At 39.7% G+C, this 140,799-nt stretch overlaps 12 protein-coding genes across 16 annotated transcripts in view; 5 read left to right on the forward strand and 7 right to left on the reverse strand.

Moving 5' to 3' along the window:
* Positions 1-6,092: 6,092 nt before the first annotated feature.
* csrnp2 (cysteine-serine-rich nuclear protein 2) lies at positions 6,093-14,461 on the reverse strand. Its single transcript, XM_030732748.1, has 5 exons — positions 13,772-14,461; positions 12,131-12,304; positions 11,757-12,019; positions 10,564-10,860; positions 6,093-9,205 (listed from the first exon to the last, which is right to left on the reverse strand). Exons 2-5 carry the CDS (start codon positions 12,288-12,290, stop codon positions 8,273-8,275), a joined length of 1,653 nt encoding a protein of 550 aa, XP_030588608.1. The 5' UTR covers positions 12,291-12,304; positions 13,772-14,461; the 3' UTR covers positions 6,093-8,272.
* A 388-nt stretch (positions 14,462-14,849) lies between these two features.
* Positions 14,850-26,711, reverse strand: tfcp2 (transcription factor CP2). Of its 3 annotated transcripts, none has more exons than XM_030734009.1 (16): positions 26,387-26,711; positions 25,873-26,065; positions 24,644-24,795; positions 24,236-24,312; positions 23,398-23,503; positions 23,088-23,194; positions 22,672-22,824; positions 22,424-22,534; positions 21,888-21,976; positions 21,695-21,743; positions 20,715-20,808; positions 20,110-20,200; positions 19,897-20,003; positions 18,645-18,787; positions 16,176-16,227; positions 14,850-16,022 (listed from the first exon to the last, which is right to left on the reverse strand). In XM_030734009.1, exons 2-16 carry the CDS (start codon positions 25,992-25,994, stop codon positions 15,985-15,987), a joined length of 1,491 nt encoding a protein of 496 aa, XP_030589869.1. In that variant the 5' UTR covers positions 25,995-26,065; positions 26,387-26,711; the 3' UTR covers positions 14,850-15,984. The 3 variants fall into 3 exon arrangements, with proteins under 3 accessions (XP_030589869.1, XP_030589870.1, XP_030589871.1); XM_030734010.1 differs by having other exon boundaries at positions 25,873-26,069; XM_030734011.1 differs by lacking the exon at positions 26,387-26,711 and having other exon boundaries at positions 24,715-24,795; positions 25,873-26,011.
* A 3,197-nt stretch (positions 26,712-29,908) lies between these two features.
* pou6f1 (POU class 6 homeobox 1) lies at positions 29,909-40,784 on the reverse strand. Its single transcript, XM_030732730.1, has 11 exons — positions 40,422-40,784; positions 39,687-39,779; positions 38,550-38,742; positions 38,268-38,404; positions 37,470-37,695; positions 36,197-36,456; positions 35,989-36,117; positions 34,982-35,287; positions 34,725-34,860; positions 34,473-34,641; positions 29,909-32,399 (listed from the first exon to the last, which is right to left on the reverse strand). Exons 2-11 carry the CDS (start codon positions 39,738-39,740, stop codon positions 32,054-32,056), a joined length of 1,956 nt encoding a protein of 651 aa, XP_030588590.1. The 5' UTR covers positions 39,741-39,779; positions 40,422-40,784; the 3' UTR covers positions 29,909-32,053.
* A 2,139-nt stretch (positions 40,785-42,923) lies between these two features.
* dazap2 (DAZ associated protein 2) lies at positions 42,924-45,510 on the forward strand. The gene is made up of 4 exons (XM_030734036.1): positions 42,924-43,057; positions 44,587-44,705; positions 44,831-45,079; positions 45,182-45,510. The coding sequence occupies exons 1-4, from the start codon at positions 43,045-43,047 to the stop codon at positions 45,308-45,310; spliced, it is 510 nt and encodes a 169-aa protein (XP_030589896.1). The 5' UTR covers positions 42,924-43,044; the 3' UTR covers positions 45,311-45,510.
* Positions 45,511-51,023: 5,513 nt separating this feature from the next.
* On the reverse strand, positions 51,024-55,702 carry LOC115783145 (glycophorin-C-like). Of its 2 annotated transcripts, none has more exons than XM_030733822.1 (6): positions 55,481-55,702; positions 55,080-55,123; positions 54,092-54,157; positions 53,864-53,923; positions 51,486-51,533; positions 51,024-51,389 (listed from the first exon to the last, which is right to left on the reverse strand). In XM_030733822.1, exons 2-6 carry the CDS (start codon positions 55,084-55,086, stop codon positions 51,220-51,222), a joined length of 351 nt encoding a protein of 116 aa, XP_030589682.1. In that variant the 5' UTR covers positions 55,087-55,123; positions 55,481-55,702; the 3' UTR covers positions 51,024-51,219. The 2 variants fall into 2 exon arrangements, with proteins under 2 accessions (XP_030589682.1, XP_030589681.1); XM_030733821.1 differs by having other exon boundaries at positions 51,024-51,392.
* Positions 55,703-56,486: 784 nt separating this feature from the next.
* bin2a (bridging integrator 2a) lies at positions 56,487-65,607 on the reverse strand. Of its 2 annotated transcripts, none has more exons than XM_030733812.1 (13): positions 65,418-65,607; positions 60,894-61,001; positions 60,706-60,786; positions 60,432-60,486; positions 60,251-60,345; positions 59,964-60,059; positions 59,691-59,798; positions 59,536-59,621; positions 59,368-59,443; positions 59,206-59,288; positions 58,270-58,858; positions 58,094-58,169; positions 56,487-57,991 (listed from the first exon to the last, which is right to left on the reverse strand). In XM_030733812.1, the coding sequence occupies exons 2-12, from the start codon at positions 60,975-60,977 to the stop codon at positions 58,116-58,118; spliced, it is 1,407 nt and encodes a 468-aa protein (XP_030589672.1). In that variant the 5' UTR covers positions 60,978-61,001; positions 65,418-65,607; the 3' UTR covers positions 56,487-57,991; positions 58,094-58,115. The 2 variants fall into 2 exon arrangements, with proteins under 2 accessions (XP_030589672.1, XP_030589673.1); XM_030733813.1 differs by lacking the exon at positions 65,418-65,607 and adding an exon at positions 65,370-65,415.
* Positions 63,962-67,364, forward strand: LOC115783141 (uncharacterized). Its single transcript, XM_030733814.1, has 5 exons — positions 63,962-64,147; positions 65,631-65,736; positions 65,982-66,088; positions 66,313-66,485; positions 66,572-67,364. The coding sequence occupies exons 1-5, from the start codon at positions 63,991-63,993 to the stop codon at positions 66,848-66,850; spliced, it is 822 nt and encodes a 273-aa protein (XP_030589674.1). The 5' UTR covers positions 63,962-63,990; the 3' UTR covers positions 66,851-67,364.
* A 611-nt stretch (positions 67,365-67,975) lies between these two features.
* racgap1 (Rac GTPase activating protein 1) lies at positions 67,976-79,114 on the reverse strand. Its single transcript, XM_030733789.1, has 17 exons — positions 78,916-79,114; positions 78,436-78,541; positions 78,141-78,343; positions 77,897-78,039; positions 77,543-77,612; positions 76,537-76,590; positions 76,354-76,431; positions 76,046-76,163; positions 74,960-75,102; positions 74,255-74,419; positions 74,054-74,149; positions 73,063-73,261; positions 72,623-72,728; positions 70,678-70,810; positions 69,465-69,597; positions 69,250-69,349; positions 67,976-69,003 (listed from the first exon to the last, which is right to left on the reverse strand). The coding sequence occupies exons 2-17, from the start codon at positions 78,518-78,520 to the stop codon at positions 68,928-68,930; spliced, it is 1,902 nt and encodes a 633-aa protein (XP_030589649.1). The 5' UTR covers positions 78,521-78,541; positions 78,916-79,114; the 3' UTR covers positions 67,976-68,927.
* Positions 79,115-80,415: 1,301 nt separating this feature from the next.
* Positions 80,416-105,028, forward strand: LOC115782932 (inactive dipeptidyl peptidase 10). The gene is given in 26 exon segments (XM_075074385.1): positions 80,416-80,492; positions 80,494-80,578; positions 85,827-85,941; positions 87,123-87,218; positions 87,380-87,474; positions 88,807-88,878; positions 92,802-92,854; positions 93,465-93,546; positions 94,017-94,137; positions 94,223-94,377; positions 94,655-94,752; positions 94,929-95,052; positions 96,482-96,523; positions 96,619-96,723; positions 97,390-97,481; positions 98,350-98,397; positions 100,714-100,832; positions 100,925-100,972; positions 101,293-101,391; positions 101,662-101,728; positions 102,562-102,756; positions 102,858-102,912; positions 103,011-103,110; positions 103,220-103,278; positions 103,635-103,707; positions 103,808-105,028. Coding segments are annotated over 26 exon segments (2,457 nt in total). The 5' UTR covers positions 80,416-80,451; the 3' UTR covers positions 104,026-105,028.
* Positions 105,029-106,553: 1,525 nt separating this feature from the next.
* On the forward strand, positions 106,554-123,372 carry cs (citrate synthase). Its single transcript, XM_030733318.1, has 11 exons — positions 106,554-106,721; positions 110,584-110,634; positions 110,912-111,019; positions 111,793-111,858; positions 113,070-113,201; positions 114,550-114,738; positions 114,913-115,112; positions 119,032-119,161; positions 120,059-120,160; positions 121,307-121,516; positions 121,672-123,372. The coding sequence occupies exons 1-11, from the start codon at positions 106,671-106,673 to the stop codon at positions 121,840-121,842; spliced, it is 1,410 nt and encodes a 469-aa protein (XP_030589178.1). The 5' UTR covers positions 106,554-106,670; the 3' UTR covers positions 121,843-123,372.
* A 5,034-nt stretch (positions 123,373-128,406) lies between these two features.
* Positions 128,407-135,543, reverse strand: coq10a (coenzyme Q10A). The gene is made up of 5 exons (XM_030734718.1): positions 135,407-135,543; positions 132,843-132,992; positions 132,568-132,760; positions 132,215-132,316; positions 128,407-131,285 (listed from the first exon to the last, which is right to left on the reverse strand). Exons 1-5 carry the CDS (start codon positions 135,541-135,543, stop codon positions 131,118-131,120), a joined length of 750 nt encoding a protein of 249 aa, XP_030590578.1. The 3' UTR covers positions 128,407-131,117.
* A 3,144-nt stretch (positions 135,544-138,687) lies between these two features.
* Positions 138,688-140,799, forward strand: part of ankrd52a (ankyrin repeat domain 52a) — a 12,146-nt gene continuing 10,034 nt past the window's right edge. The window contains exons 1-7 of the mRNA XM_030733485.1: positions 138,688-138,834; positions 139,435-139,518; positions 139,618-139,696; positions 139,903-139,973; positions 140,181-140,381; positions 140,467-140,554; positions 140,700-140,799. The exon at positions 140,700-140,799 is cut by the window's right edge and continues 43 nt beyond it. Of these exons, the coding sequence (XP_030589345.1) occupies positions 138,808-138,834; positions 139,435-139,518; positions 139,618-139,696; positions 139,903-139,973; positions 140,181-140,381; positions 140,467-140,554; positions 140,700-140,799 (650 nt within the window). The 5' untranslated portion in view covers positions 138,688-138,807. The remainder of the gene's footprint in view (positions 138,835-139,434; positions 139,519-139,617; positions 139,697-139,902; positions 139,974-140,180; positions 140,382-140,466; positions 140,555-140,699) is intronic.

The following is a 140,799-nucleotide window of genomic DNA, read 5'->3' on the forward strand; positions in this document are numbered from 1 at the left end:
GTCTTGTGAATCACAGTGTAGCTCTTCACCTAGAACCAATTTGCCTTGGGAGACTGTACCAGGGGCAAATTACACCTAACAACATAGCTCCTAGAACAGGGGTGGGCAACTCCAGGCCTTGAGGGCCAGTGTCCTGCATGTTTTAGATGTGTTCCTGAGCCAACACACCTGAATCACATATAGAAGTCATTAGCAGGACTCTGGAGAACTTGACTGCATACTGAGGAGGTAATTCAGCTATTTGATTCAGGTGTGTTGGATCAGGGACACATCGAAAACCTGCAGGACACTGGCCCTCGAGGCCTGGGATTGCCCACCCCTGTCCTAGAATCACGAGGGCACATAAATGCCTCCACTGTGATAAGGTAGCGATTCATGGATGGGACTCTGTGTGTGGAGGGCCATAAATGTACACACAGGCTTGCCTGTCTTAATGATGACATTCTTCATGATATTACTACATGCCTCACAAGCCTCTTACAGTTAAGTTTAACCAATAGAACTAAAGACCAAATCATCAATACATGAACTTAGTGGTTGCCTCTAGTGATGCATTTAGGGGACACTTGAAAATTTTAACTAAAAAAACATGTTACACTCTCCTCAAAAAGGCACTGCAGTAGTTTAATACAGTTGACTTGAATCCCTCCAATTACTGCTTTCACATAAAAAAAAACACAGTGAAAAACAGTAAATATAATATTTCTTATCAGTTTCAAATGAAACTGCACCTGCAACCCTTTAATACAACATGTTTCCTGCAGCCCTGCAGATTATTCCACAATGGAAATCTCCCTCAATCCTCCAACATCACTGCCCTAAACACATACATACTGCACACTGTATAGCTCAGCACACACAGTATGGAAAGTCTAGCCCACAGAGAAAACAGGGCAGAGCATTGTTTTTACAGGTACGTAGGCCAATGGACCCTTTTACAGGAAATGAGGTCATTTGATTAAACCATCAGCGTACAAGACCACTACTGAAAACTGAGCTACTATAAAAGTCAGCATAGCCTGGCGCCTGCTGAGGATGACTATCACTGCTAGGTTTTTATGAGAATGGGAGAAACACAAAAAATATGAAGTTAGGATATGGTTTTAATTACGTTAAGTGACTTGGCTGACATAATGGGGGTTAGACGTTTACCACAAGTGGAGGGTTTTACATGATTCACTTAATTGTCCATTAGGGAATAGGGCACATGGACAGGAAGTGACTCTGCATCCTTTCCCAGATTTTTGCAAGCACAGTTATCTCCTGTTCCCACCACCTCTGTGAAACAAGGACCACCACGACAGATTGTGCTAAATGTTTACTAAATGTAGCTAAACCTACCAGTTAGTATGGCTGTTCAGTGGAACTATCATGCTACTGCTTGCTTGAATTATATTAAATAAAATCAGTACTTAAAGATTAAAGAAGGGTCCCTTAAAGAGTTTCTTGAGTTTGCTCCCCTAATCATTTTAAATAGGCTTTTTCAAAGTCTGGGGGCATATCTGCAGCAATCTACAGCAGAACAGAGCCGCAACAGTATTGAAAATTAAAAAATGTACATTTACAAAATGATGTTTCATGCAAGCCATCAAAGTTAGTGATGATATATTTCAGTGTGGAAGAAGGTTATGGGCCAAGGTTATGTGGCTAAAATGTGGTTTGATGGGTCAGAACCTTATTTTAATGACATATTATCACACACAAAGAGAATGTCATCATTCACCAGACATTTCCTGAAACTTGCTGTATTTCTCTCATTAACATCAACAATTGTGACCATTCATTCGCCTCTTGAAATTTGAAGTAAACTTGAAGAGAGCAAAGACACTTACCACCAAAATTGAGCACCACTTTTGACCAATTAACAGCAGGCAATTTAAAGACCGCCTTTCTGTTTACACAAATTGAAAGCATCCTGACAGCTGCAAAGATCAGGCCAAGAGATTCTTCTTTCTCCAGATGCCTCTGATATGAAGTCACCTCTAATTTCTCCTTGGGTAAAATAGAAAACATTCAAATGAGGTTACCCATACTGGCTTTTGTTAAGAGACTTTGTAAGCTTATAGATATTTATTCCACCTCGAGGGGAAGCTGGGCACACAGCCAGTTGCTTAGCTAATGGGATGGTTTTTATTACAGGACTGAAAGGAAGGAAGAACATGGAACATTTAAGAAAAAACAAAAGGAAACAAAGGGAAACATGCGAAAGACTGAAACTACATTTTTTAAGTTACTTCCACTATGTGTGGTGTTTTAAAGCTGTTGTTAGGGAAGTTAGATAACTATGACGAACATGTCCTTGGGGACCAGCAGGCAGTGCAAGGTACACCATATTTCACACAGCTGTGTGTCCACAGCTGTTTTTCTGGTTCTGTTGGGAGCCATTTGGCTTTGGTTGTTTTGTGTTGGTTCACTTTTTTTGTTTGTTTTTGGCTTGTTCTGCCAGTGCCATCTCATACCAGGAGTTAGATGACATAATAGAAATCATCTGCTTTTGGCTTCTGTGTGTTCTTGCACATATTCAGTGCTACAGGCTTGGTTACCAGCAATGACTAAAACACAATTCTTTTGTTCTGTTATAAAAACAGAAGAACTGTGTGATGACATGTATAAATTTGGATTTGACTATTATTTCTAAATGTGTGTCAAGTGCTTTGCAGAATCCAGAGGTTACAATGAGCTCTGTGAATGCAGATAAATGCAGATATCTATTGTTGTGTCTGTATTATATCAGAAACACAGGATTGCACTCGGGCTCCTGTTATGGTAACATACAAACTATCAGTACCTTTACATTTAAAAAATGAAGCATGTTAAAAATTAAAGTGGTTGCAGTATGTCCTAATAATTATATGATATCAATAATAGAGTGGCCCTTATTAAGGCATTTGGGGTATTTTGTTTCCTTTAGGCACAACCAGGCTAGTTTCCCTTTGTTCCATTTTCAATATTCAGCTACAGTACAAGTCCATTCATATGAATGGGTAAGTGTGTCCAAGTTAAATAAGAGCTATAGACAAAAAATAAAATAAAATATATATATTTAATAGTGAGTATGGGGAGTAGAGTTTCTAACAGAAAATTAAAGTTTAACACATGGGCACAAAATGTGTGGACAAGTTCAGAAAGTTATATTGTAGTTTCACCAGTGGGCAAAAAGAGAAAGTTTGAGCTGCCATGGCATTGTTTTTACCTTCACTGCCCCCATTGTTTCCTTCTTCCTGCTTTCAGAAGGTTATTGCTGTCTTCTCTCCTGAGCACACAGAATTAACTGGGTCTGGATTTCCTTCTTCAGTTCAGCCAGCATGTGACGAGCAGGGCAGACTAGTGAAAAAAAAACATGAGCCAGTTTTATGAATAGTTCCTTTTTAAAGGGACTGGTTTCGGTGAAGGACTAATGATGCCATAGCGCTGGCGTCACAGACAGAGGGGGGACAGAAAGCATTCTTTCCAGGCGCTGGAGCAGCACTTTCAGACTGGGAGACTTGAGTGAGGTGGTGTGGCAATGTTCCATGTCACATACGTCACTCATAACACCCAGCTGCTCTTCATGGCTCTGTCCAGTCACAACACTAAAATTAAAGCCCAGATAAAGCTGGCGATTTTGCACATCTGTCACCACCCTCTGAGATGACTGTGGGAGTGATTCTCTCTGATTACAATGTTTTTTTTAATGTTTTCTCGAAATCTTTCCACAGGCTCATGATGGACTCCATCACCATTGCTGAAGCTATCAGTGTAAGCTGACTTCTTCCGGCTGCTGGAAGAGTTCAACAATGCAAAGCCAGAGACCGGAAAGGCTAAACAGATGATGTATAGTTCTCAGATCCATGGACCACTGCCACAATTGTTCCCAACGTAATATGCTTGTTTTTTTAGTCCTGTATTGTACACATATACACACAAACACACAGTAACTGGCAACAAAAAGAGGGGAATTTTCTTCAGACAAATTGAGCATAGGATTGGCTCTGGCAGACATCACACGCATCAGCAGATCAGCTAATCTCAGTTCCAGTCCACATTAGCTGATGGCTCAGCTGATACTCTTCTATGCATCCAGCTGACGAATTAGTTAATCTACTTTAGCCTGCTCACAGTTGTGGCATCTGCAAGCTACTGTGCAACCCACCACCACCCCAGCTTCTCCTTTTCATGTTGTTTCTGCCTTAATATATATCATATCATATATTTCTCATTCATGACTATTCTGTTCTGTGCTGGGGTATTGCAGCTGTTCTCCCCACTTGCAGTTTTGCATGTATGCACATGAAAGTGGAGGACATCCCATAACAGACCTGTGCCACCAAATATAATTGACCACTGATGGAAATAACTACCTTATTTTGGCTATAGTGGGTTTGAATTACATTCAATAGCATAGTCCATATTTCACAGTTTAACTTCACTGCATGAATCAGGCTTCAGTTTACCCACTTAATTATGTGCAGTGAAAGAGACACTGTGAAGAAAGTTATGACTGCATGTTGTAGAATAAAAGTAATTTTGTCAGTCTGTCAGTTTTCTGATTATCCATTTGAGTGTCGTGGTGGCAGCTGGCATAAGGCAAACGGTGGGGTTAACCCTGGAAAGGTTGCCAGTCTATCTCAGGGCCAACACACAGAGACAGACAAGCATTCACGCTCAGATTGACACCAGTGGCCAATTTTTACTGTTTAATAATGAGACAACTCATACTTACTTATAAAGTAATTATAAGCAATATTTTGCTGTAGAAGTACACATTTAATTGCAGGCTACATTTTTCAAGTTTTATCACTATGGTCATATAATGTTAGTCTTGGTAGTTAGGGTTATTTTTATAGACCGGACACACCTCTTGCAGACCCGCTGTTTTCACAAGCTGAGAAGTAAACTCAGCTTCATGGCTAAAAATGGTGCTGTTTAATGTATAATTACATAACAGCAAACTTTGAGAGACTCACACAGTCGCTATGTGATTTCTGTCTGTACCAGAGTTACCAGTGACTGGCTTGCAGAGCTGTTTGCCAGAAAGTAAATGTCAGCGCAGTGGCATCCTGCATCCCAGACCAAAGACCTCAGAGCTGTACACTTAACACTTGTGTCCCATAAGAAAACTTATTGTATTAACAGCCAGTGGAAAACTGAGGAGATAGCAAATCTAGCTCACAGCTTCCTGCAATTGAAGACAAGAAAGGGCAAATATTTTTGTTCCACAACTGGGTGATACACCCACTGAAGTGTAAATGTAAGAAAGCATTAGTACAATACTGAAATGACAAGTTTGAAGACTTGAAGCCCCATCAGTGCCTTTTTTTTTTTTTTTAAGATCAAATAACGATTATAAAGGAGGAAACCTGTGAACCTCTCGGATGACTCAGCATATTTATTCTGCCTATTTATATGCAGCCATCTGTTAATATCTGTTAATATGTCGTTTAGTACTATAATTCAGTGCCATGGTTAACATGTAGCATCTTAGATTTCTTAATAGTAACTGGAGAGAATGAACGTCATGTGTCACAGATACTGTACTGAGTTCGTGCTGCCATCTAGTGGTCACAGGTCGCGCTGCACCGTGGAGAGCCATGACACATCTAAAGAACAAAGCCTGTGACGACCCATCACACGCAGTTTACTTGTGTTCTTCGGTGGGGTTTTTTTTAAGATAATAACAGTAAACAAAAAAAAAAGACAAAACATGTTGATAATCTTACAAAAATAATTATTACATTTTGTATTAGAAAACAGTATCCGTTTGATCGCACTGCAGATCATTTCTGTTCAAAATGTGTTACACTCGGTTATGTGTTAATCTTTTTACAGTCGTGTCTGTGTTGCAAATGTATGCAAGACAAATTTCGACTTGCAGACATTAAAAAGAATTAAAAATGCTTTTAAGAACTTAATTGATACACAAATATCTGCTGATTATATCTAACCCTTCACACTGTAACATGTGTACTAATCTATCCTATCTAATCTGTCTAGATTCCTGTGATTATAAACACTCAATAATGGCAGATTTATTTGTGATTTTTAAATGAAGGCTTATTATTAGAAAAAGAAACAGCACACAGAAGCATTTATCCTTTTTGTAATGAGTAATTTATTGTTTTTATTTTTGTATAAAATTCTTTGTGTCCACTTTAGGCAACAGTTAGCATGAGAGTAGTTCTCACAGCTTTTAGATGAAGTCTAAACTTATCAGTCTTCTCAACAATCGCACACCCCTTTCACACAGACGAACACACAATCACATAGTGTACTGGAGTTAATTTGGTGCAGTGGTCCCAAACCTAAGTCTATTAGTAGAAAGCCGAGGACAAAAGCTCAACAATAGGCAGCTTGTAATCATCATCACTTCAAAGATGGTACTATATCAAGGCAAGTCACGCAAACACAAAGAGCCACAATAAATCTGCAGCTTCACAATAACTAGAGGAGACCGCTTTGTTAAAATCTGATGGATGAAAGCATCATTTAATTAGGTTTGAAACCACTGCTTTGGTGCAACTTGTAAGCAGATTTAGATTAAGACAATAAAAAAAAAGGCAAAGAAACATCAGACATCTCATACACAGCAGCACATCCTGTGTTAGGCAAACTGTTACACAGAGCAACAGCTATAATTACAGGCAACAAAACAAAGGACTGATTTTGTGTAAGAAGAGTCGGCACGCTTACGCAGATCAGTATTAATCAGACAGAGATTAAAAGAAAAAAAAAAAAAAAAGACACTGAAAGACCAGAAATGTGATATGATTGCATTTACATAATCATGAGACACCTCATTCCATAATCACCACATTAATGATTTTGCAGTGCAGTAGCTATTGCGTTCCTACAAGAGGCTCTCTGGTACTTCTTCCATCTGTCAAGTTGAGAAACATCTCAGTGAAATCGTTTCTCATAGTGATCGGGAGAGATCCTGTAAACTGTAAATCTGTAACATCAGCACCTTTTAGGACTAAAACACGTGCCCTCGCCAACAGTACATACCCTTCTCCCTCACTTGGACATATAAATGTAAAGTAGGGGTACACACACTCGCACACATACAGACGGAACATAAAACACACAACTTCAGGTTGATGTTAATCTGATCCATAAATTACTAGCATCACATTGTTTCATATAACTACTTTCAACAGCACAGGCCTCAGTTTGACTTTGACTTATAATGCTATTTTCTTCTTGTGAAATTTGACTTGATTCAAAAATCACCCCTTTCTTATAGAACATCACAATTAAAAAAGACTAGAAAGAGCTATTCTGGCAACTCATCATAACATGACGACTGACTACATGGCATTATAATGTAGCCGTATGGAAAAAAAAAATTATATTTCCTTTCATTCCCAAAGAAAATGGACTGCAACGACTTCAAAACCAATAGTATAGTATCCACAAATGACACATTACTCAGAGAAATAATGTCATAGGCATTGCAACTACAAGTAAACTTTTTTTTTTTGACAAACTGACTGCATTCATACGAGCAGTCCAAAGTGAGCAACAACTACAGCCAGTGCTAAATTTCTGCTCTTTTTTTTTTATTATTATTATTTTACCTCCATCTCTCAATGCGACAGAGCCACGACATTTGCTGCCCTCATTTCACAATGTGCGTACAGATCAAAAAAAAAAAAAAAATCAGCAACTTCATCTCTGTCTTGCACATTGCAAATGCATATACAGTACACAAAAACAAGTATTTCCAGGATTATTAGGTCTATTTCCAGGGGAGGGTAGGAACAGAGGCCTTCATTTGGCTTGACTACAGCATGGGCTTGCTGTAATGGAAAGTGAGCCAGTAAGTATCGAAATACACCAGCTTCTCGCCCACTGCAAAACAATTTGTGTTTAGCGTTGACACCTTTATACATCACCAAACGAAAGGCTTGTGTCAGCATTCACACACTGTATTTTCTGTTTGCTGCACTGGAAATTAACAAAACACTACTCGCTGTACTCCTAATCAACTCCTACGCACAAGTGTTTTCAATGTTTTTCCATTAAGGCCGCATTCATCACCCCCAACAGAATTACTTACAATGTTGTCTTTTAACTGCATCCATATTACTTCTGGGGAGTGATCTGCATGTGCTTTCAGCATCTCTCCTCATCCGTGTATTGTAACACTCAAGCTCATTCTCCACATAGTTTACTGACAGTCACTATAAGAGTCCTGTAGTTATTTATGATAATAGCAGTAATACATGTAAAATGTGTAATTTACTCATCTTAGATGAAGCTATTGTGCAAATTATCTGCAGAGAAGCTAGTACTAAACTTCAGGAGGCAGTGGATCTACTTCTTTCTTCATGCAGGACTCCTCTTGACACTGTTCTTCCGGGATCTTCTGGTGAGGCCTCTCTTTCACTGCTGCCACACATTCCTCTGAGCACGGAATAACATCTGTCAAAGGCTTGTCTTCATGCTTATCTTCCTTCAGCTCCTCTCCTCCTTCTTGTTTCCTTTCCACAAACTCATCTTCTCCTGCATCTTGCTCTCTCACCAAAGGCTCCTCCTGTTCAGCTTCCTCTGTTCTGGGCAGCGTCTCAAAGGCTCCAGGCTCTATGGAACTGAGCTGATAGTAGAGCAGAGAAGAGGAGTCTTTGAGGAGGTCAGAGGGGCTCTCCTCCTGGTTGTCAGTGATGCACAACACTGTAGCCCCTGTAGGGAAAGGCCCCTGTAGGAGGACCTGCTCAACACCTGGAACCTCTGCCTGCTCAGGCAGCTCCCCTCCCAAGGCACTGGGTAGGAGGCAGAGAGGCTGCTCTGTGAGCCCGTCAGCACCCAGCTCTGGTTGCACTGCTTCCCCTTCGGCCTCCTCCCTCTCCCTCCTCTCCTGCTCCTCTGCGCTCTGCAGGTGCAACACAGCTGTCTCGTTCTCTCGCTCCAGTATATCCTGCTCTGCCAGAAGATCCTGAACCTCTACAACCGACTGCACCTCGCTCTCCTCCAGCTCCGAGTCCAGGGCAGTGACTGAAGATAGGTCCGGTGAAGTGGGGCACGTGGAGGAGGGGGAAGACAGTGGGTCAGATTCAGCATACTGGTCTCCAGTTCCTTGTATGAGCATCCTCCTCTTCTCCACGTCCAGCTTCATGATGGTGTGCAGGTAGTGAGTTCTGACACGTAGAGGGTTGAATTCGATACGGCCTGCTACATTGCCGCACCCATCCCTAGAGCAGCCACATGGGAAAGACATTCGATCCACCTGGAGAATAAAGCAGAAATAATTTACTCCTATTTTATTTCTAAAGTAAATCATTTAATTACTGATTAATTTACTTAAGTTATTAAAGTGTTTACGGTTGTTCAGGAGCTCTAGGAAAATCTAGGAAATCATGGCAATCAATAGAAAATCTGGTTACACTGCAACAAGTCAGGTTGAGACAGAGATGTACTTCCTCCTAACAGGTAAAAATATAAGCAAATGAGACAAAATATTCAGGTTATTATTTATACACCAGGTGTATAAATAAATAATAATACAATAACTGTTTCCTGCTTGATTCCACTGTTTTACGAATTCAGATTTTGCTGCATTGATCAATAAAAGACAGAGCTGGAGCATGCAGCCAGTTCTGGATTAGATAACAGCATTGTAATGGTGAGAAAAGAGATAACAGAGGTATTTCCAAGTGGCAGCAAGGCAGAATAAAGTATCTGCCCCTGTAAAACATGTGAAGTGAGTAAATTCTCAAAACTTTATTAAGTATTACAGCAACACAGTTTATCTATGCACTCATACTTTTAAGGTGACATATATATATATATATATATATATATATATATATATATATATATATATATATATATTCCATCTTCCCACCAGATTTCATGAAAACTGCTAAAAGTTGGCTTTGTAGCTTTTGTAATTTTTTTCATAATGCTGGCAAAAAGACAAAACAAAAAGCAGCTGTGATCACACATCTCCGCCTCAGCACTCGCCTTAGCAGAGAAAACCAAAAAAAAAGAAGCCCCATAAAGTCAGATGAATAGGCTTTTTTCATAGCAGGCATTTTAAGCTATCGTAGGAAGAGCACCAGTGTTATTAATAATATTAACAATGGCTCTGTTATATTCGAGAGCCCCAGAAAGCCATGACAGTGTGACAGTGTGACAGTGAGCCAGCATGTAGCCTTGCACAATACCAGCACACTTAAACAGAAGCAACAAAACAGGAGTCAGTCATCCTTTGTTTCTATAATTTATTTACCAATGTGCGTTTCCCCCTGTGAAATGTCAAAACACCTACAAATAGTTAAAAAGGGAAAGGAAAGGAAAGGAAGTTGAATGCTTCTGACACCCTGTCTTTGGCTTTTTGGGGGAAGTTTGTGCTGCAGGCTAACAAGTTGTCATCATCTTGGGTAATGCCATCTTCTCTTCTACTACTGCACTACATGTTCTACTCTGACAGGCATAGACTGAAGTCAGAGCACATAACACTTCAAATAAAACACGATTCAAGCATTGTAAACATGTTTTTGAAGTTGTGGGAGTCTCAGCAAACCGCAAAAAAAGCGCTCCTCTTTCAGGAAGTGCACCCAGCTCGCTCCCAACAGCTCTTACCTGGCATTTAATACCAGCCTGGCTGCAGCCACAATGGCGAGGGTCACAGTACAAACGGCAATCGCAGCCGCATTCCTCCCGAGAGAGGCGGATAGCTCGGAGCTCTGCTTTCTCCCGCGCGTCAATGCGGGTGATGCCGGAGGCTCGCAGGAGCGCTCGACGCCGTTTCGTAGGCAGGGGCTGGAGGAAGAAGCAGTCGTCCACCTCCACGCCGTCCACATCGAGATCCTCATCTGATACGTCGTCCAGAGTCAGTAGCTCTGCCTGAGCACACTCCACTGTGCCATTCCTTGTCAGCTGTGGACGACAGTTTGTGTGGAACTGTGAGCTGAGGCGAAAAAAGAGCTGATTGCCTATTTTAAGCTTAAGCGGTTGATAAGTATCCTGAAGAGTGATACTTCAAAAACAGCTATATTTGCATTTTTGAACAAGTGTTTTCTAATGGAGAACAGTGAAGGAAGTACTCAGATCTTTACTTAAGAAAAATCCTAATAAAAGTCAAACTAAAACTAAAGCTAAGCAGAAAATGAGTACCTTTTGCTGTATTAGTTTAATCATGTTGCATACATATTAGCTTGTATGTAAGAGTCATTTTACAGTTGATACTGTTCCAAACTGAAGTACTTCTAAATACTTTCTATTTTGGTAGTTTGATTCAGTGGTTCCCAGCCTGGAGGCCGGAGCCCCGCGATGGGTCACAAGATAAATCTGAGGGGCTGTGAGTTAATTTATGGGGGAGGAAAGAAGAAAAAACTAAGTTACACCAAACAAACACATATGCATCTTTTGGACCTCTCTTTAATCTGTGTGAAGTTGTGTGAAATATTGAAGAGTTTTACTTCTCTGGCCTCAGACAGATATTTAAATAAAACTGTTTGAGAAGTTTAATGGGAGTAATCACTCTTCAGTGGGACACTTAACAACTAACAGGCATGGGAACTGTGGAGAGGGGCCCCAACTAGACTGTTACAGTGCTCAAGTAAATGTACTGAGTCACTACAGCGCATGGAGAATATCGCTGCATTCTATACTGCATACATGCATCTGCTCTTATATAAAGTGCATAATGGTGTATGCACTGCGCAAACAGTTGGAGGATGCTACATCATCATCATAGCATTGCACCTAAAATTTTGACCCTTGTGTGTCACCATGGAAGATTGACAAATTCAACCATCCTCTCAAATATCTACCTTCATCTTGCGGGCATTAAGCTTCTCCTGGCGTAGGTGCTGGCGCAAAGTGTGCCGGTGACTAGTTTCCTGTTCACGGGCAAACTCCCCCAGTGTGTAGTGTCTGATGGAGGAGTGGTGACGGGCCATGCCCAGGGAGCTGCCCCCCTGGCTGGGCACGCTGGTGAAGCCCTGCCGCCGGGGGAAGTAATACACCGTCACCAGATCGAAACGTACCCGTTTCCCCCCTGGTGACGGCTTGTGCTGCCTGAGGATAGAGGTGGCTAATGCAGGGGAAAAGGGAGAAAGATTTTCCGTACAATGTTACACACCAAAAACTAAATACTTGTGTAAAGTGTTTAGTTTCTTTTTATTGCCTGTAATGAGTTCCTTACGGGTAAATGCAGTGCTGGAAGGAGGGTTGAGGCTGTCACAGCTGTCAGCACTGTCACTGCTGGAAATGTCATCGTCAGAGTCCTTAGGTGTAGAGAATGGAGAGCTGTTGTCCACCTCTTCATATCTTCGTTTGAGGCTGAGGGATGAGCCTGCCTCCATGGAAACTTAAGTGTCTGGGGGGCACAGAGCACAAAAAAAATATAACCCGCACCCCTAAATGTGTTTTAAAAGATATGAAGAAAAAAACATGCTGCGTTTTACTACTTTAGAGACAAAGATTTATTTATTTTTTTTAATCAAACTGTTCCTGTGTGAGGTCAGCCCTCGACAAGAAAAACAGAACAAAAAGGTGACATCTGTTCACTCCTGCCTCCTTTCATCTGTATTCCAGAGCCATCATTTCGTCTCTGTGGCTCCCATCTCACACGAAATCCGACTTTGAAATTATCAAGTCTCGAAATGTAACCATGGCAACTAGGCAAGCACAGTTTATGCAAGCAGCCTTGAAGCAAATAATGTCTGTGGCTTCACAATCTGCCCCCCCACCCCCACCCCCCCAAAAAAATTGTGCTACATACGGGGGTGTCAATAAGAGGAAGCTGATCACTCACATCTGTAGTATAGGTCAAACAAGGTCAATGAAAGCAGCTAAGTCTTATGTTACACTTCCCTATGTGTTACACAAACATTTGCATTTTCAAGACACATTCCAAATTAATACTCGTGATTATATTCAATAAAGACACTATGCCCATCTAGCTTAAGCCCAGCATTATTATTACTTCCTATGGTGTGAACCAGCTACTTCTAGAGGTAATTCATAGTTTACTATGCAGCATGCTACTGCCTGCAACATATTGTACTGTCGTTCCTACGTGGAGCAACTCCCATTGTGCAGTTTTTCATTTGGTTTTTAAGTTCTTGAAGGAAAATGTTCACACGAAAAAGGACTGACGTGTTACATTTATATCATAATTTATAATAAGTGTACAATTAAGTTTGTCCTTCAGCTAAATAGAATAATGGTGATGTGCTGATGTCATACCGAGAAGCTGCTCAGTGAACGATGAAACAAATGCAGTCACTGTGATGTTTGCTGGAACTTTTTCTTAAAGGAAAGTCCTAAATTATCTCATCTAAGTCCTAATAATAATTATGAGCACTAAAGACTAATATCTTGACCTAATTTCAACAAAATTGACCCACCTTGAGAGGCTGTAAGGGACAGGGCCCAACCTAAAGCTCCTGTAAAGATGCAGCTTTGGTTATAACACCAAATGTGAGGCATTGTTTTAAACCAGGGCTTCACTAGAGCAGCACTTCCGATATTAAATGCGTATTTCAGGTTTAAAATGTAAGGCTTTTCCTTCCAGGACTTAGTTTGCCTGTGACAGGTTACAGTATGTTTACAGACAGGTGTGACTTCACGGTATAATAATCGTCAGGGACACGCAGTTTGGATGATATATTTGTTTAAATGTGTACATACCGACTAACTGTGCTGGGGGAGGTTGGATATTACCAGTCTGACAAGGCAAGGCTCTCTCTCTCTCTCTCTCTTTCCATTTTCACACACATACACAGACACACACAGACACAATGGCAAACCGCCCGGTTAATGAAACAGTAAACCCACTTACCTGGGGCAGAAGCAGGTACCCTTATTCCAACCAACTCGTAGGTCGTTTTTGTTTCCAATAGGAGCTGCACATCAATCTTTCAACGCCCTATGAGACTTTTTTGTTTTTTTTAAATGCCAGAACCGATATCCCTGAACCGAGTATCCAGACTGCAACCGTGGAGCAATGGTGACCCGAAGTATTCTGGATGAAAGCTTGCGTGATTGTCAATTTGCAGCACTTATATTTGGCTATATCAGGCTACTTAGGCTTCATGCTCATTGTTCTGCACACTGAAAGATGACGAAGAAAACGGGAGCTGTGCTAGACCGGCGGGTTTTATTTAAATGATGCATTCCTATCTATTTAAAGGACAGACGAACAGAAGAAGGGGCGTCATAGGGTTAGCTGCGCTTTACTCTCCAACATTTTTCGGTGCGGTATGAATAATGTAAAGCGCTCAATGTCTTGTCTTCCTGATGTAAGCCTTTAAATGGCTGGAATGGAGAAATCCGCTGACATCTGTGTTCGTTTATCCTTTTCTTCTCGCCGGGGCGGGTACGGTCGTCTGGGCTTACTTCGCCGTCTTCTCGCCTTAAAAGTGCGCACTGCTTTTTCGTTTGGTGTCAAAATGTTGCAGATTTTCTAGCGAGAAGACGCCTTTCTCCCCGTTTCGCCCCGGCCCCGTTTGTTACAATGTAACAATGGAGGTAGAAATTCTTCCCTGTAGCAGTATATATACTTATTGTGACATCACATGCATGTCCTGCACCGGGGCATGCTGGGAAATGACGTTTTCATTCTTTTTTTGTTTCTTTGTTCATGTTGTGCAGAAACGGATATGCAAAATACGACACAGTAGTGCGCCAAATTAACCTGTATCTAAGCTTAATTCGTTTTAGAGTGTAACATGATGACTTCATGTCAAATGCCAGTGATTAGGTATCCACATCTGCACACCAAAGAGACAGATGTGAAGGCTATGCTAGATAATGCCAATAAAATGTGTCTCCATTTTTTTGGGAAGAGCTTCAGAACATTTAGAACATGTTGAATAATTTTATTTCTTTAAAGGACACAGACAACAAAGGACAGCCAGTACAAGGTTAAGTATTTTAATAATGCCAATGAGGGGCAAATATGGATATTAAGCGATCAATTCCATGTACAGCATACTGAACATAAACTAACCATATTTTTCACATGCAGCTCTGCCCTGCCCAACGATTTATTATTTATTAGCATTTGCAACATCCAAATAGGAAGAGAAGGAGATGGAAGTATGTGAAAAAGGTTATTTAAAAAAAAAAAAAAGCCAAAATAATGCATGATTCATCATTTAAAATCATTTTAAAACAATGATCTATTTCAAAATTATGGTGGAAAACGACCAACAACATAAAATGCTGGTGTGCTAAATAAGCTCATAGATACAGGAAGCAGATGGAGACAATTTGCTGGTGTTACCACTGCGATCACTAACACAGACAGTGATTATCATCTTGTAAGACGATTAGGTAACAATCACGCGTGTCAGTAAGCATTCTACACAAACTAGGAGAATCTAACAGTGTTTAGGAGCCTTTTTCCACAGAAGTAAACAGGCAGACATTATTAGCTTTCAAAGGAACCTCGGATGCGTGGAAGGACAGCTCAATACTAACAGTTTCCCTTAATGTCCAGTTGTTGATTTTAATACCTGCTGCGGTACTCTCTGATTTGACTGTGTGGTTGTGTTTCTTGTAGATTGGCTTGGATTCGGTAAGGCAACCTAGCATGAAGAAGAGGAATCATGCTGAATTGCAGACTGAAAGTCAAGTACAGTCAGCTTAACTGTCGTCATTTGTTTTTGTAAAGCGGCAACAAACAGCTGAATTCGAAGCGCAAAGAGCTTTGGCACACCAGATGGTCAGGTAACAAACGACAGCAGCTGTAGTGCCATTAACCTCCTCCTTGAGACGTAATGGACAGAGGGAAATGCAACCATTTAAGGAACAAAATGGCAGGGTGAGACTTCACTGTGGAACCAGAGTCACTCCCTCAAATGTCAGACAGTAAGGTGAAGTTAAAAGAGGGGCAAGTGCTTCAGTCCCATCTTCCTCCTAGCTGCTTCATAAGGTTCCTTTTTGGGCGCAGCTCCATAAAGGAACAGCAAGGAGTATGATGCTCTAGAGGGGAGGACTGGATCGGTACAAAAGAAGAGAGCAGGACTCAACAATTCTCCGGGCTAGGATTCACTTTAAGATGATGTGGTAGCCGTCATTCGTGTCATCTGAAAAAAAGAGGAATAAAAATATCAGGGAAAGACACTAAAATAAACTTGCAATGATAAAGTTCAACAAGAATATAAATGTAGATAGAAAAATATATAGAAATATAGAATATATAGAAACGGATAAATCATTTGCTACTGTCACACTCATACCTTTCATTGTGTCCAAAACAAAACACACTTCATCTTGGAAATTCTGAATCATCTGTTAAGAGCAGAGGAAATGCTGATGAAGGTGGGAAAAAGACAAAGTGGTTTCAAGTTTCTGCTTGTGAACCCTTCAGACCTTAAGTTGAACCCCGTCTTTAATTTTTATTTATTTTTCAGACAAAAGCTTAACATATAATAGCCTACTGTTCCAATTATTGTTTGTTTTTGGGGTTTTTTACATATACAGTGCCCAGCTTAAAAAATAGTCACACAGTCTAATAATTCATTGGACCATCTTTAGCTTTGATGACAGCATGCAATCGCTGTGGCATGACAGCCGGGATAAGACTCCAGATCCCCAACCCACCCTGTGACCCGGAATTGGATAAGCAGAAGAAAATGAATGGATAGTTCTTGTATTGATGATGGAAGAGTCAGAGCACTGCGTAAAGTCTTCGCTAGCATATCCCACATAAAGTTATTATAGTTTTGTATTTTCTAATTCGTTTTTTTTTTTCATTTTGCGTTTTTGTTTTTAATTCAGTTCAGTTTCTGTTAGTTCCTACAGTGGATTTTCATGTTTCAGTTCAGTTTTTATTGCTTGAAAAGGTTTTGTTTGTTTCAGTGATAAGTTTTAGTCTTTTTAATTATTACTGTATGGAGTGCATATGTCAGGGGCAAGATTTAGAAAAATCAGTACAGGTATTACAATAAAAACAGAACTTTTTGGAAGCAGTTTTGTGGACGTCCAGAGTCTCAATAAACATGACCATCAATGCCTCATCAGGCAAGTTGTAATAAAATTTTCACCAAATTAACAGATATTAAAACTAAGGATATTTCTTCTATATTTCTATTTTATTTTAGTTTGTTTTCCCAAGTTCACAAATCACTTCAGATAGTTTTTTTCAAAACCCTAGTTTTTATTTTTATTTTTTTAGTTAACAAAAAAAATTTTTACATCTAGTTTAAGTTTTTAGTTTAGTTTCAGTTAAATAACCTTGATCCCAAAGATTTTCACTGGGGTTAAGTTCTGGACAACATGTATGAAAATGATGTCTCACGCTCCCTGAACCACTCTTTCACAATTTGAGCCTGATGAATACTGAGACTGTCATCTCAGAACATGCCCGTGCCATCAGAAAAGGAAAAAAAATCCATAGATGGAAAAATCTGGTCTTTTGGTATGTTCAGGTAGTCACCTGACCTCATGTTTTGAGCACATAGCATTGCTGAATCTAGACCTGAATCCTGAATCCACAGGTTTGTTTGTTAGGCACGAAACATGATAGGTGCATCACTTCATCCACATTTCTTCCTACTCTAAGCCACCCTCTGGAACAGGGTGAATCTGTACTCATCACACCACATGATCATCTTTCATTGCCCCACAGTCCAATCTTTATGTTCCCTAGTAAACTGAGGCCTTTTCTTCCAACTAGCATTGCTGATGAGTGGTTTTCTCAAAGCTACACAGCTGTTTAGTTCTAATCTTTTGAGTTCTCTTTGCACTGTGTGAGAAACTTTAGAAGTTCCAATAATTTCCTTAGTTGTTTACTTTTTGCTGCCTCATTTTTGTGAATTTGACCCTTCTGAAATAGAGTAACATCTTTTCCATGACCACGGGGTATGTCTTCTTTTTTTTTTTTTTTGCACTTTTGGCCACATCAGCTTTTATGAGCAGTGGAGGGAGACAGGAAATGGGGGAAAGATACAGGGGAAGACACGCGGGAAAATTGGCGACAGGCCGGGACTCAAACCCGCGCCGCCCGCACCGCAACGCGGCATATGTATGCGGTCGCCGGCTTCACCACTAAGCCACCCGGGCGCCCCACAGGGTATGTCTTCTGATATGATTGTTTCAGAAATAAGAAGCAACTCACTTCATCAGCTAGGAATAAAAACCCATTGCCAGTCGAAACTTATAAATCCATTAATCATCCAATGAAAGGCTTATACTGATTTGTTTAGTTAAATACAGGTGGTGACATGTTGGGCCAGGTAGTGTATAAAAACAGTTTAAAAACCTTAAAGGAGTTTTTTTTTTTTTTTTTAAAAACACACACAGGGAGTAAAGAACCAGGCAGACATAATACCACTACTTATTAACCTTTACCTGTCCTGCTGATATCCATCCACTAATTAAGGTAGACTAAATGTGATTTGATACTCTCCTACTTGTTACTTTCTTGTCATGCAAGGAAACGCCCTCCCTGCAAATACACAGCTCCGCTATTCTGGCTGTGCTGCTGCACTGTTAAAAATTTGCATTAGAGTGAGCTACATGAATCAAGTGCAACATTTAATTGTATCAAATCAAGCCACCCACTCCACCCCCAGTATAAGGCACCAGGTCTAACAGGGGGGGGAACCCTGTGTTTGAATGCATATGTAATGACAAAAAGTCTCTATTGATGTGAAAAGTGCAAATCTTCCACTCACAGTGAGATCATAATGGGAGGATTGCCTTACCTCATCACTAACCAGTACATGGATGCCGGTAGGACCCTGTTTAAAGATCTGATTTATCTGTCTGGGTGAGATGTTGAAGAGATGAGCGATTTTCTCTGTCAGTTCTGCAACTGTGAGTTCCTCCAGGTAAATAGCATGATATACTGCTGACAAAAAAAAAAAAGTTTAACACAAGCTGCAGAACAACAACACTCACTAGATATTAGGCCTGTTCAATTTTAAAAAAAATATGAATCACAATTACTTCTCAGACTTTAGAAAAAAAAACAGATTCATTAAACAAAAAAAAAGAAACTTGTCTTTTTATTTAAGATGTTTAGCTCAATCATCTTCTTTTAGTAGCTGTTGGAAATCAAAATTAAAATTCAATTAAATGCACTGTCCTACTAGCTATGTGGGGCTATTTCCTGTCTGTACACATGGAAATGTTTTAGATCCTTAGGCTACAGTCACACTAGGTAAAACAGTGGTTGGAGACCGTTGTGTGGCCAAAATTATTGTGACTATGCGCAATCAACTTGCGATAACCCTGCCTTTGAAATTGTCATTTTGAAGATGGGGACCAGTACTGACACCACTCCCAGTCACCTCCCATCTTCAAACCGACTTTTGTGCATCATAAAACGGCACTAAAACAAAGTAATTCACTTTTCCATTGAACAGGTTCAAGCTGGCAATGAGATGCAGTCTGTTTGCAATAACACGGCAATTATCTGTGATAAACTGCAAATCTGTTGCCATCTGCATCGTACATGTGGTGCTCTACTGGAGCCAGGTACAGACTCGCCATTGGCGGACCGCACAGAATCCACACATCAGGCACGACTATCCAAGCCGCAGATTGGACCATATCTAAATTTACAATTGATCCATTTATAAACCAACAAAGATGCAGCTAGTTAAGTTCATTGATGACCAGCATTCTACTAAGACCAATGCAAATCTGCAGCTCAAAAATGAGTGCAGGTTTTTCCACGTTTTTCTCACTGACAACAGCATGGCAGTTCAGATAAATGAGGCTGAATAAGAATGAATGACATAAGGTTTAACTCTTCTATAAGAAATTTCTGGGGAACGATTGTTTGGAAGTGAGGACTCAAACTCAGTTCATCAACATGTTAGCAATCTATGTGCATTAATAAATTAGACCGCAATTATCCGGGCCATTTAATTCCCAATGACAGGATACCAACAGGAAAGTCTGCACGTCAACAAAGATGATAATAAAAATGAACCCTGAACATCTACTGACCAAAGAAAGTGCTGGCAGCAGCATCTCCATTTTCATGTTTCGGATGCTGTTCCCGTGCCTGCTGAGATTCCTGGCAAACATAGATGGTGAGCCTTGGACGCACCACCCTTCATTCAAAGAGATAGATGACAAAATAAAAGGGGGGGGGGGGTGTTAATATCAGGTACATTATATATCCTAAGATGGTAAAAAAAAAAACTGGACATAACCCACCGTCCTTTAAGTGCATTGAAGAGTCTTATACCGTCAGCTGGCCCACAGATCTGAATAACATCCTCCCTGGTCAGCTTCAACAGGTCTCCCCCTGGTACACCAAACAAGATCCTATTCACACTCTCTACAAACACATTGTTGCTTTTACATAATTAGTTTTTATGTTATGTCTATGAATTATGATTTAAACCTGTCATATTTTACCTGATTTTAATTTTATTTCTTTAATTTGCTCTATGTAAAGCACTCTGAATAACTTCTGGATATAAGAAGGTCCTATTTAAACTCATTTTCACTTGCAGTCAAGCAAAAAAGAATGTGTTCATTTTCAGCAAATAACGTTATAGTTTCGCATTAAAATGCAGCCTTTTCACTATATCACCAAAGAGGTAACTATATAAGGTTAACTACAGACCACAGTTCAGGGTCTTGCAGGGAGCTAAAGGACACTTTTGTGCAGGAGTATCAATCTGCATCATCAACTATTTGATCTCTCCTCCACCTGTGCTCATTGTCTTTCCTTCTGTTGCCTTAAACCAGACATAGGATCACCATAGGCTTCAATCAAGCTGCTCTGTGCCAGACACCCAATAAAAACATTTTACCTGAGAAGTTGGTGAAGAGACGACAGAAGGGTGAGAAGCGGTTTCTATGAAGCCACTGTTGTGCATCCTGTGGTGTTGCTGTTGGTAACAAATTCTAAAAAAGAAAACTGAATGAGTCAAAACACTCTGACATATGCAGCCATGACAGAGACCATCAGAGGCATCTCTATGGTTACACCATCATGCACTAAGTTTGTAAAAGAATTAGAGGTAAAAAGGAACAACTGAAAACACATGAATATAAATCACTGAAGATTATTAAGGGGCTGCTTTATTTTACTTCAAAATGGGCACACTTTGGGACCCTTAGTACCAACTGAGCATTGTTTAAATGCCACAGCCTACACGAGTATTGCTGCTGACAACAGTATACCCATCTTCTGATGGCTTCTTCCAGCAGGATGAACTCAAATTATCTCATTTTCATGAGGATGATAATGAGTTTACTGTAATCTACACAGTCACCAGATCTCAATCCAATAGAGCACCTTTGGGATGTGGTGGAGCAGGAGATTCACATCATGGATGTGAAGCTGACAAATACGCTGTGAGGCTATCATATCAATATGGACTAAAACCTCTGATTTTGTTTCAACCACTTCTTTAAACATTTATAATGTGGCAAAAATAATACAATTCCATTCATACATTTTTTTTTTAATGGGGGGGTCACACTGGACTAAAGGATAGCATTTCTGGTAGACAGCTGCCCAAATGACAGAGAGAGAGAAAGAGACTGAATTCTAGTCACATAGGTTGGGATTTAATCTTGTATTTTTGCATTATCTTTGTCAAATGCTTTTTAGTTACACGTTGAGTCAGATTTTATATTTTTAAAATTGGTAATGAATCTACTGCTCGGCTGAGGTTTAACACCCAGATGCCCGCTTTGCATTTGTGCTTATTAAAATGCGGTTGCTTGGTGAGGCAGGAGGTACGCAGGCAGTAAAAATAAATCCACAAACTGAAAATGAACTTACATCTGCCACCTGAACAACAGGCTCAGGCTGGTGGTTTGGTGATCCGTTTCTGCAAAGGATGGAAAATTTAGCAGTTAGAACGCAGGAATAACAACGAACTCAACAGTAAGAGAAACATTTGTTGTCCTTACTAATCAAATACGACCACTACATGGATTTTATAGTGAATATTATCATAATCCAGGAAGCATACCCTTCAGCAACTGGAAAGCTGTTGTGGGTGCTATTGAAGCCAGGAGATGGGGAGTTGTTGACATATGTGACCTCAGGCCAGGGAGAGCACTGTAAAAAACCCAACATTTTGTCTTATTGTGGCATCTAAATACATCAAAAGTAATTTTTTTTTGCTGCGACTACTTTTAATCTTCAGGTTTCACTTAAATTGAATCTGAACTGAATCGGTTAAGTGCTTAAGAAAACTGATTTAATGGATGGATGAATCCACAGCATTTGGGTTTCTGTTCTACAAGTGTCAAATCACCTTAGTATTTCCTAGTAAATACTTAAATAATGGATTAATCAAGAAAATCTTCTTTGGCTGTGCTTACAGAAAGTGAATATTTGTTGCTTTTCTGTTTAATTAAAAATAATTCAAATTAATACATGACACAGTCCAATAACAGACCAACTCCAGTGGTCTGTTTAATTAGAACAAGCTAAATTTCCTTTTGATCACTCTTACCTTTATCCAAGCAGTGATTACTGCTCTTAGCGCTCTTATAAGCTTACCTCTGTCAGGATTGTGGTTTCATAGGAGGGCTGGTATTTTTCCTTTTCCTGTGGAGTCCTCTTTTCCATCTTCTCCCTGTCTGTCTTCTGCTTTCTGTCTGCACCTTTAGGCTAAAACATGACAAGTGGAAGAAATAAAGATGGTGATCATGGACAGCACTACCGCAGGGACCAAATACAGCGTTTGTACAGTGGTGCATTCAAGATTTTATTTCAGATTCTCTATTTTTCCAAGTCATTCCTCTCACCTTGAAGACTTTGACCTGGCAGGAGGCAGAGTGAAGGTGTTCTGTGTATTCTCCATTCTCATTCTCTTTAAACGTGTCAATCTGGATGCGGAAAGGCACGCCCTTTTCTCCGCCGTGCTTGCGCATGGTGAATTCTGTGCTAATGCAGTGAACCTAAAAAGGAAAGGAAAATGAAACCGGAATCTAACTTAGGTCTGTGATATCGATATAACAACAAATCTTGGCAAAAGTGTTACATTAGTAAGTGCAGACTCACATTCAGATTAGTTGTTATAGAATAGATGAGTAAACCAAATGGTAACAGCTCATCGCTGTATGCCAAGGTTCTCTACACTGCCTCATATCACTGCAATTCCTTTAAAGTATAGAGAATAAGAAGTAATAACACAATAATAGCATGTTGCCCATCGAGTTACCTGGATAAAAACTGAGGTTCTTTTTGATGGGTCCCAAAGGAATTCCACCGTGTTAAGCTGAGTGGGGTTAGCCCTGGGGTCAATTATTCCCACTGACATCGGGATATCTGCAATGGATCAAAGCAAAACAAGCAAAACAAAGACCCTTTTAATGTACATCATCTTCTCCCTGCCACCATTAGCATGAATTGGCAATTTATTTTCTGCAAAGCTATTTCATTGTTAATATTCGCATAAGGCCACACACCAACCACCTTTAAAGCACAAATTCAGCATAATAAAAAAAATGCCCATCTTTCTGGAAGCTCACCCAGGTCGAGAATACGATCTCCGGGCCTGTTCCAGCGCCAGCCTTCCAGCTGCTGGTGCTCTGTGTACTGAAGTCGTCGGTCATGAAACACCACACGAATTATGCTCTGAAATTCAGAGAAAGCAATTTTTTGTTACTCTGGTACCCCAGTAAAGGGGCCCGACTCAGCCTTCACAATAAATGTGGTGTGATTAGCTTCCCTGAATGCTCAACAATGTAAGATTCTAATCAATTTACAAAAGGCTGAAGGGAAGGAGCCATCTTCATCCCAAAGCCTTCCCTACTGCATAAGCACCCCCACTGACCAGCACCAAGAATACCTATGAGAACACTTACCATCAGCTTGATTCTGTATAACAGCTCTTAGTTGCTGAATAGATTTTAATCTCTACATATACTTTTAATGCTAAGGAAAGGTTCATTTCTGGTCAGAACCTCTGAGCCACACAATCTGTATTTTACATCACTGGGGAGAGGCTACTGAAACTGTAAAGAAACCTTTGAGTGAAACACAACAAATACAAGAGAGATTTACTTTAACTACAGGTTATATCCTTTATTTAAGGCTTGAAGAAACTACCTGCAAGAGCCAATTAAATTTAATATTATATTTAATGTAATAAATGCCATCACACAAAAATGACTCATCCACTAATTTCATCTAACTCTTATCTAACTTATTCTGTTCTAGTCACAGCCCCCTGGGATTCTGTGCACCCTGACTAGACGCAAGATGAGCTCAAAAGCAGCTGGCCTGAGTTTGTGCAGCAATATTTATACAGATTTACCCTAGTAGTTACTGGATTATGCAAATATATGTTAAAACATATTACCTTACCTTCACCATTTTGCCAGTGATTTCTGGAAGTTCCCCAATTTTCCGATTATCAAGCATTCTAATTTCATAGGATTGCCCTGCAATGACAAATCCACATAATAAATAAATGTGTTCACTGTTATTTGTTATTTCCATCCTTTGAGTCACACTATATGTTAATGCTATAATAATATCACACTAGTCAAATCTGCAATACCACCGTCACTGCTAACTAATCACGATACAGCACAACAGTTGTGTTATAGAATGGAATAATACGTAACTAGAGTTAGGATTAGGGTCCGACTGTTAGCCCTCCCACCTACTAGGCAGCTGAATTTTAACTCAGCACCTTTTGAATTTGAACTCTTAGATATCATATTTGCACAAAGCTGAGAAGTACACGGTGGCTGGGATCCTGATGCTGACCTTGGTTGAGGTAGGTGAGTGTTTCATCATGCAGTTTAACGGCTGGCGAGGTAGGTGCACACAGAACATACTGAAAGGGTAGGATCTTGTTGTCACCGTCTGCTGGGAGGTTGGACTCCTCCTGTTTGAAGATGGGGAGGGCAAGTACATCGCTGCAGAGACAAAAGAAAAACAAACTTGCATCACTTCATTGTCCAATACAGAACATCTTTTAATAAAACAAGCTTCTTTCACAGAATTTACAGAAAACCAGCCTAAATACTTACTGAACTGATACGACCTTCAGCCTCATGATAAAAAGGTCTCCCTGTCATCACTAGACAACACTTAAAGCTGGCTGGTGAATTATGGTGTCCTCTAGCTTCACAGTTCAGTAAGTATAATGGCGGCAATGCTACCAAATACCAAGGTATCCAAGTCTGCATGTCGCTGTTCCTGCCCACACAAGAATTTCTACAGCAAGCCGACACTTTTCAGAGTTTTTAACAAGCCAGAAATGAACACAAAAAGAGAGGGATCTTTTTCAGGGAAAGCAAAGTATGTCAGTCAGCAAAAAAAAAATTTTTTTTAACTTTTAGATAAGCTACAGTAAATGAAAAAGCACAGAACTGTCTACAGATAATTACCCTAATGAATTCAGGATATGCTGTAGAGTGATAAGATAGATTTAATGCTCCAGGGGACTATTTTCTTCAAAGACTATTCTCCAGCTAATTGTCACCAAGTAGTGTTATGGATCCTTATCTGCATATGGCAATTAATTTGGACTTCTGCCAGTGTGAAGAGATTTCGCAGCTCAAAATGCCCACGTAGCAGTCAGAAAATGTTAAACAGTAAATGTGCACATAAGAGACGCACCTGATCACTAATCTTTAAATAACACAAAGTAAACTTGTTTAAAACGTTCAAATGAGTTTGAAAAGAAAAGCTGTTTGAAAATAATGACCATGAGAAACAAACTACAAGATCAACGCTCATAAAAATCAGTTTTAGAACTCTGAGTCAAGTAAAAAAAAACTAAAAAAAAAACACACATTTCTGACATTAGCTTTAAAAACAAAATAACACCTGAAGAAGTTATCCTTGAGATGTCACCAATGTTATAGCTTACATCTTTCTCCATATATTAAAAAAAAAACACAATCTAATCAACAAACAGATGAGGTATTTTGGTCAGTGTAACAGCATTCAGTCCAGAAGGCCTCACCCGTCCAATAGTTATACTGTACCTCATACTGTACGCTCCCGCGCCAAGCTCCTGGCCAATGCCGGAGAGACTAGCATCAAAGTCCTGGACCAGTCCGGACTCAATCACTTCATCCGTGAGAGGCAGTTTGAGAGCCCACGCCATGGTGACGGTGTGGAGATTATAACGGAGTGCAGTTCCGGCTGAAACTCGAGGCAAGCGTTACCCGTTTCTCACTACCTTTCAAAATTTGAAGGAGAAAGTAAAATACGAGTGAGTGTAGCTCCGATGTTTACGTTTTAAAAATCAGGTGAGATTTAGGTGTTCACTAGTTGAATAGTCCCACAAAAAAGTTTTTAAAATGTTAAAATGATCACACATTGAGTTGTCAGGAAATCCGAGAAATGCAGCGCTCCAGTGGTTAACGATAACGGCAAGTAGTTTTATCCAAGCGTGAACACATCAGACTCACTTGACTTGGGTCACGCTACAGTGCACTTTATGTCTTTACTGTTTTTAAATTAGCAACGTAAGTCATTATGAGTTAGGAAGCTTACCTTTAGGTGGAATGTGTGGCTATTTGCTAACCCTGCAACAGTTTATGCCATCATGTCGCGCTCCTTCGCCCAAGCGCTAAAATAAACATGTCGAGCTAACACCTCAGCTGCGCAGCCTGCCACTTCCCTCAGCATGCTAGCCCTTCTCTAGCTTATTCTGTGGATCGGTTTATTCGTGGTCTGCATATCTATACGTAAAACGTGGTCAAAATCACCTGAGATGCTTAAATATATGTATTATAGTGTCGTGCTTTTTGTTTGTTTATCTAGCTTCTTCTGGAAATGAACCTCCCGTAGTTTCCGTCCCGTCTTCTTCTTTCCATGATCTCTGAGTGCTAGCAAAGAACGCGGAGACTCGTTACCGCCACCCTCCGCTGAGTTTATAGCAGTTTTAACTTGTCAGTGACGTTAAATAAAGTTATTTTTCTTCTTTTGGCTGCCCCATTTAGAGGGTTGCTTTTTTTTTTTTTTTAAATAATCTTTATTAAGAAAAAAAATCATATATAAAAACAGAATAAAATAAAATAAAATCTCGTAACTCAGGTTACGAGATTTCCAAATGTCCATCGACAGAGTCCACAGGACATTTTGTCCATATTTATGATCCCAAGATCTTCTAAGGTCACCAAGAATCTGTTTAATGACCATATCACTATCTGTAACTGCCTGATTCAATATCAGTTTTCTGTCATTTAAAACATACAACACAAGTTATCAGTTGAAAAAGATATTTTTGATTTGCTTGCAGATTTTCATTCAACAGACCATACAATACAGATTTATAATTTAAGTGGAATCTTACACCCAAGTCTCATTCTTTAGTGTAACATTACAACTCCAAGACATGTCATCTCTCACAGGAAGCCTGCCTAAAGAGATCAACTTCCAACCATCTCTCATCTCATTGAAAATCCTTTTGTTTTGAATTGTTTTGACCACTGCACTACACTCACTACAAGATATATTTTTTTTATAATTAAACATCTATCTGCATTTAAAATAATTTATCAAATTAAAAAACATTTTATACCAATCAATTTAGAAACATTGCAATTCTGTCACAAAGTCCACAAGGATCATTTTATAATATGCTCCTATGCCTTGCTCTGTCTTATTTCTTTTTCCATAAGGAAAAGTCTCCTACTCAACAGGTTTTCCCTACAATATTTAAAGAGGTATTCCTAGCAAATGCTAGAACTACCTAGGAATACCTAGGGGTTGCCACAGCAGATCATCTGCCTCCACATCACCCTGTCCCTTGCATTCTCCTCTGACACACCAACCCTCTGCATGTCCTCCCTCACTACATCCATGAATCTTCTCTGTAGTCTTCCTCTTTTTTGCCTGCCTGGCAGCTTAATGTTCAACATCCTTTATCCAGTATATCCACTAGCCCTCCTCTGCACGTGTCCAATCCATCTCAGGCTTGGACACTTTGTCTTCGTTCCTCTGATGAACTCATGTCTAATCCTGCCCATCCTGGTCACTCCCAGTGAAAATCGGAGCATCTGCAGCTCTGCCGCCTCCAGCTTAGCCTCCTGTCTTTTTGTCAGTGGCACCATCTCCAAACCAAACATCACAACAGGTTTCACTACCAACTTGTAAACCTTCCCTTTCACCTTTGCTGCTATCCTTCTGTCACAAGTCACCCTGTCTGCCCTCTCTTCTTCACCTCTCTTGTGCACTGTCTCTTGGATGGTTGACCCCAGGTATTTAAACTCAACTAGCTTCATTACCTGTACTCCTTGCATGTTCACTTCCAACTGTCTCCCTCATCAGCTAGTTAACTAAAACTAAACCAAATAGTTAAACTTGGTGTGAAACAATAAACAAACTTAATTAATTAAACTAATCAATAAAATTAACTTTAAAAATTTAATTTACATAAAGTACATAAAGGTGGTCACATTCAGTTTATCAACTTAGCCAGCACAGCAAGCATATGTTTATTGAGGCAGTGATGAAAGTAAGCCTTCACAGAATATTGTGTTTTTATTGTAATATATATTCTCAATTTCTTAAATCTTGCTCATATTATAGCACCTATATAATATTGAAACATGAAAATGGATATAGAAACAGGGGGCACCCGGGTGGCTTAGTGGTGAAGCCGGCGACCACATATATATGCCACGTTGCGGGCAGCGTGGGTTCGAGTCCCGGCCTGTCGCCAATTTGCCTGTGTCTTCCCCCATTTCCTGTCTCTCTCTCACTGCCCACAAAAGCCACTGTGGCCAAAAATGCAAAAAAAAAAACAATCTGACATGCAGAGAAACCAGAGAAGAAAAATAATGCACTGATAAAACAATCCATTCATCTCCATCTCCTATTGTTTGTCCGTGTCATGTGGATCTAACGAAAAACTGGAAAATGCGTACATCTGTTTTCTTTATAAATGTGCTTTACTGGTCACTTTCAACTACAGTCAATACCCAGATTGAAAATGCACTGCTCAAAAAAATGAAGGGAACACTTTCTCTGTATTATTGCAAGGTCTTTACCTTTTAATACAGAGCACCTTGAGGTGACTGTTGTTGTGATTTGGCACTACATAAATAAAATTTAATTAAATTGACCGTCACAGTGTAACAAAAGTCAGTTAAATTTCAGGCATCTCTATCTGTCCAGCTAGGAAATATAAACCATTATTAATCTATTTCACCTGCTTTGTTCCAAATGAAAGTGACAACATGTGCACTGGAGAGGCAACAATAAGACAACTCCCAAAAAGGGAATGGTTTAGCAGGTGGTAGCCACAGACCATTGCTCTCTCCTTATCCCTTCTCACTAATTTTTTGTCTAGTCTTGCTTTTTTGCCAGTGTTCTTGGAGTGCTAGAGTACCATCTTGTTCCTATAGACAATTCAGGTTGCACAGGTAGTCCAGTTTCTCTATGATGACACGTCCATCCATCCCTTCACAAAAAAAGTTTGCTGTCTCCCATCACAGTCTCAAGAATGTGGAGAAAATACCTGGAAATAAGTCATTACATGAGGAGAGCTCCAGACTGTAGAAGGACATCAACCCAACAGTACGATCGGTCTCTGCTCCTTTGTGTGATGAAGAACAAGAGGAGCACTGACAGAGGATTGCAAAGTGACCACCGGCCGGCTACTATTGTGAATGTTTTTGACAGTTTGGTCAGAAACAGACTCCATGAGTCTGGCATGAGGGCCCAGCATCCTTCAGTGGGACCTGTTCTCACAGACCAGCACCACGCAGCTTGATTGGCTTTTGCTCAAGAACACCAGAACTGGCAGATCCACCAGTGGTGCCCTGTTGTCTTTATGGATGAGCCCTGAATGCCGTTAGGTGCCAGGATGAAATCCCTGGACCCAATGTTAGATGGGTCAAACCCACTGCCAGACATTTTGCTGGTACAGCGGGCTCTGGGTACCTCCTGGTGTAGGACAATGCCTGGCCTCATATGGTCAGATTGTGTAGGCATTCAATGGTTTCCTTAATTTCTGGAGCAGTGTAAATCAAGAGAGAACAGTCAGTGAGTAATAAAGATGGGTTTATTTAATTTGACAGAAAATGACAAAAAAAAAAAAACAGCATTCAATTTTGCTTCCCTTTAACATGAAGTTTCATGTGCTTTGCTGGGTCAAATGAATATACCTTACATCTTATTAATCTAATTTATATCTTCTTTTTTTTCTATTGGATAACTTATTATATTAAACAATATATTCCCTTCCCTTTTTGAACATGAAGGTAAACACAAGTAAAAATATTATTTTATGGTTAGGTACACGTCCACTGCAATATAGGCCTTTGTACTATCATTCAAAGGCAAATATTAGTTGGAACATAAACTGTATCATTCATTTCACAAACTCATAATAGCTTTTATACTTTGCAGTATTTGACATTTCATCTGCATAAGAAGGAAGTGAATCTTAATAATAGATGTTCCTTGTCGCTGTTGCCAGTACTGCTACATTTTTGCAAAGCTTCCTACAGTTCAAGAACATTAAAAAGCAAAGATGTAATTCTTTCAAAATCACAACTGACACCTTGACTGTAAATTAACCATTCGTAACCCTTTCAGTGTCACTAAAGTGCCAAGAATCCTTGAAACGACGAGGAAAACTGTCAGCCCCCCAGAAAGTAGCTTTATACTGCATGTGCAAAGTGTCCTCTAAGCATTCAGGCTGAAAATCATAACACACCAAACCGCAAACCGGCTTTCCTTCATTGAGCAGTTAATTACACTCTTTTTTTTTTTTAATTTAGTTAATCAATTTGATTGATATTAGGTTTATTAGGAGTGTCTAAAAATGGTGCTAATGTTTCAAGCGGCATGACACCAATTTAAATTGACTTCATAATAGACCAATTAAGTTCCCATTTTACAAACATACTTAAACTTGAGATGAAAAATGCAGCTGAAGCATTGCCAGGCTATTAAGGTAACAATCAAAGCAATGAGTAAAGAGACAGCAAAACAGAGTATTATGAGCACCTAAAAGCAAATGAAAAAAAAAGTTAAAAAAAAAGTGTAAAAACAATACAGACGATGGTGAATTCACATACAGAAATTATGAGCATTTGCACAGTCAGTCAGTCACAAACAAACCAAGCATCATGAAAAAAATAAGTTTACACTTGTGGCACCACAGATGGCAGGCCAAACAACAATGTTAGTCTGAAAACTTGATACCCATTAAAGTGATTCCATGGGCAACCAGCAGTGTGACACATTTCACACAGCTGCTAAAAAAGGTATCAAAGCCAATGAAGAGGAAATGAGCACAGATTTTCAGTTCCCCTTTTAACTAAACATATCAACGCGATGATTGTCCCAAAACACGATCAGGAGTCAGTGATTTTTAGGGCTTTTTAAACTTAATAATCCTGATGAAATTAAGGTTATTACGGTCTACAGAGTCCTGTAGAAGAAGAAGAAGAAGCAGCTACTTTCAGCTGCTCCTTTATTCACAAGGGGTCACCACAGCAGGCAGCTCCACATGTTTGATTTGGCAGTTTTTGTCAGATTCCCTTCCAGATGCAACTCCAAGGGAATATGTGTGTTCTTCTGGGATTAGACTGAGGAGCTTTCTCTTGTTAGGCAAATGTGTAAACCACTAAACTGCAGAGCTACAATCTGCAAAGTCCTGTGTCAGTCAGTCAAAAATGATATTAAGATTTGCAGAGCTGCCCTTGCAGGACAAATAGTTTCTGAATATAAGTGAAATGAGCAGCTGGAAATTTCACATTATCCATTCTGGTCAAAGCATATTCGTATTCAAATATCAAGCCAATGTCACAGAGTGACATACATGTAACTAAACTCAATGTGACTTAATGCATAACCACTTAACGTAAGTCAGAGGGATAGCCTATAAAACCACGTATAAAAGTTCACGAACCGTTTTAAATATATCATGTTAATATCACTGTATATGGTAAGAGGACCATGCAGTTTCACTTAGTATGCACCACACAAAAGTAGTGTAAACAAGTAGAACACAATTATATTACAATTTTAGCACTCTTTCATAAGATCTGCGTGATTTCCTTCATTTTCTCAAAAAAGTTCAAATTCTTTCAACCTTCATGAAGTCGTATTTATGACACAATCCACTTCTGTGCTGCTGAATTACATGTTCAAATTCCCAAAAGGATGAAAGATCAGTGAGAAAAATCTCCCATAATGAAATCACTACTGAACCTGGAAGACGTTGATCTTGCTTGTGTTTTTCAATGTCTGTCGCCGGTTGCAGAACCATACTCGCACAACCTCTCGGTCATAGTTTAGCTCTCTTGCAATCTCTGTAATCTCCTGGCCTGTTGGCAGAGCATTCTTCTCAAAGTAGGAGTTGAGGACTTCTATTGCCTGTGGTGTGAAACTCGTACGCCTCTTTCGTTTTTTGGAAGGTTCACCACCAACGAACTCCATCAGATTCTGCTGGCCTTTCTGGTTCCAGTGCTCGGCTTCGGCCAGCCATTTTTCCAACACCGGTTTCAACTTCTGAGCACTCTTAGGGGTGATGTCCAGCTTTTCAAACCTGCAACAGCAAAGAAAGTTTTCCCTCTGAACTTTTTCATAGGGAATAGCAATGCAAGGATTGACTTTGACATCATCTGAATTCGCGTGCACACATACACCACCAAATTGCACACACCCAAACTAATTACCGTGTCCAATTTAGAGACCTGAACACGCATTGCCATTATTTCTCAGTGGGATATATATATGTAAGCCTGATGATGTGATACAGTAACATTTCAAAGAAGCTGGCTGGTTTCAAATGAAAATAAATGGAGCCATCATCATTAATGATGTATTATATCAACCCCCTGCAACCCATCTGCTATTATTGAGAATGTTAATTTTTATCTAATCCACAAATTAACTGCGATCAGTGCATCATTAATGGGGACACATGGCACGTAACGCAGCTTCAGAGTAAATCCGGCTGCATGCTCAATGAACTGTGCATAAGTTCAATTTATGCACAAACAGACCCGTGTCAAAGCAGAAAATGGCAGAGACATCATTCAGTTACCAGTAATGATGGCTCTATTTTGTTTAGGGCTCATAAGGTGAGTCCAGGGTTTGTCATTAGGAGGGGTTTCCTTTCCTACTTATTGGAATGATCCCTGTCATTGATTCAACAGTGCCATTTAATAAATGAAACAAATTAGTATTTTTACAGTACTTTACTGTTTAAAAAAAGTAAATAATGCATAATTTACTGTGCAAACATACATGGGAATACAGTATATAAAGGCAAAAACAGAGTTTCTACAATTCTAATGAGCTTAAAAGTCAGTACAGTATGAACACCTTCATTCTTCTGCACAGTCTGAGCTTTCTTAGGCAAACTTGATTTCTTTAAGTAATCTTCACCTTCACTTCCACTCACTGTTGTACCTCTCTCCTGACCTCTTCTGACACACTGACAACGACTTGCACCAAAAATTGCATAATATTTATATGATGGAAAGGCTGACTTTTTACATTAGATTAGAATATGGCAAATTTAGGAATTATTGGAAAAATTGGCTGGATTTTATATCACCAGTGAGATCCGGTTTTGTTGAATAATAGTTTGGGTTTGGGGAAACCCTTATAGTGCTACAGAATGTAAATAGCTCAGTTGCAAGTAATATTCAGTGAGAAGATCTGGAGGAGAGAATGGACAAGAAAACCTATTTTTGTTTTGGAAGTGTTTGGATAGGACGTGTAATATAGAGGATAGCAGTAGTTTTGTACAAGACATGTACGAATTGTGTGCACAACTCTTCATGGTTGGTGCTGAAAAAAAGTTGAGAAAAAAAAAATGTAAATGTTTTGGATGCACACTTGTTTGGAAAATAATTTAAATAAAAATTGAAGAAAAAAAAAAAAAAAAAAAAAAAAGAATGGCTTCCTGGCAGCCGACCTTCCACTGAGACCATTTCTGATGAGGCTTCAGTGAACAGTAGATGGATCACCTGAAGGACCAGATGCATCTCTCAGGTCCTGCGTCAGGTCTTTGCTGGATTTTCTCATATTTCTTAAGGACGTGACTTTCAGATACTGTTCATCTGCTGTGGATATTTTTTTAGGTCTGGCACTTTTGTTCTCCATTTGTTCAGTTTCGTCAGTTTTTTTTAAGGACACGCTCCACACTATACTGAGATATGCCAAGTGTTTGGCTAATAGCGCTTTGTTGGTGCAAAAATACTATTTTATGACTGTCAAACTGTGTTATCTTGAGCATTTTTGATAGATGAAACTAAAGAAATGGGAACAAATTGTGTGTTTTTGCAACATGCTGCCAGTAACAAAGAAGCTAACAATACAATTTAAAATTGGTTCTTTGCTAAGTTGTTTGTTGTGTACACAACACTGGTTCATCCCTTGAGTTAGGTGGCTTTTTATGCTTGAATGATTCATAAGTCAGCATTAAGTGGCTTAACAAACAAAACCAAAAAGCAAAACATTTCTCGGACAATGGTCAAGAACTGAGAAATGTATAAAGTGTTGGCTGGAGGTGAATTACAGTTCATAAAACAATTACAAAAAAAAAAGTAGAAGGAGGGAAAAAAAAGGTGTCCACATGAAAAACAACAATAACAGGAGGGTAACATACCTGCAAATGGCAGACTGGCTGTAGGCTGGACCCTCAGTTGCAGTGAGAGCCTGCCCTACTTGCGTCTGAGTAAGCCCCAAGGACAGCCGACGGATCTTGAAATTCTTGGCAAACTCTCGAATTTCCTCCAGATTAATGCCCTCCTCTGTGCTGACTGCCTGCTGAGGTTCTACAATCCAGAAGAATCTGGTTAAAAATATCTACCTACTTAAAACAGATCTGTGGCTGGCAAGGAGAAGCAGGTGTACATACTGCTGACAAGCTGGCCCACTTTTGCTGTGTCTCCACAGGTGATGGGAACTGCGGAGGAGAGCGTGGTGGCAGTCTTCAGTACAGCTGGCTGTGGGGCAATGACAACTGGTGACTGAGTGACAGTTGTTGCTGAAGTCTGGGAGGGTTAAAAAATAGATTCAACCTGTTATGGTCCCATTTTACAAAGAAAAATCAAATGAAAGAATCATTTAATTCTTTTTGACCTCCAAAGATCAGACTGATTTTAATTTGCCTACCTGTGTGCTAGGTTTGGTAAGTGTTGGAGGAGCAGCAGCTTTAGGCAGAACGGCTGCAGAAGTTGCAACTGCAGCAGGGCCATTCCCTACAGTGGCAATGATTTGTCCCTGTGTGTTAAGAAGCAGCTGTGGTGCCACAGTCTGGACCTGGAGCCCCTGCAGCCCCTGGAGCCCCTGGAGCCCCTGGAGCCCCTGCAGCCCCTGGAGCCCCTGGAGCCCCTGCAGCCCCTGCAGCGGGAGCGTGGGAGTTGCAGCACCTCCAGCCAGAGAGGCTGGGTTCACCAACAATGGGAGGGTCCCTATGACCTGAAAATATTGTCAAAAAGGGGAAAATTAATCCACACAAATAATTAAATATACACTTCTGTGTGGATTTTCACTTAAATCCACTTTCACAACATTCACCATCCTGACAGGGTGGTGTTATGTCAGAGTAAACTTGTATCTTTCTATATTAAACACTACGCAAGTCCAGTAAGCTGCAATAATGGTAGGAGTGAGTAATGAAATTATCTGGAGGACAATCAGTTTTAACTGAAATTGTCGTATGCTCTACTGCATTGAAATAGTATCGCAAACTAATATAAACTAGAAGCTGGAGACTGTTTTCCACAACAGAAATTCATGAAAACAATAATAAAAGACACAATTATCTTTGGAGTGATTATAAATCACTAGACATCATTATAATAAAAGTTTCACAAAACTGTGAACCACATTAAGTACGTGAATCACACTGTCTGCCAACCTCTTATTTAAATCATTTCTCTTTTTTAATGATGTCTGATATGTGCTCCAGTCTCTTTTTTGTCTAGCTCCTACTGCAAGGGCATTGGGGCTGTTGCCAGGACATTCCTTCATTATATTAAAGGCATTTTCCAGTTAGCTGAAACAATCATGTTAAGAGAAGAGAGACAGAGAAGAGGATGAGAACAAGACAGGTCATAACTCAAATCTAAACTCAGTGGCATTATACTATTACAGCAGCAGTCTTTTACGGCACCCACCTGTCCCTGGGCATTTGTGATGATCTGACTGGTGATTCCAGCCATGCTGGACATGGCACTGTTGATGATGGGAGTGGACGTAAGGGAACTGAGGAACTGCGGCTGCGCTCCCAAGGAAGCGGCATTGATCTGAGCAAGAAAATCATAATGTGGTCCTAGAGCATATGAAAAATGAACAGTAGCACAAACAGAGGAGGAGATTTCTTACAATAGCGGGGTTGATGGAGAGTCCTGCAGTCTGAAGTGCTGCCACAGATATGTTGGACGGAGAAACGGTGGTAGTGGCGGGGGTCGCCTGGGCTGTTGCCACCTGAGCAACAGTAATCTGTGCATTGGCTACCTGCGATGCCTGAGGTGTCACCTGCTGCATGGCCGCTTGCACTTGCTGAATGGGAGCTGACTGAGACTGGAACACTGCCTGTGCATTGGCTTGCAGCTGAGGCTGGACCGAGTTGAGGACTGTTGCAGCTGGGGAAGATAGAATGCAACATGTTACTGTTCTGGAATTAGGTTATACTTCATATTTCCTTACCTGTGGAAGGAAATATGGACAAAAGTACTGGGCTGCACCTCTTAATCTTTGAATTCAGGTGTGTTCAGGACAGTTGCCACAGGCATATTTAAAAAAAAAAAAAAAAAAAAAATCAAGCACTTAACCATACACTTGTGAAAGAATGAGTCATTTTAAAGAGCTCACTGAATCCAAGCATTGCATGGTACTGTAACAGGATAACACCATTACAACAAGCCAGTTTCTGAAATTTCTGCCCTCCTAGATATTCCATATTCATCTGTAAGGGGCATTATTGCAAAGTGGAAGTGATTAGGAGCCACAGAAACTCATCTACAAAGCTGCAGACCAGGTCAAGTGATAGAGTGAAGTCGCTGAGTGCTGAGGTGCATAGTGATTTATTAACTGCAGAGCTCCAAACTTCCTCTGGCATTAACATCAGCACAAAAACTTCACGCTTGGAGCTTCATCCTCCTGTAAGAGTAATGTGTAGGTGGCCCAGTACTTTTTGTCTTTATAGTGTTGGTACGTTTACAGCTACGCAAGCAGCTCATACTTGAAAAGTGAAGCCAACGTTGAAGTGCCATTAAATCTGCAATCTTTCTAATGGGCACGAGGTTGTGCTTGCAAATAGACATCTGGCTGTATAGGAGTCTCAGTAAACACTTTACTGATAGATTTATGGTCTCGATCACCAGTTTCAAGTCTTACCAGACATGACATGTTTATCAGTTTATAAATACCATTCCCAATTAGAGTCAAAAAGGAGGATAAAGCGGAGTGTGTTTTAGTCTATCACTGAAAGGAATTAACCAATGAGCATGCAGTTTCCAGCAGTCTCGCGATCAGATCTGCACTTTTGATATCTGGTTTTAAAAAAAAGCTATGCTTTAACTGTAATCTTGTCAACATAAATGTATACATTTTGAAGATATGGGATGATACCAGACATTCACACATTCTGTTTTACCTTGAAAGCCGGCAAAGGGCAGTTTGAGGAGATTTCCAGCTGGGTTAGCCGCTGCGAGACCAGGGAGAGTCGTTACATTGGTGGTAGGAAGGGTGAGAACAGCCAAACCTCCCTGGCCACCGATGGAGCCCGGCATACTGAGAGGGATGAGTAGCGGTTGACCCAGTGACCCGGTCTGGGCCATCATACCCGTCATTAGAGTCGCCAGACCTTCCTGGGTCAGCACCTAGTGAAAAAAAATTAATTCCATTAACAATTGTGCCTGCAAGGTATATTGTGCTTTCAAGGGGGTATTTTGTCTCCTTAATATTTTTACAGTTGTATTTTTACACAGTGAAACTAAATAGTAATACATTTGTTACTGTGGGTGAACTCAAAAAGTCCAATATTAAGCTTTTTTTTTTTTTAAACCATGTTAGGGGTTTTACTTTTTACTGCTGAAATTGCTGAAAATGTTGTGCTAACAGCCTCGGGATATGTATTCAGCTGTTTGGAATAAACTTTGCTCATTTTTTTTTTTACATTTTCAGTGCACAATTGCATCAGTTTATATTTCAGTAAATCACCTACAATGTTTTTATGTGATAATAGTGACATGTCTTTCTGATACGCGAGTTTCGTACAAGAAATCATATGTAAAAAGAGAAAAATGCAAATAATTTTGCCACCCACTCTAAGCTCTTTCTACCTACCTGTATAATCAGACAGCAAAATTATTTTGTTTCTCTGATGATTAAATATGAATATGAAAAGGGTAGTGAGTGTGCGTCTCAAAGAAAAAAAAAAAAAAAATCATACCTGTGGACAGCCTTGCACAGTGATGGGCATGGCGGCCTGGTGCTGGGGCAGAGACACACTGATGGGGACAGCAGGGGTCAGCGTTTGGATAGCAGGAGCTGGAGGCTCCACAGACACCACCTGCTGCTCACCCAGCACTGCAGGAGCACAGCCAGGGTTGGATCTTACTGACAGTTTAAGATTTTTAATCACACAGATGTTATAAACAATTCACTCCAACTCTGTATGTATGAGAAATGAGGTCTGTGCTATTCAGTATTATCTAGGATGATAATGATTTACCTACACCACCCCCTGTGCTCTGGGGCACTGTGGGACTGTCCTGGCTGCTGCTGGCATCAGGTTGCTCATTAGCTTCAGCCACTCCCTCATCAGCTTTGCATTCACTCTTCCCATCAGCTGCTGATGATGGCAAAGATGCATCGACTTCTACTTCTAGCACGCGAATAGTCTCATGGCCAGACATCACAATGACCTGCACAGTGATCAGGAATTAAAGCTGAGGGGATTCAAATGCCAAAGGAGCTTCCGCTTTTGTTTACGTTTATATTAAAAATGCAACTCCACTAAATTAAATAGGTGCAATTATTTTATGAAGCAAAACAAAATAATTCTCATTTGATCTAGCCCCAGTGCGGTCAGTATTTCTCCACCTTGTCAGTTCCCTCTCGAAGAGCAAGTAAGGAACCAGATTTTGACTTAGCTGATGATTCGTGGTATGCAATAATGACAGACCTAGCGGAGGAGCAGCAAGACAACCTGGGCTGGAGGACAAGGTGCATAGAGACAATGCAGGAAGAGAGAGGAGGATGCATACCTGGTTGTCTTTGGCAGGGAATTTCAAAGTGCAGGATTTAAATGGCTGAAAAAAGACTTCTGCAGTCAGACAGTGAATGGCTAAGGAGAACAGAGAAGCCGAGCACATGTTAGGACACAATGAACCAAAATGAAACAAACAAACAAAAAAAGAGACACAAATGAAAAGAGCATGAGTACACAAAAACAATGATAAGAGCATCAGCCAACAAGCAGCTCAAGCAATGCTTTCTTCGAGCTCGCCTTTGTGCTCCCGTGAAGAGCATTGCTTTTGTTTGCCGACAATGTCTACACACAATGTTACTAGAGAGAGAAAAACCACAATTAATTATTAAGCACGGCAATTCAAAGGCTGTTTCCGACACAAGCATAGGTATTATTAGTCTATAAAACACAAAAGTGTGTCGGGCTCTCAGTGGACTGCTGTGTGACAGTTAATCATTCCATTATGAAGTGGCACTCTGGCACATGGAGGGTGACAGGCGCAAACAGCAGCAAAGAACTCAAAGGCAAAGTTATGTTTTGTTAGGCTCACTGTAAGTGTAGCTGGAAGGGTGCGTGTGTGTTGGGGGTGGGGGTCCCTAACAAACAGGTGAGTGTTACCTGCTCGTTGACAGTAAGTGGGGCATCTTTGGCAGGCAGATCCTGGGAGTTCATGGCAGCCCCTGTCTTCCTGGCATTCTGGGTAAACAGAAACTGATTTAAAAAAAAAAAAATCTACAACCGATTGAGAAATTCAAATATGCATTAAGTTTCCCCACGTAAGCCCACAGTGTCTGCACTTTAATGACAAACGCTGCTTGGACAGACCCATATGCAGAAGACAGTTTTATTTTAAATTCATAGCTATTTTTGGTCATTGCACGACCAGACTATTTGGAAGGGCCTGTAAACAGGCCATACTGTTTTGCACTTTAGCTGCAGAAAACGTGATCAAACACGCCGGTCGTGGACGTTATGTGGTTACACATCCAACACAGGTCACGAAAAAGACTCGAGACGGCGCGTTTCCTGCTGCAATGCCCCGCTAGATATGAGGATCTGTCAAAAACTTCAGCGGGTGTTGATGGGCTCCCCACCCCCATCCTGGCCAATAAAAGTCTCGCGGCGTCGGCCACTTTTGAGGACTAGCTGCAAGCACCGAGCACGGGCAACGGAAATCATCTCGACCCGTGCCAAGAGACCGAATATTATGTATTTCCCTCTCTTTATCATAAATATATAAATTATGCTAATTACGAACATTGCATATTAACCAAAACTCATTTCCTCTCGCCATTTCGCTGCTATGCGCGAAGAGCAAGCCAGAATACAGTCCGGTTTTTATATTCAACTTACCGCGTATATGCAGCTTATTTTCTGTAATCCCCCGCTCTTAAAAAGGTCCTTGTCACAGTTTGTTTCAGTCACACATAATTAAAAATTCATCTCAGCTCCCAGACAGGCGCTGTGACTGCACACAAAAGAGGTATTTGCATTGATAAGGAGGGTTGCAATGTTAGGATCTCCTCTCTCTTAATATTTAATGACGATGCCCTTTCTGCAACAGTTCAGATAATCAAAAATCCTTGAGGTGTCTCACAGAATCCTATTTGAGCTGTAAAGTCGGATAAAATTGCCACAAAATTGGCCTTTTGCACTACGTCATGAACATAATTTATGCAAGAAAAAATCTTGCATTGAAAAATGTCTGCCTGGACTTGAGAGGAGCCATGGTTCTCTTAAAGGGGAAGTAGCGCACGCAAAGCCGCGCACTGAGAGGCTGTAGTGAAGCGTTGTGCCGATACGTTTCAGTTTCCCAACACTGTGGTTTGCCTGTAATATTATGACATTCGTACTGTTTTACATTTTTATGAGGCAATATTATATGTTTGAATACATACGCCATAATTATGAACACTTATGGATTTTTTTCTTATAATGACTGGGAAAAGAGTCACACTTGCTTTGTTTTTGTGCTTGCTCTATGTATTTCTGACTGGATTAATACATTTCTGACTGAAAATTCTCATGATATCACTTTTTTTTAATGAAAAGAGGATGCATTACTTTTGTGGGTACACTGTAGGCAGTGTTATTTGTGACTAATACATAAAGAATGGTTGTGTAGTTCAGAAATCATGGTGCATCATATAGTTGATGAATAAATTAGTTAACTGACACAAAAACTAACCATTTGATAACTGACAACTACTTAAGTAATTCACCAAGAAATGCAAATGCCATAAGATATTTCTTATCTTCTTGCTAAATCAAAGCTAGTGATCATCAGGTGTTTTACTGGCTAAACAATTATTCAGTTAATGGAAATTAACTGTTTATGTATATATACACCAACACACATATACATAGACGGGTAATTTGGGCAGAGAGGAGACACCTGGGGAAAACAAGCCACAGGGGGAGACAATCAAGATCAAGACAGCTAACGATCAAAGTAAAACAGGAAATAACTGATAAGCACAAGGACAAGAAACTAGTATTAATACTGGTGGAGTCAGGATTGACAAAGTCAAGACAAAAACCAAAGAGTAATAATATTACAAAACTGAAGACTCATCACTTGAAAAACACTAAAACTAAAAGCTCAGTATTACCAGAAATTAGATTCACAATATCAGAATAATAAAGGGATGATACTGTAATAATACTGATTGCTTTACTGGCCCTGAAGCACATGTGTTAAACTCAAGGTCTGGAGCCCTCTGTAAATTCTGCCCAGCAATAAATTTAGCCTCAAACCTCAAAGTTACTTTGTGATTTGTAGATATCTATGTGCATATATTTTCTTATTAGAAGGCTAGGATGTGTGGTATTATACCAAAGATGGTATAATGATCAGGCAACTTGCTGAAATTCTGCTGATTTTTTGAGGCCTTCAAATGGACCAAATTGTATGTGAAAATTACTGTATGGGACATGCAGCAACATTATCCAGGATAATTTTATGTTTTCTCATTGCAGCGGGAGTGACACACAGGTTCAAGGTTTGGGTGGGATTACAACAATGATCAGCTCAGGCAGGAGTCACTGTGGACTATGATGTTTGCAGACAACATTGTGATCTGTAGTGAGAGTAGGGAGCAGGGTGAACAGGGTGTTGTGAAGGTAGATGAGTTTAAATACCTGAGCTCAACCATCAGACAGTCAACAGACAGTGCACAAGAGAGAGAGGTGAAGAGGAGAGTGGAGGCAGGGTGGTGATGAGCGTCAGGGGTGATTTGTGACAGAAGGAAAGCAACAAGAGTGAAAGGAAAGGCTTAAAATATAGTAATGAGACCTGTGCTGCTATATGGCATGGACAAAAAAGACAGGAGGTGGCATAGCTGAATGTGCTCAGATTTTTATTGAGAGTCACCAGGATGGGCAGAGTCAGAAATGAGTGTATCAGAGGGACAGCTCAAATTGAGCGGTTTGGAGACAATGTTAAAAAGGCAAGGTTGAGACGATTTGGACATGTACAGAGAAAAGATAGTGGATACATTGGGCAAAGGATGCTCAGTGTGGAGCTGCCAGGCAGGAGGAAAAGAGGAAGACTACAAAGGAGATTCGTGGATGTAGTGAAGGAGGACATGCAGATTGTTGCTGTGACAGAGGAGGATGGTAGGCAAATGATTAATTAAATATGTGAATAAACTACATATGTATGGCCCTTGACGTGATCCCAGCTTTATCAGTGTGGCCCTTAGTAAAACTGGATTTGGCACCCCCCTGCCTTAAAGCTCACAGTTAACCTCTGCTACATTGCTACCAATAGGGGGCGCGGGCGTGCACGTAAAACTGTGCGTGCAACCGCAGATAGATAGAGAACGGGTGACGTCACCACTTCCACAACAACAAGAAGCTGAAAAACAAGGAAGTGGATGATTGTGTGAAGCCGTGACCTGCACTAAGGCCGTGAGAAGATACGCAGAGCTCCGTTTAATCCGATATTCTTCAGCCTCTGGATCAAAACACGACAATGAACAACAAAGGTATTTCTCTAGACCTCGTTTAGGTAATTAGTCAGCTGTTCGCTATACGACGCTGACGTGATTAACTAGAGACGAAGAGCTGCCGTTATGGCTATTCGAAGCGGACTTCACGTTTAGCCACGTACATAACAATAACCCAACGCTTTCTGGGTAACAGTGTGGCTCACACCCTCAACCGAGACGTCTAAATTTTCAGTACTGAAGCTGTTATCGGTGGAAGCCTTATTTAGTGTCACTATATATTCGTATACCATTAGTGGGCAGGTCACATGTTTTCAGTCAGCTAACATCTCTGAAGACAGGCACATTTTAAAGGCACAGCTGACGTGACTCTTTCCTCCTCTTTTGTAACAGCCAGCATACAAATCTAATCTGTATGACTCATTTAAATAGCATTTGTCAGTTTTTGTTAACAATTATACGTACACGTATCATTTCTCTATTTTAGTTTAACATACTAATTTCTTTTGTGCCCAGTTTCGCTGCATCTGTACACTTTAACGCTTTAGCTGTATGATTATTTAAATTACAATTATATGAACTGACATATCGGTCATATATCAGTATTGGTGAAATAAAATGGCATCCTCGTCTGATTAAAAGGTGAAAGACATTAAAAAGGGGTCTTTTTAATGAAAATTTATTTGTTTTAACAAATAACGATAAAAGCAAAATAATTTTTAAAAAATGACAGCCAGATTTTTATGTTATACATATTTTTCTCTATTGGCCCAGAGTTTCACAATCTACACATTCCAATTATATTTTAGTTGACCCATTATTTTTATTGTGATGCTGATAAGAACACAAAGAAACTGGAAATTAGTCACATTTGATCAACTAAAACCGGAGAACTTGTGCCATTTTTACTTATCAGAATTGATTAATTCTGTATTGATTGACTAATTGATTAGTCCCCCTAAATATAATCATTTTTTCTTTTTTTAATTGGTGTTAAATTTACTCAAGGTTACATAATTTTTTTTTATATAAAATGGTCAAAACAGGTACATGCATAGATCTGTTATGTAAGTTAACACAGACGTTTTGCCTGCAGACCCGTTTAACTTTAATCAGGTGTCATCACCTGATTTGAGTCAGGAAAGAAATCCTGAACTTGAGCTTTCTATTTATTTTTTTTTTCTGGTGTATTGTCAGTTGTCATATTCTGCTCCTTAAGAAACAGTATCTTAAGTTGGAATGAAACTTTTAAGGAATATTTAAATTGTACACAAAGTATTGATTCATATAATCCATCTCCAGGTGGATTGTACAATGGGCCTTGGTCCCATAAGCAACACTGAATATGTTCAATTCCTCTATTGTCCATATTTACAAATGACAACATTTTTTCATTACTGCAGAAACTGTATTATTACTGCTAAGGATGACATTTTTGTCTTGGCCTCGGAGTAACGATTGGCCCTTGAAATTTTGTTCTTTATTCTCAAAACACATGCATACATGGTCCAGTAAGGAAGCATAATTAGGGCTAAGTATTTCCTTTAATGTAAAATGTTGTTTTCCAGGTTCATATCCACAGCAGGCTGTGTACCCTCAGCAGAGCACTGCACCTGTATACCCTCCTGCTATGCAAATGTCACCTCAGGCACCTCCTTACACAGACACACCACCTGCATATTCTGAGGTAACCATTGCATATTTAAGTCCAGTGATGGGAAGAGTTAATACTTAAGGTTGTAAAAAAATACATAAATTAATTAATTAATTAATAATAATAATAATCTCTTCTCCCATTTTCTGTGTCTCCAGATATACCAGCCCAGATATGTGCTTCCACCTCAGGTGCCTGGACAGGTGCCTCAGATGTCCTCTCCCTATCCTGGTGCTCAGGTGTATATGCCCATGCAGCCACCTATGCCAGTTGGGCCAGTGGGTCAGAATGTCCCCATGGCTTATTATCCAATGGGAGCCGTTTACCCACCTGGTTCAACAGTGATGGTGGAGAGCGGCTTTGATGCTGGTGCTCGCTTCACAGCCGGCAGCAGTGTTTCCATCCCAGTGGGTATCCATCCTGAGAAGGCAAAACCACCTTAATTGAGATGCATTTTAAAGTTAAGGAACTCTTTAACTATATTTGTGCTTGTTTCTCTCCTTTATTAGCCCCCACCGCCTGGACACCCCCCCAATGCCGCTCAGCTGGCTGCCATGCAAGGTGCCAATGTTGTAATGACACAGCGCAAGAATAACTTCTTCCTGGGTGGATCCAGTGGAGGTTATACCATCTGGTAACAGCAGCTCCTTCTTCATGCCTAAACCATGTCCCCATCCCAGATGATGCCCCAGTTCTTCCCCCATCCCATATGCCTCCCTCTTCAGGCTGCTTGGCCATGCCACAATACTGATATCACCTAACGGAATGTAATATTTTAGAGCCCTTGTGAAAGGTACAGTACTCCACTTCTGACCTAGAGATCAAATGATAAACACCATTGCCTGAAGAGGACAAGTTAAAATTTGTAATCCATTCCATCGTTCTTCATTGGGTCTAACCTCTTTGGTCATTTCAGATAGGACCTCTTTCAGGCGTCTGTATTTGTCAGCAAGATCTTCTCTTCTTTGATCGGATGGTCACAAATTACACTGAGATGTTCTTGTACTCCTGTAAAACTACTTAAATGAAATGTTGAAATATCAGACCCGCATTATATAGTTTAGCCCGCTTTATGGTGAAAGTGAAACGCAGTTACAAAGTTGCAGTAAAAAAAAAAAAACAAAAAACAAAAAAACTCCACTTGTCTTTTTTTGAAACTTTTAGTGTAGTTCAATTAATAGGTGTGTAGTAGTTCCATGTAAATACCAGTATGATTATGTGAAATTACATCTCAACTATTAAAAAAAAAAAAATCAGCATCCTGGATGCTTTTAGCTAGAAATGTCTTGTCTTTTGCACAGTATCCAAAATACCACGGAAAATTTGTTGCACAGTGAACTTTCTGAGAGATTGTTCTATTTAAATCACATGTAAATTAAAGCAAAAAGAAATTAAAAAAAAAAAAATCAAAAGATTTACTGCAATATCTAAAGTGGTTTACTGTACCTTGTTGGGCAACTTGTAGATGAACATAGTCAAGTGCCAAAGAGCACTGGGGATAGCCCTAAATTTAAGCAAATTAACTTCAGTAAACTTAAAGGAAAGAAAAATTAAAGTAAATCCAAATAGTAAGATGGATGGGAAGGGGTGGTTGGTGTAACATTTTAGCTTTTTTCTTTTTTTTTTTTTTTTCTTTTCGTCTCTTGTTTCTGTTTCACAGTCGGATACCCAGAGTATATACACTAAATGTTTTATTGTACAGATTTCAAAAACTACCTTCCATTGCTTCCTTTTCACGCAAGTATATCTTAGGATCATCAAGTATTTATTCACCACAGTAACCTGTCACCTTTTCTGATAGCATTAGTTTCTAGATAACATTTTCAGCAAGGTTGATGAGACTTAGATTTCGGTGTTTTCTTTACTTTTCCACATTTAAGTGACTTGCACAAGTAGTTAGGCTAATAAATTTGGTAGTATAACCAATGAGCTGGTTGTACCAAAGATCTGGTCTACAATGCACTTATGTTTGGTTGTGATTTATTTTAAATGTCACAATTTAAAAGCAAACATATCCTTGAACAAGAACTTGTGACGCTGTTGGTCGTTAAACCTTCAGTCTGACGTGACTGCAATTTTTAGTCAATGTGGGTAAAGTGCATCTTTGAGTCGCTGCATACTTTTGCACCTTTGCTATGTACAAATTAGATTAAATAACTTTTTATCTGAAATGCACTGCTAAGCAAAACTGAGGAGTTGCAGACAAGGGGCTCTTTTTTTTTTTTTTTTTAATTCTGTTTTAATGCGTTTTTTTTTTTTTCTTCTTCTTCTTCTTAAAGAAAGCTGTGATGTTTTTGAGCATTTTTAGATTTTAAAATTCATCCAGTCTAAAACATTTAAAAACTTTTGACATGTCACATCATTCAGTTGCCTGCAAGTGTATGCAAACCTTTTGCAAAGAGGCTAAATGACTGTCAGCATAACGATTAATTTCCAGGATGTTTTTTTTTTTTTTTTATGGTGTTAATCAATTTTCTTTAGAATTATTAGATATTACATAATCTGGCAAACTGAAAGAAGACTTCTAGTTCTAGTTCAGGTTGTCTGTATGGATACCATCAGCTAATATTTGTGTCAAGCTTCAACGTGTCACTGGGTATCCGACGAATCATCAAGTTTTAACAGCTGTGGCCGCCTGAAAACAAAAGCTCTTTTCTTGTCAACCAACATTTTGGGATTTGATTGTTTAAGTCAGTAGAGCCATCTGTCTGGAAACCTGCATCATTCATCTAATGAACTTCTCCTCTGCAGCTCATACGCAAAGCTGCTGCACCAGATGCGACTGGCATCTCCCTCGAGTGTTTTTAAAAAGACTCCCATGTCCATTTATTTTCCCCACTCATGCTGTCATTTCATACAGCTTCATTGGAAAAGAGGCCGCAGCTATCAAAACTTAAAAACTGTACAAATGTTTTCTTTTTTTTTTTTCATCTATGCTCTGATTGTTTGTAAAGCAGCATAATGGTGGCTTTGTCCCAGCAATATGAAGTACTGTAACTTACAGCTGACCAGTAGATGCTATGCCAACCACAGCCAGCAAAAGGATCACTCTTTGTTGAAGGATTATGGACATTTATAGTTCAGGGATTCTCTTTACAATATTTTGTAAAATAGATGTATGTACTAAAGTGATGTGATGGACTTTGGTACACATTCTATCTTTTAAGATTACTAAAGGAGATGAGTGTCACTACAGTTTGCTGAGACATGTCAAAGATGGAATACTTTGGAAAAAGAACTTAGGTGCACTTAACTTTTTTATACTAAACTTAAAATTTAAAATGTAAGTTTAGAATAAAGGTTATTTTGGAAATTTGAAACGTGCCAAAGTTGTCCTTTTATAGATAGATAGTGTTTATTTGTCACATGCACAGTTATACACAGTACAATGCACAGTGAAATGTATTTTGTACCTGCAACCATATATACACACACATATAAATAAGAAGAATAAAAATAAAAATACGTAATTCACACTATACACTATACACACTTTTACATGGAATTATAGAATATTATAATATTTACATTGTGCAATAATGGTCCAGTTAGGGCTCAGAGTTGAGCAGACGGATGGCTTGTGGGTAAAAACTCTTCTTCAACCTTTCAGTCTTAGCCCTCAGGCAGCGGTAACGCCGGCCTGATGGGAGCAGGGAGAAGAGAGAGTGTCCGGGGTGGCTGGGCTGTTTTAGGATCTTCATGGCCCTCAGCCTGCACTGCTTGGTGTAAATGTCCTGCAGGTTGGGGAGGGTGGTTCTGATGGTCCGTTCAGCTGAACGAACCACCCTTTTTAGAGCCATGAAGTCCTGCTTGGTGCAGTTTCCCATCCAGGTGGTGATGCTCCCACGCATGATGCTCTCGATGGTGCAGGTGTAAAAGTTCCTGAGCACCTTGAGTGGGAGCTTGAAGTCTCTCAGCCGCCTGAGGAGGTAGAGACGCTGTCTGGCCTTCTTCACAGTGCACCCGTCAGTCCATTTTCTCGTAGTTGCAGCAGGGTATCCCAGATGTTCTTCACCCCTGCAGCATTTTCAGGTTCCTCTTGAGGGATCCTGAGGCATTCTCAGACCAGGTGAGATACTCCTTAATTTCTTTCATAAAAATAAATAAAATATTCTCTCTAGTTTTGGGTCTATCCTGGGGTCTCCTGCTAGCTGGAGACCCCCAGCTACCAGGAAATACTCCAAAGCAAGCATCCTGATTAGATGGTGGGACCACCTCGCTGCTCTACTTCGACTTTCCCCTGGATGTCAGAGCTCCTCACCTTATGCCCAAGACTAAACTGAGGCACCCTACACAGGAAACTCATTCTTTCTTTTACTGTCCAGAACTAGTGGCCATGGGCTCAGCTGTCCTCACCACAATGGTCTGGTGTAATGCCTGCATTACTGCTGATGCTGCACTGATCCACCCGTCCATTTCATGCTCCATTTTACATCACAAATAAATAAGATCCCGGGATACTCACAATCAAAATGGAGCAATCCACTGTTTTCAGGCCTTTGTTCTTTCACGTTTATGATGCAGTACTAAATTAGGCCAAATCATTACTTCTGTACTGTCATAGGATTAGACAACACCTGGGATTCTGGCTATTGTAAATCTAAAAATTTCTTTCAAGGCCAGACAATATCACAACATACACAATATTGCCAAAAGTATTAGCTCATCTGCCTTCACACATTTGAACTTGAGTGACCTCCCATTCTTAATCCATTTGAGGTCAGACGCTGATGTTGGATGAGAAGGCCTGGCTCGCAGTCGCTGCTCTAATTTATCCCAAAGGTGTTCTATCAGGTTGAGGTCAGGACTCTGTGCAGGCCAGTCAAGTTCTTCCACACCAAACTTGCTCATCCATGTCTTTGTGGACCTGCTTTGTGCACTAGTGTGCCGTCTTGTTGGAACAGGAAGGGGTCATCCCCAAACTGTTCCCACAAAGTTGGAAGCATGAAATTGTCCAAAATGTCTTGGTATGCTGAAGCATTAAGCGTTCCTCTCGCTGGAACTAAGGGGCTGAGCTCAGCTCCTGAAAAACCCCACACTATAACCCCACCACCACCACCACCAAACTTTACACTTGGCTCAGTTCAGATGAATATTGCTCTCTGGCAACCATCAAACCCAGACTTATCCATGGGCATGCCAGGTGGACAAGGAGACGTGTTCACTCCAGAGAACGCATCGCCACTGCTCTAGAGTCCAGTGGCAGTGTGCTTTACACCACCACATCCAATGCTTTGCACTTGGTGATGTAAGGCTTGGATGCAGCTGCTCAGTCATGGAAACCCATTCCATGAAGCTTAGTATGTTCCTGAGCTAATCTGAAGGCCGCGTGAAGTTTGGAGGTCTGTAGCGATTTACTCTGCAGAAAGTTGGTGACCTCTGTTTATTCTCTCAGCATCCACTGACTTTATTTTTGTGGCTGAGTTGCATTCATTCCCACTCCACTTCGTTATAATACCACTAATAGTTGACTGTGGAATATTTAGTAGTGAGGAAATTTTATTACTGGACTTGCTACACGGTTGGCATCCTATCACGGTACTATGCTGAAATTCACTGAGCTCCTGAGAGTGACCCATTCTTTCACAAGTGTTTGTAGTAGCAGTCTGCATGCCTAGGTGCTTGGTTTCATACACCTGTGGCCATGGAAGTGACTGGAACACCTGAATTCAATGATTTGGATGGGGGAGTGAATACACTTGACAATAAAGCGTATTTGTTTGAGCAGATTTCTCTGCTTGCTGTGAATATGCAATGGTTTGATGGGATTATATTGGATGTAGCCAAGTGTACCAATTCAATGTAATGTGCAGTGTGCTAACGCACTGTCTGCAATGTCATACTGGGGGCAGCAATACATTAAAACATTCACACTGAAATAACAGTAGTCCAAAAACAGTTTTATTGACTTCCACATTTATCTTAAATAAGGATGTAACCAGCAACCATGACAGGAATGCAAAACACAACTATGAACAAAAAATATTGTGGAGTTGTCCTGTTTTACTAAAAGAAGACCATTGCCTTGGCCAGCTTAAGAATTGCATAGAAAAAGTTTAAAAAAAAAAAAAAAAGGTAAATGAATATTAAAGTAACAGCCCATAACAGCACCAGAAATCATCTTAAATATGGTTATTTTTTGAGTACAGTACATAATTGTTTTTTTTTTAATTAAACGTGGGGTAACTATTACATTCAAGGTGATACTTTGATTTAACTGTTTTGCATTTACTGATCTTGTAACTATTTTGTGCTTTGCTCTTTAACTGTACACAACTTCATCTTTCACCTCCTTCACACCCATCAATATTCACCCCCACAGTGGTATTCTTTTCTTTGGTTTCATTTGCATTTTCAACAACAACAAAAAAAAAAATCTTCAAGGTTTTTTTTTTTTTTTTTCCTCCCCCTCCTCTGCCCATTGTGGAGCCAGTAGCAGGCTTCCCTCAAACACACTCACACGGAAGGAACATTTTTCTTTCTTATCACACTTCCACAGATTTTCTCTCTTTAGCTCAACTAACTTGCTGTAAGTCTTCCACCAGGTTCATATAAAGTACTCTTTCTTTTGGGGTGCAGACTTGTTACTGTCCTCCTCTTCAGGGTCCTCTCCTGGAGCCAGCTCCCCTGTTGTCCTGTAGTCCCCTCTGTTGTGGTAGAGATACCGGCAGACCATGAAGCCCAAAACCACTAGCGTCAGCAAAATGAGAACGACGACTACTGGGGGGGAAAAGGCAGGTTCAGAAGACACTTCCAACTGCAGCAAAAAAAATAAAATAAATAAAAATCTCAAGATAAAGTGCAAACAGTTACCTGCAATAACTGCAGAGTCTGAACTTGTGGGGGCAACTGTTGTTACCACTGAGGGAAAGAAAACACTTAGAACCTTTAAAAACAGAGTTTACCAGGTACTTTCACAATCACAGAATGGTAAATACAAAAAGAAATAGACAAGGGAGGCTGCAAAAATTAACACTAATACAAGAACAAAGTTACTTGAGAAAATGTTTTTTTGTTTTTTTTTAAAAAAAAAAAGGATACACAGATGCTTAAAAAAAACAAACAAAAAAAGAGATATTTAAAAATGTCTTTTCAGAAGTGATCCGAAGGAAGCAGCAAGCAAAAGCACCGCCAAAACATAAGGTGACAATCATATGAAAAAGAACCTGCTATCATTTCTCAGAATTTACATATCAGGACATAAAAAATTATCTAGTCCTTACAGGTCTTAAAAGTATTTAAATATAACCTGAGATTAACAACACCACATTACATATTACACCACGTCATTTATTTATTTAACAAAAATAAGCCAAAATGCATTCAGCAGTATGAAGAATCACCTTCATTAGTAACAAGTTCAAGTAATTGTTTTCTGTATGACTTTATTAGTCTCTGACTTTATTGTGGAAGAATTCTGGCCCAGCATTGCTTCAGTTTATTGAGGTTTGTGGGCATTTGTTTATGCACAGGTGCCACGACAGCATTTTTGTTGGTTTGTGGTCTGGACTTGGGGCCGTTGCAACACCTTGATTTTTCTGTTTTGTTTTTTTTTCTGTTGTTTTCTGTGCTTGAGCTTATTGTCCTGTGCCATGACCCAATTTTGGCAAAGCTTTAGCTGCTGGACAGAAGGCCACACATTTGACTCTAGAATACTTTGGGATACAGAGGAGTTCATGGTCAACTTAATGACTGCAAGGTGCCCAGGTCATGTGGCTGCAAAACCAGCCCAAATCATTACCTCTCCACCACCCACTGATATGAGGAGTTTGGTTTTTGCTAAATGTGGCACTGTGCATTATGGCCAAGCATCTCCACTTCTGTCATATCTGTCTAAAGGACATTGTTCCAGAGATCTTGTGGTTTGCTCAGATGCAACTCTGCAAACCTAAGCCATGCTGCCATGTTCTTTTTAGAGAGAAGAGGTTTTCTCTCTAAAAAAGTGTCTGAGGTGTATCTCTTGTTTTTTTGTTTGCTTGCTTTTTTTTGGCAGTTTCTCTGAGCACTGCATGGTCCGACCTTCGGGTGAATTTGCTGGGAAGACTGGCAGCTGCCTTGAATGTTTTCCACTTGTGAATAATCTTTTTCACCAAAGAATGATGGACTTGACCTTATAATCTTTCTCAGACTGATGAGCAGCCAGAATTGATTCCCTGAGATCCTTGCTGATGTCTTCCCTGTGTTAACACACACCTGAATGCTACAGATCAGCAAACTGTCGAAACTTGTTTTTATAGAGACGCTCACATTTGCTGATGATCAGCAGCACCTGGCTGCTACTTACCCTTCTTAATTCCTATGGAAGCAGTAAGGTTGTTTTTCCATATACTGCTTCTTACTTTAGTCTTAGTTTATGTTCAATAAATAATGACAGTGTAATATATGTGTTGTTGTTCATCTGAGGTTGTATTTACCTCATTTTAATTTTTTTTTTTTAAATTATGTCCTAATACATAAAATCTTAGACTTGAAAGAGACTTCTAAGTCTCAACTTTATAACAGCCAGTAGGGCTGTATCAGAGGATCTAAGGCTGCAAACTGGCTAGTACAGAGTCAAAATTTCTTCTATGTAGCTTGGGACCAGAGCTAGACATACTTTAAAAGGCATCAGTAAAATCTTAAAAATGATTCTAAAATGTACCGGGAGCCAAAGGAGGACCGATAAGTGGAAGAAGATGGATGGATGGATTGATGGATGGAGGGTGATGTTATATGCTAAAACCAGCAAGAGGCTGCTGTGCTGCATTCTGAATTTGTTGGAAGTGAGAGGAGAGAACTGCGGTAATCTAGCCTAGAGAAAATAAAAGCATAAATGCCCCCACACACACAGGTTTTGAGACAGTGTATTTTTGTTTGAAAGGAGTGGGATTTAGCAACTTTTCTTATGCGTTGTTTAAAGATTAGGGCTGAATTAAATGATGCAATAATTTCAAGCTGTAGGTATCAAATTAACAGATAAGGAACCTAAGGCACTTACAAAATGATGATTGACTGAGCAGTTTGAGTCCTAATTTTGAGGTATTTAGTTGAAGAATATGCTGACCTATCCAAGAACAGCTGAGGTTTTATGGTCACCAGGTAGGAATAAGCTGGTTATTCTTCTATTGTGAGTAAACTGTGCCATATATAATTCAGTCCAGGGGGAGACTGCCAGTAAAGGAAAACACAAAAACGAAAAGTGTTCGAGTTACCCTGAATGACAGTGGATTCTGCTTGTGTGGGAAGTGATGTAACGGGCCTCACATCTGGTGCTGGGAAAAAAAAACCAAAAAAAACCCCACAAAAATCAATTTAAGTTGATTTAAAAACAAGACGAACTATAACTAAAAAAGGTCATATAACAGAATTGTCCTTGGTTGTATCTAAGTAAAGTAAAGTAAATACAATCATAATGGATCTAAAAGACACAATGTACTTACTCATCGACACTGTGTTGTTTTTATATGTGTTAGTAAAGGCTGTTGTCAAATTCTCCCTATCTGTATCTGGAAGATAAAAAAGCATGTTAAAAATGCCACAGTGCTCTATCTTCAGCTCTCAGTCTGCTGAGAGCGGCTTGTGTAACACCACAGCTGCTGGCTGAGGAGGGCATATTCAGTGTTGAGACACAGTAATCTGATTATTAAGGGCTGGGGTTGAAACAAACTTGTCCAACTCCTATTTTTCCTGAACACCCTGTGATGCAACGGGTTTAGTCAGAGCACAGAAAAGAACGACACGTTACGAGTAATTGTTCTGCACTTACAATTTACAAAAAAGTAGAATACACCAATGTAAATGATATAGAGCTGTAATAATATCTAATTGGTTGACTGACAGAACATTATTAAACACATTTAAATAACTTTCGAGCAAACCCATATTTTGTTCACAGCTCTCAAATGTGACAATTTTTCCGCTTTTCTGAGCTCTGCCTTACAGCAAATTTTATATTTTGTGGTTGGGGGACTTCTGGTTGGACAAAACAAGACAAGTGAAGATATCATTTTGGGATCAATGAGAGCTTATAGTGCTTGTTAGAGAAGTCAGTAACAAAATATAAAACACGCATATATATAAACTACAAAGAAACTAGTAAATACAGCTTTAATATACAAATATTTCAATTTTTTTCACTCCCTGCTTTGCTGATTGGTTTCATTTAACAAGTCAAAACCAAAGCCTAAGAAAAGCAGAACAATCTCATATTTATTTACTTAAGCAATTCATTAAGAACATAGCTGATTAGCTTATTCAAGTCATCAGTTAATCGATCAAACAGACGATGCTGTAGTCAGAATAGTAAATGTACTTGTAAAACTATACTTCTGTAAAAGAACAATAAGTCAAACTGTCAGAGCACAGCAGGAACAAAGCAGGAAGAAAACAAGAAGTAGAACTCTGAATAGTTAACAAAGGAGGACTTACGATTCATGCTTGGTTACAGTTTATAGTTCTCACCGGTTATATACCTGAAAGAAACGCACAAACTGTAAAAACAGACACAGAGTTCATGGGTATTTCCGCTCACAGTTTTTTTCCAACATGTTCAGCTGAGTCTGTCACACATGTTTTCTCTAACCGGTCAACACCTCTTTCTCCGGCTTTGTTACCGACGTGTTTCGCTGCCCAGCTGTCTTTTTTCATCACAGTCAACCGGTCTAACTTTTTTTTTTTTTTTTTTAAAGGAACCCTCATCTGGAAATTTACATGTTTGGTACAAAGTCGCCTGAAGCCCGGGGGAAAAAACATACTTCCAGGTGAAGTTTTATACTTGTCAAACACGAGTTAATCAGGCATTGTTCATCGCAGCTGTTGGGTGAGCTTACCTGACTGGGCGCAACGCAAGCGGAGGAGCGCGTCACAAAAACGGACAAATTAACTTAGTTTTTTCCCCCCCGGAGATAGCGTTTATGGTGGGGAAAACTAACGCCCACAACTCTTTTAAGTCTGATAATCTAAACAGCGTGCGGCTCTGTTAAGGCGTCTGAAACTACGTCTGTGGACTACAGTTAACTGGTTAGTTTTCTCTCAGCACTCGTGAGTCATGAAGCACACGCGCTCAGTTTCCGCCTCCCCTCCCTTTCCTCCACGTCAAAGATCGTCTTCCAGCAGGATGTATCACTCCCACTGGGAACTCCTCCGTTTATACCTACCGTTAATAAAGGGCAAAATGATGGTGATGACTAATTACTATGGTTTCTAATCCTTAGTTATGCTATGAGGTATATACATCATTAGTTACAACGTATATACAGTGTAGTATTATGCGTGGTATCATAGCTTGCATGGCATTTGGTTTAGTCTGCTGTTCAGAGGTGGGCACAAGGTGCCCTTTAGCGTTGGCTCACAGTATTTCAACCCAAACCACAGTCCTTCCTTAAGAGCAGGCGAAAACAAAAGCAAACAGTGAGGGAAACAGGACACAAACCAGCTCTCCAGGTTTACATGTTTAATATGCGCCATCTCCTCCCAGCCTACTTTCACACTCTTTATAAACAAGATTTATGACCGTCAGTTTCAGCTAAACAACCAGCCATCCATTTAATGCTTTAGATACATTATAGTATTTTATTCCTCATTTACAAAGGTTTAAAATTATCAGTGTCGACTTTGTAATAAATGTGCTGACAGTGTTCTAGTGAATAACCAATCAATTTACCAAGTATTACACTGGTATTATAGAGTGTTACCTTTTTAAACACATTTGGGTTATTTAGCATTGTTTATGTTTCATAATTTTCTTGGCTGCTGACTGCTTATTTACATAAAGAATACACATTAATTCCTCATGGGTCAGTCATCTGATTAATCTTTTATTTATTTTTACAGGCTGTTAGAACATAGACCATAGACAGTGTATGGTCTTTGTATAGTACAGTATATGCAATAGTCTGACACCTTAAAGACACTTTAATATCAAGAATATGAAACCCAGTAAATACTCACATGGTTTGGTTTGGTTTGGTTTGGTTTGGTTTGGTTTTTGGAGGGGTAGTGTTTCAGATTTTGGGTGCACTGGATTAAGTGGTGTAAAGAAAATATTTTTATCAGAGCATGTATTCTAAAAATGATTGTGTTTCTAATCCTGGACATAATTTCACCTGTAACAAAGAAGGTGCTGGTGTATCTGGGATTCTGTCTTACATAAGTATAGGTGTCTCGCCTAAAAACAAATTAATTATACACATGCATAAATACAGGGGACTGAGTAGTGACAGATTATTACACAGTTCCCATGAGGGAGTTGGCTCACACATTTCATTGGCTACACGGTCTTAAGCTGAAGTAGCCAGATTAAAATCCTCTGTAGATGTGGTTGCACTTGATAAGCATTCTTACATGTAAGCACTCATTTTGCACATATAATGGTCACTAATGAAATCCAGTCAGTAAGTTAGAAGCTGTTTCTGGGTCCTGATTTGACTGAAAATAAAAGAAGTGAGTCAAGAAGTGAGACACACAGTGGGGTCAGATGACCACAACAAATTTCAGGAAGCTCTCATTTCATGTTGTTTTCTTTTGATAAAAGAAATAAATATAAACTTAAACATAATGAAATGTCTACAGTACAGACTAATCAATCATGCTATTCCCAGATCATTTCTCATAACAAAGTCAACGCATTCATGCAAGCGATGTTGTCCACATCAGATGAGCTCTGAAATCCAGGCTAAGTGAGCACTCACCATTTCCTCCCATCATCTTAAACCTCCACTGGCAGAGAGACAAAATTGTGACAATAATTGTATTTTTTATACATTAAATAACCAAAAAATCAAGAAGCTAGAAATTCAGCTTTTATATGAACATGATCTGAGCTGTGTTTATTTTTCAGAATTACAGAGTTTGTCCTCACATTGCAGACATAATATATGTGATAAACAAAAATGAATAAAAAGAAATAAAACAGACTAAAAGACTCAAAAAGATGAAAAACCTCTCCTGGTCAGTGATAACAGAGTGGAGTGTCTTTCTGTTCTTTTTGACACAGCAACATATTGCGTCTGTGTACAGTCACCATTCTGTGATCACTATGTTTTCAACAGTGTAAACCTATGTAGAGCATCTATCTCTGCTAACATTTGATGTATAAATCCCTCAATTTAAAATGTATTTGCTAAAATATAATGCAGCCGGTGGGTTTATGAAAATAAAGCTTTACCCAAAGACACCAAATAGTGTATGCAAAGTTGATTTCAGTAAAAGATAAATAAGAAAACTAACAGCAACTGTTCATCAGCCATGGCACCACAGGTGGATGTGTCAGTTGTGACTGTCTCACTTTTCCCTCCTTCTCCTGCAGCTGTTGAATTCAGTCTCGTCTGTGCTGTTCTGTCCTGATATTTAAAGGTTAATGAAAAAGTAAGTCAAACACAGAAACTACAGACAAAGAAAGAAGAATAATATGGCAGTAGCAGGAAATGAAAAAACACACAAACCTTTTGTTTCATTATGAAAACTTTAAACCACTGTGTTTTTTGAGTTTGAGGATACCTCCTTCTCAGCAGGGACATCCTACACAGGACACACACACAAAAAAGGAGAGGTATAACACAATATGCATAAAAAGGACAGCTTCACCACATGTCAGCTGTGTGCTAAACGCGTGACAAACCTTGTGGGGAGTGCTCGGGTCCTTTGCCTCTGAGTTCAAGCCAGAAGTGTCACCATTCTCCAGTCCATTGAGTTTTGGAGAGTGAAGGGTTACTGGGCTGTCGTCCGCCTCTTCGATGTGCAGGGGGCCATTGTCTGCTGCAGACAGCTGGAGCTCCAGGCTGTCCGATTCACAGGAGTTATTTAGTTCAGAGCTGCTTGCACTTGGTAGATCTTTTTTACCATCTCCTTTATTTTCAGATTCTGCAGGAGGCTTGGACTCTTCTTCTTTCAAGCCCTTTTCATCTTCAGCTTGATTGCTGTTGTCTCCCGACTTCAGCTGACTTCCTGATGCACCCTCTCCAGCATCGTCCTGTGCAGAAGGGCTGTGGACCTCACTGCGGTATGACCCTGTATCCAGTTCCCTGGACTCAGCTAAAGAGCCTCTGATCACGCTGCCTTCTCTGGACAGAGTGCTGTGGCGAGGTTTTTCTGGGGATCTGAAACTAAACCGCTGCCCTGTTCTAGGAGTGAAGCTCCTGTGAACCTCAGAAAAGCTGGTTTTCCAAGCCTTCGGAGAGATCAGACTTCGTCTCTTTAGTGAGCCATACCTGGAAAAAAAATATGGATGGATGGATAGACAGATAAAATCACGAGATAAGAACTATGCTCAGTATTGGGGGGTACTGCAAGAATATGGTGGAAAAATTCACATACTTTGTAACAACAGTGCATTTACCCATAAAGCACAATTAAATGCTTTCTGAAGCTGCAAAAATAATAACTAAAAGAAAACGCTGCTGGTATGAATACACTTGGAGAAGGCTCAGATGTGACTATGGAGGGTAATTTAAACATTTTTATGAAACTGTAATAAAAATTAAAAATTCCTTTCAACTGGAAATTGTCTTGAAGCTTTATAGTTAAAAAAAAGAACAAACAAATAAAGAAGACTCACCGCAACAGATCCTTCACAGCAAATGCTTTGTCTGGATGCTGAGCCTGCAGCTCTTTTATCACATTTTGTAGATCATTATTGAGCTAAAACAGAAGACAAATGGTCAAAAAACTGTAGCAGAACTATGAATATTGAGTCACATGTATGATAGGGCACACATACCGTACTCATTTCCCTATAGAAGATGTCTCGTAAATTTGCCATAGCCGAGAAGACGGCTACATAGCATCCAATACGACTAAAGGACACAAACATTGACAAATAATGTGTAAAAATTTTTTAAAAATTCATGCAAATTAAAAGTTAGTATGAATATGAATTATATCAGACCTGTCAAAGAGAACAGGGAGCTCCTCTTTCAGCTCATTATTGATCCCCTCATAGATAGTTTTGGCAGTATTCATCTCTTCTTTTGCCTGTAGAATGGAAAAACTGTTAATTTGAATGTATATATTTCAAAAAAGGAGATATTGATGTTTAATTACTTTGTTTATCTTGATATCATCCCTCTTCTTTGCAGTCTGCAGTGCCTCTAGGTAGCGAAGGGAAGAGTCGTAGTCAACCAGCTTTCTTCCCCTCTTGGCAATTTTGTCCTACAAGTTTTGCAAAGGAGGAAAAGAGAGTCATGCATATTGTCTGTGTATATGTGTGTGAACTACAGTACATGGTTGTTTTGACTTAGTTTTGTGTGTTTGCTCTCAGGCCTTTTGTTTGTCTGCATATTAACTTATGTTTGCTTACACAATTGTTGGCCTTACCCTGACATCAGGGAATTGGCCCACATAGGACTCCATGGTGCGTATGGACTGGTCTAATAGCTTCACCTCGTAGTCATTCCACAGGAGGTCCTCCCCCTTCATCACAAGTGCAGTATAAATATTGCATTAATTATGCATAACAAGGGGGAAAAAATGAGGGGGTTTTGTTCCCCTGGCGATGCATGCATTTTGCTGTTTTTGCACTTGTGAAATTAAAATATGCTGCATTAGGTTGTTTTTTTTTTGGGGGGGGGGGGGGGGGGGGGGGGGGGGGTTGTACCACTGACCTCTACAATGGCTCCTAAATCTTCCTCTCCAGCCCAGTCAGATTCATAAACATCAAACAGGGACTGGGAAAGGCGTCTCGAAGCTTCACGCATGTCTGTAAGAAGCAGAATCGACTATTTGAGACCTGCAGAGGGCACAATGCACAATTGTACTGCGTCCTCAAGGAAAGATCATTTTCACCTCTAACTGCATTAATGTAGTTCCTCAAGTCCTTGTATATTCGGGTCCCATCAGTCTGCAAACAGACAAGAAGTATACACACGATTATCCCTCTTACCGTTATTAACTTTTATGATGTTTTATTCACTTCTTATAGTCAATGAATCAACCCAGTGTTTGCATATACTGTAAAATTATTAAGACAGCAGTGGGAAATTTTCAGCACAGAGTCATTTTTTTAAAATTACATTTTGTTTCAGCAGACAAAATAAACACAACACTGGGGGAAGATTACCTGCTGGTCATTAAAAAGTTGGAGGTAATGTTCAAATTGATCATCTCTAGTCTCTGCTGACTTTCCCAGCCTTTGCAGTACCTGCACATAGAGCACAGAAAAAGCTAAATCTCAAAGAAACAGCAATTAAATGGCAATAAATTTCCCTTTCTTGCCATAGGGGAAACAAGAATTTGCAGACTATGAACCTTTTCTTTGCCTCTGCTCAGCTGTCTTTGGACTTTTTTAGCAAAGTCACCAGAATTGCCTTTCGGACTTGACTTGTCTGCCATATTTTGTCTTGTCTGTGTTTATTCCTAAGAGAGAACAGAGAAAAAATGTGTTACAACACTGCCCTGCAACATCACAATCACTAGGTGTACTTCTGCAGAATGTCAGGACCAAATTCTTTTTACCTGAGAGAGCCGTGGTGTTAAACACTTTGTTGTTAAATCACAGTATTAATTTCAATATAAAATGGGTAAAACCACATTAAAAGTATGACTAACAGAATGAGACATAGTTACAGATTATATTGCCTAGTAGTATATGTAGGCTACAAATGTAAATTAGCAGTATATGTAAAATGCTATTTACACACTGATGACATTTGCATTAGTGACCAGATCCCAACACACTAAATGTGGAGCAAAGACTATGTTTGTGTGGGACAATTGGGGGTATGGTACTTGCACTATGCATTCTCTTTTATTTATTTATTTTTTCAAATCATGAAAATGGTTAAAGTACTATTAACCTAACCTGCACTTAACCGTTGATGGCAGCCTCCCTGCTTCATCCTGCAGAGTTGAAAACTAGAGTCGTTCAAAATGTGGAACAATTCCTGAAAATGTGGGAGGCAAAGTTGTCTCTAAAGGGAGGGCACAGGGTGGCAGCGGCACACTGTCAAATATGACTGCCACTCTACCCTGTTGTCCCACCCCCACCGTAACCACTGGACTAGAGCAGTGGTTCCCAAAGGTACTGCACAGGGGGTGCAGTAATAACAGAAATTCAGTTTGAAATTACTCACAAGTATGTATAGTTACGTATTTATATAAATGTATTTATTTATATAAAAAGTTAATTAAAACTGGTAATAGGAGTTTGTTAGTTTGTGATATTACTCATTACTCTGACCTAAATTTATTGCTCTCGTACTGAAATTTGTGTCCCAGTGGCAACTGGGTCACATATTGGCATTAGTACTTCACATATGGCTAGGTAGTTCTAGCAATTTATAGCCAGCAGTCTGTATTGTTTGTGTTTTTTTAATCAAATTTTCAAGGAAGTACATCACTTTCTCTTTTATTTTGATGAGAGTGAAGACAGGCTCCTAGCCGGGAAAATTTCACAGGCCGGTGGTACAGTATCAGACAACTGGGAGTGTGGGGGGGAAATCCCATGGGATTTTCTGGTTTTTTAAATGAGCCGCAGCACTCTTGACTTTGGGAACGTTTGTTTAGGAAGTATTCTTAGATCTTAGATGATTCTGTGAGGGCAAATTTGTGTGCCTACCTTCTGGCAGACCTGAGTTACTACTGTGTCTAAAACACCTCACAGCACCATTTAATGAGAACATGAATAGAGCCACTTTCCATACTGGTAGACAAACCATTACAGAAACAGAAAAAAATGACTTTGGTAATTACCAATACTGTTAATTTAGTGCAGCTGTGGCATAAACCTTACATTGGTTGGTGACCTAATAAATTTGTTAATCGATCTAAAACTAAATTGCAGGGGCTTTGGCGTGGTGGTGGGCCCACATATAAACTATTTTGAGCTTCTGGTATCCCAGGTGCTGACAATCAGGCTTGTCATCATTGGAGGCAGTCTCAGTGTAACGAGATATCAAGATGAGATTCTGCGTCCAGTGGCAATCCCGTATCTCCACAGTCTGAGACCGAACGCTCTCCTCCAAGATGACAACACTTGCCCCCACAGAGCAGGTTTATCAGAGACTACCTGCAGAATCTGGGAGTGGAGAGGATGGGACGGTCTGCCTGCAGTCCTGACCTCAACCCTTCTGAACACTTGTGGGATCAGTTTGGGCATGCTGTTCATGCCAGAGTGACCAACACAACTACACTGGCTGACTTGCAGCAAATGCTGGTTGAAGAATGGGATGCCATCCCACAGCAGTGTGTGGCCAAGCCGGTGACCAGCATGAGGAGGAGGTGCCAGGCTGCTGTGGCTGTGTATGGCGCTTCCACGCCTACTGAGGCCCCTGTTTGTTAAGTCAATAAAATGTTAAATTCCCAATGTCTTGTTTATTCAGACTTCAATCATCCAATCCAATAAATGAAACCAAACAAGAGTCAATAGCAGAATAAGCTGTTTGACATAGGAGAAGATTTGGTAAGTTTTTCACGAGCCCAATCCACATCCTCAACTCTGCTGCTCAACCAAATGTGGCACCAATTAATGGGAAATGGAAATGATTTCCATGGTACAAGATTAATTGCCAAGAAGCACTGTTACAACAAAGAAATAATCAACCAAACATATATTTTTAAAATTTTTATGCTAAGTTTAGATAAAGCTACTGTATATAAGTGTGGCAGCAGGGTGTGGTTTTGGCTCAGGTGTGGGGTGATAGTTGGAGTGGGAGGGTCAAGGTTCATTGTCAGGGAGAAGCTGTGTGGCACACCTAATCGACTAATCTCTCCTACTTTTGCAGTAGCACGCTGCCACCTACATGGGATGGAAGCACATACAGTAGCTGGTGTAGCTGAAACCAGCTGAGGAAGCTAACCCTAGGTGCACACAGCACTGCTGGGCGGTGCCACAGTGCTCCAGTGGAATAAGTATGGTGCTGAGGTGTCTACTGTTTATGCAAATAAATAATAGTGGGCAAATGTAAAGCTGAGTCTGTGTGTGAGCAGACAGGAGCTGTGCTACACCAAGTAATGAAAATCATCGCCAGCTGTAACATATATGTATAAATTATGACTTTTATCTAAGCAAGGAGTATTTTTTTTGCTGTAACACAGTTATTGAATATAAAACAATGGTTAAATTCTTGTGCAGAGATTCTTATTGTGCAAGGCACACATACACCAGTTTTGTACACAGTATTTATTTATGATCAATTTGCGATTCCCTGTGGACCGCCTTTATCAGGTTCTTGGTTCCTTGAAAAAGTCCAGAAACAACTCCGTCTCTGCCTTGTAACACGCTGATCCTCTTGGAACTACAATACCCAGCGTTCCCCGCGGCAACCCATTTCCAGCAGCGCGGTATCGGTGAACTTTAACCTATCCAGAGTGTTTTTATTACAGTGGGTTCTGGAGGAGTGGCCTGATGACAGATTCTCAGATTCCCCTGCTACTCGCCGAGGTGCGCGACATGATTATGGGAAGCACTCTGGCCAAATGTGCCGTCACCGACCTGGCCATCCAATGGGCCGGCTGGGCTCTGGCTGCAGCTTTCAGAACCGAGAAGTTTTATGACTTGGCAGGTAATGTGAAAACCTGTTTCCTGAACAGGAGGACCTTATACTGACTGGTTTGCAGCTTTGCTTGTCATTCAGCGAGCTACAACTAAAAAGTGCTCAAACTCTACTCGACTGAAAAGCGAAATATATTTAAAGATCCATGTAGATTTACTAATTTACTTTGGAAAAAGCGCGTTTTGCACTGCAGAAAACATGCTGAATTGTCATCATTACAAAACCTGCATTATCTAGACCAGCGTTGTTGTGAAACAGCCCAGGGAGGAGCTCCTCCTTCAGCTTAACTCCCAGTGCCTGTCAGCAGGGGCGTGCACAGCTATCCTAGGACTCCCTCATTTTAATCTAAAAAGGGGCTTTTTAAGGGCGCCAGTTAAAAAAAAAATTGACACAATTAGTACTATGATTTCATGGGGTGCTCACAAATGATGGACCTTTGTTTCAGTAATGGTGGTTTAAAAAAGTTTAAAAATTTAAAATAGTAGTAGGACAATAATGTCACTTTTAATCATTCCAATTGAGTTAAATTGTATTTATATAGCACCAAATCACAACGTCAGTCACCTCAAGGCGCTTTATATTGTAAGGTAAAGATCCTACACCTATAGAGAGAAAACTCCTATTAATCAAACAACCCCCATATGGCTAAGCACTTGGCAACAGTGAGAAGGAAAAACTCCCTTTTAACAGGAAGAAACGTCTGGCAGAATCAGGCTCAGAGAGGGGCAGCCATCTGCCACGACCGGCTGGAGGGGAGGGGAGGGAGACAGGACCAAAAGACACCCCCTAGAAGAGAGCCGGAAGAAATAATGCATGTTCTGGTTCATTTTTTATTTTGTTAGTGCACTGAGTCAGCAAGCCAGTTTACAGCAAATTTCACTGCACCTATTTCAATAACTAACCATCTTTTACACCATATTTCAGCCTATAATTACTCGATTTTAGCATTTTCATCTTATTTGATAGCAAACTGAACATCTTTGGGCTTTTGCACAGGTGAAGACAGCATCTTATATACCCCATATTATAAATTCCTTAATTGAAAACCTAACTGGCAGATTTACTGATTAATTAAAAGAATCATTAGTTTTGAACCTGCCAGTGACATCTCCTAATAGAAGCAGTAAGTTCACAACCAATGAGGAAGTTTACAAATTAATATAGTATGCCAGGATACAGTGCCTGAAGTCTGTTCTCAATCATTTGTCATATGTAAAATGACATAGCTTACCTGTTGACACCACTGACTAAATTAAAAAAAAAATCTCAAATTAATCACCTTGACGCTTCTCTTTTAATCGTCTTCTTCTGGTTTTCCCGCTCCGCTCTTCTCTCCTGTATATTTGTGTCCTTGAACTTTGGAACCAATTGTTTGCAGTATCCTGAGTAAAAGATTTATCAGACACACCTTAGTCTGCAGCAAGTACAGCCACCAGCCGTTCCCACGTCTCAGCCACCCTCAGTCTACAAGTCTGTCTCTCTCTTTTTGCAGGCTCTGGCACATTTATACTACTCGCACACTTAAGTCGTATCTGGGGAGGGGCCAGTAGTACCCGGCAGAAGGTGCAGACAGGGTTGGTGACAGCATGGGGACTCAGGTAAGACACTCAGTATTGATGCCAAGTGCCAAACGCCTCTTGACCTCTGTACATTAGAAAACTAAATAGAGGAATGAGGAGTTTATATTTTTGGTGGGGAGAGTTTTGTGTAATTTCAGTCATGGAAGGTCATTGGTGAGGTCAGAGGAAGTAATGCATGTGAAACTTTAAAGTCAGGTAACTCAAGTTAATGAATAACATCTTGGTTAATGTGAACAGACGTTAACCGTGTTTTTTTTCTGCAGGCTAGGGACATTCCTCTTCATGCGGATCTTGAAGGACGGTCATGATCGCAGGTTCAACAAAGTTAGAGACAGCCCAGGGACATTCTTTGTCTATTGGACTGTTCAAGGTACTTGGAAGTAATGCGAACACCTGCCTCTTGTTACCAGAGTCCTTGACCAACAGCACCCAAGTGAAGGGAAAGTTTGCCCAGATAAATCACTGTCTAGTTTCTGGCTCTTTATATGTATTTATTCTAGGCAGGAGCTGTTGGTTACAGTCACATTTATTTCATGGAAGGATTAAGGCAGTGCTAGTTGAAAATGATACATTTTTTTCCTCCATTTCCTTCAGCCGTGTGGGTATTTATGACCCTTCTGCCCACCCTCATGCTGAACAGTGAGAAGCGAAATGTGCCTCTGGGAGCGAGGGACTACATTGGCTGGACTGTTTGGGGCCTTGGCTTCGCTACAGAGGCTATTGCTGACCAGCAGAAATGGATTTTCAAGCGTGACCCAGATAATGCTGTAAGTTAGGACAACCCTAAACAGTATTACTGTCTCATTCAGCAAGTGTTATAACTGTAATGTCCAACTTACTTTTTCACCTCTAGGGAAAGTTCATCCAGAGTGGACTCTGGGCTTACAGTAGACATCCTAACTACTTTGGAGAAATCCTGCAGTGGTCAGGTCTCTGGCTCTCAGCTTCCTCAGTGATGCACGGTCCACAGCATCTCAGTGTGGTCTCCCCTCTGTTCGTCTGGTTCCTGCTACGTTATGTCAGCGGTATCCCCATCTTAGAAAAGCAGGCCATGAAGAAGTGGGGATCTGATTCAGCCTTCCAGAGCTACATAAGGAACACCCCCCTTCTGTGGCCATGGCCTAAATCTTGATGTCATTTTTATGTTGTAATGTTGAAGCATTGAACAGCAGTGACCTCTCACAAAGAAGCTATGTGCATTCAAGTCATTGCAAATGAGTAATTTTGTAATTTACTTTTGGTGTCTGCATTTTTTTTTATATACAGTGTTTACATAAAAGATTTCAATGTTAAATATTTTCTATGGGCCATGATCAATATCTAAATAAGTGCCAAGTACCCAAATAGCTGTCAAGAGTATAAAGTCACCTCTATTTTCAACCCACTGCCCCCATGTTTCGAGACTTCTGAATGCTGGTAATAAACTTTGACATTCAAATGTTAATGGACCTCAAACTGGAAACACAACCACTCACTCACTCAGTGTGAACAAAATAGATGCTCGTTTATCACTTTTAAGCCTATATTTGACAGCATAGTGAGTGGGAGACACAGGGAGTGACCTGAGGTGGGCTTAAACCCAAACCCCATTTGTCTTCTGTGGAGGGACATAAGTCTGTGACCTGTACATCAAGCTCTCTTTAGCAGCACCCTATTTATAGCATTCGTACGATGTAAACATGGTAAATGGACTGGTACTTATTTAGCACCTTGCTACTCAATTTGAGCACTCAAGTCTCATTAATTCTGTCACTCACACACACACTCTGATGGATGCATTCAGGGCAACTCGAAGTTCAGCATCTTGCTTATGGATACTTCCTCATATCGACCAGTGGAGCCTGGGATTGATCTATTGACCTTCTGATTGGTAGCCGACCCGCTCTAACACCTGCACCACAGCTGCTGGAAACGTCCATATTGTAACACTACCAGGGAGTTAAAAATTTTCCTGATGTTTCTCCAAATGTTTCTCTTACGACTTCACATCAGAAAGATTATTGTTCAACAGTTAAATTCAAATTATTGGTTCTTGGTGCACCCAGTCATGTTAATGATGTGAATACCACCAGCACATGGATATCCTGAGCATTCCTTTCAACATCAGCCCACATAATGATGTTGAAATAGACTAAATGGGACTTTTCCCCCACCCTTCCGGTGCTGATTAAAACCCAAAATGTTAAGAAGCTGCACAAATCATTCACAGAATGGACAGTAGACATTTTTTTTGTAAATGTATTTTATAAGTTACATGAATTTTAGAGTATTTGTGTTCTAAATGTGTGCTAATCGTTAATCAAATAATGCCCCAGTAACTGAACGAGGTCCTAATAGCACACTGTAATTGCCTTCTGCACAGGATTGCTTATAAGCAGCCTCCCACAGTACAAATATCACACAGAGCAATAAACACTTAAAGGGTCTGGCACAGCAGAGGCTACAGCCTGCAGCACAAACCAGTGACCACAACTCCTGTTAGAGCTTTTGTTGCCCTTCTCAAGAGATCAATGACATTTACTAAAACAATCCACAGCCAGTGAAGCTTGCAGATGATGACCAAGTAGATCTTTTTAATGAGAAAGGTCTTCATTGAAGTCTTATTACTACTGTTTGCTATTAAAGGAAAGGGTATGTACACTTCTAAATTATATTCACATCACAAATCACTGGGTAGTAGAGACAATCCAATTAAAATAAAAACAAATGAAATAACAAACATCAAAATTAAAAGATCATGCAGTCACACAATCAATTACAACCTAGAATGAAATGCCAAACAAGTTTTTCCACTTCTGAGTGACACATGAGCTGAAAAACTTAAATGATTATATTTAGAAGCAGGTCACAATAAAATTGTGCAAATACAGTACATATTTTCATCTATGAGCACACTTTTCTAGAAGAATGAATACACAGTATATTCTCGTGTGTTATCATCTGAAATGAGAATGCCACGTCAGACATTTAGTAAAAGCAACAATCCTAAAGACACACAAGTGTGCACAGATACAAAAACCTATTTGGTTAAAAAAAAAATTATCCTTTTACAAATTACAAAAAAAACAAACAACTACCATTGAGAAATATGATTTCTATGTAGAGGAAGACTGCAATGGAGGTGTTTGTAGATATAATCAAAGCTTATGCATAAATGTACTGGTTGCTATTGCAGTAATAATAAAGTATTAAATGCAGCTGCTTTGTTATTATTTGAGGAGTGGAGAAGAAAAGAACTTCCCTTGGCGAGAAAATCCCACTGCTGATTTGCTCTTTGACCCAAATCTGCAACAAACAGCGTACATAATAAAACATAATGGAATTATTAATTAGGAGTCATGGTCAATAAAATAGAGTCAATGAAGGATAATGAGATATTGCACAGTAGATTAAGTTATATGAAAGTCAGATGAAGTCAGCATTTATGTAAATTAGCAGAGAAAACACTTCACAGCTCTATCTTCTCAATTAATCATGAGATCATTGCTTAGAACAGCAGCAGGACTGGGAGGATTGTGGTCATGTGATTACCTGGGTGTCAGAGAGGACTTCATGCGCTGAGACAGAGAGCTTGAGGAGGGGGTTTTATTGAGCTGGTGCTCCGGAGTGGTCAGAGGTCCCAGTATGCTCACTGAAACATCACAAACAGTTAACATTTACAATCTCGGCCTCCTATGAAATGTCAGGCTGTTGAACGATTGCGCCCCCACACTCAAACGGCAACAGCAAAGAAAGTTTAAACGAACCTGCAGCTCTCTCAGGGGTGGCATAGCAGTTCGCGTTTTCAATGATCAAGTGGTCCAAGTTTGGATTCTCGTTTTCTGCCATCACAAACTGGGCCCAGTAATCCACCGGCAGCTCCAAAAGACGTGTCACAACCTGAACAGAAAGGGATTAGTAAAAAAAAATGGAAAAAGATCAGGATTATTTCAGAGTATTGCCTCATCCACTTCGTGCTACGCTGGTTAGGCTTGCCTCAAGCAAGACAGAGAAAAATTACTAAAGAAAAAATAATGTATGGCGCTATGCTTTTCTTCTGTGCAATATTACACTGTAAAGAGATTTTTGGTGGCCTCCAGCTGTTGTGGGAGTTCAGTGTCTTAGAATAAGCCATTTGACACAATTTATATAAATCTGCTGCCAGACACTGTCATTCTGATAAAGTGCAAAAATGCATCAGAATTTGAATAATATTAGAAGTTGCACATACTAGTGTAATGGACTTGAGATTTCTAACCCATCTTATTTATGCATTCTTTTCCAACAATAGCCATTCAACATTTGCAATCTTTACTTTATGGAGGTACATCTCTATACAATAGCTTTCATTGCTATTGGCTTTCATAAACTTTCACATTTAAAGTATTCAACCAGCAAAATGTGGAAGGGAACTTTTATTGTTAAGTCTGTCTACCCGTGGGTAATTACATGTTTTGTTGATGCCTGCAGCAAACACACATTAAAATGAGCCATGTTTGTCACAGACATGATTATTATGGTCACTTTTAGCCAGTGGATCCATTATAAATAATGCAACAGCAATGGAAAAAGAAGCAGCAGACCCAGAAAGCTTTTTGATGAAGAGCTGCAGGTGAGTGGCTGCACAGCTTTAAAATAAACAGCTGCTTGTACTGTTCTCCACATTATCACATCACATTTGTTTAAGGCAAAGGAAAAGGTCTAATTGCTGAGTTTGTTCAGCTGCACCAGTCCCTCTTCTTTACTGTTTCTTATTGAAGTAGCTGCTCAACAAGTGATTGCAGCACAGTTTTCTAGGAGAGGTATACAAGAGATGTGGCTAATGTTTCAGAATACTTTATTGATCCCAAAGGGAAATTACTATTGTTACAGCTGCAACCGTTTCATTTAAACGAGTAAACCTAAAACACAATAACATACACTAAAGGCATAAAAGTATAAAGACTAAAGAGATATTTTGACTATATATTTCAGGCCTACCTTAGGCTGTCGTTTGGTATCCTGTAGGATTGTCATTGGGTCTGGATTGGGAACTGCATGACCAACAATAGTTGGGCCAAAAACTCGGGCCAGGTTACCAATGTCCATCTTAGTGTCCAAACTGTCAGCAACTCTGAAAGAATTCATTAGATTCAGTATTGAATGGCTGATGTATATGAAACCAAAGTCCCAGAGTCTGAGGTTGATATTGTAAAGAGGACCTATTATGCCTTCGTCCAGCTCCAAAATGTTATTCTGTGTCTGCAGAAAGTTGCTTTGCTTAATTCACTGTTTAAAATAATGATTTATCATATGCAGGGCCTTGGAGCAGCTCCTCAGTTCCCCATTGTCTGAAACAAGCCATTTTACCTCCTCTTCCTTTAAGCCAACTTTCTTCTGGTTTTGTTCAGAGAACTCTAAAACAGAGCTTTGGGCTCACAGGGATTAATAGTAAATATGCTGAGCTTATTATTTAAAACTTTGGCCATGTTTAAAAATTAGAAGCCTCCATTGTTTTTAAATGAAAATAATAAATAGTAAATAAAGAAAAGCATAATAGGTCCCCTTTAAGTTAAACAGAAAAAAAAAAAAAAGGCAACAAATCCAAAGTTACTCTGTTTATGGAGTTCTGCACAATTTTGCCAAAATCGGCTTAAGGCATTTTTAAAAAAAAAAAAAAAAAAAAAACCTTTATTTTACCAGGTAAAATATTTGAGAACCAGTTCTCATTTACAAACATGACCTGGCCAGGTGGCTGGGTTACATTACATACATACACAGCATTTCAATCATGTTAAGGTGACTGGGTCATTGCAGTAGCCTGATTCTCTTCTTTTTCAGCCATTCTGTTGTAGATTAGTGGCTGTGCTTGAGATCATTTTCCTATTGCATGTAACAGTTTGGGCCGAGCTTTAGCTGCCGGACAGATGGCCTCTCATCTGAGTCTAGAATACTCTCACATACAGAGGAGTTTATGCTCTGCTCAATGACACCAAGGTGCGCAAAACAAGCCCAAATTATCACCCTCCCACCAGCATGCTTGACAGCTGTTTGTGCTGATATGCTGTGTTTTGGTTTTCACCAAATGTGGTGCTCTGTATTATCCAAACATCCCCACTTTGGTCTCGTCTATTCAAAGCGCATTGTTCCAGAAATCATGTGATTTCTAAGATGCAACTTTACAAATCTAAGCCATCCTGCCACGTCCTTTTTTAGAGAAAAGAGGCTCTTTTCATATCATCTTTAATATTATGTATGTATGAATGGCTGGATGGATGGATGGCCCAATCTGAACAAATCTTTGCATGAACATTATCACACATACTGCAGTTATTAACATCTATATATTTTTTAAGAAGATCTATTATAAATCCCAGTTCTTTTGATTTTCATATATATTATGTGAATGCGATGTTGCGTTCTCCATTTGCGTCTTTTTCACACATCATGTTCAATGTACGTTGCCAGGATGTAACTTGATTTGTATCCACAACGGAAAATTGTTTAAATCACCACTAAATATGGAATGACGAATTTTGTAAAAAGCACCGGAGGCCACTGTAGGGTAACTGTGCTGTCATGAACTTTAACATTTAACATGCTAACTGAGGCCTGTAGAGTAAAAGATGTAGCTCTTGGGGGTTTTGAAGTTTCTTTCAGCATTGCACGGTCTGACCTTAGGGTGAATTTGCAGGAATGTCCACTCCTTGGAAGATTGTGGCCTTGTGTTGCCAGACACCTGAATGCTCCAGATCAACAAACTACCAAAATGTCTGCTTTGATAGAGGTAGTCACACTTGCTAACAATCGGTTAATCAAGTGTATCTGATTAGCAACACCTTGTTGTTGCTTGTTACCCACTTAATTCCTGGAAGCTGCAAGGGGATACTTAGTTTTTCACAGGACTGTATACGAGTTGTATAGTTAGAGGAGAGTAGATGCTAACCTCTGAAGGTGAAGGATTAAGAAAGCCAGTGTGTCTCTGTTGGGCTGTGGCAGGTCACCAATGGTTTGGTACATCAGAGCTATGCTGTTGTCATCATCTGAAATCTCTGGGAGGACAAAGAAAACACATTTTTCAGTACAGACCAAGAAATAGGGTGTTGTGGGGATTTATTAGTTACATTTTCTTACTGCAGTGGAAAACAAATACTAAAAAAAAAAAGCTAACAGACATAAAGATCGATCTTTTGTTTTTCTTCCAGGCAAATTCCCACCAGAAGTGTCCATCACTCATCAGAACAAATTACAAATATAAAGCAAAAGCACTTATGAAGCCTGCATTTAATCATGTGTTGGATAAATTGGTTAAGATTAAATTTTGCAGTTATTTTAAGCAGACATTACTTTGTGCCAAAACACTGGGCTACTAACACAGACACTTACCGGCTGCCTCCATGAAGGGACGGTTGAGGCGGAAGGTGAGAAGAGGCTCCTTGAGGTTCCTCAAAAAGTCCTTGAGGAGGCCAGTGACAGCATGGATATCATCCACCTTACTGAGCACGGGAACAGTTTTGCTACGGAGAAACTTCTCCTTCAGCTCCTTTATAGTGCGATCAGCACCAGAAAGACGGTACAGCCCAGCCTGAGGGAGGAGGGAAAAAAATTATCTGCATTATAGTGATAGTGTTTCTAGGCAAATTTATTTGAATTGTAACTATTATCTGTAATCTATTGTTTGATATGAAAGGGCACCTTTGGAGCTTTCTAGTATAAACTTCTAGTATATACTATAAACCCAATATCCCCAGGGACCTTTGTTAGCTCAGGATGCCTTACTTTCTGTCTTCCTCTATCACTATCAAGGCCCAACTAAATACTCATTGATGATGAAACAATAGCACACCAAATCATCACATCCGAGTAGCTGCAGGCAGAATAATGTGGCATTTTCGTTAGAAAAATAACAAAACAGCTTAATTTGTATCAGCTGTTGTCAGTCAGACTCTAGCTCCATTCCCACATTCATTCTTGCAAAATTTGTGCAAATGAAAGAGTCTGACAAGTCCATAATAGATAATCGTGTTAAGATACAGCACATCTAGTAAAAACAGAAGAGACACATTTAATTTGAGTGGGAAAAGCCAACACTTGTCACATGATGGCAATGATATTTATGAGCAAAAAAAAAAGCAAGTAAGACAAGAGAAAAAAAAACTAAAAAGAAGAAATGGCAGCAAAGTCAAATAGCAATCAGGAGATCTGGAGGCCTTCCATAGCCCAATTACAAATTGAAGCTCCCAGTAACAGATTGTAAAATCTTAGTTACAGCTCTGTCTCAGCTTAAGAGGAAGACATTAAAAATAACTACTGTGGCTTGAGGCTTTACTGTTCTTCACATTTCTGCATAATTTTAGGGCAGCAAAATAACACTCACTTCATGCAGTCCCCTTTGCTCAATCTCACTGATACAGTGGACCACAATGGGAGGGATCATGGGTGATGTGTCTGGAACGTAGTCTGCAAGGACACCCTGGAAAACAAATGGGATGTGGAGTAAGCAGCCACCACTGTGATTAGATTTCAGTGGATGCACCTGCAAATCAAGAGAAAAATGAGTAAAAATGTTATCACACACCTCCCCAATTTTGACTGGTGTGGCACCGAGGTTGGGGATGCATGGCAGAGGGCAGCGCTCACGACATTCGGGGTGCGAGACCACCCTGCAGTCTCGGCACTTCAGTGAAATCTTGCCAAATTTGATCCTCTTTCCACAGGGCACGCAGGATTCAGGCTTAATGACCTATAAAAGACATTCCACAGGAGACTGTCAAGTTCTATACTATATATATATATGCAGCCAAGCCAAGCAGAGGCACTTTGTTTAATGGCCTGCATAAACACGGCCGCAAATAAGAAAGCGACAGTTAATACTGGTGCCAAAATGTTTCTGTAGAGTAGGGGTCTGCATTTCATTTTCCCAAGAGGCCACACCAGAAACTGGGACTGTCATGGACAGCCACACGAATAAGCTGAACTCAATTCTGCTCAATATTAATTTTATCTCTTTATAAAGGTTATTCGTGCAGCCCTCCACAACAGTCCCAGCTTCTCATATGGCCCCTTAGGAAAATTAGTTGCCCACCTCTACTGCAGACACACCAAATAAAGCTAATAAAAGAAATAAATAATTTAAAATTTACAGGTCATTATATAATGCCAAAACCTGTTAAGAAACCATATATAATTTGGAGATAAACAGAATCCTCCTTTGATCCAAGAAAATGTCCTTTTCTAGTCACATTGAGTCAGTGCTCTTCTTTTGCATTAATGAAATTCTTACAGTTTTGGAGACGAACTCATGAAAGCGGACGCCTCCATTGCTTTGTGGAGTACTAGGCGCAGCTTTCATCTCTCCGTCAGGGTTGGCAGGCTGCTTGAAGACGTCCTCAGACTTGACAGATTCAGAGTCCCACTCCATAGCAGCTGAACAGGAGAGGCAGAAAATAAATACCTGCTTGTAACATGGCATAAACCTTCAGCTCTTCTGAGAGCGTGCCGCGCTGAATCACTGCTACTGCATAATGAATTTTATTCAACACATCCGTCGAGGTTTTGCCATTAAATTATGTGTTGTTACTTTTGCTGAAACACACCAGAGCCCCTTGTTGTCATCTTGTTAGCTGAATAATAATTTTACTTACTGAAGAACAAAGTTAGGTGAAACTTAACAGGATCATTTGAATGCGCTAGAATATTATTCAACAGTAATTAAGCCACATATTTAAAAAAAAAAAAAAAAGTAGCATTTGTGAAAATCGAGGTATACATTGTTATAGTGTTCATATTATTTTTCTACCCTACACAATCCACAATAATTCCCAATGACAGATATAATAAACTGCAGAAAATTGATAAACTGATGATTGACTGACTGATGGATGGATGGACTAAGAAGAAAAATCATTAATCATTTTAGTTTTTGTTCAAATATAAGCACATGTAAGCCTGACTGGTCAGCGTACAATAAATGCAATATAAGCAGAAGAAAATGAATGGATGAAGACTGAATTATTTTGACATTTATGGATTTATGAAAATGTAAACAACACTTTAGTTATTAAAATCCTAAATAACAATTTTTTTAAAAAATTAATAATGATACTGTTATTACAGAGCTGAGGATTTTCATTTTCCTCTAGTTCAACCTCTTTGGGGGTCACCAAAAAATTCCTGATGCAGATAAAAACAGCTAATAGCTGTCAAGGTTTCTCCCTATAGCCCAAAATTGGACATTTAATATTTAATTTCAAGGTTTTGGCAATTATGTTCATTTTAATACCTTCTAAAGCCCTTTTTTGACACGTACGTTTTTATTTTTGAGGGCTGCACACACTAGATATACACTACCTCAAAACAGACATCTTACCAGTCTTTCTCCTGCTGCGAGTCCAGTAAGGAACAGTCTCAATGGTAGAAACTGCCTCAACAGACCCTCCATTTGCAGGAACAGTCACTGTGGTCTTCGTCACAATGGCCTCATTTCCCTGTCACAGTAAATGAGAACAGTCAGAATAACCACATACAGACAAACTATGCCAGGCCCCAACAATGAGCCATAAGACCTAGCTGCAATCAGCCATCAGCTTTTGGTTGCCAAAGCTGACAAAATAGATGCATAATTAAGATTTTGTAAAGTAAATGATAACAATATACAGAACTAAATGAATAACTTACCATCTCTGAAGTTTTTCCTGTTGATCGGGACCTTTTGGAAGCAACTGGAGGACCATCAACATGATTTCTCGAGGAGCGCTAAAATCAAGACAAAATATTAGCACTTTCATTTCCATTACACCTAAAACAATGCCATCACTTCTCAACTTTTAAAGTGAAGCTGTGCACATATAGGTAACACACCCTTTTTTCTCGTTTCTTGAGTCGCACTGTTCTCACATTGGAGGAGTCCCAATCCTGTCAAGATCAAGCATATCAAATAGATTTCCATTAATATTTTCACTGATGCCTACAGGCAGAATATCCACAAGAAACTGGTATCTAGACTGTATTCATGAATACAATCCCTTGGGAAACACTCCACCTTATACATCAAATCAAATTGGAGAAGGATGCAAATATAACACTAACAAATGAGGATTGGTTAAATATATGTGAAATAAATGCCAGCACCTCCAGCTGTAGCCAGCGGAGTTTTCATGGAAGAGTTTTATTAGGTTTTTCATAACTCCAAAAAGAAAATCCCTATAAAACAGCACATCTGAATCCAGACACTGCTGGAGACTATGTAATAATACAACGACTGACCACTCTCACATATTTTGGAATTGTCCAGCAATAGTCTTATTGGTCAGAGATAGTAACACAAATTAAAATCATACTGTAAAAGAAATATATGGAATGGAAAAACATACCCTCTCCTTAAGGCTTTGTAATTATAAATTTCAGAAGTACTGGTTAAAATGGCAGTTATATATGAATGGTAGTTTTACACAGAGAGAAGACTGAATAATAACCTTATCATATTAGAGAAAAATTTCCTGTGGTAACTATAGCTTTGGACATTGGGTACTGTTCATAATGGATTTTTTTTATGTGTGAACATTTGGCTTCATCTGGGATCTGGAAGGACTTGATGGACTAGTTTGGACTTCCATTGATTTTCTTTTGATGATTATCCTGGGTAGACCACTGAGACTAATGTTAAAAGCAACTGCTATCATGTAGTTAACTAATGACTTTGTGTGCTTTATTTTATTACCCTGGTGACCTGTTTTGTTCTGCCCTGTATGTTTGAAACAAAGTGATAAAAATAAAGTTCAAAAACCAGATTTCAAAATTAAAGCAGTTTTTTTTTTTTTTTTTATACATGTATGCCATTTTAACATGTAAAAAGGGAAACACTTACAAGAGAGTCATCCGTTTTGTCATAGCTGATATCTGACAAGATGGAGCCTGATTCATCTATCGTCATCAGTCTGTCAGGAGCAACAGAAAATATGCATTAGGTCAGCAGGTGTTAATTTCATATCATTTACTCATACGTGCTCCACCCGATTCATTAGCTGATTTAAAACTAAGTGGTAATGCAGTCAACAGTTTAGAGTGATGCAACAAAAGGTTGAAATGTTTACTTTAAGTGTCAGATATACCCATGTGTAAGAGAAAGTACCTTAAAGTCAAACCATCAGTGATCAGGAATAAGAACTGTACCTTAAAAAAAGCTTGTATGATTTAACATAAAACATCTTGAGTCGCTTACCTTCGGCTGGTATTGAGATTGGCTGTTGCCTGACAGTTTGTGTTCAGGAAAGCCAGAGCTGAGCGCTGTTCTGCACTCAACTGGATGCTATTAGTGGATCCCTCACTGGTCAACAGGTCTCGGATCAACTGAATTTGACGGTCCTGTGTCATAGAAATGCAAGCAAGACACAAATATGAGCCAAGTGAAATAGCACAGCAGACTAAATCAACATCAACAACAAAGATCCAGTCATCCGTCATACCAGTGAGTCACAGTCAGCCTCAGCCTTTTGTCTGCGCCGAATCTCCACATCTACTTGGTTGCGGGCATGTTTCAGTTTGACCTCCAAGGCTCCCCTCTCAGTCTCTATATTTCTCAGCATCTCTTTGCATGCCCCCAGCTCCTGCTCACTCTTTAGCCATTTGCGACGGCAATCATCAAAGTTTTGTGCCATCTGAATAAAGTCTGGGGGAGAAAAAAATGGGAGCATTGGTATAGTGTCTGTATCAAATGAGAGACTGTAAAGACAAGAGAAACTACAGCCATAATGTACTCACTGGGTTCAATGTTCTCATTGAGAAGGTCAACTTGCGTCCTGAGCTTCTCATATAAGCTCTGGAGGTTTAGCACCACAGTCTCCATTGTGTCTTACAATTTAAGACGCTGAAAAGAAATACATTATAGAATCCAACCACACAGAATGACAGGGGTTATCCACATTTGCTGGTTGCCTTTCATTTCTGCCAAAAATACATTTCGCTGTGCAGTGTACTGTGTATAACTGTGAAAATAAATATTATCTAAAAACAGATCCCTTGCTGTAGGCTCACGTAAATATGTGTTCATTATTTATCGTTATGCTGAATACGCTGGCTTCTTTTGTTTTTCTTCTAACGCCACTAAATAGCATGATGTACAAGAAAAGCTCTATTAACCGCACATAAACAACACGGCGATTACGATAGGTCCATTTTTAACTGGTGACTAATGCTAACCCTCCGTTAGCAAACTTCAGAAAGCAACAGTTACCTACATACCTGGAGAAGTGGTGTACGGTAAAGCCCTTCGAAGAAATTTAGTTAGTACACTGCTCTCTTTACGTTTTTTTTTTAAGCTTTTTTTTTTAGCTAGCTTTTTGAACCTTTACCCACATCCTTCCACAGCCACGACCATACTGAGCGGGTTGCATTTCAAATTTCGCCGCTAGCCAATGAGAGAAGAACACCACTCGGCTGTCAAGACAATAAAGAGAGATGACTTCCGTGCGTGTATTTTCAAAATAAAACCACCGTAACAACCTGTCGCCACAAAAGCAAGCGAGTAGATTTGCGTCAAAAAAGTAAAACTATTTATAGATTGAATATTATTATAATATATTAAGCAATCGAATAAGTAAACAAATTTAGAGTCAAGAGTAGACGGAATGAAAATAACAAGTGTGACTTCCGGCCATGGCTTTGAGTGCCGCTTTTTTTCCCCCTTGGAGCACGTAGGTGAAAAAATAACGACTTCCGAGAGACTGAAGAGTTTAACCGTTCATGTCGTTATGCTGCGGCTCACAAGCATACACACTATGAATATATGTACTGTCTATGCTGGCAAGTAATATGGCCTTGCATCAGTGGCCCATTCGACACACATCTAAATATATAATTACTGTCATTGGCCTGTAGTTTGTGTCCACCATAATTCAAGTTTATTTATATAGTGCCAATTCACAACAACAGTAGCATCAAGGCGCTTTATACTGTAAGGTAATGATCCTACAATAATGTAGAGAAAACCCCAACAATCAGACGACCCTCTATGAGCAAGCACTTTGGAGGGTGGGAAGGAAAAGCTCCCTTTTAACAGGAAGAAACTTGCTGCAGAACCAGGCTGAGGGGCTTCCTGCCATCTGCAGCCATCTAACTTTACACTATGAAACAAACTCACCCACTAGATTGTATGTTTTTTAGAGTTTAATTCCCCTGTAGCTTTCACTTATATGACACACCCCCAAAACACATCTACTTAAAACAATTTAAATCATCATTTTACAGCATTATTTTGTTCTTCTGTGGCCATATTCATATATAATTGTGTATAAGGTGCTCAAGTCATGATAACGTGCTGAATGTGTCCATCTGAAGGTCCTTGCCGATTGTGGCACTGGTCATATTTAATATAGGCGTTCACTCTGCTTTAGTTTACTTATAGAGAGGCAACAACCCTATTACATTATGATACTAACTTGTACATGTGCTGTTCAGTTAACCTGGCTCATATCACTTCCAAAATGTTTTATTGTCTTATAATTACGCATTTTAAAGGTGGACTGGAAATGCTGAAACAGCTGAAGTCGCCGATGGTATTCTATTTATATACCCAACAGCATCTTATTATGATTAATTTCGGACTCCGTCAATAGTCTATATAAACAGATGAGTGAATGAACGAGAGACACCCAACTAGAAAGAAACTGAGGCGTAGAGACACGGTGAGAGGGAGAGGGTTGTGTGGGTGGGTGTGGAAGTGTGGGAGTGTGGGGGGGACCACCAGCTCACCGAGGACAAACTTGCAAGAAGCAGAGGATGCAGAAAAGGCTCCGCAAGAAAACAGTGCAGCTGCTCGGCGAGTTTTGAGGCTACAGAGACAGAGCAGAGCTTGCAGCGGATTACAATGATTGCCACAACTCAACAAAACATGACCACGGAGCTGGTATGTGTGTATTTTCTTTTGTTTTATTCGCACTTTTTTTTTTTTTAAATTTAATTTTATTTTAGATTCAGAGCACGTGTGTGTGTGAGGGGCTGTTCTGTGATGTGCAGAGGGGATTTTCGCGCAGAGGGGATTTTCGCCCATTCACACTTTCTTCATCAATATCCATCACCTGGACAGGCTTGACTCTGTGCACTGCGGTGCAGGCTGGGGTAACGTCCGGTCTTTGTCACTCCTACATTGTCTTTCTGTCCCATGCAGACTTTTCCAGCAAAATATCTGCACCAGAAACAATGCTTAATTCTCCAATAGGCAGTCGTGTCCCCTCCAGCATGGACCTGCACAGTGATAAAGAGGCAGCCTGCGCTGTATGATTGATTAGCCCTGTGGTACATAGATGTATTGTCAATGAGCAAAGATTATGAGCCAATATCTTCTTTTTACTGCCCTCACTTTAAACAGCCCTTGCTAGTTATGACACATACTCTAGAATATCTATAATTCACATTTTACACAGCTCCCCTATTTAGATGTAAAATGCATGTATTTTCATGAGTAGGCAGTTCTGCCTCGAAAACAACTTGTGAGCCCACTGATATGCATTTACATGAAATGTAATTGCACAGTAGGTGAACTGCACATGAGATTTATTCCTTGAAGTGTGTGTAACTGTCTGATTATAAATGCTTTAATGAGAAATTACAAATACTGGTACATTCAGGTTGCATCGGTTGTAAACTTTGATTTTAAACCTTTAATCAAATAATGAATCTTAAAATTTTCAGGAAATTTGAATCGCTGTTTTTTTTTTCCTTGTCAGTGCAGTCCAATTTCGAACCTTGCCAAGTCAACTAATGAACAGATCAAACTGTCAACCTGCTTGGAAAAGGGTTTCAGTCAAGCGGTCATTAGAAGCAGCTGCCCTGAAGGTGAATGTGTTCAAGAGTCTAGACTGAGTAGTTAAATTATGTCTAATTAGTATATAGCCTATTATGATACTGAGCATGGTGATGTTTGACATTAAGTGACACACTAATGTTTAAGCCTTTTACTTACATGCTGATGTGATGAAGTCTTAATGAAATCATAGTCTGAAAGATTTTATGATAATCCTGCTGCACAGTTGTCTCCTTCAGAGGGCCACACAAAGCTGCAAGGCTTATAGATAATCCATTAGCTGCAAGTGTTAAAGCATCACAGTGCAGTCTCTAATCAATGTGCAAAGCAATTAATGAGACAATAATATTTGTTCATATTCAATAAGGGGGTTTATTGTTGCTTCGCTGGGTTATAGAGTCTCATTTGCGTCAAGTTGGGGCAGTTCAAATTATATTGACAGTATATACCCCAGTATTACAAAACTGCAATCAACCCTCTCAAGACACCATCTGTTTCTTGGCCTTTGGATCAGAAAAGAAAAAAGTGAAAAGAGACGGTGGTTGGGGTTATAATGCCAGTTTCGACTTGTGTCATGTGTTGATGTATCATAACGTTAGAGAAGGTGCAAAGTTGATTGCAGATTCCACTTAATGTGGCAGTCATATAACAGAAAATGCTGTGTTTGTGGTTTAGCTATTCTCTGACATTAAGGAATAAAACCAGCAGTGACAGTAATATTCATCCTTAACACTGGTAAAGTGCCAATATGACACTGTGGGTTCTTACAGTGAGCATATTACGTGTATATCATTTGCCGGTACCTCTTTGGAGCTTGCTAAAAAATGGCATATTCCTTTTCATGTTGTACTGTAACTCTATCTCTCAATTGTAGCTCTCCCACGTGCGCTTTACTGATGCTGCTTATTTCCTAAGGCAGGAGTTCGGCCACTTTGAGTGGCTGGACATGCTGAGCTCCGTCATACAGCAACCTTTTGTACAGTAATTTTCTTGCGTCTGATGGGGAGCATGAAAAGAAGATAGGGCAGCCTTGCAGCAGAAGAGGCTAAAGCAGCCTTTCATTTCACTAAGGCTTTTGCTGCATTGTCTGGCAATGGCCTCGAGGGCAAAAAAACTGCCCTGTTAGTTTCATATGGTGTTGTACCACCTACTGTTATTTTTATTTTTATTTTTTTGAAGATAAGAAACACAAAGTCAGAAATCTGGTGCAGTGAGTGGTAGCACTGAAATTCATCTGAATCTGATGAAAGACAGTCTAGATATGAATCAGTATTGATCTCATCACTACAGTAGTTTGATTACCATTTAATTAAACCATGCTAAAGTTAACAGTCTGCGCTTAATGATGACCTTCATTTTTAATAAAGGGGAGGGAAAATATTGACAAGGTAATACATACGTGGGTTATCTGCAGATGTCCCTTGCAAGCTGTTATAGTGAATCAATAAAATCAGGAGCCTATAGTTTAGATGGAGGGCTGTATGTGACTGCCAACAGAGCTCTCCCTTTTATATGTTGGTAGTTATTTTGTTGATGCGTTCGCCAATGTTTTGTGTGCAATAAACATTGCCGGCCAGTGTTAAAGGGGGGAGCTTGGAGGTATGCAAATCCAAACCAGAATCCCTGAACAGCTTGCACTGGTTTCCTCATTCCCCTGCATGTGATTTATTGTTGGATGCCTCAAAGACACAGAAGATGGAGTTAAGGAGGTCTCCTGAGCCTAATTTATGAATTCTGAGCACCGCCTGGATTCTGCGCAACCCAGTTGTGGTGCATGGCTGTGCAGACTGAGTAATTGTGTTTGGCGTGACTTGCTTTTGTGGTGTGCAAACTCAATCAATACAGTTGAAATTGTTTGATTTTGTGTGCATCTCTTTGAGGAAAAGGGGCCAGTTAGTTTGAGTCTTTTAGTGTGCAGTTTAATAAACAATTGCAGTCTATTTAGTGTGATTTGTAAGCAAAAATGGTAGAAGGGACAGAATAGTCTTAGATTTTGTTGGTTTGTTCCACTAGGAGGTGTCATATATTACAGGAAACAGTGTTTAACAAAGGAGTGTCTATCCAAAAGTTTCCTTCATGGCTATATTCCCACTGTTAATTGTTTCCCCCTGGACCTTGTACACATTATTGATTCCCTGATTTGGCTGAATGAAAAGCCCGTGGCTCTACTCTCTCTCTCTTCTGATTCATTTCTGTGTGGTTTGCCAAAGAATCCTCTCACGAGGACGCCTTCAGGATGAGTTATCCACAAATGTATTGGCTTTGATTTGCAATCTTGCGCCCTCTGGTCTTTGAGTGACACCACAGCTCATGCGGGATCACGCAGGCTGAATAAAAAGATAGCTCACACTGAGGACAGTCTTTGTGTGATTCAGTTTTGTTCTGGCTCAGCAGAAAACCCAGTTAGAGATATTTTTGCTTGTCCATCAGGGTGCTGACTGAGATAAACCTGGTCTGTCATACAGCTTGTCATCTGTTCGACTGTGCCAGCAGTTTGTGCTGCATTAGGTTCCCACATGCTTTGTGACCAGCAGCCAGTAGGCGCTAGCAGCTTCGCCAATGTTCACTCTGGGGATTCTGCTCAGTCTGTCTGCTCCGTACCTCATTTGCAAGCGTGACAAAACTCCTTATACACTGAAATGTGGGATTCTCCCTGTCTGTCTTAACAAAGACATGACCTTAATTGGAAGTATAGCTTAATGTCTGCGCTCAGGGGAATGATAAGAGCAGTGCATCTCATTAGGCAGATGTTCCAGGTCTCACATTGCTCATATAATGAGGGAGAGGACGTGCAAATGAAAACACAGTGTATTGGCATCAGTTAAGTGAAGCCGACCCAGTATGTTTTGTTATGGAAGCTCAATTAAAAAAACCAAAACCAAAAAAAAAAACAGTTTTTCAAACTTTTACCCAAAAATGCAAACTGTGCAGTATGATTCAGTGACTGCACTCAACCAAAGTCTTCACTTACTGTAGGCTTCTTTATTTAATAGCTGAATGGGGATTCCCTGAGCAATTGTTAACTGAGAGGTAGGAGAATGCGATAAGAAAGCATTAAACCACACTTAAAGTTGTCCCTGCAGGTGTAACTGGTTTTAATTTGACCCTGTTATGATACCTCAGCCAAGCAGATCTGTTAAAGATGAGACATTGGCAGGAGTTTTGTGCTGGCAGGCAATGTTTTAGAAAGCAATAAAAATGTGTATCAAAACTAAAATTTAGATGCAGTTGGACAGATAAAGAAACACCCACTGAAATGGTTTTTTTAGACATTTTCACTCCAGCTATGTAACTGCATTGTCAGTTTCCAGCACTTTGATACACAGAGTGTCAGAGGCTTTAAATCCGATAGCGAAGACAGGCACATGTGATAGTGGAGAGAAAGTGCTAAGGTATTAAAGGTGGATATCGAGGCAAGCGTGGCACAGAATTGGGGCATCTGGTGTTATGCAGGGTGCACGGAAGAGCAGCAATCTGTTGGCCAATGCACCACACATGCCCCTCTTCCGTTACCCTCCTCTCGACGGCTTGGAGAAAAGTGATCAGGACCAGCGAGGTTTTGAGGGCCAAGTCAAAGGGGTGAGCTGGAGTAATGAAGGCTGAATTTTATGGCTGCTTTGTGACTGAACTTTCACACTCCAGCAGGCATGTGGTTCCAGCAGTGCCAGCAACTCATTATGAGGGAGCGGGGCACAGCCAGGGAACAACACACAATTGTATTTAATTGTGACTGATACTGATGCAGGCTCATTCCATCAGTTCCCCCTGATTGCATTTGGAGGGTATACAAGGACTAGAATCTAAAGTTTGAAATTTTGCTCTCTGGGTAACTGTGTGTGTTGTTTGTTACTCATCATATTATTTTATTCTTCCTTTTATTGCATTTTTAACAACTTCATCCAGAGCTATAGTTTAAATCCTGACACATGAAAGCAGCTCTTTGGAATTGAAGTATGAGAAAGCTTCTTTTTTTTTCTGTAAAAGTGCATTTCTCAACAACTCTTTACCCATCCCCCTCTGTTTTAACAGTACCACATGGACCATCAGTCATGAAACAGGTGAAATGAAGCAGTATTGAAAAAAAAATTATGGTGCGGCCAAAATTGCTGCCGCAATTAAAGTCATATCTCTCATATGCAGCAATTTTGTGCAGTTTTCATATGGAAAATTGGTGTAATTCAGTGAGAGCTCTGTGATTCTGAAGGCTGGTCTAAGCCCCCCGAGACTCACTGTGCTGATATGCCTGTCGGGGAGAAATTTCTGTAAGACTGTGGAAATGAAGCAGCACTAATGTCCTCCTCTTCAGCTGTTCTTGCATTCATCACTGTGTTTGTGTACTCTTCAATATAAGGACCTGGGGAGCACAGACGGTCCTCCGAGGAACTGGAAGGGCATCGGAATCGCCATGGTGGTGATCCTGGCTGTTATGTCTTTGGTCCTTCTCTCTGTCATCCTCCTCACACCTGGTAAGAATGTGTAAAGTGAGAAAGGGCAAAATGGGTGTAAAGATGGTGGGGAGAGTTAAAGCATTCTAAATCATTTCAGAGATTTTCTTATTCACTTTCTGGTGGCAGATTGCATTAGAAGATCCACGCACCCCACATAAATCTCTAGTAGGGTAGGCAGTATATGAAGCCAGCAGCCAGTTAGCTTATCTTAGCATAAAGACTGGAAACAGGTGGAAACACCTCATTGGCTCTCTGCAGAAGTGACAGCATCCTCCTAAAGCTCACTAATTAATTGTGTCTCTCCTGTTTGTTTAATCCCTCCAAAAAAAACCACAATGTAAATACAACCATTTATGGGATTTTAATCTCAATGACAATTTCTTGGCCCTGAGCAGTTGCCTGGCAACCAAGGAAGAATCCAGGAAGTTACTCCTCCCAGCCGCATTTGAGGAATCATAAAACCTTGTAAAAAGTGACTTCTTGGGTTCACTTTTTAGTTTCAGTAAAGATTAAACAAACAGGACATATTCTGTTAATTAGAGCTGTTATTGTCTCGTCAGGTTAGCGGTTTCCCCGCGGCTGCTCACTGAATATAAATTCAGATGCAATGAGGCCAAAAAAAGGAAAAAAGGCATTGTTGTGAATTGCATTTTAATAGTGGTAGGTATTAAACAGTGTGGAAAATGCTTAACGGGAAATGAGTTGACACAAATTCCAAAATGTCCAAAATTAAAGCACCATGCTAGGATTTAAAAATCAGACTTTGTGATGGTCAGTACATTTGTTCAGAGACTCGGGTACTGAATTCAGTGACCTGAATGAGGTGGGGGGGTTTTAAGCGATTGACAGTTCTGCAGTCTTAATTTTCTTCTTCAGGTTAGTTTAAAATAAATAAATTATTATTAAGTTTAACACACCTCCATATCTGAGACTTATGTCGTGATGAGATGTCTGCCCTGTGCTCATAATATGGTAATGACATGTACAAATATTAAATGCACTAATGCCCCTGTAGCTGTACTGTGCTTGATTCATGCAGAGTGTTGTAAACTAATAACAGTAACTCTGAGAATGCAAAATATGAATCTAAGATGAAGCAGAAATGTAGGCCAAGTTGCAGAAAGCCTCAGACTTTGCATTTCTGTAAACAAAGGAGTTTTTCTGATGTGCTAGTTACTACTGTCTCTTTGCCCTTAAAGATGAGTCTCACTTGTTACTTCGCTCCCATCTCACGATGGAGGATCTTGAGAGTGAAGAGTTTAAAGTTCATGACCCCTGTGTAGCATGGCTGAACGGTAAGGATCCATGTTTTGACTCACAAATCACTCCTCATTGACAAAGTCCTCATAACACTCTGACACCTACGACAGAGCCACTGGTTTGCAGCCTGGTTTGTTCTGTTCTTTCATTCTTATAACACAGGATGCTCTTCTGTCAACTCTCTTAACCTTTTTAGAAAATGAAGTGGCTCTTCGCACCAGAGAGGGACATGTCCTGTCATTCAGCCTCACCAGCAACTTAACCTCAACTCTGCTGGACAACAGCTCCCTGGTGAGTATCCACAGAGACTCGGGTACATTGATGGCTCAACAATAGATTTAGAAAGAGATGCTGTATTTCCCACTGCTCCACATCCCACTAAAAGACAAAAAAGATTTGGAAGAGTGACAGTATTTACCCCCACCCCCCCACCCCACCCCAAATCTGGCTGCTCTGTGAGCCCTCAATATGAGCCTTCAAAGAGAATTTTCCAAGCAAGGCCATCATTTTGAACACCGCCTCTGCACGACACTGACAGACTTATGTGGGTCATTGCAGACGAGCTTAAAGCAGGGCTGTGTTGTCAGGTTGAGAAGTCACTCCTCGGTTTTGTGATGTTTTTTTTTTTTCATCTTTGCTGCTGTTTCCAATTCCAGAAAAAGATTTTTTTTTTTTTTTTGTATAAAGAAGCATATGGGATTTCCCTAAATAAATGAATTGCTGCGACAGTCTCACCAAATGTAGTATTCATCTTTAAGATTAGAATTCACAGTAAATGAGTAAAACTTTATCTCAAGGGGGTTTCACACTCGTGTGAGAGACAATGAAAAACACGTGAAGTCTAGAAAGAAATGGTAAAATATCTGAACAAATCAGGAAGGGAAGCTTTACACAAACAAGGGTAAAAACGAAATCACCGCAAGTCTTAAAACGCATGGCAGAAGCACATGTTCTCATGAAAAAAAAACTGGCATGTAAGAGGGATTTTGAATTAGGTCATGAATTCTGGAGGAAATCGACATTTTGATGCAAGAATTAATGCGATATGGTAATTTATATTTGGTGGTACGTCTCTGTTCTGGGACCTCGCCATCCCTCCAAGTGGATACATGAAAAGCCCATACAGAACAGAGCAGATAACAGATGTTTTAAATCAAGGAGGAGCTGGGGTGGTGGCGGGTTGCAGTGTGGCTTGCAGAACCACACCACTGTGGGCAGACTAAAGCAAGTTAAATAGAGCTCCCACTACGACAGCTATTCTTCTCTATTTTGTTTTGTTTGTGTGTAAAATAATGCAGTGTTTTTCTTGTTTTATTTAACTTGAGGGTATATACCATTTCACTTGGAAATACACATTACTTATTTTTTTGATGTTATTTACAGTATACTTTACTCTGTGACTTTATTTGACACTTACCAGGTGTGCAGAATTCACAAAAACACAAATTCATCATCAGCATAATAATAATGGGTAGATAATGTGCCCAATAGAGCAGGTAAAGACAGGTCCCAATTATAATTCTTGAGAAACAGGCCAGGTCAGAGGATAACAATCACAAACTTTACTTGCAATGGATAGAAGGACGTTAAAATATTTTGTGTTATTGGGTTTTTTTTCTGCAGGACCTGACCACTACTAAGTTCCAAGTGTCTGCAGACAAGAGGTTTGTCCTCTTGGCGTATAACGTTCGACCGGTAAGTTTTCTTTGAAAGCCGAGTGGGCTCAGATGTACCCAGAAGGAACCAGCATTTTTTTTATCTGTCAGAAATTATCCAGGGTCATGGATTATCCACTAATATCAGAGAGGAGCTATTATGGCTCACAAACTTCCATATATTTGACAGGCCACTAGTGGCATGCAAAACAGTTGCGACATGCATCCTGATCAGAGGCTCAATGAAACAACAGGGAGGAAGAGCAGGAACAGGAGGAGTGTGCGGAGAAATAGTGTGTGTGTGTGTGAGCTCATTTATGCAACTGCAGCAATCTTCAGCTCTCTAACACCACTTGCCAAATGACAGGGATAACATATGAGGGGTTGAATATTTAAACCGGCTGATGGCAGGAGGTGCGGGGAGTTGAGGAAAGCTTAGATTGTGATAGCCGTGAAGAGTTTTCCACAAAGGTACAAATGGGGAAAGGGGAGATCAAGGAGATGGAGGGGTGAAGTTGGAGCTGCAGTAATGAAATCACCTCAGCCTGGTCGGGGGGGAATTTTAATGAGAATCTGACGAGAATCTCAATTACAGGTGGTTTCAGATAAGCGCCGGGGTAGACAAAACACAGATCTTTTGCTCACTTTACTTTTAACACTGCGTAGCTCAGTTTCTCCATCCCCCCACCAGCCACCTTGCTCTCTAAATACCCTCATGGTTAATAAATAGGTGAATCTTTCTTCAAAGGGAAGGCAAGTTGTAATGTACGAGTAATCGATGAAGCAAGAAAACAGAATTAGGAGGAAAAGAAGGTTCTCAGCAACATTTCCCCTAGATTTTATTAAAAATCTTGAAACTGATTTTTGATGCTGTCTTGGTCTGCTCTTTATTCAGCCTCTCAGCCTCTTTCCAGTTCCCTGGGCTTCCTTTAGAGACCTGCTTTTGCTCTAATCACTGCACATCATATTTTCTCTGTGTGGGGGGAACGAATGAGCCTGTTGCTGTGTTACAGCATTATCACAAACACAGTGCATCCATTCTAACTAAATTATTGAGCGCTTAGCGTGGATTCAATCAGCTTTCACATATCTCTGTAGAGAAAGGGCTCAGATCCATGCCCAGTTTGTGGGCTGCTTTGGTTGATTCATACGCTGTTCTATTAGCATACTTCCTTTGATATCAGCAGGAATTGTCCTGTCTCATCTGTATGCTCAGAGTGTACACACACTCAAGGAAATCAGACACAATGGGCATGCCACCTGGAATCATTTGTTTATTTAGACATGATTTTTTTTTGTGTGTGTTAGCAAGGCTGGCATATTGTCAGTGTGCGCAGGGGGCTATCCCTCCGTGTCCCTCTTTTCTGTAACTGCCTCCTTCTCTCTCCTGCTTCATCTTCCTCACTCTCACTCACTTTTTTCTGTCTATCTCTGGGGGGATTTGTGCTGACTGAAGCAGTTTGCGCCAGGCAGCGGCTTTGCCGTTCAGAAGAGGAGCAGAGAGCGGTAACAAAAATGAGAGGAAAAAAAACACAGAAAGCAGTGGGGAAAAACACTCATGATGGAAGAGGACGCAAATGGGATGTGCACCGCTTGCCCTTAGATACAATGCCCAGTTGAAATGAGTCAGAAAGATTATCCAAAAATGTCAGAGATGCTAGAAGGAGAAAGCTGTAGTAGAAAGAAACATATGAGCAGGCTATGTGTAAAGTTAAAAGGCTTCTTGGATTTTGTATTACCTCTGGAGGTTTAGGGGAGAGTAAAGGCTTCTTTGGATTTTGTATTACCTCTGGAGGCTTTAGGGGAGAGTGTGCCAGTGAAATAAATGGATTTTGATAAGAGGGTGTACACATAAGTCAGTTAGGGAATTTCACCACACATGGGAACAAGAGAAAGCAGACTTAAAGCCTATTTGAATTAAGCAGGTTTGTTTTTAGAGGTTTTTTTGTGTGTGTGCAAGAGGCGAGAGGGAGAAAAGAGAGACGTACATATTTTCAAATGAGTGATGTTGAAATAGTTCAGCGAAGGTGGAGGTTTCCAGGATTGATGAGCAGAGCCAAATGAACCGGTGCCTGCCAAGACAGTGTAGTTTCAGGACAAATAAAATGCCAAGGGAGTTGTGTCTGCACTCTGCAGCAAACCCTGATGGGTGCTTGTATCAAAGGCAGCGCATTGTGGGGCTGCTAAGTAATGCATGTGAGGCGGGAACACTGTTGAGAAGAAAAGCTGCTATTATCTCCGCATTGTGGATTTTACATTGTACAAAAGCTCCTAATATCTGTGTTTCTGCAAAGGGTGTTGTAATCTCTGTACATAGTCTTTGTCACATTATCCAGCAATATCTTCTGAGAATTTAACCATGTGTTGTGTCCATACCCCCTCTTTTTTGGCAACATGGAGGGGGTGGGTAGAAAAAGGGAGGCTGACAAGCTGAGCGATCTGGAGGATTTATGATATGCTACTGGCAGCCACATTAGAATTCACTCTGCCTCTTTATGACAGATGCTCTCACTCTCTCTTTCTATTTATCACAAAAATGCGAACACACAATAACACAGCATCTGCCAATGATGTTAAATCACAAGCAGAATATTTCGGTTCCTAAACAAATCATAAACAGCTGATTGCACATGGTGCTGACGGCAGTGCTGCCCCCTTTGGTCTCAAAGACTGATACTCCCTTTAACTTCCTGTCTTGGCTTCTTTCACTCTATCTTTTTTTTTTTTCCCCTCACTTTCCTTTTAGTGTTGACCAGTTCATGCTATCCTCTTCCTGTTCTTGCTACTGTTTTGTGTTGTAAACAGCTCTTTTTCTGCACCATCTAATACATGGCCCCTCATGCACAGCCGTTACGCCACAATCAGATTTCGATTTAATTTAGATAGCCTTAAAATTTATTTCCCCTCCTTTATCCCTGCAGCTTTACCACTGTGTTGCTCCATTCATGCATTTTCTAACAACAGACAGCACAGAAGAAGAAAAAAAAATCCAATTTCAGCACTAAGTGTGTTGTATAGAGGATGTGACATTTAATTTCTTTAGGGATTGGTTTTCCAGGTGGCTGGGGCTTTTAGAGGCCAGTGGGCAAATGCCGCTTCCAACTCTGATTAAAAAGAGGCATAGAAATCAATATATTGCTTTGAATTCATTTGGTAATGCTTTGATCAGCTGCAGTTAGCAGACACACTTACATGCACAAATTCATTCGCACACGTTAATTTAATTATTCAGAACTTTTGATGCTTTTGTAGGGTTTGCGACACAGCTGCCAGCCACTATAGAGCTCAGTGTGAGGGATATTAACTTTAATGATGCTGTTTAATAGGAATGTCTATGTTCGTTTCTGTGCTTTTCTTTCACATGCTATGTCTTTAGTGTTGTGTCTTTTGCTCAGTCTTAAAGGTCCAACTTTCTCTTTTTTTCACTTGGGATCACAGTTATGATGTAATATGGATGAAATTGCTGCCAGTAGTTTAATGACTCCTTCAAATTAAGTCCATATCGCTAAGATGTAAAGATGTGATTGGTTCGATAAAAAGTTAAGCAGTGTTAAAATACCATCTACTAAAAAATGACCATATATGCAAATACTTACAGTATGAGGCCCTTTCCCACTACTATTCTGTTAGGTGAAAGAATAATATTAAATATAACTATTGCATTTATGGGATCACTGAACATTTACCTTTCTAATTTTGTAGAGTAAAATTGTCCTTCTCCCTTTTGTCAAGCAATAAGCCACTTGACTCAGTCTTTGCAGTGATTTTGCAAGAGCTTAGATAATGCAAAATACGACTCCTTGTTGCTTATTGCTTAATTGTAATGATGTTCATCATAATATTTGTTTCATTTGCATTTAACTTCAGTCGTACATATATAGGTGCATGTGTGAGCACTAAAATATGTGTGTTTTCATCAATGTGCGGCACACCTTTGTGCATGATATCCTCTACCTTTTTCAGGTGTTCTCTCAGTCCTTCACTGCCTCCTATGCTATCTACAATGTGGCTAATGGGTAGGTGGAATCATCACTGCTAATGCATGGGCTGCACTGGGCATGAGCGTTACCAATGCAAGCAGACCTGCAGATTGAAAAAAACTTCCCCCAAAGCGTGTTTCATTGAATCAAAACTTCATGTTTCTGTCAGACGTCCATTCATTTGTCAGTGTTGTTTTCAGGCTCTACCAGCATAAGGTTTGTACTGTACTTCAGATTTCACTGCCTGAGAATCATATTCAGCATTATCTGTGGACAAAAAACTCTGTGGTGGTAGCTGTGGATGATCCCTTGAAGTTCTGAGGAGTGATTCTGAAAAGGATTTCAGGAGGACCTGCAATATTGATCATTGCCCGAGTATGCCTTGGAGGGAAATGTTTGCCTGCCCTGAGGAAGAAAAATTAAAGTGTGGCTAGAAATATGAAAAAAAATAAATAAATAAATTTGTTGCACTCTTGCATGAATCGGCCCCGTTCTCTGTTTCATTTCCCTCTCTGCATCTTGCTCTTTTGTCCTCACAGTGCAGTAGCTCTCTCAAGGGCAGGGCTTGGATGGACCTTGGATGGCTTCAAAGATGAGAGTGGTCCCTGATGGAGGGCTTATGTCTGAGTTTTTGTGTGTGTTTCAGTGATCTGCTGGAGCTCAGCCCTCCAGAGAGGCAGAAGGCAGCACTACAGTATGCTTCTTGGGGACCTCAGGGGAACCAGCTGGTAAGTGAGGGGTTTACTTATCTGTTGTCATCTGATTCAATTAAAACTGTCAATATGATGGAAGCTTTTCTCACCCTTTACAATCCATAATAATACTGAATGCATCCACCATTTGACATAATTTTCATCTTAGTAATGTCAAAGGTACCATATCTTCATCTACAATGAACTTCAGCCGAAGTGGCTGTCTTACTATAATAGGGTTGTTTTATGCTCATAATACATATATAATTCATCTACCTGACCTGCAATGTAATTGGCTTTTGCTGCTGTGTCAGTGCTCATCTGCAGCTTATTAACTGGCAAGTGAAGATGTATTGGCTCCCACCCGTGTGTGTGCGCTGGCCAATGATTCATTCATTCTTGGAGGCCGTCCGCTTCTCAAATCAGGGAGCCAGCAATGAAGTCTGCAACCTTGCTGTCTTTGATAATGGATTGGCGGTGCTTTCTGTCTGTGCTGCTCATGCCAGGCCTTTGTGTTTGACGGCGATATCTACTACCAACCGAGTGTGCCCAGCGAACCCCTGCGTCTCACATCCACTGACCAGGAGCAATACGTGGTGAACGGCCTCTCTGACTGGACTTACGAAGGTGAAATGTAGTTCACAACACCAATCATGTAAAGCAGATTCATACTTTGACTTTGATAGTATAATTATTCTTTCTTCTAAAACAGAGGAGGTGCTGCTGACATATGTTGCCCACTGGTGGTCCGTGGATGGTGCCCGGCTTGCGTACCTCAGCATCAACAACTCTGCTACACCCGTGATGGAAATACCTCATTTCTTAGGTGGTCTCTACCCCTCCAATGTGCTCTTCCCATACCCCAAGGTGAAAACTGCTATGCAATTTGTGGTTATCAAGTGTAGACAGATTGGGAAAATCCCAGTGTTTTCCATTTAAATTTCAATTTGCAAAATTATAAAGTGTGGAAAAAACAAAGGTTTCAGAATACTTTCTGAACCGAAGTAGTGGACTGACTAATAGCACAGTTGCCTCTGGTCTCTTGCTGCTAGCATGGCTAAAAATATTTGCCAGAGCTTACATTTCACATTTTTCATGAGGTTATTTGATCCTTTTTCTTTTCTTCATATGGGTGTCCTCACAGGCTGGCTCAAGTATCCCATCAGTCAGTCTGTTTGTGGTGAATCTGTATGGTCCAGCTCACACTCTGGAAATGATGCCTCCAGACTCCTTCAGAGCCAGGTAGTACAACTTTGTAAATGCTGAAACAGAATAAACCTTAAAGGCTTCAGAACCCACCTGAAATGAGTACACGTGTCCACAGTCTTCTCCCTTTTACTCGCCATGTTTTAAATGTTTCTTTGCACCACTTTCCAATGCTTTCCCCGTGTCTAATTCGTTTTGCATCGCTTCTTCAGAGACAGCTACATCTCCATGGTGACTTGGATCAGCAGCACCCGGCTCGCGGTTCGTTGGCTGAATCGCGCCCAGAACCAATCTGTGTTCTGTGTTTGCGAGGCCACCACAGGGGCATGCTCGGAGGTGAGCGGTCATCACCTGTTCCACATTAGTAATCTGAACGCCTTCTGTTGCAATATACAGCTGTAATAGAATTTTTGCTTCATTTACACAGTGTTGGGAGTCAAGATTGATTTCCTTAAGCTCTCAAATCTCCACTGACTGGATTAATATTTAAGGTCATTTGCTGCATGAGAAGAATTTTCAGTGATGTACTGCAGTATTTTATTCCTGCTACTCTTCTATAAATCCTCACAGCTCTCACTTAAGTAATTCTAGCATATTAAAGGGGTGCCCTTTTCCTTATTTTTAATCATTTATATAGTACCGTGCAAAAGTCTTGAGCCACCCCTCATTTTTTTATATTTTTCTTCCAAGGAGAAACACATGCTTGTAATGTTTTAAAAGTGGTCTTCAGCAATAGTTCCCCAGGATTTCTGAAGGTCTTTCAAAGACACTGGCTGCTGTTTCAATCACTTTAAGTTCAATCCTTGTACCTGACCATTTTCAGAGGAATTTTTTGTTTGTTTGTTAAGCCATTTAACGCAGACCTATGAATCATTCAAGCATTAAAAAAAGCACCTAATTCAAGGGATGAACCATTGTTCTATTGTGTCTACACATAGCAGGCAACTTTGCAAAGAACCAATTTTAAATTAAATCTTTAGGAACTTTGTTGCTAGCACCATGTCACAAAAACACACATTTTATTCCCATTTCCCATCTACAGCAGCTGAACAGTATGTGAAAGTCATGTCCTTAAGAAATAGGGGAAGAAATTCAGCAAAGGCCTGACACATCCATCTGACCCTTTAGTTGATCCGTCTACTACTCACTGAGGCCTCATCAGAAATGGCCTCAGTGAGAAGGGTGGCTGCCAAGAAGCCATTCTTAAGGAAGGGAAACAGTGAGAAAAGGCTGGGGTATGCCAAGTTACACAACAACTGGACTGAAAATCAGGGGAAGCAGGGCTGTTTGTGAGGGGCAACCAATCAGAAGAAAGCTGGTTTAAAGAAAGAGGGAAGGGAGCTAAAATGGCTTGTGTCAGACAATGTTTTAACAGAGGCTGCCCCAAGTCCACTTTAGTGACATCCAATAATAAAAAAAAATATGGCATTGGAATTGACTAATCTTCTTTAAATGTAAGGCATAAAGAAAAAACAGCAAACGTTAGAGAAAAGTTGCAAAAAATGTAATACCTATTTATTCAGTGTAACTTTGTTTATTGCCTTCTCCTCTACTATTATTCTAATCTCTAATACACTGAGCCCCTTGGGTAACTCAAGTCAATTAAAAAGTCCAAGAATAAAAATACAGAGTTGGAAATAAACAATAATTTTTTTTTCATACACTGTTATTTTATTTGCTTTACTTTAGCTTTATTGATATAAAGCACTCTGTAAATGGTATAACTAATATTGTTTTCCACCTCATTTTAAATTGAAATTCATAGAAACACAAGATGGCCATGGACATGATGCAAAACCAACGACAGGTATGGAATTCTTTTGTTCTATGAAATCGTTTTACACCTCTTCATTGCAGGTGTCTTTCTTTTGACTGTTGCTTTTTTTTTTTTTTTTTTGATAGGATGTGCCACTGTTTTCAGCAGACGGCTCTGTTTTTTATACCATCCTGCCAGCAAAACAAGGCGCCCGTGGAGAGTATCACCACATTGCTGGTCTTGCGGCCCAGGTCAGTTTTGGGGCAGTTAAAAAAAAAAAATGTAAAAAAATTCCTGAGAGAAATGGTTGTTAACATTTCAGCCATGGGGAGGGAGGGGGGTTTGTGCAAACCCCCTACTGTGATTACTGTTTTCAGCAACACAGAAGCTAAAGTGTGCTTTTCTAATAATCTCCTCCATTTTTTCATGAACAAAGCCATTTGATTGCATTTATTTTCCCCCTATTTATACAAACAATTTGGTCTTTTTCCCTGGAGTCATTTTGCTGATTAATATTTTCTTGGTCCTTCGCTGTTTTTATCTTTGCGTTTCATTTCAATTATACAGCTTATTCATCTTGAGCAGGATAATTAAACATGTTTAATGATGCTTTTTAACAAACATAAACTATGCAAGAGAAAATGATACTTTCAAATGTAACACCTTTGTAGTTGTTTGGGCTCAAATTCAGAGATTCTTCTCTTATATCTCCTTAACGTTAGTCCCAAAATAAGCATTAAAAATTATAAGCATGCTGCCTCTACCCTTTCTCTGTGTCACTGTCTTCGGTTGAACTTCATGACCCTTTCTTCATGTTTGTTGTCATCTTCTGACACATTCTTGCTGTATCCTCCTACCTATTTTTAGTCAGCAAAGGTGTCTGCTTCTGCATTGCTCTTCTTCTCTGTCTAACGCAGCCTGCCATCCCCTCTGTCCCTCCTCGCTTCTTGACATCAGGGAGCTGGGATGTCACCGTGCTCTGCGCCCTAGACGAGAAGGCTGGAAAAATGTATGTGTGAGCCACAGTGTGTGGAGCTGGGGCATATAAAGCTTTATCAGTGCACAGCTTCTTTCTTATGACACACAAGTGACAGCGGGTATAGTAGAGCTGAATATTGGCCATCGTTATAATAATCATCATATCTTATCGCTCTATGAGCTGAGAATAACTTCTAGATGTGTCAACTGCTGGAGAGCAAGCGATTTTATTAGGTCAGACTCTACAGTATGTGAATGGTACACACGTGATTGTAATTAAAAATAACTAAAAAGCCATTTTAACATGTACCATTGATCTCAAGTTAAATACCCCAAAGGAAACAGCTTTGACTCTGACTTTGGAAGGCATTGCATTGAATCTGAAGAGCGTAAAGGATTACTTACACTGGACCAGAGCAGATTATTGCTTAAATCTGTCTTTAGCCTGCTGGGGCCAGAAACCCCACGTGGACTGATTGACTGAGGTGTGAGCATGACAGACAAGCAAAGAAAGTCAATTTAAAATGTAGTTATTTTCAGTCCCAAAGCCCCTGGGTAGCTGCTTTCTGCCTGAAGACAAGTAGTTCTGCCTTACAGTATTCTACTTACATTTAGACACAAGTGTACAATCCTATGCTTACACTTTATAGGGGAGTGGATGTAAGCATGAGGAATACTGTACTGTGAGGCAAATCACCATTTCTAATTCTGCTTTACAAAGTAAATGCGGTTGATGTTCATCACATGCCGAAGTATGTAAATAGCTGTAAATAGATTTTTGTCATGAATAATTGATATCTGGAATAATTTGAATGAATTTGGGGCTCTCAGATATGATCTGCAGTGCTAGGCGTATACTGTGACTAACTATGTTTTTGATTCCTTTTTGTCTTCCTCAGCTATTTCCTGAGCACAGAGGAATCGAGACACAGCAGACACCTCTACAGGTATGCGTCATCACTGGGAGAGCCTTTTTAACACTTAATATGCATTACAGATATTTATAATTCAGTTTGTCCTAGAATTGGGCATTTCATCCAAGATTCTTCCTGTCTGCAATTCCAGATATCCAGCACATTATTTTTTTTAATTGTAATTATGAATAGTCAACACTCACTATTCAGTTGGGTATATCTGCACTTAATGCAGATTAATTCAGTTTTGCTTGTTTTAATTCCCAAAATGACATTTTTTTCAAGTCATAATGTGGTTTTGATATAAAAAAAAATTACATTACAGATATCTGACATTGTAATTATGACAAGTAATAACTGAACTGTAATTATCTTAATGGAAGGTTTACATAGTAAAAATACAAATATACAGATTTATAAATGGTCACTGAATAGACAGGCAGAGCACAGACCCAGGGGGTCCAGAGTGTTTGGGGGACCTTGGACCTTGAAGTGGTGGTTGAAACCAAAGAGACAAAAACAAGCCACAAAATGGCAACAGAGAAATGTAAATTCAAACAAAGATTAAACCACTGCAAAAACAGAAGGACAAGCGGTTCTCAAATCAACTACAAAGATGCAAACTGATTAATTAGAGGCTCCAAAAGAAAACAAACTATTGCAGCTTCGTTTCTCCTGCTCAGCCTTTAGGCAGAGCAGTTACATTGTTTGCAGTCCCATGCCTTATGGTGACCTTGGCCACTATAAATCCTTTGCAAACAATCATAGAGTTTTCTTTGACAACATCTTTTCATCTGATAAAATGCAGTTGCCAGAACTCTTTTCTAATGGTCCTTGCAAATGTTCCTTTCCTTCTCTGACTTTAAGAAGGTGATTCATTCCTTCATTTCACCCTGGCTGTATAAGTCTCCATGTAGGTGTCAGCCAGTCTTTGCTTTCTTAACTGCAACTGAATTACAGAATATAATGCTTTTATACTTTTATTATTATTATCATTTATCATTGTTGCTCTTTTAGCTGTAAGGCATATTGGTCAGCATCTGTTCTTTTTAAAAGCGAAGTACTTGACTCTGGACTAAATCATATCTTAAAGTTACTTTTGATTTGAGTGTTTTGGATATCTTGAACTACATTTCTACAGCAAATCTTGTTATTGTGGACACCTTTAATTAGGATTATAAGTTGGGTTAGGCGAAATGTTGTTATTGATATGTAAAATGTAATTACAGATAGGAGTGTGAGTCACTTAAGTGTTAAAATGTCTTGGCATAGACACCGACCTAACACAGATTCTGTACAATGTTGTAATAATAGTTAGGATAATTAGATATTCATCTTATTAACATTATTTGTTATAACATATAATTAGACCAGGAGTCTGCTGCACTGCTAGCAGCCCTGTGAGGCTGTTCTTACTTGGTAACATTTGCTAATTAGAAGATAACACAAATTGCAGCTTAGGCTTGTGGAAATGTCATTAATGCTGCGGGAACTTGGCCATAAACCGTAACGGACTCAATTTTTCATCTTTGCCTGAGGATGTTGCAAAATTAGAAATTAGAGGATGACCAAAGTCATTTTAATTTATCTTGAGCTCAACACAAATGTCTAAGCCAGCTTCATGACAATCCAGGCAACAGCTGTCAAGATATTTGACTTAAACCCAAAGAATGTGGTGGGATGTTTAGGGGGAATGTTAGCAGGATATCATCTAGGAACCATTACCGTCTCTACAAATTTATCAAGTACAGCTTAAAAAAAGAGTAATTGCATTCAGCAATGTCTTCATAACTGAATCGTTGTCACACCAACTGTATATGAGCCACACAAGCCAAGAGCTCAGTGGTCACATTTCTAACAAGAAAAGCTTCTCAGTGGAGATGGTCTGTGTGCTGCTTAAGACAGAGTCATTTAAGACTGATGATCTCACCTATGATAAACTTACTTGTCTGTTCCCTCATCAGTCTCCTAGCTTTCATATCTTTTTATGAGCTTACATAGCTTCAGGCTTCAGGAGATGTTTCACCATTATGGAGGAGGGAAGACGGCTTGTTTAAACTTTGTCTATGATTAATACTGTATGAAATTTGTAAGCACTGTGGTGAAGAGGGACATTTAGAGACTCAACACCGCCTAACAGAGCAATCTGTGTAACGACTTTTATGTCTAACCTTATTGAACCCCATTTGTTTCTGAAAAGTCAACTGCGTGAACGGTCTCTCTCTTGACACTGACATTCTCCTTTATATTGCACCAGTCATTTGACCCTCTCCTGGAGCAAATCAAACTGCTTTAGACTTTCCTGTTCTTTTGAAGTATGATCAATAATCTCTTCTCTTTTTTTCAAAGTGTGGACTTGGATGGAGTGTTTCAGCGCCACTGCATTACCTGTAACCTCATAGACGGATGCCATTTCTTTCGAGCCATTTTCAGCCCCAATCAAACCCACTTTACGCTCTACTGTTTGGGTAAATCACGCACACAGGCACATATTTATACACACACAGGCTCACATTGCTCAGGCAGTTGGTTTTATTATGGCATTTCAAAAAATCCACAGGCCCAGGAATCCCTAAAGTGACGGTTCACAGTACAAAGGAACCCTCCAGTGAGTGTTACATCTGCTTGTCTCAGTAATGGTAAAATAATACACAGACACACACACATACACATACACACTGGCTGTCTGCAGTTTCCCCAGACAGCCTACAGAGAGCAATACATTCAAGCAGACACCCGAGTGCAAATCCATTACTGCCATGCTTGTGAACACTGCCCTCTGCCTGTGGCTCTCAGTTAGAGCCATTTACATGAAGATGAGGATTTGATACAGAACTTGGTGGCATGCTGCGTCTGTCTCGATGAGTAAAACTGATTAAGACAGTGTTTTGTTTTGTTTTTGCTTTTGTTTTTGTTTTTATCTCCTAGGATATGTTGTCTTGGAAGATAACAACCGTCTGTCTAAAGCTCTGGAGGACAAAAGACTCCCTGAGACTCTTTTCAGGACACTCCCAGCAGATAACCATGGTACCACAAAGACACTACTATTTGTTTATTAAACTTTATTTATAGACGTCTGTTTCTTAAGCAATCAGTTAATATCAGCAGTAACAATGGGACACTGGCAAAACAAGAATCTCAGTCTGGGAGAGACAACTATAGTTAAGTATTAACTAGTATTATATGTTGGGTAATTATTGTGAGTGATAGTAAAAATGCCCTTTGGTTGAGCGGTTCAGATGTCATTCATAACCCTAAAAAGATTTTGCAGATACATACACTGTTTGCTTTCCTTAGATCTGCACCTGAAACTATCTCTACCTCAGGGCTACGAGGCCAACCTGCATCCTCTCCTCATCATTGTGTAAGTGTCATGGAACAAGCTTGATGACAGCTGTCATTTGTTTTTTGCAGCCTGTGGTCCCTTAATCTTTTCTTGGCTTGTCCAAGACTAACTGTCATGGTCCTGAGCCTTTTGCCCAGTGTTTTGTGTTTTTTTGGTTTTCGAAGTTCTGTTATTGCTAAATTCCTTCAGTTGTGTTTTCTTATGGTTTCGATTCTTCCTCTTTGTTGTGATTTTTGTTTTTAGTTCTGGCTATTTTGAGTTTTTTAATTCTTTCATTGATTCCAGGATGGCTTCTTTATAGTTACATTCTCAGGTTTGGTTGTAGTTTTCTGGGTCATGTTCTTAGTCATGATTTATTTGTATCCCCAGGCCTTAGTTTAGTTTTCTGAGTTTTGTTCTTGGTTATAGTTATTTATATTTAATTCCTGGTTCCCCCGTGTTCTCCTTGTGAAGTCTGTGTTTCTGTCATGTTTAGTCATTTCCTGGTTTTTTGGGTTGTTTTTTTTTTTGCTAGTTGTTGTGTTTAGTTTTGTGTTCCCTTGTCTCATTAGTCAGATTCTGTTCACCTGTGTTCTGTTTTCCCCAGCTGTGTTGTTTCTTCCTAATTACCTCATGTGCGTATTTAAGCCCTCAGTTTTCTTTTGTTCCTTGTTGCATCCTCCCTCATGGTTTTGTGTTCTTCAGTTCTGTGTTTGTTTTGGTTTATTTTGCAGTAAAAGAGCAATAAAAGCTAAATTTTTTTTATGCCTCTGGAGTCATGCATCTGGGTCTACACTCTGCCTGTCACACAGCCTAATATGACACGAACAGCTTTCACCATACCTGCTGATTCTGTTCATCTTGTTGTTCAGGGATGGCGTTCCTGGCAGTCAGTCTGTAACAGAGGAGTTTGCCCTTGACTGGCCTCTGGTCCTCTCCAGCATGCACAGCGTGGCCTTGGCCTGGGTGGATGGCAGGAGTGGGGTTGGCCGTGGACAGAAGACCACCGCTGTAGATCCACGCAAACTTGGCTCAATGAGAGTCAGAGATTATCTGGCAGTTATAGAGTCAGTGGAGTTATGCTAAAACAGAAGCATTTATAGATAAAACACAAAAAATATATTGTGGTAATTGGAAAAATTGAAGGTCTTCTGTGATGTTTCCACAGGTTGTTAATGCAGCTGCCTTACATAGACGATCGTCGGATGGCGCTCTATGGAAAGGTTATGGCGTTTTTACTTCTGGAAACTTATTTCCTTCTGATAAAACTTATCACAGCTATAACTAATTTTGACACTTCCATTGAATTTTCTCAATGCAGGCATTTGGTGGTTATTTAACCCTCAAGATGTTAGCAGCAACTGATAAGCTGTTTCAATGCTCAGCTGCTGTAGCACCAATAACTGACTTCAGGCTTTACAGTGAGTCGAGAAATTGCCATTAACTATTCATATAATGGGGCTGCTGAGATTGTGCCACAGCTCGGAGGCTGTTCATTTATTAGAGTAACAGTTATTCCACTTTTTTCAGGTGCTGCATTCTCAGAAAGGTATCTAGGACTTCCAGCAAAGGAAGAGCACGCTTACTCGGTAAGGCTCTAAAGCTAGTCCTCTGAACTGAGCCATTCAGGCATACATGGTTTTGATAGGTAAAATGTAATACAATTCCACTGCAAATGCAACATCAAAGATGACCTCAAATTTGTCTTTGGTAAACCCTCACTGATTTATCAAGGGTGGGGAAATATTATAAATGCATTCATGATACAGTTGGCCTGAGCAACAAACCACAACCTCGTGGATGAAAGTTGAATTGCCACCCTTTAAACTAATGCTCAACATTAAAGCTTTAATCAAGGTGGGATTTACTGCAGAGTCATTGTGACAGACTGCTAGAATTTTATCTAGGTGTACTCAATACCTCATTTGTATTGTAATCTTTACAGACTGCCTCCATGCTGGAGGAGGTTAACAAGCTTAAAGATGAGAACTTCCTCATTCTACATGGAACTGCAGATGGTGAGTTTGTGTTCATTTTATGAAAAATGTTCGCTATTTTTTGCATTAATTTTCCTTACATTGTTCATATTTTTGTGTGTTTGTGTGTAATCATCCATAGCGAGGGTACACTTCCAGCACAGCGCTGAACTCCTGAGCCGTCTAGTGAAGGTGGAGGCCAACTACTCACTGCAGCTGTACCCAGACGAGGGGCACATCCTGAGAGAGCCCCGCAGCATCAAACACTTCCAGCGGACAATGGTGAACTATCTCCATACCTGCTTGAAGCACAGGCCCCTCCTAGATCCCATAGAGGATGAAGAGGAGGAAGATGACTGAGCCCAAAGTTCCCCTTTCTTTCTTCTGGAGGGACTCTCTACGGACTGTATGCCATCTAATGCATTACCTTGGGTCAAATTATCAGGCACAAGAGCACAGGAGTGGGGACCAAACACATCAGATCACCTCCTACAATGTCTGGAAACATTAATGTACTGTATAATGTGTTGCACACAGTTATTTCTGCTGTTTTAATGTATGTTTGAAGCCCTGTTTGTTTACAAAATTCACGTGAAATGATGTAGAATACTGGATGGTAAAAGATTCTACCAAGAGTTTACAAAGATTTTAAAACATGCATGTCGTAATGGCTGCATGATGTGGATTCATTTACATTGCGTTTTGGGTGTATTGCTTATTTTTAAATCTCGCCTGTAAGGGCAAAATCTCCAACAGCCGGGAATACACTTGCAGACTTTAAAGGAAACTCAGCGCACGAGATGACTCAGCCTTGCATGCACAGTGATTTGCATAAAATGCCATAAAAGGCTTCTAAATAAATCAGCTACTGGATCACCCCATCTGAACGAGGCAGATTCCAGTCTTACAAAACCAAACATTTGGGACAGCTGTGATGCAAGATGGCTGCATCGCAAGATACAATGCAAACTGTCACCACTGGTCACTGACCTATGCAAATTCTGCACAATATTTTAGGCATTGCTGTAAAATCAGAATTATTTAAAGTTCTTTTTTTAATGTAGTGTGTTCCCGGCTTAAATAAATCAAGTATAATTCTTAGTCTGCCAAATACATTTTGTGAATTTTATCCACCAGTTTTGTTTGGATTATGTGATTAAGAATGATTTTGCAACTGGGAGTATTTATACCAAAAGCTCCAGTTTAAGAATCAAACAACTGTAGGCCTGTGTACTGTATTTGGAAGGGCAGTGCATTTCTGTTTTGATACATATTGGCATTTTAACCATTTCTTGTGTATTGCATAGTTAAATGATTCCCTGGGACAAACTGTTATGTGCCATTTTGTTACAGTCCACAAAGATGCTGGGCCTGACCATCAGTCTGTCAACCATGCATGCAGTTGGTGTGAAAAAAAAGAGCCATTGATTGTAGACAACCAGCTATTCCTTTTCCCATAAATCCTTGAAATAAAAGTTTCTCATTTTACAGTGAAAATATATTTTGCCTTCTTCAATAATCATAGCCATTCGAACACTTTGTAGGTAATTTGATCAGATATTGGCAATAACTGATATATTTCCATCACAGATATGGCTCATAATAAAATTCGGACAATTTAGTTTTCATGGCTTAATTTTGCTTTGTTTTTTTTGTTTTTCACTTAGCCACAGAGGCCACCAAGCTCGGGTAAATGTGGAGGATTGTGTCAGAAAGTGTAAAATCTTGGCCAAATCAAATATGTGGTTCATCAAGAATTACATTTCTATACCAGATTGGTCGGGGCTCAGGTTAACAATGACCTCTTCCAGTGCTGTCGGTCAACGGGGCACACGTGGAAATGACTGCTGTTGGCTGAGGACAAAGCCCCTTCTTGTTTGTTTTGGTGATGGACAGGCTGACAGATGCCATAAGGCAGGATTCTCTGTGGGTTATAATCTTTGCAGATGACACTGTGATCTGTAGTGACAGTAGGGAGCAGGTGGAAGAAAGTCTGGAGAGGTGGAGGTAAGCACTGGAGAGAAGAGGTGAAGAAGATAGTGTAGGCAGGGTGGAGTGGGTGGAGATGATGTGTCAGGCGTGATTTGTGACAGAAGAATAGCAGCAACAGTGGAAGGGAAGGTTTACAAGATGGTAGTGAAACCTGGTGTGATGTATGGTTTGGAGATGGTGGCACTGACAAAAAGACAGGAGGCCAAGATGAAAGTGACAGAGTTGAAGATGTTAAGATTTTCATCGGGAGCGACCAGGATGGACAAGATTAAAAACAAGTACATCAGAGGGACAGCTCAGGTCCCAGCTCAGGAGACAAAGTTAGAGAAGCAAGGCTGAGATGGTCTGGACTTGTGCAGGCATAGTGTATATGTTGGACAAAGGATGTTGAAGTTGGAGCTGTCAGGCAGGAGGAAAAGAAGACCACAGAAGAGATTCTTGGATGTAGTGATGGAAGATATGCAATGGGTTGGTGTGACAGAAGAGGATGCTAGGGAGCGGGGGGACATGGAGGCAGACGATCTACTGTGGCAACCCATGAAGGGAGCAGCTGAAAGAAGAATATAACTCTTAATTTGACTGTTCAGTATATGTTATTGTAGCCTCATACAAAATGCTCTTTAGGTGCATCTGGACAGAAGGGGAGTGGGCTGTGGATAAAAATCAATTTTGAGGAGAATCCTTGTTAGATATGTCAGATAAAGCAAAATAATTGAGTGACTTTATAAAGTCTGTTTCTGAACAAACCCTGATCTTCAGCAGGCGTCACAGACTGAAGGAGAACCTCTGTCCAATCAGAATGAGGTCACCGGCCCGTAAACCAATCAGATGGCTTTACGTGAGTGCGCCGATTCAGTCTATCGTCCAATCAGCGCTGCTGGTAGGTACGGGCCTGAATCCCTCTTCAACCTTCTACTTTCTGGAGGGGCACCTTCAACCAGCTCCGCGGTGCACGGGTAGTGGCTTCCTTAGTTGGACAGAATAACTGAAAATAAAACTTTTACATCGTCACAATGTCGTTCCTCACTATCACCAGGCTAGCGCCCAAACTTCTTAATTCAAAGGTAAGAGGAGTAGAAGGAGCCTCGATGCCGCTTTCTTGGTTAAAGCTGTGGACGTTACCTTTAAGCTAACGTCAAGTTAGCTTAAAGGTAACAGGCTAGCTTAGCCCTGTCAGCCACATTGTGAAATGCAGTTGGATGAGAATATGGCAGTTTGCTCAAACGCGGACGAGAGCTTTACTTATAATAATAAGTCGTCCCATTTTTGTCGCGGATTTTATACAGAGACAGCAGCCATGTTCTGTTTGGCAACTCGTTCCTGGTTAGCTAACGATAACGCAGGAATCATTACTCATGCTGGCCTTGGATTGTCATAGCGGTGGGATTTTTGTCCTGCCAGCCCAGACTGCGTTAACTTTACGTTACGAGTTTCTGTCTCTGTCAGTTGTACAGCTCAATAACAAAACTGTATTTTATTTCAAAGTCAGTTTAAACTCTGTTTATACTCCACTTTAGTTGACCTTGCTTCATTCATGCTAAGATTTTAGCCAACTGTGCAATGTCTGTATAAATTCTGATAGTTTGATAGTTGTTCTTTTAGACTCTTTATAATCAGGTACGTTCACTGAGTTTAAAATCTTATTTTAAAATTAACATCAAGATACAGTCAACAGACAGTAAATCGTATGATTAAAACTTCGTGATTTCTAAGAAGATTTCCAATTCATTTTGTTAGAAAGGTTACATGCTACTCACAAGGGTAGTGCATACCTGGGAAATATGAGGTTAAGTATTTACTAAGGTACCAGTCTAATGTTTGGACACACTCACCCATTTTATGAGATGATTTGAAGGCTTCACGAATGAATACCATGAGATGGGTTTTGATTCTGAGTATAAAATATGGTATACGTTGTTGAGCTATTGGAGTATTTATAGGTAAGCATGACAGTACAGAAGATGTCCATGGTCAAGGACAGGCATGAAGGTTGACTGCACAGTTGGAGGAGAATCAGGACGTCCTTTAATTGTAAACAAGTTTGATTTTTTAATGTTTCAGTCAGATGTTAAATAAGACCCCTCAATTAAAAGTTTTTTTTTTGTTTGTTTGTTTTTGTAAAACCATGTAAAGTCATATTGACATGTATTTTCTTAAAACTTTGCTGTGATGGTGGAAACTATCAATGTATCAAACTATCAATCAGACGGAGGCCAAGTCATAGTCTCGGCTCGTTGAAAAAAAAATATCGACAGATAGATATTAATTACAAATAATTATATTGACAGAAGAGGCCCCCTGTGGTGTGCTGTTTCTAATTACCTGATTTAATACCAGCAGCAGAAGTCTGGGTTTTATCTGTGAGGCTGGAGTTTAACCAGTTAATTCTGGCTTTATCTCGACAGGCAGACAGAAGTAAGATTTATGGTTTATGTGATGCCTGTGACTGGGGATATGTTGGATAAAAACATAACAAGATACATCAGATGAAAATCTAATTTCAGTTGGAGGAGCTTGTCAATGTATTGTCTAATTAGAAAATAGGAATTGCTTTAATGGTTCAGTGATTATGTTTTAATGACATAATTTGAAATATGCTATGGCCAGCCTGTCGAGTCTTACGTCAGTGACCCCTCAGTATTGACTTGGTTGTCATATCAAACATTTGACATTTGATTTGTCATATCAAATGTCTCCTACTACTGAAATAATTAAGATAATTTTTCAAAGTCTTTCCTCAAACAAATAGTAGATGACTAAGTAGTACCTGTTTTCCTTGAACTCTGATATTGTATGTGGCGAGCTCACCTATGTCACACTCACCTTTTCTTATCATTTGTAATCTTTGCTCTGGAGATTTATTAGTAAGCTGTAGTTGCATAACAACATATGGGTTTGAACTATGACTGAAAGTCATGTGATTTGACAGTGTGACACAATAAATGGGGAGTCTTATGATGTTTTCTTGCTTCAGATAATTTCATCTTTTAAAAAGAGAATTATTTTAAGCACCTATAGACTAAAGTTGTGATTTTAAAGTCATTAAAATGTTTATTCCTTATGTCAGAATGAATGTTTTGGTTTGTTTCCCATAGTGAGGGCTTTGTTGCTGATCACTTAAGTGTCATGTGTTTCTTCTAAGCACTGCCTCTGGGGGTACCCTTTTATGTAGAGTAACTCCTGTAGTTGCTCTTTAACCCAGTTGACAGTTGGGAGTGAGTGAGTTTAACTGGTGCTCTATATTTAAGACACGAAGCTGTTGCATAATCTTCCTGTGTGTGCGTTGTGCGTGATGACACATCCTACATTTCTGTTTCGCTGAACCTTGATGGTTGTGCTCATTAAAAATTGTTGTGGTTAGTCCCTGGCCATGAATAATCTACCGATAAGTTTAAACTGACAGAGGAGTCCTGTTTCATTGGTAAGCAACAGCCAGCTGAACTTCTCACTACTGTTATTAAGATTACTTTCATAAACGCGCTTCTTCTTTAATCAGCCCTTGTCCTTGCATGTCTTGACACGATCGGGTACAGGCACCCTGTCCAAATTTGTGAACAATTAGACTGACTCACCCTGGATTTGTCCCTGGGATACCTGTAATGACTGGTTTATATTCTTAAATTAAATTAAATTTAAACCATCATAAAACCATCATACTAGAAGTATTAACTGTGGGTGGCTTTCTCTGGCTTCACAGGTCCAGGTTTGATTGTTTTACCCCAGCATTAAAATGATTAATAAAGTGAAGTTTTTAATAAAGTGTGCACTGTGCTGTTTGAAGAGGTGGAGCAATTGGCAGATAACACAGGACCTCACTTTGTGGTCAGATTTTTAAATTATTTTTATTTTATTTTATTACTACTATTATTATTTTGTCTGGGTAATCATGCTTGAAATGTCTCAGGTGCAGAATGACCTGAAATAGTTGACAGTAGATCCTTATTGCAGCCATTTGCTGCAATCTACTCAGTCACGTGAGTTATTTCAGTCTAAATTTTGCATGACTTTGAGTAGCAGTTATCAAATGATTAACTCAGCACAATGAATGATAAAAATGGGGAAGCTTATTGAATAACTGCTTAGTTTAATGTAAACCGTGGATTACAGTATAATGTATGATATTAGGCATGCACTGATACATCAAACAAATATCAGTACTGGCTGATATCGGTGCTTTTGGCAGTTATTGTCATACTGAAAAATAAGATGGCATTTACGAATGTCAATGGTCGATATTTATCTGTTCTCATGTCAGTTTTGCACAGAAGTTTTCAGAAATTGTATGATGAAGACTTGGGAACGGGACTAGTGTTTTTACTTTCATTTTTTTATACATACTAAGCAGACTGCCAGCATTTTAGTATCTTGGTTAGTATTTCGCCCAAGGACACTTTGATATTTGGAGGAGGAGCCTGGAATCGAACCACTGACCTAATTATTAGCTCTGCCTCCTGATCCACAGCTGTCCTGGTGGTACAGGGTGTTGGTCAAACTGTTGTTTTAAACATCAGTATTGATCCAGAATTTCACAATCAGTGTATCCCTAATATAACATTGTTTGCTTGTAGTGTAATGTCTTATTTTATTTTATTTTATTTGTGGACCTCAGGAGCAATAGATGTAGTTGTGGGGATCTGAGTAAAACATAAATTTTATTGTATGTAGATGTAAGTATTTTCTCTGTATAAGTTTCATTATACTTAGTTAGAACAGGATGATTCATTTAAAAGTGGTTACTACAGAAAAAGGGTTGGAGCTATTTTGCCTCAAAGACTAATAGGAAAAGTAGCAGTATTATGTTCAGAAATGTTTTATAACTTTTAAGACTCTCTAATCTAGTTTCAAATTATATTTAATCATTATATAGTCTTGAAATTCTGCCATTGTTCTAACAATCCAAATTGTATTTCCTGATCTGTTCTGCAGAATGCCTCTTTCCTATTTGTGGCTGCCAGAAATGCCAGCGCATCAACAACAGTAAGCACATTTTGTTTATGCCACAGTTTTCTGCCTGCTTTATATTGCTATTCTGTAGTTTAAGTATTAAAGTGTTAGCAGCAGTTGAAAAAGACACAGGTTTTTACTCTGTGGTCTCTGTGAACATATTGACATTTGTGGAGCACCAGATCAATTTTTGTTCCTGAAATGTTTACATAAAGTTTATTTAACTACCGGTTACATTAAAGGAATGTGTTTTATTTTAAGGCTGCATGTTTACTCAAAGGCATTAAAGAGTAAATATTGTCTTTTACAGAATCTGAAGGATGTCCTGACAGACCTCATTCCCAAAGAACAGACCAGGATCAAGAACTTCAAACAGCAGTATGGCAAAACCAACATAGGGCAGATTACTGTAGACATGGTGAGTGGTGGTGTTTTTTGCACATATGTCAAGTGAGCATAATAAAATGAGACCCTAAAACTAGTTAGAAATTGAGCTGGATATTGATTATGTTAATTTTGGGAAGCGTATTTAGGCCATCACCGTGATGCAGATTAGTTATGGCATGTTAGCAGCATATAATGTGTCTAGCCTGCATGGTCTTGTTTACTGTGGCAGGTATCAGTGTTTGGTCATCTCCCTCAAAGGTCACAATGTGTGCCGCTTCCTGCCAACAGGGATATTTTAGCTGACTCACTCAAACCTCCATTGTAAACTGGCACATGCCCTCTCACACAAACACACACATATATATACACCATTGCAACAAATCCATCCTCCTCCTCCTTCTGTTTTTCAAACAGTGCACCTTTGACTTCTGACTGGTTGCCATGTAGATTTAAAATGAGCTTCTTGGGTCACAGCAGTAATACATTCAGCATCGATTAACTTTTTTGTATTATTTCAATGTGTGGTATTACAAAGCTGGATAGTATTTGGGTTATTTCTTGCTGTCTTTGAAAATATATTTGGACATTGATGTCAAATCCAAAGTGTTGAGCTACCAGAATGGGCACTGTAAAATAATCAGTAGATAAAAGGTTTAAAGTTCCAGTATTGTATAACTGTGGTTTTTAATTTTTATATATATATATATATATATATATATATATATATATATATATATTTGTTACGAAGACAATTTTCTGAATGTCATTTCATGTTTATTTTTATGTTTGCGTTTTCATCCATAGGTCTATGGAGGTATGAGGGGCATGAAGGGTCTGGTGTATGAAACGTCTGTCTTGGATCCTGAGGAGGTCAGTATCAGACCAGTCTTTTATTAATTTATTGCAGATATATCAGTGTCTGTGTTTGTTGGCACACATAAAAAAAAAATTTGCAAGACAAAGGTCATTTAGAAATGACGCATAATTTGTGATCCGTTGAGCTTTGCAAAGGTGGTTTTATTTAAGCTGTGAATTGCCTCACTTAGTATGTATCCTGTTGATAGTTGATAACTTCTTATTCTATTTCTTTGAAAAACAAATATCTAAATCGAGTTATGTGTACCAGCCCATATAATTTACCCTTTTTAGCCAATCTCCCCTTGAAGATTCTCACCTCTGGACTGCTTTCACCACAGCTACCTTTAATGGCTCTCTCCCTGCACATCCTGTTCTGTCCTCTTGCATTTGTGCCTCTGTGATTTGTGCACCAATCTTATCCAGTATGTTTGAACATGATGTTAGCTAGTGATTGTTTTTTGTTTTTCTGGCCTAACAACAATTTGCATTTTCAATCCATTGTGTTGCTGGCATACCATGACACGCTGTCGTGCACATCAGTACAGGTCCTTCAGTGATTGTTCTCTCTCACACATATTTCATATGCTCTGTGTTAACAATCTGACCGTAAGGGACAAATTCAAAGTATGCAGCCCTGTGACTGTCCCAAAAAAAAAAAAAATAAAATAAATAAAAGACAAGCATGCTCCTGGTTGCTCTCCTTCTCTGATGGGCATAGCTTGAAATTCAGGTCACTTTATATCAGATATTAACGTTTGCTCCCTGCTCATGTTGGACGTCCCTGATGAAAGCGGAGTGCAAGTGGTCATAAGTGATCCCAGAAGAGCTCTAGAAATAGCAGCACTCTGAAAAGCTATCTGCACTGGCATGAGATGAAATCTTAAATTTAAATCGGGTACTGTTTTTAAACAAACACGTTACCAGACAGGCTGTAATAGAAAAGCACAAGGCATCATTCTGGTAAACCTTTCTTTCTGTGATTTTACTCTTGACTGCCTGCACATTAGCATTCCCTGTAGGCATTTAAGTTGATTGCTTTCTGGCTGAAGCTGTGGCACTGTGAGATATTGAGTCATCAATATTCATTGGTGGTGATGGAGCTCATGTTAGCAGCTTGCCAACATTCCATTGATTGTGCATTTGATGATAACTGGAATATGTACCTAATTATTCCAAGTAACATTTACTTCAGCATCTTCTCTCCTCTCTGCATTGATACTCAGGGCATCCGCTTCAGGGGCTACAGTATTCCAGAGTGTCAGAAGCTGCTGCCTAAAGCTCCAGGAGGTGAGGAACCACTTCCCGAGGGTCTATTCTGGCTGCTGGTCACAGGACAGATCCCAACTGAGGAGCAGGTGAGTGGAGCCAAGGAGCTACGGTCGTAAAATGTTGATGCATACTGGAATTTGACTGAGCAGCTGTCTGTCCTGTTGTCTCAGACACTGATCTCTTCAAACTGCTTTATCAAAAATGAATGTTCTTGCAGTACAGCAAATATCAGATGAAGGTGACTTTGTCACCTAGATCGGTTAAGGTACCAGATACATGAGTCATGACATTTTCTTTCACATCATGGAAAGGTGAATAACAAGATGCTTGGGAGGCAAGTTAAGTTTATTTATATGATGACAAATCCAAATGTGCACAACCTTAGAAAACAAATTTTAACATTGGCCCTTCTCAGAGAAAATTTTCCCCACGGTCATGTCAAGGAAAGAATTTATTACTGTACTCAGGCTGAGATCAGGCAAGCATTTCATAAGTTCAGCTGTTTTCTAGTCATCCTCTAAATTAAATTTTTCTGACATTGGCAATAAAAGAAGTGCTCCCTTAACAGTGGTTAAAAACTATAACCCAGTACAAAAGTGACAATTTCAATCAACCAACCGCTCTGAAATGACACATACTAAATGCGTTGATATGAGCATTTTTCTTGTGCACCCTCAAAAATATGTCGGCACCTTATGTTAGCACTGAGTCATCAAAATTTTGAGAAACACTGTGACAGCAAAAAAAAAAAAAAAAAAAAAAAACCTCGAGCAAGAACTTGGTGCCAGTGGGGAAGGAAATAGGAAAAAAAACAGGTTCAGTATATGTGACAGTCTCCCTTGATTGTTTGGGTTTAGTCTTAAAAGTAGTTTGGGTGTCTACCTCTGAAACATAAAGAGCTAAAGACTGCTTCAAGGCTGTGAGAACCACAAGTATGGCTGAGTGACAAGTTTTCTATATGGAACTGTGAGATTTCTAGGATAAAGTGGAGCTTATGAAAAGGAATTTAAATCATAATCTGTATTTTACAGGGAGATAATGAAGAGAGGTTGTTACCTGTGTTTATAGTTTCAGTTAGCAGGAGATTGTATGACTCCAGAGATTATTTTACAACTGAGAAACAAGACACAATCTCTAGGGTTTTTATTGGTGTCAGCTATCTCCTTGAAGAGTGATATGAGGATAATCTGACTGATAACTGCACTCCTTTTACCTGATTGTAACTTTTAACTGAAAGAGTAGTTTTCACCTCTTTACCTGTTCTGAAATATTCTGTATTTTAGTGCATCTCCTATTGATAAATCAGCCAAGGAGGAATTTTTTTCCTCTCAACATTTGTCTCCTTGTTAATTGAACAGCTTCAAAGTTTCCTGATTTATTTTATTTATTTTTTCCCATCTTATCCATTTATATTGTTTGCAACTTTCTTTCCAGGTCAACTGGGTGTCCAAAGAGTGGGCAAAGAGAGCAGCACTTCCCTCTCATGTTGTCACTATGTTGGATAATTTCCCCACAAACCTGCACCCTATGTCTCAGTTCAGTGCTGCCATCACAGCTCTGAACAGTGAGAGCAGCTTTGCACGGGCCTACTCTGAGGGAGTCCACAAGTCCAAGTACTGGGAGGTGAGTTTACATCCACACCTTGTCTGAAACTATAACGGTTGGCGCCTGAGATAGGAAAAATATAGAAGTATTATAATTTTTTGCTACAGAGACTGCATCCTGAGTGACCTACTATCATAATTTTACACTTTCAGTTTGGTTTCATGTTGTCTTTTCTTGCTGTTTTTTGTCAAGTATGTCTATGAAGACTCTATGGACTTGATTGCCAAGCTCCCTTGCATTGCCGCCAAGATCTACCGTAACCTGTATCGTGAAGGCAGCAGTATTGGAGCCATCGACCCCAACCTTGACTGGTCCCACAACTTCACCAACATGCTGGGCTACAGTGATCCCCAATTCACTGAGCTAATGAGGCTCTACCTCACTATCCACAGGTGCCATATAAAATGCCTTTTCACAGAAAACAAGTTGTATTTCATTTCAGCATTTATTTTTAGTGACACTTGAATCAAAGTCATGCCATTTTAATGCATATTGAGTGTTGCTCTTTGGGCAAACCCTGGAAGTGTTTTAAGAACTAGGGTTTCATTTTTAATTTAAACCTTTATTTAACCAGGCAAACAGATTAAGAGGAATTTCTTATTTACAACTGTGGCCTGGCAAAAGGCAAAGCTTTTTGTGGGGAAGGGAATGGGGAGAATCAAACAAACAGAAATACAGAACAGTACACAACAACAGATAATAAAAATCTTGACGTTAAAAGAGTAGACCAGGGGCGCCTGGGTGGCTTAGTGGTGAAGCTGGCGATCACAACATAGGCTGCGTTGCGGTGCAGGCGGCGCGGGTTCACGTCCCAGCCCGTCGCCAATTTGCCCGCGTGTCTTCCCCTGTATCTTTCCCCTATTTCCTGTCTCTCGCCACTGTTGATGAAAGCCGCTATGGCCAAAAATTAAAAAAAAAACAAAAAAAAAAGATGAGACCAAAACCATCTGGATTTAGACACATGACATTATTATGTGAGTGTACTTGACCTGATTGCATGCTGATAGGGATGACTTAGTTGGACTTTGAAAGAATTTTAAAGTAATTTTTTTTTATTTGACCTTAAAAACTAGTTACTCTAGTTACAGTAGTTACTCTTGTCACAGTTCAAACAACAGCAGTTGAAGCCTGAAGTGACTGCGTCCAGAGCACTTAAAATTTATTTAGCATTGTTACGTCCCGCGGGCCTAGGGGACAAGGGAGCAACATACGCTTTAAAAAGAGGAAACCAGAAAACCCAGATTCGTTTATAAAATAAATAAAGTTTATTTAAGCGAAATAAACCAAAAGCCGCTACAACACAAAACAATCTCCAAACGGGAGATCAGAAACCTACAAGGGAAAAACACAAAACAATCTCCCAACGGGAGACGTCACTTGTCTTATCAGAGGAGAAAAGAAACCCCACCAAACAACCCTCCGGAACCCCGGATCACATCTGTGGTCAGCCCACAGACAAACCACTCTCCACAGGAGTAACACTACAGTGTCTCGAGCCACCAAAACCCAGACTGCTTCCACCACCACTCTCTGCATCTCCTCAGGACTGCCTCCTATCCTGCCTCCTTATATCTTGCGGCCCTGATTAGGTGGAGACGCCCCTGCTGTAGAGCGAGAGGGTGGGAGAGAGAGAGACACACACAGACAAAACAGCACACAGCCGTAACAGCATAACCATCTTTCTCAAGTTTAGTTGAATTTGCAGCTGATTCCAAGTAGGAGCTGTAAATGTAAGCACCCTCTTTTTCTTCTTCTTCTTCTTTTTTTTTTTTTTATTTAAATCAAATTCATTACAGACTGTAGGGACAGAGAGAAGCAGTCTTCCCACAGTTTGTGATGGATGTAGGGCAAGCAAGAAAGATGGGAGCAGACCAAAAATAGTATTGTAAATAGGAAATATATCAGCCTAATCTAAAAAATGACAAAGCAGACAATGCAGCCTGAGTGTGCAATGTATAATGTTGTGTAAGGGCTTTAAGGTTTGGGCACTGAGGTAATGAATCTCAGTGCTCTATGATTAACAGCTGTGAGAGCACATATAAATAAAATCACTACAATCAGACACAGACCTAAAAGTTAATGCAGCAAGTCTCTTTCTCAAAAGAAATGTAGGATTTGATTTTAAAGTAAAAACACAGTTTTAACTTCAATTTTAGCATCTTCACTGATGCAGTCGTTTATGTGGTGAAACTTCTGTTTATTTACTGTGACAGCACTTCTGGGTTCTATTCCAGGAAGCAAGTTTAGCTAAAAACTCTGAGTTTGTTAACCTTAAAATGTGGGGAACTCAGGTTTTCTGTTCTAGAAAGAGAGTTAACTTCAACTCTGAGTCAGTTACTGTGGTTACACAGTTACCTCTGAGACTAACCTGCTTGCTGGCAGGTTTAAGCGACAAACTCGTGAGTTTCTACTTGACTCATCCCCTCCTGCTGCACCTGAACCACCTGTCTGACACTCTGATTTATTTCCTCATTCATAAAGTTGTTGTCAAAGCGATCAGAGGAGTGAATTAATTTGCAGACGTTTATGTTTTTACAAGCACTGAAAACCCAGTTAGATGTTAGTTATAACAGCTTTTATAGTCATTCACTCATCAATGTATAAGGACAGCGATTAGTTCAGATTTGTAATCAGCCCAACTGCAGCTGTCAGTCAGTTCTTCTGAAATATTTACTGTACGTTACTGTAGCATCAGTGTTCAAATCAAACTGATCTGTATAAAGCTTTAGATGCAGAACACACTGATCAGTGATCGATCATTTGTCGTGTTGTAAATGGTCACACTGATGGAAAAATATCTGGATCTTTGAGATGACGTGAATATTTGAGTGAAGATGAGGCTGAAATAATTTTAAGTCTTCAAAACTAAAGTAAATGCATTTAAAGTGACTTAAATGCTGTCAACATTTTGAAAGTTATGTCTGAAATTCAGAGTCTGAATCTCGACACACTGAAAATTTGCTGGCTCCGCCCGGAGGGATCAGATCATAGGCTCCATAACAGATCGGCAAAATGTTTGAGTCCACTTGCACAGCAGAGGGATCCAAAATGGATAAGGATCGTGGATTCGGATACAATTAGGCCCAGATCCAGTTCAGGCTCTAGCTCATCTCGTCCAGATCCGTTCATAATGGCTTCATTTTTCCTGACACGATCGGTGTTCTTTATTTAAAATGGCTCATCCTCCCAAAACTGTGCTGAAATTAAAAAAAAAATCTATAAAGCTGAGACATTTCTTTTTCATTACAGACTTGGAAAGCTACCCTGCATGTTTTCAGTTAAATATGAAACTATTGCTGAACTCTGACCTTTAACAGTAACTCAGTGAAGCATCTCTGCTGTGGCTGTCAGACAGCCGTTATCTGTCAGTGATGCTAACATTAGATCAGATTAGAAATTGTTAAACTGGGAACATTAAATCTCATTATGCATTTTTATCCATTAATGGCAGAAATAATGGAATTCTCCATTTAAGAAAAATAAAGATCCATTAGTAGATTAAATTTCAACTGAATAATGAATCAAGCAAAGGAACTGTCAAGAACTGCAGCAAAAACAGTTTATATTTAATATAAAAACAAAATAACTGATCCTATTGCTGACTAGATCACTAATATCACAGATTCATCAGTAACCTGGGTCTGATCTCTCCTGATTTTTCTCTTCAGTTTCTGTCTCCTGCATTTTGTCCTGTCAGGTTAGAGCCAAATAATTAGAATTAAAAAACAAATGTAAATTTAGGATTCAGCTTCATCTGGTGAAAATTCAAGGCGGGTAAATGATGACAGCAGACATTTTAAAAGAAATTATATCAAACTTTTATTCTGTCTATGAAGTTGACAGAGTGGACCAAGCTGATTAATACAACTCTTTCCTTCCCGTTTTGTGTTTTAGGATAACCGTCATGCTCCACCGTGACACCGGGTTAAAATGTAGACGCCGCTGCTGTTTATTTACCCGTTCCTATGGTGAATCCTGGTATTGGAGCACCATGGATGATAGCTTTCTTACTCATGCGCTAACTCTGGGTGGACATACAAAGTGAATTTATGCCACACACAGATTAGACATTGAACACTTCACAAATGTGCAATTCTGCTCAGATAAAAAGGGGTTGACAATTATCCTGTAACAAACACTGTTTGCCACCTAGTGTTGAAATCCAGCAGATGCCAGTGTAACCCCAGCTCCAGGCTTTGATGTCAGGCTACTTTAGAAACATTACTGTTATTTGAAAATGGTAGAATTAAATAATAAAAATAATAAAATATATTTTATTAAATGTGTTTGTGTCTGTCTGTAAAATTACAGTGATCATGAAGGAGGCAATGTCAGTGCTCACACCAGCCACCTAGTGGGGAGTGCCCTGTCTGACCCCTACCTGTCCTTCAGCGCTGCCATGAATGGTTTGGCTGGTCCTCTTCACGGTCTGGCCAATCAGGTCAGTACACAGACCCTCATTTTAATTCCATTTTTACATTGCGAGATTACAGCGGTACAGAATGGTTTTATTGGTAGAAACAAGTTGGGGATCTCAAGTTAATCCCCAACGATATTTTTTATAGAGAAAGCATTTTTATTAGGAAGACCACAGAGTTGATATTAGTTGATAATAATTTTTTTATATCAGTTACTTTTTTACAGTTTTTCCAATATGACAACAGCAGCCATGAAAGTAAATAAAACCGTTTTATAACTAGATTTTACCAAAAACAAAGACCAGAGAAAACGATAAGTAAAAAACTGAACTAAAACCAAAAACTTTTTTTTTTTTTAAAAGTTTATACTGTACATTTGTAATTTCAAACATCTGAATCAATTTTTATGCTCAGTGCAGCTTTCAGACAACTAAATCATAAAATTTTAAGCCATAATAATCTGATCCATTTCTAATCTCAGAGCATTCTTCTGTAGTGAAAATATAACTTTTACAAACCACAGCCTGTTTACCAGTGCCCGAGGGAAGGTCTCATCTGCTTTAATAAGCTAGCAAGTTGTCTGTTTAATTACTATCCATCCATCCATCCATTTTCTTAACTACTTATCCAATTATGGGTCTCAGAGGGGGCAGGAGCATTAGCTAATTAAATATGATCATATGATATGGCTGCTTGTTATATGCAGTTGTATATTACTCAAGCATTTCACATTGAAATCTTCATAATGTTGTTCTTCAGTTTGTGTTTTGCTCACATACTCGACATATTGGCACTTTCAATGTTTTTTGGGGGGCTGGGGGTTCAAACATAGTGCTGACATTTAAATTTCTCAGAACAAACAAAAGATCACAGAAAATATTCATTTAGATTATTAATCTGTTTTTGTGCTGCATCTACAGGAAGTACTGGTGTGGCTGACTGCCCTGCAGAAGGAATTGGGAGGCGAGGTATCTGATGAGAGGATGAGGGATTATATCTGGAACACACTCAAGTCTGGAAGGGTAAAGAAGCACCACAGTCACAAACAACTCTAGTCATCTTTGTGAATAATTAATTTTGTTTTCACACTCAGTTTCAAAATAAAAAAAGACTTTTGGGGATTTCAGGGGTCCAGTTGTTTCCACCAGAAGTTATGTCTGGATTAGGAACCTTTGGAGGAGAAATTATTTTACCCTTTAACCCCTTTGGTCACGATACGGGAATTTTGGTGGAAAAATTCATCTTCTGCCTAAACAATCTTTTTAGGTAGGAGATGTCAGAAAATGAATATTACAGGACAATATATAACTATAGAAATTGATGTACAGAGTGACTGAAGGGGTTAAAAAGTTCCTGGTGGGGTTTTGTTGTTTTCAGAAAGAGTAGAAACTTCTTTCATTGAACATTTCTGGTCTCCCCAGTAGCTTGTGAAATCTGTTAAGACCCCATTTTCAAAGCTGTAACTCAGGATCAACGTCAGCACCACTGGTTTAACGCTGTTGCAGTGTTGTCTGTCTCTTTGTACAGCATCAGTGTTTTGTATAGTCTGCTGCATTACCCCCACCTACAGGGCTGAAGAGGAGTAGTTGGTTTAATTGTGCCACAAAAAAAGATGTGTAATTACAGCCACTGCTTTTTCCAAAACCAAGAGATCATTACAATTTTTATTATTCACTATATTTTACACCTGGTTTAAGATCGCAACCTTCATATAATCACTTTTTTTTTCAAGTCTTTTTTTTTTTTTCTTCAGGTTTTTCAGAAAAGACCAAAAACTGAACCAATGATTTAGGCAAAAATAAAACTTTCATTAAAAAATGACTTAAGCCATTATTTTAAGAGGGTGACAATATTCTAGTTTCTTGACTTACCACTGGATAATATTTTTATTAGTCCTCCATAATGGTTCAAAAATGTTAATACATGCCATAAAAATCAGTAGTTGTAGTTGTATTTTAGCACAGAACACTGTTGCGGTTGACTCACAGCAAGAGGAGTTTGCATGTCCTCTCTGTACCTGGTGGGTTTTCTTTGCGTGCTCTTGGTTTTGGTCCCAAACATGCATGTTAGAGTAACTGGTGATTTGTAAATTGACCTTATGGGTGCTGTATATCTTTTTGTGTGTTTTTGAATGGGTCAGTTTAAAAATGCTGGTTTCTTGGCTGTAGGTCGTTCCAGGTTATGGCCATGCTGTCCTGAGGAAGACTGACCCACGTTATACCTGCCAGCGTGAGTTTGCGCTGAAGCATCTGCCCAGTGACCCCATGTTTAAGTTGGTTGCTCAGCTTTACAAGATTGTACCCAATGTGCGCCTGGAGCAGGGTAAGGCGAAGAACCCCTGGCCCAATGTAGATGCTCACAGTGGAGTGCTGCTGCAAGTAAGACCTGTGATTTTAATCATGCATTTGTTATCTAATGGAAATAATCACAGATGCTGATGTAACCGACCGTCTTTCTGTGTGTGTGTGTGTGTGTGTGTGTGTGTGTGTGTGTGTGTGTGTGTGTGTGTGTGTGTGTGTGTGTGTGTGTGTAGTACTACGGAATGACTGAAATGAACTACTACACTGTGCTCTTCGGTGTGTCCCGTGCGCTCGGCGTGCTGGCTCAGCTGGTGTGGAGTAGAGCCCTGGGCTTCCCCCTGGAGCGTCCCAAGTCCATGAGCACAGATGGACTGATGTCTTTGGTTGGAGCAAAGTCAGGCTGAAGCACCAACCTGGAAGTAGCTGTGGGTTAGTGTTAAGGGTGGGAGGAGGTGGAAATATCAAAAGGCAGACTTCAGTTGACCCCTTGTCATTTCCAACCCCAGGGATTTAATAGGATTCAAAGAGACAATATGCTTTTCATGTGTTCACAAAAGAAGGGCCTTTTTAAATTGTCAAAGCATTAGTGTTTAAGTGTGTTTAGTTAATCATTGACAGGTTTTCCAATCATGCCTGCGTATCTGAAACATAAGTGGTGCACATACCTGCCCACAATAGGCTCAAACTATGTTCCACTTTAAGTCTGCTAACATTGCTAAGATTTCCCCTGAGCGATACATCTCATTGGACACTAGTTCTGAACTAAAAATAGGCAGTGGCATTCAAAGGGAATTGTGGGAGTGAACTACACTTCTTTTGTATTTAAATATATTTAAATGTAATATAATATTACATTTAAATATCTGACTAAACCTTTGCCACTTTTGGCCAATGCAGTGATGTGTTGTAGAGGATACAAAATACAGTTTTGTCACACAGCTCTCATTTTAGTTCTCCTTCTATGCAATGTTGTCATCCCACCCTGCTGATTAATGCATTTCACTCCCACTTATGAACACTCCAGTCTAGAAAAAAAGGTCCTCACCAGTTTTAAAAAAATCAAAAAAATCCTAGAAAGCTGTTCAAGAATATTCAGTTAAAAGACACTGCCCCTTTAAATCTCTGGTCTCCCCTTTTCCTCTAACTTCTAGTTATTTCTTTTGAAAGATGACCTGTAATACCTCTATGATCAAAATAACAGTCTTTATTGAAAATCATTTCCTTAGTCTTATTTTCCTAAACATACTTTGCTATTTTGTAATGAGTTTCTTATCTTTTGAATGGCTGAGAATCAGGACTGATGAAGAGTAGCAGTGATAAAGATTTGAGCAAAGGGTGTTGTAATTGGCAGCCTGTAGGAAATCCTTAAGAGCAAGCTTGAATAAAAACAGGATTGGGGGGAGGGGGGTGCTTTGTAGGTGGGTTTTTTTTTTTTTTTTTAAGTCTCGTCTTAATTGACTGTATGTTTGCTTCTTTATCCCAGCAGCAGAGCATTTCAAATGATGACTTCAGAGTTAGAAGTTGTTTAATTGGATTTCCTAAATTGTAGCAATAGAAACAATTGATTTGTTTCCCAGTTTGATTGTGTCCGCTTTTGCAGAGTTTTTCGGTGTTGAATATGTATAAAAGTATAGTCTTTGGGTTTAATTTTTTTTTTTTTTTTGTGGTTTTATTTATACTGTGTACATAGGTATATATATGTATAGCATTAATGTATGAGCTGTAAGCAGTCACTTGCTTATTATAACCACAATGAGCACCACAGTTTACCAGCCGTGTAGTAGTACCCAGTCTCACTATTAATGTCCAGTCTCACTGGTCACTGAAGGCCTGAAAATGAACAAAATAAAACTGCAGCTATCTTCTGTATATACAGTTTCTTCCCTAGCTCTGTTTCCTCAGCTGGTGCTTTGTTTCAGGTATTGCACTTGAATGTGTCAAGCTTGCTCTTAAGTTCTGGGTTTGTCAACACTCCATTTTTGTCTAGTTTGAGTTCTTGCGTATCTTCCCCTAAAAATACTCTTTGACATGTTCTGTTTGGATATTTGATTCTATCTGCTCTGCTGCCATCTTCCTTCTGGCTTTATCAGACACATGTTTTATTGTAGAGTTCTTCCATGTGGCAGGTTGTTCTACAGATGTGGTTATTTTGATCGTAGAGGAGCGTAAAGGTTGTAACTGGGAGAATTAATTCAAGAAACATTGAGCAAGGTGGGGGGGGGGCTGGATGGGTCAAATGGGCAAGAAGGGCTTGAAGCAACCAGTGGAAAACCTTACAAAAAAAAAAAAAGAAAAATAAAGGTTTTTATTAACACTTGTTTGGTCTCATTTTCTTCATAAATGCTTGAAAACCACAAAAAGTGGGTGTGATGTAATGCCAGTTTCAGTTATATGCAAGTTTGTGAAACGTTTGAAATTACTGGGATTTCTGAACTGTATGCTCTTCATCGAAGTTACAGACACAATCTCACAAAGCTAATTGTAAACACCTGATTTTTTTTTTACACTTTAAATAATCTCTCACTCTGTAGGCCAGAACAGAAATACTTCCTTTTATTAATTTGTAGGACCTCCTTCAGCAGCAACAACATGACACATTTCCTGTAGCTGCTAATGAGGCTCGCAGCATATACAGATGTTTCACTTAATATGGTAACATTTTATAATAGTTATTGCTAATAAATGTTTAATGATAACTATAAACTCATGGTTACTGATCACCTTTAACACCAGTTTATGAAACAATCTTTTTGTTCATTATATATTATGGGTAATAACATGAATCTGTTGTTCCTCCATAACCCAGGGGTGCTCAATTGGATTGAAATCTGGTGACTGTGGAGGCCATTTGAGTACAGTGAACTCACTGTCATCTTCAACAAACCAGATTATTTATTGAGATTATTTGAGCTTTTTGACATGGTACAATTTCCTGCTGGGAGCAGTCATCAGAAGATGGGTACGCTGGTCATAAAGGGATGGACATGGTCAACATGTGTGGTCTTCTGCTGCTGTAGCCCATCTCCATCAAGATTCAATGTATTGTGTGTTCCAAGATGCTTTTCTTGGTTGTAACAAGTGATTACTTAACCCTAGAACACTAACGTTAGAATTAATAACACCATCACTAACGTTGGGTATATTTTACCCGGTATAAAATATAGTTTTGATCAATTTATTTTAAAAGTACAACACTTGTGTGACAAGTTTTGGAACCCTTCTTTAATTTTACAACATACATCACCACATAAGATTTTTAAAAAGGTACCATGGATGATGACTATAAAAAAGCAGAAAAATTATTGTCAAATCAGGTAATCCCTAACAGATAATGTCCTAATCAAAAAAAAATAATGCTGCTGGGACCTTGGTCTTTGGTCCATCCATTCCTGGGACATGTGACCCCTGTCTGGTAAAGGCACAGTCTTCCTGCATCACTGATAACTGTGGGAGATATAGACAAAAAAATGGCATTTTTTGAGAAGGGGAAAAATTACCAAATTTTTTGATTATATGAATTTTCTTGGAAATTACCATTAACTGATATTTATTCATTGCCATTATACTATTTAAGGATTATATGCAAATTCTGGTACAACTCTATCTTACCTTATGCCTTACATGCAGTCAGTACAGGCAGGGTAGTGATGGCGAGGGCACACTGGTCGACGGCAGACATGACACCTGTGTCGTGTCTTCCTGTCCGAGCCTGTGGGGCAGTCAGCACACCTCACTAAGGGAGTAAGTAAGTAAAATTTTATTTATATAGCACCTCTCAAGACATAGATCACAAAGTGCTTCACAACACTAAAACAAATTACAATTGGAGTAAGGAGGACAAAAATATATATATATAGAAAATAAACTAGAAAATAAACTAACCAAATGCAAGCCTAAAAAGATGAGTTTTTAGCTGTTTTTTAAAAGACACCACCAAATCCGCAGTTCTTCTACATAACGGGATAGAGTTCCAGAGTTGGGGAGCCACTGCTGCAAAAGCTCTACTCCCCTAGTTATCAGCCTTGTGTGATGTAAGGCCAGTAGGCCTTTACCACATGACCTCAGAGACCTGGTGGGAATGTAGGGATGCAAGAGTTCACTGATATAAGTTGGGGCTTGACCGTGAAGACCTCTATAAGTCAGGACCAGAATTTTAAACTGAACTCTGAAATTAATGGGGAGCCAGTGCAGCTGGATGAGTAACGGTGTGACGTGAGAATACTTAGAAGATTTTGTCAGAAGCCTCGCAGCAGCATTCTGAACAACCTGAGGACGCTCCAGGGAGTTTTTGCTAAGACAAGTAAATAGAGCATTACAATAATCCAGACGTGAGGAAATGAATGCATGGATAGCAATCTCAAGTTCAGAACGTGACACAATGGGACTTAACTTAGCAAGGTTCCCGTAAATGATAGAAACAAGAGTGAACCAGAGATTTGACATGGGAATCTAAAGAGAATGCAGAGTCAAAGGTTACACCAAGGTTCCTGATGGAAGATTTAGCAAATTTGCCAAGAGGACCAAGAGCATCCATTATCCTGGGTATAAATCTATCAGGGGCACAAATGAGGACTTTAGTTTTTTCATCATTAAGTTGGAGAAAGTTATCAGCCATCCAACTTTTGATAGATTCTAAACATACCATCAGCAATTTTAACTTAGAGGCTTAAAAGAAATATACAGCTGAATGTCGTCAGCATAACCGTGATAAGAAATGCCCTCAAAAGTGTTCAGGATATGCTGTAAAGGAAGCAAATGCAATAAAAATAACAAGGGCCCTAGGACAGAGCCTTGAGGCACACCACAAGAAAGGAAGGAAGGGAGCTCCGCTTTCTGCTGCCACTGGTCCAACCTCGCTAGCAGTAGTGCCAGGTTTAGCGATGTTGCACACACTGCAGATGAGGATTCTGAGCTGACGGGACAGACTTGAAGAAGGGAGCCTCTGCTCTGCCCATGGCTTGATGAGTGCCATTGCCAAAGTCTGCATATACTGCCTCCTCTTCATTAGTGTGTCACCTCTCTTCAAGGCATTCTCCTTGTGAATGATCCATGAGTTTATCACACCAGCGTTCATCATGCCATATAGCACACACAGTGGCCACACAATGCGGCCGGCCTGAATGTTGTTTCCCTTGAAAAGTGCAAAGAGCACCTGATTTAAACACACAAACACTAACATCGGGTAAATTCCACCCATAAAATATATTACTCTCTATCACTAATGTTGGGTGAAAATCACCCGAACACATGCCTCTTGAAAAAAAACCATAGAAGCAGTTTGGCCATCCTCCTTTGACCTCTGACATCAACAAAGCATTTTGCCCAGGCCACTCTTTTCTCTGTAAACTCTAGAGATGGATGTGTGTGAAATTCAAGTAGATGAGTTTGTGAAATACTCAGACAAACCTGTCTGGCACAAACAACCATGACACATCAAAGTAATTTAAATGACCTTTCTTTCCAAATCTGATACTTGGTTGGTTAAAACAGGACAAGAACTGTGTTCTCCGGCTTCACAGTCTGGTGATTTACACCCCTGCCAACCTACTTGTTGTCTCTTTAAACAAGTATTATACACATCACTTACAATTTTAAAACTGCATCCAAATAATGTTTGAAGATGCTTTACACTGTATTTATTAACCATTTACAAAGTTTTATAAACATAATTTTGCAACTTTACAATAACCAGGTAATATTCTTTTTCCTCCTTAAATTGATTTTTTGGTTGATTTACTTGTTGCATTTATGCTTTTGTGTTTTTGTCATATTTATCCACAGAAAAGTTCCCCCAAAGTCAGCATCCAGTGGTTTTTCTTTTGGAGTTTTGCTGTTATTCTTGTGCCCTTTTTCATCTCTGCTGCAGGATGCCCACAAGCAGGGCCATCTATTTATATCAAATTTGCCTTACTGTGGATTGATGAACACCCAGCTTTGTGTATTACTGTAATGCTCCTGATTGAAGCACTGTTCGGCAATCTTTAGCAAGAACATCAATCCTCGTCAGTGCCCACATTTTGTGTGCCTTTATTTATAGGAGGGGCACCTCTACAGCCCACACTTCCAATATAATCTCCTTCACTGGAACACTTGACTCCAAATAGCTTCTGGAGAAGTTGTTCAACAGAGGTTAACCTTTTTCCAGACTGCACTGGAAAACTGTGCGGTTAATCAGTTCGGACAATAACAACATAAAAAGCAAAAATGTTTAGACAGCTTGAGCTTGTGAAGTTAGATAAAAAAAAAAAATAATAATAATTTTATGACTCATCAATAACATTTTAAAACTTTTTTTCTTGCCTTTAAGTGCGGTATTTCTGAATGATTTATAACAGTGACTGGGCTCAAGTGAAGTCAGGTGAATTCTTGTCATGTTTGTAATGTGAGGATGATGGTACAACCTAAAAAAAAAAAAAAAAAGTATTTGCTCTGAAAATCTTGAGTCATTTTGTCTTTTGTTGAGACATACAGCTTCAGGCAAGAGAGTGTTAAAAAAGAAAGTGTTAAAATGCAAAAAACAGATACAAAACCTACATTTCTAAGAATATTAGGCTCTTCAATGACTCCTGTTGCAATGCTCAAATTAAAATCTGTCTTTATTCCATACTGTAATCATGAACAGAGGATGGTCCAAATGCTCACCTCTCCTATGTGCTGTTATTAATAACTGGCCCAAATACCATCACCCCACTCTGGTTTCTTGGTGGTCAGCTGAGCTGTGCCCCTCTTTCCACTTCACTTGTGCAACAAAGGCAACCAGTGCTAAGAGACATCAACTTAATGCCATCCTCTGGAATACAAGCTCAGTCTAAACATGGTACCTGGCATCATCTGAATGCATTATACTGCAGCTGCCCCAAGTGATACAATGCTCAAGCATTAATGCAGGTATACCTGCAGGAGCCCATTTTATTTTTCAATCCACTTAAAAACTGCACACACAAAAAAAAAAAATGTGACAGCTCCTTTTTATTTAAATAAAAATGTAAAATACAGCAACAGTATTTACATAGATACATTTTTAGCTTGCAACAAAAAAAGCAACAGAAATCCTAAACAATGAAAATTATTTTTGATTGAAGCAACTAGTGAGTGATATTTAAATGTCTCCTTTTATACATACAGGGCTGCCTCCATTAAGACCACTGGTCCTTAATACACCTGCAGCTTGAATATTGATGTGGAAATGTACAGGGGGGGGGGGTCTCAGGGTTATCATGTGATAATTTAAAGGGAACCCTTTATGCTGATCTGGACTGTACTAGTGTAGTATTGCATGACTCACAGTTCAAAATAATCCTTTATCATATACTTGGTGCAGCCACTGTCTGAAACAACAACTTGTCCACCTTTCTGATTGGCTTTTAAAAACACAAGTTTGGAGCAGCAGGTGTGGGGGGGCTTCTGTGCTCATAACCTGAACAGTGTGCCTGAGATGACCACGTCACTGACATCATACAGTGCAGACAGTAGAAAAACCTGCCTGAAAAATATTTAGACTATTTTATTTATACTATATTTATACTGTTAGACTGTCCTCTCTTTTCCAATAAGTATTGGCACCTAAAAAAGAAAAAAAAAATCTCTCTGCAATACACAAAAGAAAAAAAACTTTAAAAAAAAAAAACTTGGGAGTGAAGATGAATTCTAATATGATGCAACATTTATGACAACTCACTACACAAAATTTCCATCCACATATTAATGATAATTCTTATATTTATAATCATGTTAGTGGAGTTTTGAGCCTCTGGCAATGGTAGGACTAACTTTAATAAAACTAAACAGTTAATGCAATACTTTAGTTAAACCACTCAGAAGAAAAAGCTGGAAGTCTACACTTCAGTCATATCAAATCCATTTTGATAATACACAGAGGCCAAATTACAACAACGCACAAAAATGGTTCTCAATAATCCTAATAACTAACTTTTTTTTTTTTTTTTTTTTAAATGTAACAGCAATTTTCAGATCCATTTCAATTTAATACACATTTCTCTGGCTTTGATGACCAATTTTTCTTAATTTCCAAATCACCTTACTAACAGAAAATAAAACGCTTCAGGTTAAAAAAAAAAAAAAAAAAAAAATACTAAAACACCTTTTAGCTTTACTGAAATGTGGACAATTAAACTTATCACTAAACGACTTCTTTAGCAACCTCAACTTATGGGTCCTCTCTAAAATGTGACAAATACAATCAGTTACCTTTATTAGCCCTTTATCACAGAATAACACAAAGGGCTGCTTGATTTTAAGTCAAGCCCTGACGATGCAACATATAAATGCTAGCAATATATTTGTCTTTGTTAGTTACATCCATGCATCAAAATGTGTGTAAATATAAGCTAGAAGTCCAACAAATAAGCAAGAAACTCAATGATAAATGCGTGTAATGTTTTATTCTACAGCCCACCAGGATATTTTAAAGAAGAATGACACGAGCGCATCATCCTCCTGATCACAGTCAGTAAACTCCCCTTTTTTTTTTTTACTATGACCTAAACTGACTCCTAACAGTGAGACTCAACATAACATGCCAATATTAATCTACTTTTAATCTGACCACAATATAGGCCACAATCACGTGAATCATATGAGAATCCATCTTTAATTTCTGGTTATCTGTTTGTTTATCGATCATAAAGATATTCTATCAAGTGTAACAGTGCACTCTTTGCATTATTTGTGATACCTTTTACAGTACTCTCCAGACTTTTCGTCATTTCCACAGGGGTTCTTCGGTTGTCTTATTTCCCCACTTTTACTAACTGATATTAGTGCTGGGCTGTAAAATAAGCCATTATTAAAACTAGCAGACTAATTTTGAATGTCCTAAAGCACAATCCTCACAGCATCCAAGTTAAAGCTAAATTTCTCAAATCGCAGTTAACTGAGGCCACAGCTGACCAATTTTCCCCCTTTGTACTTCATACTACTGTCACAACTTAGAGTAATGCTCTTTTAGCATCCCAAAACATGGCACCGTTAATATGAACCCCAAAAAAAACTGGTGGATAACCACTGATGAATAAATTAAAGAATTAAAAGCAATATGATTTTACAGCAATACCAGTACTTTATTTCAAACAATATATTAATATTTCCATTTGAAATAAAGCACATGGTCAATCTAAAGGCAAAGAATGTGCTTTCCCAATATATTATAATAGGACCCTAATGCTGAAGTTCACTTGATAGTAGTAACCTCAAGCCACAGTGAAATGTAACACTTCAGCAAAAGGGCCTCTGTCTCTTATTAAAACAAGAACAAAAGGAAAAGTGTTTTTAAAAATAATAATCGACTCTCCAACACAACTTAACACAATGCTGCAATGATTTACTGTTTTGTTTTTCATAAATACAACCTGCAGCTGCCATGGAAGCAATTGCAGGTTCTCTCTGCTAAACAAGGACACCCTAAACTGGAGGTAGACAGAAAATTGACAAACGTAACACAATGAGAAGGAAAATGAGCAAGAACTTACTAAGACAGGAATTACAACATTATGCTTACAAGCATTAGATGCCCTACACCTTCAGTAGCCACTATGACATCTAAGAAGCAGTGGAGACTTGATGTTGGGGCCTGCTAAGCTGCATCATGCAGGTTTGAGTTTATTGAGGGAATAAAGGTGGGTATGGTTTAAGGCCAGATGAGGACGTACAGTTGCTGAGATCACGTCTGATGCACCTCGTGAAACATCAGCTCTCGTGGGATACGAGTCTCTGGGCCGTAAAGCTTGCAGGCCCGCCGCTCAAACGCAGCAACATTCTGCTTTACAACTTCATCGAAGAACATGGTGGCTAACTGTGAGTGCAGCAAAGATCGGAACTCGAAGGATATCTGTTAAAACATACAGAAACAGAACGATTAGAGAGCAGAAGATTAAGGAAATATGGCAAAAAATTATATGGTGGACATTGTAGTTTGAAACTATGCTTATTTATGCTCTTGCCAAGATATCAGATGATATATGAACACAGTTAGATGAGCATAAAGACTGAAAACAGTGGGAGGAAGCTAGTCTGATGATTTAAAAAAACAAATTTTTTTTTAAAGATTTTTAAGGATTTCCAGCAGAAATCAATCATATTCTGGTGGTAGCATTTTCCCCAAGGACTGTCATCACTACTTGCAGTTCAAGAGGGTGGAGCTGGAGTTTGTCTGTCCACAGGACAAACTCTTTAGGGAGGGGCAGATGAATGATAGCGTGCAACAACAGTAGGCCTCGCTAGTGTCCAGCCAAAATATACACGCTAGAGAGGAAGGGGGTGGGGGCCACAGCTGGTAAGCAGCAACAGACCTTTCATAAGAGGGTGGGGACTCCCAAGTAGTAAATTCTCTTGAATTCACAATTGCATAAATAAGTAACCAAACAGGGCAGCTGTTGTTGAACCTGGGACGCCCACACAAGTAAATCAAATGTTTGGGAAACACTTTGGCAGGATCTCTTCCACAAATATTCTCTCTTCCTGGTGTTTTCTCATCTTGTTGATTGTAAATGTTCCAAAAACAGACCCAACCATAACCACCCACAAAACCACAAAGTGTAATTTTTACACTTCAACTTTTTCACAATATAAACAAATGCCAAATAATGAGCATGAATACTGGGATATTTTTAGCTGGAACTAGGCTCTCCATTTCCCATTGCTGCTAAGCTAACTGCCTTTCTTTTACAGTACAGACTTTAATGGTATCAGTCTTCTATCATCTATCCCGCGAGGTGTGAGCCACATGCTACATGTTGAAGTCAGGTACTGGCTACTTACAGAAAAGTCTACCGTGCAGGTTCGAGGGTAACCGGGAATGCCAGGACTAAAGCGCCATATTGTCTCCAGGTGATTGAAGAGCTTTCCATCTGTACACACTGCCTAAAAATCACCAAAAAACCCCCCAAAAAACAACAACTTTGTGGTTAAGAGCTGTAAAACAGATAAACTGCTGGCTGCGGGCATAACAAACACTGATTATTTCAACTGTCTCTGGTGTTTCAGTACACTTTGGTTTAAGGTAGTTGTTATAGTAGTAGTTATAAATGAATACCGTTAAAAGATGCAACATTAAACATTACATATATTTATTTAAAGGGACTAGGATAATAACTGATTCTACTGTTACTTACTTTGACTAGATGAGGCCTAACACTAGTGATCATAGATGTGTATCTCTCCACCACTGGAGGGAATCCCACTTCAAGCTGGGCTTTGGAGTGACCTGCTCTTTTCATGATGGTCTGGGACTTCTTACACCAAGGCACGAAGTGCTTGTACTCATCAACGTTGGCCACCACATCATACATTTCCTGCATAGAATACCTGTAACAGCAAGCACAGAAAGGTTAATATCTTTTTGAATTATCAAAAATATGGTTATAACATGCTCATGGTGGAAACGTACCCAAGAATCCTACGTTCGGAGTACTCCTTCCTTTTGTTGGTGAGGCTGATGAAGCTTCTGCTTTGGGGAACCGCTGGCATTGTGTCACAGTCTTGAAAGCAAAGCACCCTGGGACTCCTTGTCATCAAAATGCCACACGATGACAAGTGTCTAAAAAGGTAAAAAGAAAGGGTGTTGAAGTGATGTGCCATAATCCCCTATCTAGAAAGAGTCAGTCTGTAACAAAATAGGTCCACTGCTTTTCAGTTTCCAGCTCCTAAAGCCACTGAGTGCACAGCTGGACCAGAAGGTTATGAGAGGTCAACGTTGAGAGCATGCTGGTATTTTCCGAGTCTGGTCTTTTTTGTGAATGGCAAAAAGCTGTAATGTGACACCTACTTGCTGTGGTTGAACAAATTAGCTTTGTTCTTTCTGGAAGGCATCCCGTAGGACAGGGGTGTACAACATTTTTTCTCATGGAGCCAAACTGAGACAAAGTAAGTGACGGGTCACACTTTGAATAAGCAAAGTGAAATATTATTTACTGAATTATGGTACACTCCATGAATTTTGGTAGCATGGTAGACACAAGTGTAGTGTCATCTGTTGAAAGCAAGTTAAAGAGCAGTGTCAACATATTATAGTTTTTCACCTACAGATTCATTAATATAATACTTCCTTTTATTTATTTATTTATTTTATTTATTTATTTTTGGGGGGGGGGGGGGGGGGGGGGGTGTCAAGGCCAGATTGAGATCATTCGCAGGCCAGTTCTGGCCCTCTCTTTGCATAGTTAATGCATGTGATTATAAAAATGAAAACACTCTATAAAATAATTTTATAAATAACACTATCCACTGCTGTCAAACAGACTATTTGGAATTTGTTATCCATCAGGGATAAGCCACCCTCTGCATGAAGGTTATTACAATTACTAAAAATAAACATTTGAATTAACTTTAACAAAAGCTAGATTTTAGACAAAAAATCAAATTAACTGAAACAATATTGTGTGCTTACAAAATTAACTGAAAATAAAAAAAAAAAAAATCTGAAGAAATGTTTTTAGTTATAGTCTTCAGAGGGGGCAGTAGTATGGATCTGTGTGTCAAGTTTTTATATTGTTGGATTGTAATATTTTACTATTCTGAACTTATTAAATCTTAGCCCTGAATTATGAAATAAAGAAAAACTTAGTTTAACAGAAACTGGACAAAACTGAACATTTTTCAATAGAGACGTGGGTGACTGATCGACTAGACGACTAATTGTTGCTATTGTCACTAGTTGGTACCAGACGTAATAGTCGGTTAGCCTAATTGTTAAGATTTTGTTAAGATTAAGATTTTAATTGATGACCAGTGCTGAAAATGATTGTCTTAAATGTTACACAGCCATCTGGCACAAGATAGAGCTGCAGCCCTGACACTGTTATAGAAAAATGCCATAACTCTCTTAATCTTGGCCTGAAACTTTTATTAGGTCTAACATTGTGAAACTTCTGGCTACTTCACCCCAATTTTTGTACAAAGAAGCAAAAAAACTAGAGGGACAAATGTGTTTGCACCTAAAAAAAAAGAAAGAAAAAAAAAAAAAAAAGAGTAGTACCCAGGAGGAGAAAAAGACCCAGAATTTTATGTTTCTGTTGGTCGGCAGCATGTAAAACACCGGGACATGACCATAAGGTACAGTAATTAACACACAATGCATCTGCACAAGCATAAATGCTGGTGTTGTGCCAGAAAGTGATCATCTGCCAAGAAGTGATTTCCAATGTGTTTTTTATGTGTAACATCTTTGCTTATTTTCAGCCATCCAAATATTATTTTGCCACAGTTTAAAGTAGCAATTTCATTTTTTGGATATTAATTTCTCCTAATTCAATGATATGTAAACACTGTTTGCTGTAACGTGTTTTCATATATTTAACATCTGTTTATTTTAAGTTGTTTTCTTCGTTGTCTGTTTGGAGTATAATGTGCAGTGTTCATAATGCATGATGAGCGGTGCCACATAGTTAAGCAGCTATCCTGTAAAGTTTCTATTTAATGGCTCAAAGAACTAAGAATTTACCTTTATAGAATCATTTTAGTAGTGTTTAATCCTGTTATAAGCAGACAATACATTAGTGAAAATGTATCCGATATCCTTCTATGTCCAGTTAGTTTTTGTAATTTGTTTTCACCAGCAGCATGTCATCATTCAAACGATTAACTTGCTTGATTTTGTTTACATGTATTTATAAACAAATACAAAGCACCTTGGACTGCAGAGGCCAATTCAGAAGCCAACTGTCAATAGCTGCCATTATCTGGTGAGACAGTCCTGTTATTGGTATTCAGCATTAATAGCAAATCCTAGTCCTATTACACTCATCAGCAGCTACTTCGCTAATCGAGCCTCGTCACACTTTAGAGATAAAGAAAACGGAACTATGGAGCTTGATAACATTATCTTGTGACCTTCTCGTTATATTCTGTCCTCGCCCAGAGGCGGCAGAGCGTCAGTCGCTCTGTACTGAATGACCAGCCCGATGCTGTGAAACCATAATAACAGCCTCCACAGCATGTCTCCGACAGGCTCACCTGATGTTTTGTCGCAGGCATCCTCTTTGCACCGCCGTGCGACACGAGCGAGGGGAGCCCACAGTGGCAATCTGGAGAAAGTCACTGAAAGTCCGCACACCCATGGGTAACCTCCGGGCACCGGTCGAGGCTGCCATTAAGTCAGCCTCTCCGCTTCAAAGGGAGGGAGATCCTGGGTCTTTCAAGCTGAGCCCGGGGTCTGCTCCAAGACCGGGGGCACTGATATTCAAGGGTCCAGTCCAACCTGCCCGTGCTCCGGTGCGGGTGTATTAATGAACACGTAGCGTTAGCACAACTGAGCTGAGCCCTAAGCGTAACTATGGTTAGTTACGGTAGTCAGCTGCTAACGTTGGCTAGCAAGATTTCCAACAGCCCCACCAATCACGACGTACGGTCGCGTTCCTCTGCTTTTTTACGTAATACTCACATTACTCCACACGTCAAAGTCCAAACTTGAAACGAAGTTAAATTATTTATTATACTTTTATCTTTAAATACTGGCAAACCGCGGCCAGCTGCGGACGACCTTCTGCTGCTAAATAAAACGCCGGTGGGACAAATCGGTCCTTTCTTCTGTGATCGATTCCGCCCAAAGGCTCTGAGAAGAAATACCGCCCCCTACTGTGCTGGAGGTTAACGCAGGAAGTTTTTTTTAATTTTTTTTAATTTTATTTTACCTAAAACTTCGCTCACAAAAGCATTTTTATGTTAGTGTAGTGTATGTTAATGTAACAAAATATATAGTCTAAGTATGGCCTCTCCTGTGAGACTATCTAAATAGGGTTTTAAGCATTTTTGTTTGTTTATTTCTTTAAATGTATTTACATTTTTTGTTTGTTTTATTGTTTTTTTTATTACAATGAAATAAAAATAAAATCAGCCCCAAAGACACACAGTTAATATTTTACAAGTTATATTTTCTGTTATATGGTTTATCCAAGAGCCTACGTGTATGAGAACAGGGAGACAGTGGTGAGGTGTACGGTAGGAGTGACAGATGGGTTCAAGATGATTGGGGATTGACTCTGAGCCCCTTCTTGTTTGGAGTAGTGGTGGACAGGTTGACAGATGAGGTCGGACAGGAATCTTTGTGGACTTTGATGTTTGCAGACAACATTGTAGTCTCTATTGAGAGTGGAAGAGAACCCAGAGAGAAGAGGAATGAAAGTCAGTACAAGCAAGAGTGTGTGCATGTGCGTGAATGAGAGGGAGAGTGGTGGAAAGGTGAAGATGCAAGGAATAGAGGTAGTGAAGGTGGGCAAGTTTAAATACCTGGGGTTAATCATTCAAAGCAATAGACAGTGCGCAAGAGAGGTGAAGAAGAGAGTGCAGGGAGGGTGGAGTGGGTGGAGACGAGTGTCAGGGGTGGTTTGTGACAGAAGGATAGCAGCAAGAGTGAAAGGGAAAGTTTACAAGATAGTAGTGAGACCTGCTATGATGTATGGTTCGGAGACCGTTACACTAACAAAAAGACAGCGGTAGAGGCAGAGCTAAAGATTTTAAGATTTTCACTGAGAGTGACCGGGATGGACAGGATTAGAAATGAGGGACAGCTCAGGCCAAGCGATTTGGAGACAAAATTAGAGAGGCAAGGTTGAGATGGTTTGGACACATATAGAGTAGGGATAGTGGATATATTGGACAAAGGATGTTGAAAACAGAGTTGCCAGGAAGTAGGAAAAAGTAGAAGACCACAGAGAAGGTTCATAGATGTAGTAAAGAAGGACATCAAGACGGTTGGTGTGCCAGAAGAAGAAGAAGAGGTTTGTCTACTTTCTCAACCTTACAGTTAGTTACTTTCTAACTTTGTAACGCTGTGCAGGTCCAATTATATAAGAGGGGAGATGGATCACTTTGTTAAATGCTCTTTAAGCAAAATCAAAATCAAAACAAACATCAACAGCAATCAAAAATTAATCTTAAAGTTAAGAGTTATTTTAGTGTTATAAGTGTATGAAAAACAAAAACTATATATTAAATTAAAATTCGTCCCAGCAGTGCAATTTATACTACAGTAGTGGTTCATTTATTCCAAAATTTGAAAACAACACAGCAGCAACTGTTCCTCAAATCTGGATATTTCACTTGGTATTAGACTGTAAATGTGGGCCTGTATAACATTATTATCCTTGATCTTTCCATCCCACACATGGAAATGAACATCCCACTTTTTGCTCTCTCTAGTTTTACATAAAGTAAACATGTCTCATAAATCTCTTTGTCTGAAAAGGAGATTTGAGAACTATGGATCACTAGTGAAAGCCAAAATCCAGTTAGCAGACAGAACAGCAGCTGGAATGACTGTTTTAAGTTACAGTGATGGAAAAAGGAATACACGATGAATGGGCACACTGCATCTTCGCTTTATACACACACATGAAATTTCAGCAGGTAGTCCAACACAATCATACTCATTGTCCCACATTCAGTTTGCTGGGATCAGGTCTGCCTACAGTTTAAACAGCTGTTGCAATTAAAAAAAAAAAAACCCTGCACCATTCTGCACTTCACATTCTGAACACACAACCTGCAACATGTATAATTTGTGTTTAATTCTTAATTTAGATATATTGATGTTTTTTCTCAATTTTGGTTATTTTCTAAGAAGTTTCGGTTAGTAAGTTAAAAATTTGAGATAATCTGAAAATTTGAGTTAATAAGCCTACATTTTGACATGGATGACAATATTTTGTTTTAAATGCGTTTTTTGCCATCCGTAAATCAAAATTTTCGGTTATTACCTCAAAGTGTCGACTTTCTAACTCAAACGTCTGAGTAAATAACCCAAAATTGAAAAAAATATTTGACATTTCAAGTAGAAATTTTGACATAATAACCTGAAACTTTGACTTACGGGTGAAATGTAATTATATTATTTTATTTTTCTAAAGTGTCGGAAAAAATGTTGTTTATTTTTTTCTTCACTAATAGGTAAGTCGAAATTTCAAGTTGTTTTCTCAAAATTTCAACTTACTGGCCAAGTATCTCAATATTTCGAGTTATTAAGTTGAAATTTGGAGTTATTATCTCAAAATTTCGATTTACTGACCCGAGTAACTCGAAATTTTGACTTACGGACAGCAAAATATCTTCTTCGGGGTCAGAAATAAATTGCCACCGTGCTGAATACAGGGTGCGTTACCGTTCTCTGCCGCACAGTGTCGCCATTTCATTCTGGGAGACAAAATCAGACCGCCACGCCTGTAGGCGGACCAGCACAGTCGTAGCCAGTATCAGCAGACCAGACACTGGATACAGACAACAACAGTGACAGACCGAGACCGTATTTCTGTTTGCAATCAGCTATGGGTGTAGTCTAAGAAGAGAACACAGTAGCGCACCGCAATATACCTCGAAGTTTCATCCTCATGAAGGAGCTCCGTCCTGGCTGAGTTTGGGAGATGGGAGTACTCAACATTGCAGACCAGGTACGCTGAAAGAAAGCGCTCCGTGTTTGTGCTGTGGCGCAGTCTATTTGCTGGGACAGACTCCGCTCTTGTGCGCAACATACTACGTCTTCTCTGTCGAACGCCTTGCTTTCATTATTAGCTCGCAGCTGGTGCATGCATATTTAGGCGGATATCCGCATGGTAATGGTGTAATTTATTGAGATTAGCTATGCTCGACTTTTAAATGTTAATGGATGCGGTTTTTTTTTTTTCTTTTTGGTGGTGTAGTTTAGGCCCTGGTCTGGGTCAGGGCCAGCTCCGTTGCAGAATTAGCTAGCAGAAGCAGTTTGGCTAGCTGACGTAAGTAAACGGGCCTGTAGGCCTCAGCCAAAGGCTTGGTGTAGCTGCTGGAATCAAACAAGAAACCCATTCAGTTACGGACAGTGAAAGTATTCAGTGCAACATTTAAAGCCACGGGAGTATATTTAACTTTTCTACTGCGCAGTTGGTGCCTTTAACGAGGCTTTGACCTGTTCGGATAAATCGTGTGACGGTCGTATCCGAATCGGTGGTCCGGCTGCACGCAATTTTATGCAGCGTTATATTTGCAGTAATTTGACTGATGTTTCTGTTTTGCAGCCTCCTCTGGTCCAGGCCATCTTCAGTCGCAATGCTGAAGAAGTTCAACTATTATTGCACAAAAAGGAGGATGTCAATGCACTGGTATGAAGCAAGTTCAGTTACCATTATAAAAATGATCCAGATTTTGAAGGACGTTAGCATTAAACATTAGCATTTTCCCTCTGATTGTTCGCATGTCAGGACCAAGAGCGCCGTACACCACTTCATGCTGCTGCCTGTGTGGGAGATGTCCATATAATGGACCTCCTCATTGAATCAGGTGAGTGAATTGCCTGCACCCGTGGTAAATGTATGTGCATTAAGGATTGGCCAACTCTGCTAGCGAAATGTGGTGCACCCTTATCCGTGGTTAGCATTGTTAGGTCACTCTCCCTCTATATTACCAGAAACACTATTTTTTTCATTAAAATGACTGTGTGTGTGTGTGTGTGTGTGTGTGTGTGTGTGTGTGTGTGTGTGTTTCAGGTGCCAGTGTAAATGCTAAAGACCATATATGGTTGACCCCCTTGCACAGGGCAGCTGCTTCCAGGAATGACGTAAGCAATACACTTCCTTTTTGCTGTTTAAGACTAGAATGATTTCCTGTTCGGATGACCTCATCTTCTAATTCTGTTATGTACCTTTTCACAGTGACTGTAATTCTCATTTAGACTTATGTACTAAAGAACTGCACAGAATTAAATGTAGGAAGCTACAGATGTGATATATGCTTTGAGCTGTGGTGATTGCTTCCTTCTCCCCAGAGGGCAGTGGGTCTGCTGCTGAGGCGCGGAGCCGATGCGAATGCGCGAGACAAGTTCTGGCAGACGCCACTGCATGTGGCTGCTGCCAACCGTGCCACGCGCTGCGCAGAGGCCCTGCTGACCCAGCTGAGCAACGTGAACATGGGAGATCGCACTGGCAGGACTGCTCTGCACCACGCGGCCCAGAGTGGTTTTCAGGAGGTGAGATTTAAGTGATTTGCTTTGTGTTTGGAGAATGTCTGAGAGTGTTCTCTCTGCAATATCATTCCTTCAATTTATCTTGCAGATGGTGAAGCTGCTGCTGAACAAAGGGGCCAACTTGAGTGCTGTTGATAAGAAGGAGAGACAGCCCATCCACTGTGCTGCTTACCTGGGTAAGCAAGTTTTACTTTCTTGCCAAATAGCACTTCCTTAGACAGAGGAGTAATGACAAGTTCAAGACCCAGCATTGCAGTCTGGGCTTTAAATCTGTTGAAATAAGTAGAACTTGTACTAAATTGTCTTTTGTGTTATTCACAGGGCATCTAGAGGTTGTGAAGTTACTGGTGTCCCGCAGTGCTGACAAGAGCTGCAAGGACAAACAGGGCTACACACCTCTCCATGCTGCTGCTGCAAGTGG

Source organism: Archocentrus centrarchus, chromosome 7, assembly GCF_007364275.1.
Source record: "Archocentrus centrarchus isolate MPI-CPG fArcCen1 chromosome 7, fArcCen1, whole genome shotgun sequence".
Classification (NCBI taxonomy): Eukaryota; Metazoa; Chordata; class Actinopteri; order Cichliformes; family Cichlidae; genus Archocentrus; species Archocentrus centrarchus.

Coding starts and splice junctions, on each gene's coding strand:
- csrnp2 (XM_030732748.1), bottom strand. CDS start 12,290: ATGGAGGCAGGCTCATCCCTCAGCCTCAAACGAAGATATGAAGAGGTG. Junction 10,861..11,756: donor TTAATGCCCGCAAGATGAAG/GTAGATATTTGA, acceptor TGTCGTCCACAG/CTGACAAGGAATGGCACAGT. Junction 9,206..10,563: donor AGGCTGGTATTAAATGCCAG/GTAAGAGCTGTT, acceptor TTTATTCTCCAG/GTGGATCGAATGTCTTTCCC.
- tfcp2 (XM_030734009.1), bottom strand. CDS start 25,994: ATGGCGTGGGCTCTCAAACTGCCTCTCACGGATGAAGTGATTGAGTCC. Junction 21,977..22,423: donor AAACCACAATCCTGACAGAG/GTAAGCTTATAA, acceptor GGTTTTTTACAG/TGCTCTCCCTGGCCTGAGGT. Junction 16,228..18,644: donor ATGTACTGGTTAGTGATGAG/GTAAGGCAATCC, acceptor TGCTCTTAACAG/ATGATTCAGAATTTCCAAGA.
- pou6f1 (XM_030732730.1), bottom strand. CDS start 39,740: ATGAACTCCCAGGATCTGCCTGCCAAAGATGCCCCACTTACTGTCAAC. Junction 38,405..38,549: donor GAGCACAGGGGGTGGTGTAG/GTAAATCATTAT, acceptor GTGCTCCTGCAG/TGCTGGGTGAGCAGCAGGTG. Junction 35,288..35,988: donor TCACAAATGCCCAGGGACAG/GTGGGTGCCGTA, acceptor CAATATTTTCAG/GTCATAGGGACCCTCCCATT.
- dazap2 (XM_030734036.1), top strand. Junction 44,706..44,830: donor CACCACCTGCATATTCTGAG/GTAACCATTGCA, acceptor CTGTGTCTCCAG/ATATACCAGCCCAGATATGT. Junction 45,080..45,181: donor GCAGCAGTGTTTCCATCCCA/GTGGGTATCCAT, acceptor CTCCTTTATTAG/CCCCCACCGCCTGGACACCC.
- LOC115783145 (XM_030733821.1), bottom strand. Junction 51,534..53,863: donor AGAATCCACTGTCATTCAGG/GTAACTCGAACA, acceptor TCTTTCCCTCAG/TGGTAACAACAGTTGCCCCC. Junction 51,393..51,485: donor AGACTCTGCAGTTATTGCAG/GTAACTGTTTGC, acceptor TTTCCCCCCCAG/TAGTCGTCGTTCTCATTTTG.
- bin2a (XM_030733812.1), bottom strand. CDS start 60,977: ATGGCAGACAAGTCAAGTCCGAAAGGCAATTCTGGTGACTTTGCTAAA. Junction 60,487..60,705: donor AACTTTTTAATGACCAGCAG/GTAATCTTCCCC, acceptor GTCTGTTTGCAG/ACTGATGGGACCCGAATATA. Junction 60,346..60,431: donor CTACATTAATGCAGTTAGAG/GTGAAAATGATC, acceptor TGCTTCTTACAG/ACATGCGTGAAGCTTCGAGA.
- LOC115783141 (XM_030733814.1), top strand. CDS start 63,991: ATGACAGATTCTCAGATTCCCCTGCTACTCGCCGAGGTGCGCGACATG. Junction 64,148..65,630: donor GAAGTTTTATGACTTGGCAG/GTAATGTGAAAA, acceptor CTCTTTTTGCAG/GCTCTGGCACATTTATACTA. Junction 66,486..66,571: donor AGCGTGACCCAGATAATGCT/GTAAGTTAGGAC, acceptor TTTCACCTCTAG/GGAAAGTTCATCCAGAGTGG.
- racgap1 (XM_030733789.1), bottom strand. CDS start 78,520: ATGGAGACTGTGGTGCTAAACCTCCAGAGCTTATATGAGAAGCTCAGG. Junction 78,344..78,435: donor CAATGAGAACATTGAACCCA/GTGAGTACATTA, acceptor TTTCTCCCCCAG/ACTTTATTCAGATGGCACAA. Junction 77,613..77,896: donor AATCTCAATACCAGCCGAAG/GTAAGCGACTCA, acceptor TGCTCCTGACAG/ACTGATGACGATAGATGAAT.
- cs (XM_030733318.1), top strand. CDS start 106,671: ATGTCGTTCCTCACTATCACCAGGCTAGCGCCCAAACTTCTTAATTCA. Junction 114,739..114,912: donor ACAAGTCCAAGTACTGGGAG/GTGAGTTTACAT, acceptor TTTTTTGTCAAG/TATGTCTATGAAGACTCTAT. Junction 120,161..121,306: donor ACACACTCAAGTCTGGAAGG/GTAAAGAAGCAC, acceptor TCTTGGCTGTAG/GTCGTTCCAGGTTATGGCCA.
- coq10a (XM_030734718.1), bottom strand. CDS start 135,543: ATGGCAGCCTCGACCGGTGCCCGGAGGTTACCCATGGGTGTGCGGACT. Junction 132,761..132,842: donor TCCGAACGTAGGATTCTTGG/GTACGTTTCCAC, acceptor TTGCTGTTACAG/GTATTCTATGCAGGAAATGT. Junction 131,286..132,214: donor CCTGCACGGTAGACTTTTCT/GTAAGTAGCCAG, acceptor ATGTTTTAACAG/ATATCCTTCGAGTTCCGATC.